Below are 121,896 nucleotides of genomic sequence, written 5' to 3'. Positions count from 1 at the left end.
CTAAAAAGAACTAAAAATTTAGTGTCAGATAAGGTATCACAAACAGCACTTTAAAACAGGCATTCTGAGACCTGCAGCTAGAGTCCAGACACATAAGTAGGAGCATGGAAATTGTTTTCCAAACATTAGGTCAAGCCCTATGCAAATCACATCATTATTGTTAATAACATTGAAGAACCCAAACAGGTACAGAGTTTACATATGTTTATTTATCTGTAGCTAAAACAGCTTCCAATTATATGTGTACACATATTTATCCTAGTTTGAATGGTTATAATTATGCTGCACAGGAGCTTCACCAAACCCAGAAACTGACAAAACACAGAGTTGTCTGAAACTTAGTCTAAAAACATATTCAAGTATCAGTATTTCCAAAATTACTAGTCAGAAAATAACACAAATTGTTAACTGCAAGTCATGGTTTTCAGCAGACTCTAATCTACACACTAAAAAATGCCATCTTGCATTTTTAACACCTTTCAGAAGTCAGCTATAAAAGCTACTTTGACAAATATGCACAGCAGAAAGGCATTAAAAACTAATTAGCTCGTATTTGTACTGCATCTAGAGGCTCGAAACTACTAGCAGTGACATATCTGCATTAAAAGATAAAATTTGTATTTTTTTTCCCAAGTTCTTGGCTGTCTGTACTTGCAACTTTAAAAGGTAACAATTAAGCTATTATATTCCTCATTTCTGTTCATTTTAGTCCCATTACATTAGGCAATAGAAATTCTAGCCATATTCATTTAGCCAACTTTATTTAGCTGATTTTACTCCAGATTTGCATCAGCTAGATAAGCCTGCAGCAACACAGACGTAAGCAGCAGGACTTGTTTATATCAGAATTTATTTTTCTTTTGGAGATACAAATTTGTTCATTTTTATTTTTTTGGCTTGAGTCCAGTCAGTTTTAATACTAGCTTTCAGGAATGTTTTATTTCTAGACATCCTAGCAACTAGAATTGGTTTTTTGGTTTGTTGTTTTTTTTTTTTCCCCAGAAAAGTCATCCTAGCCACCTCTACCTGTTAATAAGAAAAGGCAGGAGATCCCTTCCCTGGATCAGGCCATTTTATGATGTATAACCTCCCACTGTGGCCAGGCCCAGATTCTTACAGCAAGGCCTTTTTTGCTGACTTGCTGTTCACTTAAAGCTTACAGTCATGCCTCAGTGTTTGGTTTACTTTTTGCTGGTGCAAATTACCTTCTGTTCTCCACTGCTTAGTTTCACTCATCACCATGTTCTTGATTTGCTTATTTTATTGCTAGATTTTTTCTGTGCAATCTCCTCACTCCACTCTGTGTTCTTCCTGGTCAAGCTCACCCCTTTCTGCAGATGTGAAGGAGTGCTGGATATCAGCTTCGGAACAGAACCCTCGTCAGTCATTAACAGTTTCTAAGAACTGCACATTTATTGCTGCACTTTGCTTCAATCTGTTAAATGGGAAATTCTGATCTGTTCTTGAACTTCACAGTCACCCTTCATTATCTGGGTTCCCGACCAGGCTTCTGTAGAGGAGATGCCCCATTTCTCTTAGCATCTGCACATCAGCATTTGATGTCAGGATTCCAGGTTTCTCCAGGAAATCTGAAGGTAACTTGTGCTAGCCCTCAACCAGCTCAGACTCCCACAAACAGGGCAACAGTGATGCAGCAGTTCCTTTTCCAGAAGAAGCTGAAGGGAGAGGAAATTACCAGTTTAAACTGGAAAGCTCGTGCTCAGCTTGGTCCTAAAAAAAAAATTAACCTGGTTTTAAACTAATAATGCAGCCCTCCCTTCCCCTACAAATTAGGCAGTCATTCACCTTGAACTTGGCAGAATTGATGGGCATTTCTCTGGCAAAATATGTAGCTATTGTGAGCCAAGGATCAAATGCCTGAAAAACACCAACAACATGATACTGAATCTTCTCTTTGGCAGTACTAACACAACAATATTTTATATGCAATTATTTTCACATCACCACTTCATTTGTCACAATGTTATGTGCTGTGTCGTGGTGCTCCAAAATAAACACATTCAGAATGAGCACAGAAAGAAGGGCAAAATCAGCAAAAGGAACATAAAATCAACCAATCTTTACTCAGTATTTTGCTTTACCCTTCACAGAGGTTTTTAAAGGTGTCATATGTCCTACTTAAAGCCTTACAATATATAGAGATCACTCCCTGAGGGGCAGCCTTACTTATGCAAGCAGTTGCATTGCCCTACATCTTGCCTCAAAGGGGTTACTTAGGCTACATCCTTCATCTTCGTTTGCGTTCAACTGTATCATTCCTTTTATTTTGCAAAATACCCAGGGTACAAAGCATTAGCTACCAGCATCAAACCACAAAAGTACACATACACACTTTCATCACAGCACATTTCCTTTAGTTTTATATAATTCACTATTAACACTGCAGAAACAAGATACCCCAAAATCTGTGAAGTACTGAGCATCTTCCAACCCACGTAGCCTTTTATAACGTAACATTAACACCCTGAGAAAACAGCCAGATGAAGAAAGGAGGCACCACTCACAGCTGTGCTTCCACTGGCCACCTGTGCTGAACATTCTACATGAGTTTTGTTATTTTCTTCCACAGACAGCAGAATCCACACAAGAGCAAAGCTCGAGCATCGAGGGCTTCAACAGCCTAAGCAGGGTGTGTGTGGAGGAACACAGCCAAACAGCAACTCTAGAGCACCTGAAAGAACCTATCCCTGGACAGAGGCCTAAAGCAGCAAGCACAAACCTATCTTGTAGCAACACTCAACACCCAAGACCCTCTAAAAGGAAGCATCACGCTACTTCCTCCGCTCTTATAGAGCCCAGCATAGCGACCACCACTCCCACTTCCTCCCACCCCGCCGCCATTTTGTCCTCCCCTCCTCTCCCTTCCCTCCGCCGCCTCGCTGCCTGGCGTCACCGTGCGCCCCGCCCCCTCGCGAGGGCGGTGCTCGGCGCGGCGGGTGCCCGGATGTGGGAGGCTCCGCCCCCGCCTCCGAGCGTTAGCGCCGCTCGCGCCCCCTCCCTCGCTCCCTGCGCGCCGTTGCGGGTCAGTGCCAGCTTCTGCCGCAGTGACGGGAGCTGAGCCGGAGCCGAGCCCGGCTGAGCCAGAGCCGGCGGCAGCGGCGGGCCCGGGGCGCGGCGGCGCCGAACACGTAACAGCGAGACCGGGACTCGGTGGATTCATCTGTTGGGGAGACGCCTGACACCCGCCAGCCGCCATGGTGAGGACCCTCCCTCGTTTCCCCTCCCCACAGACCCCCGGCTCCCGCCCCGCCGGAATATTCCAGACCCGGCTGTGCTGTGCCGCGGGGGTGAGGGGCGAGGCAATGGTTCCGCGGCCTGGCCCGGTCGCTGCTCTGCTTCACTCCTGCTGCCCTGCTTCTGACCCGTCTCCTCCGCCTCCCGCCCCCGAGCCGTCCACGTCCTCCTTAGGGCGAGCGCCTCGCTGGGCTTCCCCCTCCCGCTTTCCCCGCGGGCCACCGCTGTGGCCGTCCCGCGTCTCTCCCAGGGGTAGGCACGGCAGCCCGCTTCCCTTCTGCCGCCTACGGCCGCCTCCTGGCCGCTGTATGCCCCGCTGTCTCCTGCCGCCGCCTCCCCCCGCCCCGGCAGCTCTCATGGCGCTCGGTCCTTCCATTCCCCCCGCCTCGTCCTCCGGCACCCCCTCACCTCTCTCCCGCCCCCAAACCGGCTCCGCCGCCTCCACTCCTCTTCCCCTCAGTCCGGGGTTCGCCCTCCCTGGCCTGCACTTCATCTGTTTTCCAGATGTATCGCGACACCGGCATTTTGGTAGCCATGTGCTGTGGGGGTTGTTTTGCAGTCTCAATGGGGTTCCCTCCCACCCCCCCGCCCTTGGTGCAGCAGCGTTTCTCTCTGTTCAGACCGGAAAGCTATAATGCACGTAGCCCATGGCAGGGAGACAGGCTAGATAATGTATACTTTAATTGGTGCGCCTTTAGAAAGCTGACACTTCAAATATGATAGGCATGTGGGTTTTGAGACTGCAGGAAGAAGGTATGCGGTATGTCCAGGTGTGTTTATTTGAGTCGCTCTGGTTTTTAAATCATGACGATTTAAATTTCCTTTTTGCTGCCGTAAAATTAACCCAGAGATACAGTATGGAGTCCTGTAGTATTTTACGTCGACACTAGGGGTGTCTCCTGCTTTTCACCGCTGCCAAGAAATCAACGCCCTTTTTTAATAAACATTTATTTTAGCCTAAATTATCCAGTATCCTGGCTTCAGGAAGACTCTGGCAATATCTTGGTTTTACAGCTGGAGAAATAGAAGTGGTGTAAACTTCTTTGTTCTTAACCCGTTAAAAGCAAGGCCAGCTGTTTATCACATTTCACATTAGACCTCCCAGAGTCGAAAATGGGTTTCCTTTTGGTTTTAAGCAGGGGTTTGCAGTCTTTCCATTAAAAAATAAAGTTGTAGCAGAAGCTGATGTGCTGTGCTCAGACTGTCTTTGCCTGTGCACTTTAATGTCTGTTAGGTATGTGTTTGGAGAAATACTTTAAAATGTATAAAGGTTTGTTTTCAGCTGGTCACCAATGTGTTTACTGAATGCCTGCATGCAGTCTGGGGTTACATTAAGACTGTGAGAAAACGCAGCTTGTATTTTGAGAACAAGTGAAATAAAGACTTAAAAAGAAAAAAGTTATGATTACAAAATGCGCCATAGTTGCAGGGCTGCTAATTACTGTGCATATGTAGATGAACAGTGATCATCTTCCACACGGCAGTTGTGCTCATGCTTTCATTAGTTGAGTCTTCTGTGAAAATTTTGTTCTCAAAGACTTGCTTGATACACTAACATGTATAAAAGTAAAGAAAATGTTATTTAATCATGATGCCTGTGTTAGTGACCTTTAATGAACCTAACTTTCATGTATGATTAACTTTATGTTTTTCCCTCCATTCTGTTGTAGCTAAAGTTGTCCTAGCATATTTTGGTGGTGCAGTCCTGTTGATGGTTACTTTGTGACTTCTTGAACAGTATTTGTGTCTGATCAATTGCAGTATGTAAATGCAGATGCTGGGGGAAAAAGGGTATGCTGGATATTATCTCTACCAGTAAAGGTGTTTGCTCATATAAGCAGTAACTACACCAGGAGAGTCTTCACTATAGCTGTATCAGTATGGTGGGTCTGATAACAGCTGATCTTGGGTGCCTAATAGTCTGAAAACCAAGCTTAAAACTAAATAGCTGATAAACATTAAAAAAAAAAACCCACAACCTTTCCTTTTAGCTGTCATTCTTTTTACTGTCACTACACTGTGGATGTTGTCACTGAAAGCATTCACTTGTAATGAAATAGACCTTGTTTCAACCTTTATTTGAAGAGAGCAATTCTTTTTCACAGTTTGAAGTAACATTTCTTTTGTATTTGTACAGGACCAGAGAGCTGTCAGTTATAGCTAAGGAAGAGGTGAATGTATTGGGTTCATAGTAGGTAGCTTACGATAAAACATAAACATCTAGTGAGTCAAAGAATGTAGTGCTGGATGTTTTGCTGTAGTCAGTTCTAAAATAATCTATTGACAGAGCATAAGATGATGTGTCCATTACATAATGGTGGAAGTAATGTTGATATGCTATTTCTGTCAGAGTTGACTTAGCAAGTTTTTCCTACAAGTAGTATTTTCTAGGAAAAGGTAAATAGCATAGATAGATGCTATTAAACAATCTTGGTTTTGGATAGGTAAATTCTGTTTTCTTGGGGTGGTGCGTGTTCTGGTTCATATCCAGCTCTTGAGCTTTCTAATTGTAGGACAGAAGGCACAGAATTCCCCAGTAGTCACCCCAAACCATGTTACATGGTGCACCATATTCTTAGCTAGACTCTATTCAGTAGTTTTGACTCACTTGAGTAGCAGTGCTTCTGGTGCATTTTCTCTACCTGAATCTGATCTAACAGTGTTTCTAAATTACTGAAGCCGCCTGTTCCAGCAGAATGTTTTTCGCAAGAAGCCAAAAAACCCCCAGAAGACTGTCTTGAATCATTGTTTACTGTTTACCAGGGATTGTATTAAATAAATTGGTTCTTAGCTGAAGGAAAACCTAGTTACTCCATTACCAAATCATTTCACAGCTATCATTACAGACATCTGAAATGGTCAGTTCAGTTTTGTGACTGGTAGCAGGAACTCAGAGGCACTCGGATAGCCCATCTTATGCCTGACAGCCTACTGGTGGTCTTCCACCACAGATGGAATAACTGGTCTAGGATTCAAAAAGCACATGTTTAGGTCTGAAGAAGTATTTGGTAGGCTTATTTAAGCCACTTTGTTTAAAAAAAATATTTTAATTTAGGAGTAATTTCTAGAGGCACAGAGGCCCAATTTAAATATGCAAGTTAACCCTGTGATCTACAGATCCTGTTGGTGGAGCAGGAGACTTTTTAGAAACTAATTATATTTTTTTCACTGTTTATGCAGTAGAAATAGATTTCTGCCTTTACATGGTTGAACAGTTTAACAGGGAGAAATGAAAATTGAGTAGTTGAGGGGAAAGTGGTTTGTGGTGGACATGCATCAGGATCTTCAGAACATTCATCTTCTAAGGTATCTGACTTAGTGCTGAAAGGGAGGGTTTAAAGGAGTGAGTTTAATAACATCTAATTTGTTTTTTTAATTCATATCTTAAAAGAGATGGGACTGTCTTGTGTCAATCGGTGCCAGAAAGGGAGGTCTTAGTAGTTGTGTTATTTCTGGGGAAATAAATGAGGCAGAAATACCCATTTTAGTCCCAAACCATTTCTTGGTCTCCTGCTGTCTCCTCATTTCACTCATTTTTGTATGTCAGAAAGGTATATAGAAAGTTGTTAAGGTGTAGGCAAGCTACTAAAAGAAAACTATTTATCAGTTTTGATTGACATAATACATACTTTCAAGAAGCAATTAATCTAGCAGTGGAGATTTTACAGCTTGCTTGTAGCTGGGCTTTGAGTTAGTGCTTACCTGGCAATGTTGCATAAAGAATAGCTTTTTTTTAATTGCAGGTAATTCAAGGCCTGGCTGGACAAGTTCCTGTGTGATGTACTCTAGGTTACCCTGCTCTTGCAGGGGGGTTGGACTAGATGATCTTTTGAGGTCCCTTCCAAGCCTTGGGATTCTGTGATTCTGTATGCTTAAGAGTATTCTACTGTAATTCATAAGTTGGACTTGCATAATATTTTTCAACATTGTTTTGATTTCTTTGCTAGTGAAAGAAATCTTTTACTTTCGCTCCCTCTTTTATTACCTGTGTTTAGCTGAGTTTAAGAAAATTGTACCCTCTCCTAAAATGTTGAAAGTCTGAACAGGAGTTGAACATGAAACTATTAAGACTTCGGTTTAGTTATATGCAGTGGTGACCAGAAATTGTGTTTGTAGGAAAAACTTTCTTGTAATTTGAGCTAACAAGTCCAGAGGAGGCCACGAGGAGGAAGATCAAGGGACTGGAGCACCTTCCGTATGGAGACAGGCTGAGAAAGTTGGGGCTGCTCAGCCTGGAGGAGAGAAGGCTGCGTGGAGACCTCAGAGCAGCCTTCCAGTATCTGAAGGGGGCCTACAAGGATGCTGGGGAGGGGCTATTCATGAGGGACTGTAGTGATAGGACAAGGGGTAACGGGTTCAAACTTAAACAGGGGAAGTTTAGATTGGATCTAAGGAAGAAATTCTTTACTGAGAGGGTGGTGAGGCACTGGAATGGGTTGTCCAGGGAGGTTGTGAATGCTCCATCCTTGGTGGTGTTCAAGGCCAGGTTGGACTGAGCCTTGGGTGGCATGGTTTAGTGTGAGGTGTCCCTGCCCCCATAGCACGGGGGCTGGAACTAGATGATCTCAAGGTCCTTTCCAACCGTAACTATTCTATGATTCTATGATTCTTGAAAGCAATTTGATCTTGATTTCCTTGCCCCTCCTCTTTCCTCTCAAGCCTGTTCTCCCAGCTCTGGGTAGTATCATTTGTGAACTTGTAATTGGGAGAAAAATTACACTGCGTTGTCCTTTGTTGATCAGCATCCAGTTCATTTAGTGACACATTTCCTTATTTTCCATCCTTTTCTTCTTCTGGCCAGGATATTTTTCTCTTTTCCTAAGCTTTGTTCCTGTGTGTTCCTTACAGAAAGACCACAAGGGCAAAAGGGGCTGGCTGTTCCTGTGCTTCCTACATGCTGCTGCTTTGCCAGAATCATAAGCAGAAACGGGGAAGGTGCTACTGTTGAGGTCCTTGTTATGATCATACTCCTCCGCTTTTGGAGGAGCAAGCGCTGGGGGAGTCAAGATTGAAGTGGTGAGGAAGGAATGATGAAAGGCATGAATCTACATCGAGAGAGGAGTGAATAGTGCTTATGCTTAAAGGTTACGCAGTTGGAACCTTCTGAATAGGGTATAGTAAGAAAATAAATATCTCATTTTACTTGCCTGCCCCTGTTAATTAAAACAGAAAAAAATTTGGAACTCCGGGGAATCTGTAAGAATTTTATTGTCTGACTTGATTATATAAATTACTTAAATATGTTCTTTCTTTCCCAAAGACCCATAAGAGCTTATCTTGCTGTGTTATCCTGAAGCTGGTAAATATTGTTCTTGTTTTACACATGAAAAGTTTGAGGTCTTTGTGAGGTAATAACTTATCTAAGGTCCTTTTTATACATGAGTATGTGATGTCAGAAATGAATATTTGTAACTCTGAAAATAAATAAGTCTAAATCAAATTAATTGCTGAATTAAATAAATTTTGAGATCTTGGGGCTCATAAATTATTGGAGTTAGAATGCAGCCACCAGAAAATGTGCTGACACTGTCCATTTGGCTTAAGGCATGTGGTGGTGCACAGTAATTGAAAGCTTGGGCATACACAGCCTTTTATTCAACATCTCTGTAGCAGTGTTACCCACTTCAAGTGACTTCTTTAGAGATTACACCTGGAAATGGGCCTTTTATATCCCATAAAAGCTTTTCAGTTTCTTAGATGTCAGTGGCCTAAAGTAATCTTGACACCAGCAGTTTGAGAAAGATCTGCTACAAAGATTGCTTGAATGTGCTGAACGAAGTGGGACAGACTTGGATATGGACCAACATCTTTTAATCTGGGGAACAGATAAATCTTTCAGTATGCAAGTTCAAGTATTATGGGAGTGTTTTCACTGCTGTTTCGCTGGATCAATGATCAGGAAGCGTAAAGTATTTGAAATTCATGATTTCGTAGTGATTTAAATACAGGACTAGAAGCAATATGTTCTGCTTGAGGTATGATGTAGCTAGGTTGTTTTGGTCACTGTGTGAAATTCTGTATTTCCCTAGTAATATCGAATATCAAGATCAGTTTAAGCAGGGCTAAACTTAAGCTATGGCTTGTCTTCATATTTAGGACTGTTCTGTGTAATTTGAATGGGAAAAGTCTGTGGCAAGGTTATTTGTTTGTTAAAGTTTCAGGTGTTTCTAAGAATAAAACCCACATCTCTCAAGTAAAGTAATTTTTGGGGTGACAGTTCTTTTAAAAAGGAAAATTTAATCTTGGCATTTTAATGTAGCTTTCTAAATGTGTAGCTTGAAATTTTTAATTTGGTACCTACTTTTTTAGGCCTTTTCCACAAAGACCTTTAAAATGTTTTATATATTGCTTTTTAGATTGCACCTAGCGCAGCCACAAGCACGTTATTACTTTAACTGCCGGGGAAGCTATGTAGATGGTGCAAAACAGACTGGAGACTATATCTGACTTGCTTGTAACTTGACATTCAGTTGGCTCTGCTATTGATACTCCATTCCACAATTAAGGAAGAATCCCTAGCGATATATATAATCCTTAACTGCATTAAAGAAGTCTCAGAAACCCTTTAAATGCTTTGGATTAAAGGACAGCATTGCTCCTGAACTGCCAATAACAATCTTGGCTTCCAAGCTGTGAACAGGTTGTGCAAGGAAATACGCTCAGGTGAATATGTGTGAAGTCTTGTGTTGGTGGACTTTTTTTAAGCAAACTGTTAAGGCAAAGATTGGAACTCCCTTAGTAGGCTGATACAGTGCCTATTTTAAAAAGCTTATGCAGTTTGAAGTTCACACACACTTTGTATCATTGTCCAAATTAGGTAAAGTAAGAATTAAAAAAATGTAGTAAGACTTTCGCTAAAGAACTTAAGTAACAAATTGGGAAGGATAGGACAGGAGAGGATTGGGTAGCAGCCAGGAAGCCTAGAAGTGAAGGCCAGGATTAATATATTTTTGTGAAGAAGCCCAGCTACTGAAAAAATGGTTTCAGCTGTGATTCTCACAAGAATATAATCAGAGGATCATCTTGAAATGCTGTGGAACTTCTTTCTGTGGTGTATTTGCGACAGATAAGGAGTTTTTTTTTACTGTTTATTTTAAGCAGCTAGAAACTTCAGGAAGGAAGACCTCAGCTACAGTACTTCTCTTTTTCTGCCCCTTTTCTGTTGTTACCCTGTGAGTAGCTCCTTTTTGTGCATTTATCAGGTGTCTGGGGTTTTTTTAATAGATTGTAAAAGACAAAACTGCTGTTTCACTGCTGACTGCGTAGGTTCTGAATAGCATCACTGAAGCTGAAAGAAGTCCCTTGAATTCCCTGTGCTCAAAGATGCTATGGCTGGCAGAGAAGACTTGAAAAAGGAGTGTGAGTTTTTTATTTTTTTAAATAAACTCCACGGATATGGCATTAGGCTTGAGCTTACAAAGAACTTCTTGCGTACTTCGTAGGCATCATGACAGAACATAATGACAGAACAGCTCTTTTGGTGTTGTGTATGTAATGATGTTCCCTTGGGGAAGTTGAATTTACTATTGAGCCACTACTTAACAGGCTTAGCACCTTGGTATCTGAGCAGTCAGGGGTCAGCTTTGTTGATAATGCTGAGGGAACATGTTACAGATTTCTCAGATAAAAGCTTGGCTGCATGTAGATCTGCTAACAAGTCTAGAAAAAATAAAAGATTAATAGAAATTCTAACCAGCAATAACAAAAAAATCCCAAATGAATAAACTTGATTTTTATATTTCATTTAATGAAACTATCTTAGCACTCTAATTGTTGTTCTTCATAGAGGTGTCTAGTAAAATACCTGTTCCCTACATATTCTTAAAGTTTTTCAGGGATTCTTATAAAAATGGGGTTAGCTTTCCTGAAATAGTTCATTGAAAACACTGAGGTTGGTTATTTTAGTAATAATATTAAAGCATTTGTATTGAGCACCACTGGTGTTAGTTTTTTATTTCATATAGTGCATTAAAAAATCAGATTAGTGACAAATATAAAATCAGAAAGATTAGTAAGTTTGAATTGTGTGTAGTCTGGAATGTTAAGTTGCAGGCCTCATGTTGGTGCGAGTTCACTTCTGAAAAGTTTTAAGAAGCCAAGAAAAAATGAACAATGAGCTAAAAGGTGGTCAAATTCCCTTTCTTAGAGAGAAAACAAAGTCACATGAGTAAAAGGGACTAAAATTGAGGGGAAGTAGTAGATGGTGGTTTAAAATTTGGCATTATGTGTAGTGATGTAGTAGTGCTGTAATGCTCAGTAGTAGAGGCAGAGCAGCTAAAGATTCCAGAAGAATTGGGAGGAGTTGGTTTAAGTGAGAGAGTGGGTGGTTTTTAGCAATAGTTACATTGTGGCTGCTTTCTCAGAGGTATTGTTTAGCATCTGTGCTGTGTCAAAAATGTTTTGTGACGTTAATCCGTATTACCCAGCGTCTCACAAGGCGCAGTTAAAACACATTAAGATTAGAAGTGTTCCGTGAGTTGCAGTTCATGCCAGACTGGTGTACAAATACATACATATTATATGGTGCCTTTAAGGTTTGCAAGCAGTAGTTTTGGAACTACAACCTACAAAGAGAAGATGGGAAGTTGAAGAAAAACAGTAGCCTGTGGTTTTGTGGGCAGATTGTGTTTACATGTACAGTTGTGGAATGGATGCACTTGTGATTTGTACTGTGCCTTGGGTTAGAATGACTATAATCTTGATTGTGAGCTTCCAAAGCAACTGGTAATTATTACTGAAAGACACTGGGGCTCTGCAGGGGTGCATCTACTTGACTTATTTTGGGACTTGTGGACCCTATAAATAGCTGTATTTTTTTTCTAATGCTGCTTTGCATGTACTTTCATGCTTGCTTTTATGTGCATTTACAACTTATGGGAATTTACAGCTCCTCAGGACAGCTGTTTTTAATTGTATTGTTAGTTACAGCAATTAATAGGCTTTGATTTCTAACAGGATGAAGGAATCTTTTCTTTAGCAAGTGCTGTGACTCTTTACCAAAAATAATGCAAACGTCATTTACAGTAACGAGTGGTGTCCCTCAGGGATCGGTGTTGGGACCGGACTTGTTCAACATCATGGACAGTGGGATTGAATTGCACTCTCAGCATGTTTGCCAGTGACACCAAGCTGTGTGGTTTGGTTGATATGCTGGAGGGAAGGAATGACATCCAGAGGGACCTTGACACACTTGTGAGGTGGGCTGATGCCAACCTTAGGAAGTTCAGCCAAGCCAAGTGCAAGATCCTACACCTGGGTCAGAGCAATCCCAGGCACAGCTACAGGTTGGGCAGAGAAGAGATTCAGAGCAGCCCTGCAGAGAAGGACTTGGGGGTGTTGGTCGATGAGAAAATGAAAACATGAGCCAGCAGCATGTGCTCACAGCCCAGAAAGCCAACTGTCTCCTGGGCTGCATCAAAAGGAGCGTGACCAGCAGGTCAAAGGATGTGATCCTGCCCCTCTACTCTGCTCTCGTGAGACCTCACTTGAAGTATTGTGGACAGTTCTGGTGTCCTCAACATAAAAAGGACATGGAACTGTTGGAACAAGTCCAGAGGAGGGCCATGAGGATGATCAGGGGACTGGAGCACCTCCCGTATGAAGAGAGGCTGAGAAGGTTGGGTCTGTTCAGCCTGGAGAAGAGAAGGCTGCGTGGAGACCTCATAGCAGCCTTCCAGTATCTGAAGGGGGGCTATAGGGATGCTGGGGATGGACTCTTCATTAGGGACTGTAGTGGTAGAACAAGGGGTGATGGGTTCAAACTTAAACAGGGGAAGTTTAGATTGGATCTAAGGAAGAAATTCTTTACTGAGAGGGTGGTGAGGCACTGGAATGGGTTGTCCAGGGAGGTTGTGAATGCTCCATCCTTGGCGGTGTTCAAGGCCAGGTTGGATGAGGCCTTGGGTGGCATGGTTTAGTGTGTGGAGTCCCTGCCCATGGCAGGGGGGTTGGAATTGGATTATCTTAAGGTCCTTTCCACCCCTAACTATTCTGTGATTCTGTTTATAACTGAGATTTTGGATAATTCTTCAAGCATCTTGACATACGGTCGTAGAATGGTTTGGGTTGGAAGGGACCTTAAAGATCGTAGAATCATAGAATAGTTAGGGTTGGAAAGGACCTTAAGATCATCCAGTTCCAACCCCCCTGCCATGGGCAGGGATGCCTCACACTAAACCATGTCACCCAAGGCTGTGTCCAACCTGGCCTTGAACACCACCAGGGATGGAGTATTTGCAACGTCCCTGGGCAAACCCGTTCCAGTGCCTCACCACCCTTACAGTAAAGAATTTCTTCCTCATATCTAATCTAAACTTCTCCTGCTCAAGTTTTAAGCCATTACCCTTTGTCCTGTCACTGCTGTCCCTTATGAATAGTCCATCTCCATCATCCCTGTGGCCCCCCTTCAGGTACTGGAAGGCTGGTATGAGGTCACCTAGTTCCAACCTGCTGCCATGGGCAGAGAGACCTTCCACTAGACCAGGTTGCTCAAAGCCTCATCCAGCCAGGCCTTGAGCACTTCCAGGGATGGGACATCTGTTTATAAGCTACTAAGTCTGGGTTGGAATTCTGATTTAATCTTTTGAGTACCCTTTTATTAGCTTGTAGCTGAAGTGCTAGATGGCTCTCTTTGATACTGCATGTTAAATATTTGCATTCTTTACATAAACATGATACAAGTCAGTTTCTGCCCTGAACAACTTGACTGTCTTTTTAATTGCTTTTGAATACTATTTCAGATGACCAGCTCATGGATGGACATCACCTCCATGTTATGATTTAAAAAAACAAGTCAGTGTTTTCTCCATGACACAGGTCATATAAAGAAAACTGTTTCAAAAGTTTGGAATATTCCATTGCAGTGAAAACCTTAATTGAAAGCAGTGTGGTATTTTTCTATGTGACTTAAAATGGAAGCTGGTAATACCTGGAAAACCTGTTTAATGTTTTGTAAAATTCTTGATAGTTTAATTGCAATGATTTTGATCCCTTTCTATTGGATCACAGTGTTGGTAGGGCCTGTTTTCAAACTGTGTGACTCATCTTTATTCTTTACTGAATTCTTCTTGCGTCCCTGAGTGGCATAAACTAAACCAGAGCTTGTTAAAATGTCTCAATTTAATTGCTGACAGCTGTAGGTTCTGATGAAGTTATTTTCCTTTTGAAAAGGGAGGGGTAAAAAAAAAAAAAAAGACCAAACCCTAAGTACTAAGATCACTGTTAACTATTAGAGATGGTTAATAATACTGGAATACAATCTGTTTTGCACATTCTGTATCTATGCAACAATTCCCTTTCAGCATCGTCTGCTTCTTCCTTTGATTTGCACATTTTGCCCAGTTCTGCATCTTTGCCTCTTTAATTGTTTTCTATTCTTGTCAGTTCTTGAAATCAAAGGACTTTTTCTGTTTTCAGATACATGTCCTTCACGCAGTTCTTTTCAGTGTTCTCCAGCCTCTTTTGTGATAGATCCTGAATGACAATTTTATTAATTGTTGTTTTCCATTTGTGATTTTTTTTCACTGTACTATTTCCATTTTCTCTCCTCTTGTTGGGCAGCTGTAAAACACTTACGTCTCTTCTTCCAAACTCAGATGGCCCTTTCTAGCACTAAGTGGTATTAAATTCTCCATGATTTTTTTTAACTGGGTGGGAAGGCTGATGACAGTGTCTATTTATGCAACCTGTTTCTCTGCTCTTAGACCATTTGATCAAGTAGCCTGCTGATCTGTGTGACTGTCCTGAATCTGTTTTAAGTCCCTGTGGTTGCAGCCTGTGTGAATTGATTATATTCTCTGAATTGGCACTTAAACTTTCCCGATCAAGGAAGTTGGACTCTTTTATCTCTTAGTAGACTGTTGTATGCAGTACAGCTGCATCAACTTTCTTTTTCCTCCACACCTTCTTAGATCCATTTAAAAAATACATGTGCAAGTCTTGCCAAAGCCTTAACCTTTGCAGTTAACTCATTACTGAATACACTGTTAAAATCTAAAATTCAGGATAATTGGTTGGTAGAGAAAGATGCCCTGATCACATTGGCTTGAGTATTTCCGACCTCTTTCTACGAATAGGGAATTGTATTCCACTATAGTGTAGTCTTTTGCACTAAGTAGTATGATTCAGTTATATGATGCAGTATAATGTTAGCTTTGTTTCTAGAATGTCTTTATTTTCTTTCTCCTCCACAAATACCACTTGTAGTGGAACAATGAATCTATGTCTAAATCTCCTGAAAAACTGAAGCCTTCTAAACTTACTAAGTGATGCTGATCTCCCTTTTTTTTTTGCTTGTACAAGTTTACAAGCTGCTTGTGTTGAGAGGCCTTTATCAGGTACATTGTGAACAAATACATTAATTGGTCTGTTTGTCAGTTGCTGTCTAGGGATAACATGCTCCCATTTCGTTTCCAGCTAGGTTCTCATCTTTCATACTTGCCTCAGCCTCATACACATGTGAGATATATCTGATCAGTCACAAAGCAGGCCTGTAGCCATTTCTTGCAGAAGCTAGGGAGGAGATTTGTTTTCTCTACTTGGGATTCTGTGACTATTGCTACTTTCTGACTTTTGGAAAACCCTCTTCAATGAGACGTGTTATTCCAGTACCTAAAGGGGGCCTACAAGAATGCTGGAGAGGCCCTTTTTACAAGGGTGTGTAGTGACAGGACAGGGGGGAATGGCTTTAAACTGAAAGAGAGAAGGTTTAGGTTAGATACTAGGAAGAAATTCTTTACTGTGAGAGTAGTGAGTTACTGAAGTAGGTTGCTTAGAGAAGTTGTGGCTGCCCTATCCCTGGAAGTGTTCTAACCTGGGCAGGGCGTCTAGTGGGAGATGTCCCTGCTCAGTGCAGGGGAATTGGAACTACATAATCTCTAAGGTCCCTCCCAGCCCAAACCAGGCTATGATTCTGTGGTGCTCCTTTTCTAATGCTCTTCAGCAATGCTATGAGCAGTAGATTCTATTAGAATAGAATAGAATAATAGAAGTTATCTATTCTGCCTGTAGAATTAGGGCTTTCAGTGTTATATATGATCGTCTTGGTACAAACAAAATCAGGAATTTCAGAAACTTCTGGAGACAGAGTCACCCTTAGTTTTACTCTCTTTTTTCTGTATTTGAAGTGTCACAAACCATTTTGTTAATAGATAGGGGGTTTGATTCTATAGATGTTGTTAATGCTTGCCTCTAGCTTTTGAAAATTGCCCCCTGAACAAGTTTAAATCTGCAAGCATGGTAACAAGTACTGAACCTTTAAATGACAGTAATTTTCACAACATACTAAAGCATGTTTACAAACCGTTGCAGAGAAAAGGAAGCCTGCCTTTCACACCCCTCATGAATCCAGTGGCAAGAGTGCCTGACTGGATCTGTTACAGAGAATGCAGCTTATTTTTTGACCATTTCTGTTAATTCTGGGGGGAGGTATTGAACTACCCATTAACTTGACTGAGGTTTTTACTGGGATTGTTCTAGAGAGCTGTTAGCTGAAGCTCCCTACTTCTTTTTGGTTTTACAGTACCTGGAAGCTGAGAATTAAGTTGGTGTAATCGAAAGCAGCTGTATGGGAGCATATCTATATATAGTAAATTATATTTCAATATGGCATTAGGTGAAGTTAATATCTTCTTGTAAAATAACTGTTCCGTTCCTATTTCTATGTAGGGCAACCAGTTATTAATTCTCAGTTCTGCTGGACTACTGTTCTATTGCTTTGTGTTGGGGTGGAAGTTTTGAACATGGTCTGTTTTCCTGGGGCAGAAACTGTTTTATCTCCGAATTGTTGTGGAGAAAGGGAGAAGCTGAAAGCGCTTTAATTACCCACTAAATATTTTAATTGTGGAACAGGTGGTTTGACTCTTTTGGGTAGTTCTGTCTTTATTTCAGAGATTGTAAGATCCTAGATAATATCTTCAGTATGATCTGGTGTAACTACTGGTGAAAACTGTGACTTGGTTCACGGTCCTTCCAGGTTCTCAGGAATGCTTGTTATACTTTGGCTTCATGTTTTGAGCAAAGCTTTGTTTTCTTTGTTCTGTGTTACTTTATTTTTCCAAATCTGGAGCTGTTCTTTCACATGAGCATGACACAATTTACTGCTTGCAGTTGCTATGTTCACGTTTGGCGATAAAGGGAAAAATGATTACATCTGAGATGATCATAAGTGGCCAATGCCCAGTTTATATCTATCAGTATCTTGAAGAACAAGATCAATGTGATATGGTTTTTGTTTCCCTTTAATATCCCATTAAGTGTAAGTTGATGTAATTTCTTTGTTATGAAGATGTTGACCCTTAGCTCTGATAATCCCATGGCACCTTAGTCACTGGGTATAATCAGTCACGTTGTGCTTTCTCCCATACTGTTTGTTATAAGCTTTTGCATTATATTCTTGCAAACAAAACTGCTGCCTTTGAAATGCTCTCTAGAACTCTTGCAATTCCGCTTTCATTATTCATAAGGATTTATGGTTGGGATTTTTTTATATATATAATTTTTCATTGATATGTCTGTTGCCTTGTAATCTTCTTTGTATCTTCCAACTTGTGTTGTACTTGGATTTCAGATTTTTTGGTTAGACAGCATAGTTTTGTTTTCATTTTCACTAGTGTGGTCTTTGTGTCATGGGGTGGATTGATTGGGAAACTTCATTGTAATTATCTTTAAAGTTGAGAAAGAAGGCTGCTGTGGTCTTTGCTTTAGCTAAGGGAATTGAATAAACTTCAGTGAAGAGTCTTCTGTAGTAAACCTAGGAAGAGGTTTTGAAGGTGAAACCAATATGTCAACATAAGTGGAACAAGTAAATTAGCATCTTGCAAACTTTTTCGTAATTCCTCCGTAAGAAGTGGAGGACCAACTTGTCATGTGAGCTCTTGATTGCGTCAGAGCGTATTCTGATTTAGTGATGGCAGAACTTTATTGTTCCCCTACTAAAGGTTGAGTTGCTCCAGAATCTTTCTGGGAAACTCCTTTCCTTGGCTTTTTGGAGAGTTCATTATTCATTTATACACTTAAAATTACAGGCTTCTGAGAATTTTCAAGAGTGATGCAAGCTTTAGAAATGCCAGCTCTGTAGTGATTGCATAAGTAGATTGAGTTGTTGCCTCTAAAGAGCAGTAGCTGGGAACTGCCAAAAGTGAAATTGTCTAATACCACAGAGGGAATCGCATGTTAGCCCATAAAGTTAACGCTTTTGTTCCTGTGACTGTTTTTCTCTCAAGCTGTATTTACAAATTGCAGTGCTTATGCAAGGTTTTGCTGTGAGAGTTCTGAGCTGTTTCATCATGAGAGCTTATGACTTCTTGTACATAAGAGGTTTTGCTTTTCTCCTCCATATAACAAACTTTGTTAGTTTTCTATAAATGTGGCAGTCTTTTTTTCTGCCTCACCTTGTTTTAAAAACTGCAGTATGTTTGGTTTTAGTACTGTTAATTATTTACTTGACATACTGCAAACTGAGGGAGATCATAGAAGAGAACTTTATTATTCACACATTAGAGATGCAACAATCAAATTATGGAAAGTTCAAAGCAGTTCAATTGTCCTTTAGATTTTTTCGGTGTGTACATCAAACTTGTGGAAGATGATTTGTGCACACAGACTCATATCTAGTGAATGATATTACCATTATATGGTCTGATTTGATGACTTCTCCTCCAAATTCAGGACAAGGACTTTGGAGTAAAACTGCTTTCCATCTTTGATCCTGCTTTCATCTTACACAGATTTACAAACTTCTTTGGTGTTTCTACTTGGTCCTTATGTCTCATTCTGTTTTGGGAGGCAATTTTTCTTGGAGGCACCATTTATCTGCAGCTGAGTAAATAATGTTGTATGTCTGTATGTGTAGATACATGATTAAAACAAGTACTTCAGTGTACCTTCAAGATCATGTAAGTTTAGATTTTTGCTAGAAGCTCAGCAATTGTAATTTGAGTTCAGATAGGAAATGCTATGGCATTTATGTATATGAATAGAAATCATCCCTGCTATAACTGAACACTTTATGGATTGCTTTTCAGTCCTGAACACTTCAAATTGAAAACATGAAAATTTAAAAAGACTTTTTATTGCACTTCAATAGATGCACTTTTTATTTCTATGTTTCTTTTAATATTAATAAAGCCAAAGTTGTATTAAAGGCTGAATCCTCTTACAGTTACACTTTTGATTCCTTTAGTTTTCCTACTTAGTAGAAGCTTTGGCAACAGTAGCTATCTCTCATTCCAGGTTTGCTTCTTGGTTTAGGGCTTCCCTGTGATATCCTAGAATAGCTACTGTGATGGCCTTAAGCCATTAATATCTCATATTGGAGGAGACCTGTGGACAGTGGAGGATTTAAATAAAGCATAGCAGAAGTGACTGGCCAACTGCCAGCTAGAGGACAAGTGGCTTCCCTTAAAATGACTGACAGAGCTTGAGCAGGCTGGATTAGATGGTGACTAAGGAGTAAACTGCAGACTTTCCCTAAGGCTTTGTATAGTCTTTCTTGCTTCCTGCATCCTGAGAGGGGATGTGGTAGAACCTGATATACACCCAAAAGGGAAGCATATTCTACAGAATTGTCACTTCTTTTGTTATGAACAAATTGAATAAATGTATCAAAAATAAGGGTTTTGTGGTAAGACTTTTTCCTTTTTTTTTTACACGTGGCAAAGGGAATTATAGCACTTCACATACTTGCAAAGAACAACAGTGCCAGAATGCTGTAACAGCTTTAACCTGACTTGATCTCTACTGTAATCCCAAATCCAGCAATCCCCTTTGCCTTGGTTCATTATCTCTGATGTCTGCAATGTAAATGCCATGTTGAAGAATTAGGTATTGATCTTTTTTGAGTTACTTCAGTACTGAAGGTCACAGAGTGTTTTCTTGAGAGGCAACATTAACAAATTTAGGCTGCTTTGGGGGTAGCACATTTCAAATTTGAAATCTTCTTCCAAAGGTAAGTTAAAGTAAGCTGTGGGGGATTTTGATTTTTTTAGCAGTGCCCTTTTTTGACTGTGGAATACTTGTAGGTTTCCTTGATGTTTGCGGTTGATTAGCATTGAGGTGAGGAACTGAGTTAGAATATTCACAGCAGCTGTAAGACCTGTCCCTTGCACCTTTGTAGTTTCACCTTTAAGATCACACATAAAACATGAACACTGACGCAAGTTCAATGGTTTATCAGAATTCTAGTAAACCTTCTAAGAAGTGTTAACTGAAAGTGTTGGACCAAAAGTTATCATAGCTTCAAGGCTTGATGATTACACTCATCAGCAGGTACAGGGGAGAGAACAGTTTATGCTACAGTCACAAAACGGATGCTGTAACCAAAGAGAAAGGTGGAATAGAGAGTATGTTGGCAGGCTTGTGTCACTAGGCTTAAACAGCTAGCTGGAATTGTAACAGAGGTGCTGAGAAGTTACGGATGTATCATGCTAGGTAATTGTATCCTCTTGAAAATTGTGGCTGCCAGAAAATGCCTTTATCTCCTCAAAGGAAACTATAAATTGGTTGGACAACAGTGTGTTAACTAAATTTAACAATTTTTTTTTTTTTAATCCTAAATGAAACCTGTTAATTGTCTCTATCTGCATCTTTTGGTGTGGGTTTTTTTGGGGTTTTTTGTTTTGTTTTTTTTTTTTTTTTTTAATAGAAAATATTATTAGACCTTCTAAAGCATTTGACATTTCTGTAACTACATTACCTGGGCCTTTAAAACATGCTTCTCAGTTTTTTCAACTCTTGTAGAATCAACATTTGAATAATGTTTGTGTATGTGAATAGAAGGTAGAGGAAAACATATTAGCAATCTCTTGGTAAATTTAGAGTTGTAAAATAACATACATCTTTACATAAGGGTGCAAGAATTAGATGTTAGCAGTTTCCAGTTTTTCTCTGTGTGTTGGACAGGTTTGGCTTAGTGTCTTCAGCTTCAGAAGCTTCAAGTATTGTGTTATAGCTGAGTCAGAGAAATTAAGAGTCATTAGAGAAATTCCTAAATAAATTGAACTCTTGCACTAGAATAACTAGCCTTCCTGCAAGGTTGGTTTTTTTTTTTTTCCCCCTCACAGTTTATGGGTTTTCCCAATAACCAACAGTCATAGTTGGCAGAGCAATTGTGTCCCCAAAGTACTTGGAATAACTTTAAAAGCAAGTTCAGGTGTGGTTTGTGTGGTGGTTTTGTTTGTTTTATGTGTATATATATATATATATGTATATATATATATATATGTATATATATCCAGATACATATATATCCAGTCCTTATCTCTGTATACGCCGGGAACTCTTAACAGGTCATAGGAAGCACTAACTAAATACCAAGACTTAAGGTCAATACAGAAATTTCATAGTTCTTCAGATGGATCTTGTGTTCAGAGGTGCAGGAGGAAGTAGCTATAATCTGTTGCTTTAATATTCACCTGTTTTCTGATTGAGTAAAGAATTAAAGAAACATAATGGATATTCTTCTGTAAAAATACTGTAATTTTTTCGGTAAGGCACCATTGCAAGATGTCTTTGGTGAAGACCATGTTCTGTTTCTTCCATGACCCATGCCATTCTGTAAATTCAGTACATGAAGCCATTAATGTTCAGTTAATAATCAAAATTACTGATTTTAATTGGAAGCTTTACTCAGTAACGAGCAGGAGAGCACAACTGTGAATGAGCTAGATGAATGCCAGAGTCCTTTACAAGTCACATTTGTGGTCTGTGCTACTTACATGGTACCGTTACTGTAGCTTCTATGTTTTTTCTTCCTTGCCTTTTCCCATGTAATCCCTTGCTTTTCTGGATAACCTGCAAAAATTCCTTGCTTGCTTGTCACCTGTTTAATTCCCTCTATTGAATATGTGGACTACTGAATATTCATTCCAAAGGATAACAAGGTGCCCAGATTTGACACTCCAAATGCCAGAAGTGTAATGAGATGGTTTCCAACTTTCAGATACTATGTTGGACTTGTGGACAGACAAGATGATAGCTGTCAAATATGCAATGGGACTCTTGCACAGATGTGGTTACAAGAAGGAGTGGGGCATAAGCAGAGCTGAAGCTGTCAAAATTGTAATTGTTGAAGGTTCAATAAACTCATGTCTTGGTTGGATTTGGCTTGCAAGTCTTGCGCCTTAAACTGCTCTCCTACTATCTCAGCTTCAAGATTAGAGGGACAAGGAACTAGGCTGCCCCTCGGAAGAGGGAATGGGTTTGTTGATGGCCTGGGAAGGTAACGTAAGATTGGGAAATACAGTACAGCATATTGCTAGAAGATACTTAATTTTGGAACTTACTGAATGTGAGGTGGGTATCAGGCATTTTTATGTATTTCTTTAGTTCCTTTTGTGGGCCATGTTCATAGAACCTAGCCTGACAATATGGAGTCAGCGGTGAAACTGTCACTGCTCTGAAGTTACTTGAACTTCTACGTGCCTTCTAATTTAATACTCTTGAATTTTTTGGCTTTACTTAATTCTTTTGCATCACAATATCTGAATCAACATTAGTACGATTATAAGAACCTCAGAGGTAGACTTATTCTCTTAATATTTGATAGAAGCATTGTGCCTAAGAGAGCTGCTAATTCTGAGGAGATAATTTGTGGGAGTTGCACTCTATGATTGGAATACTCTTATGCAAAGTGAGCACTTAGTAGTTGCTTTGCAGAAAATAATAAGGCACCAAGCTTGTGGTGGGTTTTTGGTTTTGGGGTGTTTTTTGTTTTTTGTTGGGTTTGGTTTGTTTGTTTTTTTTTTTTTTTTTTTTTTTTTTTTTGGTTGTATTTTTTTTTGTAAATGTTAAATTCTGGGTTTTGGCTGTTAGTCTGCACTATTACCAGTTCTTATTTTAAGTCCAGTCTTAGTTTTGGGTAACTGTGTTGTGATATCCCAGTTGTAAGTAGATTTTTTTTTTTTTTCCAGTGACTGCAATGAAAAGCCTAAAAGGTGACTTAGTTACTCTGAGTCAAACACAAATGCCAAATTCGCGGACTGATACTATCTATAACATCTCCTTTACAAGTTTAATTCTGTAGTGTACAAATGAGGTATTCCTGTTAAGTATACTGGAAGATAACTGGTAACATGTTCTCCTTGATTCACATACTCTTGGGCTAGGACACAGCTTCTCTGTATTGAGTAATTTGTTTGAAGGTGTTACAGTGGTGGTGGTGTTGGTTTGGTTTGCCTTTTTTTCCCACCACGCTGTTTCTGAATTAGAGGTAGCTACTGTTGCCAAAGCTTCTACTAAGCAGGAAAACTAAAGGAATCAAAAGTGTAACTTAATGAAGGTGTTTTTCTTGCTCCTTTTTTCCACTCAGACTTTGTTCTTGTTTGTCTTGTTTTAAGCCATGTTTCGTGTGGTGCCTACAGAAACTGTGGGCACATCTTTCATCTGTGCACTGGTAAACTCCTTTTTAGGCTTTAATTGCTCCAGTAAGTCACATATGAAATGTACAAATTACAGTAGGTGAGATCTTGCATGTTTCTGTGACCAACATCTGATTCAGAAACTGAAATATTAAAGTGGCTTAAAGCTTCCTAGGCTTCGTCTGATATTAATTTAATACATATTTAAAGCACTGTGGATGTGCCTGTAGTGTGTTCTATTAATGCAAAAGTTTTTAGATCCTTGATAACAAATACCATCCTTTTTATTTTGCCAACTTGTCTGGTGTTTAAAGAACATGGTGCTGACTCATGACAGCCAAAGCTTTAGTAACAGCAGTCACTTAATAAAACCAACAAACCAAACCCAAGCTTCTCTTCACCAAGCTGGCAGTTCTTCATTGTTAAAACTGTATGAAAATGGCAAAATATGGAAAATGAACTCAAAGGATGACGATGAGGAGGAAGAATTCTCTGCAACAGGTAATTGCCATAAGTCCTTGTTATGGAGGAGAATGCGAAAAAATAGAGAAGCATTTTTGTCTGTGGAAGAGGAAGAAAGGTCTTTTGAGTAGGCTCTTTTTAAATGCTGACTGCCACCTTCTGCTATCTTTTTTCTTACCGCTCCCATTCCTTTCTAGTTGTAGTAGTGGATGATGCAAAACACTGTTTTGTCTAACTTGAGAACTGAAGTTGATTATCTTGATGATCCCTAGTTCTTCGCCCCAGCTGACATGGTTTGGTTAACTGTTTCACTTGCACACTGTAATTTCTTTCTTGTTATAAAAAAGATAATTAATAGTGTAGAAGATTCAGGAGCAAATATAGGAAGCACAACATATAATGTCTTGACAACACCCCATGAGGTGTGCATGCACAAAAACATGAATGCAGAAACATCAGTAATCATAGAATGATTCAGGTTGGAAGGGACCTTAAAGCTCATCCAGTTCCAACCCTCTGCCATGGGCAGGGACATCTTCCACGAGACCAGGTTGCTCAAGCCCCATCCAACCTGGCCTTGAACTTTGACAGGGATGGGGCAGCCACGGCTTCTCTGAGCAACCAGTGCCAGTATCTCACTGCCCTCATAGTGAAGACTTCCTTTCTAACATCTAATCTAAATCTACCCTCTATTAGCTTAAAGCCATTTTGTTTCCATGGGGAGCTTTGGTGCATAGGTCTAACAGCCGTGGGTGTAACAGTCAACTGCACTGTCAGGGCGGTTTGCATGTTTAAGACCATTTACAACAAGGATGAGCTTATTATGCTTTTTTTTTGTATATTGCTTCACAAATAGTAAATCTCTGACAACTACTGCTGTACATGTACTAAACAGATCTTAGGAGACCATTCTTGCCACTTGTCCCATTAATTCGTTGTCTTGCTATAGAAACAAAAGCTTTGAAACAGTCTAACTTTTAAATTGTTCCAGGAGTTCATTTGTATTTGTAGTCCCTCACACACCACCTTTTGAGGACTGCATTTGAGATGAATCCTAAGCTGACGTTGTGGCTTGCTGGCCTTTAAACACAGTTTGTTTTTAGAGAAGCAGAAAACGAATTAAAGACTGATACTGTAATTTAAGTCTCAGCTATTTACAAAAAGCTGTAGATCATGCAGAAAGGTAGCATGCAGTCAAACTGATCTAGGAGGTGTATTCTACTAATGTGTGCTGAAGAACTGTTTTGCAGTCTGATGTCTTACTGTGTACGAGCTGTTCTGTAAAACACTTTCAGCTAAGAATTTAGATTCTGTTCCTAATTTTACTAATTGTGGATTTCCTTTTTTGTTTTCGATCCACAGCTTTTCATGTCTTTCACTAAGAGTAAACTTGTCAAGATAATTGCACTTAACTATCCTAACTTGGAGGAGCATGTACAAAACTGATTTTAAGAGATTAGTATTTGAAGTAACCACCAAAGAAAGTTAGATCAAGAAAAACATTTTTATGGGTAATTTACAGAAGAAATACTGACTTGAGTCCAGTAAGAGGTTATCCTTACTGGCTTATCCAATCCTATCAGTAAAAAGGCACAGCTGCTGAAAGGAGAAAAAGAGGATAATTGGAGAAGAAAATTGAAAAGAACACTTTTTCTTAAAGGAACAAACTACGTGTTATAAAAATTTCTGAAATACTTTAGTGACATGTTTTAACTTCTCTCTAGTAAACTGGTACTTCTGCAGTCTTCAGTGTTTGGTCAGCATTCTATTGGTAGACTCTGGACTGTTCCTTCATCTGTAATTGTTTCTGTGGATGCATAGTGATTTTGCTGATGTTTAACCAGGAATAACTTGAAGGGATCTAGCAGCATTCAAGAAAACGTCAAGACTATTCTAAAATAATAAGGCTATTCAAAGTATTTGTAGTATTCCAGCCACTTGTTCTAATTGTGTAACTCAAGAGAAGCTACTGCCACGCCAGCAGTGTGATAGTACTGTTGTCCAGATGCAGCTGAGGAAAACATGGTTTATACTAGGCTTAGGTGCCAAGTAAATCTGCTGTTGAGTGTTGATGCTGTAAAAGCTATGTTTCTTCAACAAACCATGTGTCAGGCATTTCTAAATGTGCTAATATAGTGTATACGAAAAGATATTCTTTATGGTGAGGTGTTCTAAATATAGATCTGGCAGGAAATAACGTTAATAATCATTTTTTAAAGTTGGCAATCTTGAGTTGTATCAGAACCTTGTTACTCTACAGTCATTTGTATAAATTGACTTCTCTGCATCAGAGGTGAAATGACGTGCTGTTTGGAGATTTTACAGTGACTTTTGTCTGTATAAATCAATAAATTTTAAAACTAGAAATAAATACATCTGTGAAGTGTTATTTTGCTGAACTACTACTTACCTGTTCTTAAACAGCAAGAAAATACTTGACCTATTTAGCACTTGTGTTTCAGGGCTTATATTGTATTTGTATGTCATACAGCGTGTACACGTACTGATTGTACTTGGGAACAAACAAGTTACATTTTTGTATTGCTGTTCAGAACGTGATGAAAAATGCCTGCCCCCCAGACCCAAATCATTAATCTTCATCTTTGAGGATCAGGTCTTTGGTATAGAGGAACACCTTTGTGTTTGTCCAGGTCACAGCTGTGCAAACAGGAATCTTGGCATGAGTAGCTTCGACATTCATTTATACAAAAGGAAAAAAAAAAAAAAAGGATTAAAATATCTTTAAAACTTAGACTTTTGGATTCTCCTGTGAAGATGAACACTTGGCACATCACAGCAGGTAACTACTTTTTAAAATACCTTATTTGAATACTATGTAACAAATACTGACTAATTGTGTGGGGTTTATATTTTCACTTACTAGATTTCTCTGTGTTTTTGTAGATATCCAAGTTCCAGTCCTGGATAGGTAAGTATTCTTAACACTTTTTAGCAGTAATTTATACTGAAAAATTAAGCTGAGGTTTATTCACTTTTTTCTTTGTTCTCCATGTATTTTTGATACTTCCTTTAGATAGTTTGATTATGGCATCTAGATGCATAGTAAGACTTCTTACAAACATTACATTTAGTTTGTGAAGAGAAAAAAGTTATTTCTGTGTTTTAATTTTTCATGCTTAGTTTTCAGAAGCATTTTATGCTTCTAGGCAGATTGCTTCTAGCAGCTTTTACTTGAAATTAACTGTCTGCCGACACTTGAACAAGGATGCAAGTGCCCTGAACAGTCTTCTAATGTAGTAACGATTGTATATTTGTGTGTGCATGTGCATAAGTGCACTGGTTTTAATTCAACTTTCTCCTTTAATTTGCAGCTTTCCAGTCTGATGTTTTTCTTGCCTCTTCATGACCTCGTGTCTTGAGCAGCCTAACTGGATCCCCTGGTTCCTGTTTCTTCTTATTTCAAAATTCTGCTTTCCCCCGTTTTATACCCCCTACCGTTTTATATTCATATACATACACTAGGCTTTTACTACCTGTTTTGGTCTTCACTGGTTTTTCTAAGACTTCGGGTTCCATCCAATATTTTCCACATGGTACTGTTGTCCTGGATTCCGTGCCACAGTGGAATAAGTTTCTCTTGTAAATATCTCAGTTATGCTTTGGAGATTTCAGGAACCTGATGGTCCTCCTCTGCGTTTTTATTCTGCTGCTTTGTCTTGCTGTAAGTAGACACTGGAGAAGTGAAGGCTGTATCTTCTGCTCCACTTACAAAGCACATGTATTAACTTTTTTAAAGAAGCAAGAGTGCTTGTGGATTGTGGGGAATAAGTGAAGTGAATGTGTTCTGGAGGTAAAAAAAGCAAACAGTCCCCTCATCAACACATCTCTTGGGCATGTTTAGATTCGTGAGATGTTCTGCTGCTTCCTGTCCTTATTAGGAAATGCAAATGCATGCTTCCAGGCTAAATGTAGTTCCTCTTTTTTTTTTTTTCTTTTTTTTTTTTTTTTCAGTTCCCCCCTTCTGTCAAGTAATATCTGTATTTTTGTTCAATTTTGTATAATTTTTGAGAAGTCTTCCTGTGCAAGTGCTCACCTATGGAATCCCTTGTGCTCCACACTGCGAGAGAATCACTGCTGGATAGAATGTGTCTTAGAATCATCTTAAATATGTTTTGCTTTCTTGTATAAAACACTCCCTTAAAAATAATCTTTTGAAGATGTTTGGTTATGGATCACTTCAGTTACCTGTTCACTTCTTTGCTGGCTGATTATGAAAAAAACATTAAGCGTGTGTGTACTGTGTTCTTCTCTGGTTCAAAGGGAGGCATTTGGGGAAAAATACCACCTTTTAATTTTAGTGTCTTTTGGCGTTTGTGTTGCAGCAGTTGCAGATTTCAGGATGTGTGAATTCAAAGTGATTGTACCCTCAAATTTTGAATTTTTCTTGCTATGACTGTGTTGTAGTGCAGCAAGGATTTAAAATCTTAGTTTAGCTTCCCATTCAGCTATGAAACAGGAACATACTAACATAGTGCATTGCAAAAATATTTAACTGTAAAGCTGTTATGTCTGAATTTCTGTTCATGTAAACTGCTTTTTTACATCATTATTCCTTTGTGAATCCTTTTTGGAGGGAATGGGCAGGTGGCTGAGAGGAGAAAATATGCTAGTTTTCTTATCCTTACAGAGTAACGTTTGTCATCATGATTCATAAGGACGTGACTGTTTCTGTGAATCAAATAAAATGGTAAAGCAGATTATGTGAAGTTTTGAAGTTAAATATTATTCTAACATGAAGAGTAGCATTTGCACAACATACAAGCTGTGAGTTTGGGTTTTGGAGTGTAGAATATGGGATTGGAGTTCTTACTGTGTGGACTGCTGATATTTTCATGGGAACTCTCATCAGAGGAGACCCCTCAATGGTTTTACATTTCTTTGCATGTTTTGGTAACACAGACCTATCCAAATAAAACACTGTCCGTGGTTGTTGGGTTTAAAATACACATCTACATTTAAATAATCATGTAACTGGTATTGCTTGAGATCTTTACTACAGTGCTGAAACTTAAAATAGTTCCTCTAAGCTAATTCAGGAATAACTGCAAATTTTTTCCTTTTTTGTGTTTCAGGGAAATGAGGCAAGCTACCCCTTGGAAATGTGCTCCCACTGTAAGTGTAATTGCTACTTCTTATTCTTAGGTTAATCTTATTTGGAGATAGATATATACAACTTTCATGTATCAGTTTCCTGCTTGAAATGTTACTCAGTTTATATACTAACCAAAAGAGTAAAATTAAAAGGTGAAATACTGTCTCTAGAAATAATACAACTTTTGCTGTTGGATTGTAAAATCAAAAAACAGTCAGTCTTAAAAAGAGAAAAATATAATGATAATTTTAATGTCTGATCATAGGACAATGAAGTGTTACAACTAGTAACTGAACTGGTGGGGCTTCTCCACCAGCCCCAGTTCCGCAGAGATGTGGAACAGCAGCTGGTGGTGTGGTACATGCTGTGTTAGAAGTGAACTGTATTGCCTGAGCTGTCTTTGCACCCTCAGAGGAAAGAAATGGAGGCTAAAGGAGCATTTCTTTCCCTGTGTGTGCTTGCAGCCAGGCATTTAGGTGAGAAGCCTCTTGGTGTTACTCGCTTTTGGCCATGTGAGTCTAAAATTCATTGCTCTGTCTCGTGGGGTTATTCTACCCTGTAAAAATAACAAAGTATTGCTTGCTTAAAGCTGCCCAAAGAAAAGGCTGTCTTGTGAAATGTCTCCGTGGTGTTATGCTGAGTGTGCTTATTTTTAACTGCTTTTTTTCCCTTGAATGTTTTTCTTCAGCACTAAATTATGTGTAGACCTGTGTATATATGTATGGGCTACCTAATAAAATCCCTCATCTTTGGTGAATCAGATCTTGTTTATAAACAGGATAATAAATTTTTCAAGATAAGGACTGTTTTCTAAATTACTTTCACAACATTAATCATAACTGAACTCCAGCTCTCAGAAGGCAAATGGTAATGGAAAATAAATAATCATGGAGGAATCTTTTTCTAAACATGCTTTTCAGGGAAATGAGGCTTTAGTAATTTGCAAGTCCTCTCTGCCAATACACATGTCCACATGAATTATTATTTTGAGTCATCAGTTTGAAAACACTTGAGAATCTTATCCACAGCACTGCATTGCTGTGTTATGCTCTCAGTATATATTTTGATAAATATGGACATGTGGGTGGAAGTTTTGTATTTGATGAAGATTTTGGTAGTCTTTTCCAGAATCGTGTGTATCAGTCTTGGGTTACTGCACCATTAGCCAGTTTTTCTTTAGGGACAAACTGGCTTCTGAACTTTTTATTTTTTAACTAGATACATCTCTGCCAGAGTTGTAAGCAGTGTGTTGCCATCCTTAACTTCTGATTCTAGGAAAAGCTATGGTCATTGGTAGCAACTGCCAACCTAAAGGTTTATTAACTGAGCTTATTTGCCCCCTCTTACTGCAGAGAAAGAGGAGATTTCATCATCACTTTCTGTGGTTAAACTGTATGTAGAGGATATTGTTGTGTAAATCTGAGATTTCACATGATTAAAGCTTTTACTGCTTTGGTAGCCCTTCTCACAGAAAGTGAGCTGCTGCTTTGGGCAACCCAACTGCATACACTAGGAAAGGTGTAGTTAATCCCAGGCATTTCGTTTGCTTGATTGTGCCTTATCATTGCAATGTGTGACCAGCAGGTCGGAGGAGGTGCTCCTGCTCCTCTGCTCTGCTCTTGTGAGACCTCACTTGGAGTATTGTGTGCAGTTCTGGTGTCCTCAACATAAAAAGGACATGGAACTGTTGGAACAAGTCCAGAGGAGGCCATGAGGATGATCAGGGGACTGGAGCACCTCTCATATGAAGATAGGTGGAGAAAGTTGGGGCTGTTCAGCCTGGAGAAGAGAAGGCTGCGTGGAGACCTCATAGCAGCCTTCCAGTATCTGAAGGGGGCTATAGGGATGCTGGGGATGGACTCTTCATTAGGGACTGTAGTGGTAGAACAAGGGGTGATGGGTTCAAACTTAAACAGGGGAAGTTTAGATTGGATCTAAGGAAGAAATTCTTTACTGAGAGGGTGGTGAGGCACTGGAATGGGTTGCCCAGGGAAGTTGTGAATGCTCCATCCCTGGCGGTGTTCAAGGCCAGGCTGGACAGAGCCTTGGGTGACATGGTTTAGTGGGAGGTGTCCCTGCCCCCATAGCATGGGGGTTGGAACTGGATGATCTTAAGGTCCTTTCCAACCTTAACTATTCTATGATCACACTGTGCTTAAAAGATTTTGCATGCCTTAAAAGCTTGACAGAACTGGTTTGTTTGGGGACACAGATGTGTACAGTAGCATGTCCGTAAGTCCACTCAGTATGTATTCACCTTGTTCTTCAAATACTAAATGTTTGTGCTGTTTCCAAGTACTTGTTATTGACAGGAAAAATGCTTTCCAGGGCAAGACCAGTCAATGTTTTTTAAGATAATTTGATAGAGTTTGAATGGTTAGCCTTTTGAGAAGCTGTCAGTAATAATGTTATTATGCTGTCAGCACGGTGGCCTCAGGTCATAACCTCTGCTTGGTGGTGCAGTCGCTATTTTGGTATCTTGTTTTGTAAGAATAATTTTGTTTTAAAGTTGGCAGTTCCAGGAAGCAAATTCAGGATACTATGCAGAGGATGCACACTATTAAATATTTGAGAATATTGTTTTTGCCCTTCATTTTAGAACATTAATTCTCTTCAGTGGGTGAATTATGGTTGTGGGAGTCCTTAAACAGTATGGACTTGCTTCTGGGCTGTGCTGTGTCTAAGAAATCACTGAAAATCTCATGCTGTTTTACCTGGTGATAATTTGATGTCAACCAAGCTATATCAAATTATCCATGAGACAATTTTATCATAGCAAAGAACTGTGAAGAAAACGGTTTCATAGTAAACAATATTTTGAAGTACAGTATGTTGTAATAGAAAACAGTTTATAGTATAGTATTTGTAGTATAAAGAGTATTTTATAGTATGTTTTGGTTTTAGGATAAAGAGACAAGTTATCTCTTCTCTAACTTAGGAAATTGTAATTGACTGAAGTCATGAAAAGGATTAGGCCAGCTGCATGTAAGCATATACAAGACAAGTGGTCGAGTGTGTTCTCAAGGGCGTCATCTTTTTGAAATCTGATCTCCAAGATCAGAAATGGCTGTCTTGGTTGAGCTCTGAAACATTATATTCCTGAATCAGACCAGTCTAGATAGAGGTGAGAGCTTTTGCTGAAGGTCTCTTTTATTTTGAGATCTCTGCAATCCATTTTTATGGAGGGGAGGGAAATATTCATTTTATTTTTTAATCTGAGAACATTTAAAACCAATTTCAGAGCATGTTTTATTTACAGAAATCTTCTAATACCTTAGCACTAATCTTGTTTATAATGATCTCATATTTGAAAAATATGTGGAAACTCGACTATCTGTGACCGCACTTTGGTCTGGTTTTTGTTATTTATAACTTTCAGCCAATAAGCCAGTGTTTTAAGACTATCTGAAAACCAGCCTCTTAAATACAGGTTTAAAAGCTGAGGTAACTACTTAGATTTCAGAAGTGCTCACCACCTCTGCCGAGAGATATCCAGCTCTTTGAAGGTTTGTATGCTTCACAGATGCCTGTTAAAGTGTTGTGCATTCTGCAGCAGTGGATGTACAGTGCTTCTGAATGTATAAGCGGTTTTCCTGTTAAAGTATCACTGCAGTGGATTTCAGAGAGATCTGTGTTTTTCAGACGTTCTTTGCTTTGGGTTATCATATTAATGGAAAGTTAACCACATACCTTAATAGTGACTAGAAAATATGATTACATTGTTTGACATTACTATTTCAGTGTAGAGCACTTGCTGCACTCCAGAAATTTGTTTTTAATGAAGCCTTTTGGGTTGCCACTTTAACCCATTTTACAATACTGTCTGAGCATCAGTTATGTGAATAACAGCTTGAAACAAACAGTTATTTTAAAACATAGCATGGCAGGGGGGTGGAAGTAGATGACTTATGGTCCTTTCCAACCTAACTTTTCTGTGATTCTAAAATGGATCATCCTCTGCTGTTGTGTTGTGGGAAAGGAGAGGAGCATTCAGTTGTAGGTGTTGATATATTAGTATCCAACTGGAAGGAAATTTCCTGTACTAGAATGTGAGCTAGACAGAGCAAGAACGTGTAGTTTCTTGGAAGCATGGAGTCCTTGCATTTAACCCTGATTAATCACATTCTTAGATGGATGCAAAGGAATGACAAAGCAGGTATGGTTTGCTGTAAAATTTTATTACTTGGATGGAAGAGGAGTCTTTTAAAAATATGGATAGTTCTTTAACAAAAGATCCATAATACTGGAATTGCTTAAACTCCCCCACCTTGTTGTGTTAGTTTACAAAGTGACTGAAATTCACAATGGATTATGAAGTAAAGTATTAGACGGGGAGTGGTCAGTAGGTCAAGAGAGGTCCTCCTTCCTCTCTACTCTGCCCTGGTGAGACCACATCTGGAATATTGTGTCCAGTTCTGGGCCCCTCAGTTCAAGAAGGACAGGGACCTGCTGGAGAGAGTCCAGCGCAGGGCAACTAAGATGATTAAGGGAGTGGAGCATCTCCCTTATGAGGAAAGGCTGAGGGAGCTGGGTCTCTCTAGTTTGGAAAAGAGGAGACTGAGGGGTGACCTTATTAGTGTATATAAATATATAAAGGGGGAGTGTCACGAGGATGGAGCCAGGCTCTTCTCGGTGACAACCAATGGTAAGACAAGGAGTAATGGGTACAAACTGGAACACAAGAGGTTCCACTTAAACTTGAGAAGAAATTCTTCTCAGTGAGGGTGACAGAACACTGGAACAGGCTGCCCAGGGAGGTTGTGGAGTCTCCTTCTCTGGAGACATTCAAAACCCGCCTGGACACATTCTTGTGTAACCTCATCTAGGTGTTCCTGCTCTGGCAGGGGGATTGGACTAGATGGTCTTTTAAGGTCCCTTCCAGTTCCTAATATCCTGTGATCCTGTGAAAGTGTGCTTTAAAACAATGAATAATTTGATGTTTCTACAGGGCTACCAGCAAAGCCTTGTAAAGAAAAACAGTTTGCAGGTATCATTTCCAGCCAGTTAGTGAATTTGTAAGCTCAGGCATCACTACCATTGGATACTCCTGATTCTGGTGAAAAGCATAAGGAAGCACAGAGCCTAGTGTCAGCTGGTGGGCAAAGCACAAGAAAGGCTAACTTGAGTTTGAGGCTAGAGGAACGCCCACTGCAGCCAGAGCTGAAGGAAGCTCAGACCACTGTGGTGAGTCACAGGCAAACTCTGCTTCAAATGATGTAAACAAAGCTTGAGCCTCCTTATTTTGCCCAAGGGATGTTACTGACCTTTTTACACTATTGTGGACTTGGACCTCCTGGAGTAGAACTTCTTGGATTTCCTAGCGTTTTCATCTCTGTCCTGGTCTCCTGAGCTTGTCTGGTAAAATTCTGCCTGCTACTGCCACCATCAGTCCTTCCACCTGGGAAACCTAAACCTTTACTGTACGTGAACTGTCTTGTGCCTGGTGTTTCCTATATAGATTCAGGGTGTTTGTGTGGGCATTAGGTTGTCTGTAAGGAGCCTTCAGAGAAGGAAAGAAGTGTATTTTGTTCAGATCGTGAAAATGTTGTTCGGTACCCTGCTTTTCAGTGAAATGTTAAGAAAGCCAGTCCGCTGCTAAACACTAAGGAAAAAGCACTCTTGTGAGAGGGGGCACATCATCATAGATGAGGGCTGTTGTATATGCATATTCAGGGAGGAGATGTGAACAATAAATAGGATATTATTGAAATCTGCTGTTATACATAAATACTGTTTTTATAAAAACAAACAAAACCCAAACAAAGCAAATGGAACAAGCTCCAAACCCCAAAAAATCTACATGGTTTTTGGGTAAGCTTAGTCCAGGGAGAGAGTCAGTAGAAATTATGGCTGTGACTTGAAGGAGGAAAAATAGACAAATTGAAAGCTGATACTCAAATGCTTTCAGCCCTTATTTTATGTTCTTACTTTATTTTTAAAGCTATTTCACAAAGACGAAGTTGTTACTGAAATACTGATTTATCTTTTCTAAGTGTATAAGCTTTTTACATTTCTGCTTATAGAAAGGATTTTAAAGGTAGGTGAGGTGATTGCAGTGTATTTAAGGAAAAAATAATGAAATTGTTCTGATAGGAAATTCTCATGCAGTCAGTTATGAAACACTGATCTGCAGATGTTGTTTTCATCCATATGTTCGTTATGAACGGAGGGTTTTATGCTCATGAACTGTTAAAGGAAATTTTCCTATTCCTGTAATTACTTTGCTTTTTCCTTATTTCCTCCTCCAAGTACTCTCCTCCACAGCATGTCCACTGCCAGAAACAAAACACTGGACTAAATTTGATATTTGGTCAGCTTTTGGCAGAGATATTAAGTTTTTCTGTACTGTTCTTGACTTGTTTTTTCCCCCCAAGAGTAGAACTTCTCTCAGATCACTGGTGCAGGCAAACCCTTTGCTTAAATGTTTCAAGGTTTGAAATGAGAAATTTTTAATCCCATTTCTGGTAGGAACTGCTGCTGCAGTTCTGTACCTGGTCTGTGTATTGCAGTTGAATGGATTGACTGTATGAGGTATCAAATTGTATGTGTGTATATGTGGAGAAAGAGAAATTAACATTTTCAAAGTATGGAGACTCTAATTTTGTAATTCAGGCAGTTGTTGCTTTGTTGCCCTTCAGCAAAACGCAAAAGAACATTCTTGAGAAATAGTCTTATGTGACTTCCCATCCTCTTCCCCTTACCATCATCTGATTCTTGTTTTTATTATCCATAATCTTGGCCTCTTTGAGTACCATCTTTAACAGAAACAAATCAGCACTTTAGCTTCTCTTAAGCATTGCTGGTTTGCAAATTTAAGTATCTGGCTAATTGCCAGATAATGCCAGACTATTTGAACTGTGGTTCTTAGCCCAGCAGATGATGGCCGAGTGTGTCTTCATTGTAGCATCCATTTTAACACTGTGGTGGATCAGTTTCTGAATGTCCCAGTAAATTATTTTATTTTATTTTATTATTTTATTTTATTTTATTTTATTTTATTTTATTTTATTTTATTTTATTTTATTTTATTTTATTTTATTTTATTTTATTTTATTCATATTGGTAGGTCCCTGCTCGAGATACAAAGTACCTTTCTGGCAAAAGTTTTTGTAGCACATCTTGCATGGAAGATCTTAGCTCTCTGCTTCAGCAGGCATATGTGATGGCGTAGTTGATCTTGTCTGTCTTCTGTGCCAGCTGGAGTAATTTAAAGCTGTGGAGCAGTATTTGACTGTGTTGCATGTGTGGTAATTAGCTTCAGTTAATAGCAGAACATTGACAGAACTCTAGGTCTCACTTTCAGTCTTTGCCTATATATTTGTGAGGAAAAGTAAGTGGGTTGAAACTAGATGATCTTAAGGTCCTTTCCAACCCTAACCTTTAACTCTCAAATCAGGAAATGAACTGGAGTCATGAGACAAGACTTTGCTTAATGCTGCTTCTGAGAAAATGATGCTGGTAACGATGGCTGGTCTTTAGTCCTGGTTTTTACATCCTGATTTGTAAAAATGGCATTGTTGTGTTCTCATGTTAGGGTTTTCTTAAGTGTAAGTTAGAAATGTTTCAGAGCTTGCAGTTCCTTAACTCTTTAGTTTGTGTGGCAAGGGAGAAGAGATCCATTTGTGTTAATGCTGCTTTCATTTTTCTCCGTTCTGATTCTGTGAAATGGTAGAACTATGATCTATTTGAGGTTGCTTAGGTGGCTTAAATTGTTCCATTTTAGTCAGTGCTAATCTTAATATTGGAAGTGGGAGTTCACTGATCTGGTAGGAGGATGACAGCATGTTATATACACTACAGATAATACTTTCCATTTGCTGTTTAGTTTTATTAAAGTGAATTTATTTTTTAAAGAAATAATTCATGTACCTTTTATTGCTCTTGTTTTTCCCACTAGGAAATAGTTCTAATAGCCATCACAGGTCTTACTTCAGGGTTTCTCAGGATGAGTTTTCGATGCAATTGCAAACTTCTGATTTCAAAATAGATCATTTGAGGGATTTGTGTTTACAAAATAATGGTGAGTTACTTGAAAGATGTAGTCAGTCTTGATTTCTGAGTCCAGATAGGGAAACAGGAGAGCTGTGGCTGGACCAGGACAACATGTTAACCATGACTAATAAAAGTTGAGGGAGACTGATGTGCTGGCTGGACAAGTCCTTATATGCATTATTGTAATACAGGTATAAATTATGTCTGTTCAAACATCCTTTTTACATTGGAAAATGCATTTACATATGTCGTGTGACAAACCATGCTAAATGTTTTTGTGCTTTTTCAAATGCTGTGAGGATTTTTTAGGACATTAACTCCTGTGGGAGTTGCAGCTCTGGAGTAGAGTTTGCAGGAGAAACGAGGTTCCCATGTTCACAGCTTGCCAAGGTGCCGGCTTTGCATTAAACTCCAGTGGGTCCAACAGCTTTCTGGCAGCAGGGCAGGGAGTGAAGGTAGATTGAGCCAACCATTTCAAAGACTGGCTTCATTTACTGTTTTAAGATTGTGAGGAAAATAGAAACCCAAGAGTTTCTGTGGACAGAAGCAAGAGTTAGCAGATACCTTCAGGATACTGGTAAGAAGAAACATTTTGTGCTGGTTAACTCATAAGCAACTGTAGGGGCTAATTGTCAGCTTTGCTTTGCCATTCTCTTTATACTGTTGCCTTTTAGTCTCATCATTATGTTCTATACGCAGCTTATCCTGTGGTGGTATGGCACCTTTTGCATGATCTGGAAGGGAAGGTGGTTCTGTGTAGTCATGCCAACAGTAATGTACTCTTGATGCTGCAGTGCGGTGTTGTGCTGTTAAGGGCACACCTTCAATCATGTACTAGGCTACCACGTAACCTGGTGGAGAAAAGAATGTAGCTTTACTGTAGTCAAGAGCCTAATTAATTGAAATACCAAATTGCAGACTAGAAACCGAGGAAACTACTTGTAAGCCTCTGCAGATGCTGTTTAGCCTTATTTTCATAGCCCTAGAGGCAGAATCAGATCTGTCACTTGCTGGCACAGCAAAGGGAAGATTGTTCTAGGAGTACTGAACCTTTTTTGCTTTCTGCCTCAGCAGTTGGCAAGGAGTTACCAAGACTGACTAACTGCAGAATGTCAGAATTTACTATTTATGCAAAAAAAAGCCTTGACAAAAGATCATCTTGTGCTTCTGGATTTCTTGCATGTTCTCTGCCTTTCATTCTGGAATAGCACAGTTGTGAACATCTCTGGGTTTGTGTCTAGTTGGTTTTTTGAGAAGGGTATCAAGAAGTTTAAGTAGAAGTTCATTATTGCTTTGGTAAAGGATCAGGTCTTTGAATAGGCTACAATTTCCAAACATAAAGCTCTGTGTGTTGGCTTGACCTTATGTATTGGAAAGAGTAAGTGCTGTTTGGTTTTATGCTGCACTTTTACAAAAGGCAAGGAGGTGTTAATATGATGGAAAGTGGATCTGGTGGTCTGTATGTGCCTTGTTGAAGTTGAGAAGCAATTTCTGTTACTACTGGAGCAAATGCACTAAATGGAGCTGAGAAATGTTGAGGATTCATGAATATTCATGCTGCCAAAGGCATTGGTTTGGGGAGTTGGAAAGCTGCAGGTTCTGTACGGTGTGGTGTTTACTGTGTGCTGGATGCTCTCTAGGACTTCCTAGGAACCTTGGTTCCTCCTTCATACCCAAATGTGGTGAGCAGTTACTGAACTAACTTTGGTGTTGTAAATGAAGCTGCTGATAGGGAACTTTCTGGTTGTTGTGGAGAAAGTTTTTTCATCTTTTCAGTAGTAACAGTACAAGATTCCTCTTAATTGTTTTAATGTATTCACAGACTTAGTCTGTTTCTGATAAAGTTTAAAATGTCAGGTTGGGTACTGGGTATATGTAAACCTCTATATGTATATAGAATATACTGGGTATATGTATACCTCTACAAATTGAAGAGGATAGATAAGTGGTGCTGCTGCAGGATCTGAAACTTCTTGACGTTCTGGGACAACAAAAATAGATGTGTGCAGGTCGTGGCTACAGGTATGCCTGCTTCCTGCTTGAGATGGGTTAAAAAAAAATATCTTGGGTCTTGTCTGGGTGATGTTTTGAGTGATAACTGATCAACAGTGGGACCGTGTTAACCAGCTTCACTTGGCACGTAGCCCAGGAGATCCCATGTTTGGTGTGCTGAAGAATCAGTAGTTTTGCTAATATGCTTACTAATAGATTTTCTTATGTGTTAGTCTTGGTTAGCTGTAGTGCTACAGCCTTCAAAGAAAACTCCCTCTCTTCCTTTATTTCTTCATACCTGGTATTTGTAAGAGCTGTCTGACTAAGAACTAGCTAAGCACCCTCAATCCTTAAACATGTTGTGTCAGCATGGGGTATCCAGGGAGTCACGAGGCTAACTGTATTATGGCTGGTGCAGGGAGGAAAAAAGGTAAGGGTTATTTAAAACAAAAAATGGAAAGGCTTGTGTTTGTCTTCAGTTTGATTTTATCTTTATAATCTTCCAGGGGTGTTTTAATAGTTGTAGTAAACTAGGAGAAATTTTGGTAGGAAGGCAATGAAATGTGCACTGTGTTTAACTGGCAAAGGGTTTACTGAAGCCTGTCTGAGAATAGGTGTTGGGTTTTTTTCCCTTTCAGTTGATGCTGATGAAATCAAACGGCTAGGAAAGAGATTTAAGAAGCTTGATTTGGACAACTCTGGTTCTTTGAGCGTGGAAGAGTTCATGTCTTTACCTGAATTGCAACAGAATCCATTAGTACAGCGAGTAATAGATATATTTGACACAGATGGAAATGGAGAAGTGGACTTCAAAGGTAAGACATGGTGCTTTGTGACTGTTTATCAGAATTTCTGATAAATTGAATTTCTGGAGCTTAAGAATTCAAATCTTGCTTCAGCTGAGAGGGGAGAAAAAAAATCTTGTTAATCAAAATAAGGTCCTAATTCCTTGTGAAAATGAATTCCAGTAAAACTAGTTTCTCTGGCACATTACAGCACTCCTGAGCGAAATGCTTAAAAAAGCATAATGTTTAGTCATAGCTTTCCAGGGCATACTGAGTTAGGACTGCTCGTTAAGTATCTCTTGAAGTGCAGTAATTCAGACTCTTCATTGTGGTGCTAATCTGAAGTATATTCTTACACTAAAGAGACTGAAAAAGTGGGTAGACTGTGAGTGGTGTGTCTATGCAGAAGCTGTATTTACCCAAATGTTAGATCTGTCTTTTCTTTGGAATATTTTGAAAAAGCTTTCTAAATTGTGGAAGTGGTCTGGATTTTTCTGTTGATACTTCCTTTACAGGATTATTTTAGGTAGCGCTTAGGTAGACCTTTCAAGTGAAAACTGCAAGTTCTGATTTAGTATGTTCCTCCAAAATTTAGACTTATCTTAAATACTTGTGATTAGAAGGGCCAGCAGATTAAAAATCTTCCCTATTGGTTGGGGTTAAAACAGCCTCTGACCCTTAGAAGTGATGATGTTTGTAACTTCTGTTCAAGGTAATACTTAATATCTCTTGTTGAGCATGACAGATGAAGACAGGCTGAGGAAGTTTGGGCTGTTCAGCCTGGAGAAGAGAAGGATGCGTGGAGACCTCAGAGCAGCCTTCCAGTATCTGAAGGGGGCCTACAAGGATGCTGGGGATGGACTCTTCATCAGGGACTGTAGTGACAGGACAAGGGGTAACGGATTCAAACTGAAACAGGGGAAGTTTAGATTGGATATAAGGAGGAAGTTCTTTCCTGTGAGGGTGGTGAGGCACTGGAATGGGTTGTCCAGGGAAGTTGTGAATGCCCCATCCCTGGCGGTGTTCAAGGCCAGGCTGGACAGAGCCTTGAGTGACATGGTTTAGTGTGAGGTGTCCTTGCCTATGGCCTGGGGGGGTTGGAACTCGATGATCTTAAGGTGCTTTCCAACCCTAATTATTCTATAATTCTGTGACTAGAAAAGGTTAATCCATTTTTAAGTGTAGAAAGCTCTTCAATCTCGCTTCTATTGACAGGCTGACATTTTAAGTAAAATGTTAAAATACAAAAGCTACTAACCTTTACAAAACCCCTTAAATTTCTGTAGAGAGAACTACAATGTAACTAGAATGTTGAGGTTTTGAGCCTTTTTCTTGGTATCCGCTTCCAAAGCAGTAATTGTTGTTTATAATTGTTCAAAATCCCCTTGTGAAAAATAAGCAGTGATAAAAGATGATGCTGTATTGTATGTGACATTGAGCTGTGATTAATATAATTATTGAGAGCTGTCCCTCTTGGGTGGGAACAGGAAGTTGTCAAAACCAATTTTCCATGGTGAAATGATGCTGTTGCAGTAAGTGGCAATGAATGCTGCTGTTGTCATCTGGCCAAGTTTCGTTCATTTAGTTTATTTCTGTTAGAGGGAAACTCAGAGGAAGAAGACAGTAAACTGGAATAGGGGAGGTTTAGATTAGATGTAAGGAAGAAATTCTTGACTGTGAGGGTGGTGAGACACTGGCACAGGTTGCCCAGAGAAGCTATGGCTGCCTCATCCCTGGCAGTGTTCAGGGCCAGGTGGGATGGGGCTTTGAGCAACCTGGTCTAGCGGAAGGTATCCCTGCCCGTAGCAGGGGTTTGGAAGTGGATGAGCTTTAAGGGTCCTTTCCAAGCCAAACAATTCTATAATTCAAGAAAAGCAAAATTATGTTTTGCTTGCTGAAAGACCTAAACATTTTATTTTTTTTAGATTAATCTTCAAGCATAATGCTAAAATAGTCAAGTCAGCATTTGATTGGTAAATCATACCGGAATTGTTGATTCAATGTCACAAAACTTGTTCAAACTGGAGGAGGCCTTTCAACCTAATCCTATACTGCTGTACCTCCATATTCTTTGTGAACACAGTTCAGCTTCTGGTTTTGCTCTGTTGTTACCTTTACTAACCAAAACTCCCAAGATGAGTCTACTTACAGGATCTTAACCAGACACAGCTCATCCCAAAGTTTTATTTTCTTGGCAACTCAGGAGTTTGCTCCTGGAATTGGCATAATTGTTGAACAGTGTTAATTTTCCTTTTTTTTTTTATTTTTTAATAGCAAAATAGATTTATTTTTTTTTTTAATTTGCTTTAGAGCAGTTTTAACTTTTAGTCTAATTCCTGCTTTGAGTAAATAATCTTGAGCTGTAAAATCAGAATCCCCACTGGAGTAGCTTTAGTAGAGGTCTTAGAGTTTTAGATCAGATTCTTATGAAAGTCTGGCAACAAAATTATTTAAATACTGGTGTGAACAAGTCTGGTCAGGGAGCACAGTGGATTTGGAGTACTTCCTACTAAAGAACATGTAAGTATCAAAGTATGGACACTTAAATGTCACAAAACTTTAAAGATTTTAGGGTAATTTAGATTCTTCTTACAATTTCTATAAAGTTCTGAATGTTTATTTCCTTGGTGTATTAAAAAACACACTTTTTGTAAATATTTTTCTTGTACTCTTTAGAATTTATAGAGGGAGTCTCCCAGTTCAGTGTCAAAGGAGATAAGGAACAGAAGTTGAGGTGTAAGTATTTTGAATTTTCCTTAACAAAATTTTCTTCATTCTCCAAAATATGCTTCTGTTGGTCAACACTGAGAAATCGGCAAACCCAGTGGGAAATGATGAAGGTAGATTGTAAGCTTTTTGCACACATCTGTGGAAAAAATTTCCCAGTATTCTGTGGGGAAGGTTTGATGAGGCTGCCTTCTGAATATCTTCAGTTGCTTCCCATTTATTCTTTTTACTTCACAGAACTGTGTAATAATGTGCTTTGATGTTACTCTTACGCTCCCATAAAGCAGATTTTTTTGCTGCTATCGTAGAACAGCACTAAATTCTTGTTTTGAGAACTGTGTCTGAGGAACACAACATGACCCAAGCCTTTGGAGTGTGGAAGGGAATGGGTTCATGCATGGATGTAGCTTCCAATAAGTAATACATTCGGTGTTAATGCCAGATTTGCAGCAAACCAACCAGGTGGGGTTTTGATTAATCTATTTCTTGGAAGGCTGTTATTTTTTGTGCTTGTTAATGTGCTGCTATGTGGGTGCTTTACCTTGTAGTGGTGAAGAGTTTCCAGTTCAGTGTTTATAGAGTTATTTTACTGCTGGTGCTAGAACTATTTCAGTTGACAATTCTCAAGTGAGGTTTTTCTTTTAAATTCCATAGTAGCAGCATTCATTATATTGTTTCTGATATTACAAGGCTGTTAGAAATCTCACTTAAAACACAGGATTTTTCTCAGTGTGTGCAGGATTGTGTCATTTCTTAGTGCAAAGCATGTGAATGTATACTGCTCTTTTCTGACCGCATTTATTACTGAAAGTTTGACATACTTCTGTCTTCTGCAGTTGCTTTTCGCATTTATGATATGGACAAAGATGGGTATATCTCAAATGGAGAGCTCTTCCAGGTGCTGAAGATGATGGTTGGGAACAATCTCAAAGACACTCAGTTACAGCAAATTGTAGATAAAACCATAATTAATGCAGATAAGGATGGTGATGGAAGAATATCCTTTGAAGAATTCTGTGCTGTAAGTAACCTCTAAAGAAAAATTCGATACCTTTGAATTCTAAAAAGAAGAAAAATGGTAAATAGTATGAAGGGTAAGATTATAAAAGCAGAGTGATTTGGCAATAGTAACTCTTTGACACAGTTTTATTATAGATGGCATTTTTGTCTTACGGCTTCCAATAGAACAGTGTCTTCAGGGCGTATGAGCCAGTGAGGAATAGGTTTGTTCAGGATGCAGACTTTCCCTTTGAATCCGGCATGCCTGAAGAGATTGCTCAGAGCAGAGGAACTTTTACAGAGTAATTTCTGTGTCATTTTATGCCATCCTAAACACAAGACCAATCGTAAATTATTTTTGTATATAGACGAAAATGCTTGACATGAAGACATATATTGGATTCCAGTCTCTTTAAAGATAAGTTGTGACTGGCTTGATGTACGAAGCTGGTTTTCCTTGTTTTCAAGAGTTATTTGATTGAAAAGGAAAGAGCACTTTTGGTTGTTTTAAATGTCTCTGGCTGCTTAATGGAATACATGGGGTGGAAAAAAAAAATCAGAGCACCGTGAGCAGCATGTCCTGTTCCTGAGGGTAGGGGCGAAGTGCTTCAAACCATCTGAAAGCTGTAAAACCTGAGCACAGTACAGCAGGTCTCTTTCAAAAAGTGTCCTGTCAGGGGTGGTGTGGGAGAGGAGAAGTGTATTCCACAGAGGTTACCTGTAGGTTAATCCCCCAGTCTCTGAGTGTCTGCTCCAAATCACCCTTCAGAAAGGTTTATCTCTGCACAGTGTGGAGAGGTCTGGGGAGATTATCACCATCTGCAAGAACACAGGGGTTTTACAAGGGCTAGGGTAGCAGGATTTGTGTCAGTTACAAGCAGGGTAACCGCTCAAGTGCTGCTCTTGAAAGGGACAAACAGTTGGAAGGCACATTTTAGAAACTTTGGGTTTTACTGAGCAGAGTGCTTGAATGTAGCACTTGAGACTTGAACTGGTTGATTCTCACCCATGCTGTATGGTTGTTTAATTAGCTGACAGCAAGTTTTAAATTTAAATCAAAACACACTGAAACTTGAACACTTGAAAATGGCAATAATGAATGTTTTCATGTTAATTTTAAATGGTGTATTAATGAACATACACCTGGGTTAGCACTGAGTCAACAGCACTCAAGCACTGCTTGTTTCCTACTCTTTGAATTTACAACTTCAGTTCAAACATAACTTGTTCATACTTTCATGATCAGTGCAAGCTTAAAGGAAAAAATCTGCCCTTTCTCCAAACTATTAAAATAAAAAGACTCTGTTGTCTGCATGTTTTTTTAGTAGTTATTTTTGTGACATCATGTGAAAACACATGGTCATTTGCAAAGAACTCAAAGACTTGCAGCCTGCAACTGCTTGCTTTAGTGAAATACCTGTTTGTTTCTTGCCTTGTTGTCTTCTAGCCATCCATCAAATATAACATAGCCTTTTCTTTTGTCCTCCAGCTTCTGCCTAGTCTTTCTGTCTTGTACTATGGTTTGATTTTCCTAATTTATTGGGGTTTTAATTTCTTCAGTTTTTGTTGACCTCCTGACAAGACACCTTTCATTCCTACAATCTCTTGTTCTTGCATTTTAGCTTCTTGAATTTTGTGCCATCTAGCTACAACAATATTTTTCTGTTTGTCACAGTTGGCAATACTATTTGGCCTTTGAATTTTGTCTCCATTACAAGAGTTCCTCTGACCTCACACCTTTTCCTTTCCTTTCTCTGTGCATGAAATCATGTGCCTTTGAACACTGGGTGCATGCAGTTTTGTCAGCAATCCTGCTGCCTTTCCTAAGGCCCTTTGCTTCTCCTGTGCAGAGGCACAGTTTTACAGGATGTTTCAGAAGTCAAGTCAGCATTTCATTTAACATGCAGAAACATAATATGAAGTCAGAATATGAGATGGAGGAGGAAAGCCAAAATGGTGTAATTTAGACTGTTTTTCAGACCCCTGAGTGTGTAGATCATAGTAATGCAACTACTTTGGTTCATACGTAATTCATTCATGTATCTTGCGGTGCTTGAGATACAAATTAGTTTGGGGAGGCCAGGGAAGTTCTGTAATTATGATCACCCTGAATACATCTTCTGAATAAAGTGTGCTCTTTGTGTGTTGCTGATTTTTCAGTTCTCATCTACTTACAAACACTTTTTTTCTCTCAGGTTGTAGGAGGCCTAGATATCCACAAAAAGATGGTGGTAGATGTGTGACTCTGTAGGGCACCACCCAACACTTTTGCTTTCTTCTCCATCTCTGAAGATCTGCTCAAGACGTCCAGCAATGCTCTCTGTGTATTTAAATGGAAGTATTTTCTCTGTGAAGCCACATTTTCCAACATGAGCCTCATGAAGCCAACTAAGTGTTATTGAACTTTGATTCTCTCAATAACTCAGTGTAGCACTTTAAAGTCTGAAGGACAGCAAAGATGGAAAGAGCATATCAGTGTGGTGGAGAAAGGGAAGGGGTTGGCTTTTTAATTTATTTTTCTTCATCTTTTATAACAAGGAAATATCTATCTATATATATATATGTGTGTGTGTATTTATATATAGATATATATGTAGCTTTCTATATGTAGTAGCTAGGTGGGCTTTAATTTAATATACTTGATTCAGAAACAAAACTAGAGTACAAAGTGCCAAGCAGAATATTAACAGTTCAATATATGGATATACATCCTTACTTTTATTTCACACAGTTTTATATATATAGTAGAAGAATGTAAAATTTTAACTGGGTGTTAGGTCAGCTCTTTTCCTTTTCCTGTGACTGTTCAGATGTTTCTATATATTGACTGGCTGACAAAGCATTGCTTCTTATTAATTCACCTTAATTACATTTTTTGTAACACAGGAGACTAAGTTTATTTATACCTGTTAATATATTACCAGGGACTGTGTCTCTTTGCTAAATAACTTAGTACAGTTCTACTTAATAGGAGAATATAGTTTAATGCTACTGCCAAGAACTAGCCCTCGTGCATATAGTAACTGTGGAATGCTTTGATGGTCACTAGATTTCGTCATCTAGGAATTGGGAGCAGTTACAGCTGTCCTGAAGCAAAGGCAGATCTGCTGTTCTGGATTCATTTTAGGTACAGCTGCTCAAGGTGTTAGACACATCCATGATTTTTTCTTGTGCTTAGCTTAATGAAATTAAGATTGATGTATCTCTGCAGGATTCCCATCTACTTATTTTCTACAGTACTTAGATTAGAAAATGTTCTTGCCATTTAAATTGTTTTTCAACCATGATAGTTTCCCCTCTGCATTTAAAGAATACTACAGGTAGCATAAATAACTGGTAATATTTTATATATATATATGTATATAGGATTCATACAGGGGGAAAATCTTGTTAACCTATGCCATAGAGGAGGAAAACTTCACACTATCTAAATTTATACCTCTTGCGGTTCTCCAGTCCTTTGCCTGGGGAATTATTTTCTTTTCTAGATTTGTCCATATCATGATTTGTAATGGATGGTAACTTGATATATTTGTGTGATATAAAAGTAGTGAGCCACGTTTTACAACTTTATATCATCCCTTCCCTTTTCTGCAGTGGTACTCTTGGCTGGAAGAAAAACATTTGCTAGATTTTTTTAGGACAGTTCATCGTTCCTGTATAGTAGTTTTTCTATTAAAGAGAAAAAAAATTGTTTTATAATCAGCAGTGGGAAATGCAGGTTGTCTGAACCTACTTCAATCGAGCACCTGTCTGCCATAGCTGTTCCTTCAACTGAGTGCTGCACATCATGGGCTCTGTCTGTGAGAGAGAAATCCAGGTGCTTGGTGTCCTTGCATGACATAAAGTTTTGCATGTAGATCGATCTGAAATGTTCCTCTTGTTTACATAATTTGCATAATTTAAAAGATAAATGTTGCCAAACTTTGGTAAATGTTAATGTTCAAAACAAAAATCTCCACTACATGTAACTTTTCTTCCTCTGGATCAGTACGTGGTTTATAATCCCAGCCAGTGGTTGTATCTGTTCCAGTGTCAACTGCCATGTGCTCTGCTTCGAGGGGGAACTAGTCTTTTGTGAATTTTTTGTACATAAGTATTTGTTACAAACATTTAGCAAATGCTTTTGATTTCTCTTACTTGCTTGTGCATATCTTGGCTGGCATTATAGAGATTAGTGCTAATGTTATTTCCTTAGGGGGGTTGGAAGGGGAGGGATGAAGTTGGTTGGGGCTTTTTTTGGGTTTTTTGGGTTGTTTTTTGGGGGGGGGTTCTTCTTTGGTTTTGTTTTGGTTTTTTTTTTTTTTTTTTGTGGGTTTTTTTTCAGTTTGTGTGGGGAAAACTGATTTATGTTGAATGCTTAGTTTTTCCTCTGCATGCTCCATCATATGTTGTGGGAACTATAAGAACCTTCATACTACATGAATACAAAATAAAATATTTGAACCTTGGCTGAGCTGCTTCAGTATTTACCTGCATCTTCCCTGTTCAGCTTCAAGCAGTGCTGCAGCCTGCTCTAAAGAAAACAAAACTGCTTGTTTGTCCCCTCTTCAATTACAAAGGTTTATTGGAAAAACTGCACAGGGTGCAGAGAGCCCCCTGAATAATTCCAGGCTTTATTTCAGTGTTTCAAGACCACTTATGTGTGTGTTTTTACTAAAGGCACATATGGTTCTTTTTGCTAAATGTCAAAATTAGACAAAATACCTTGGTTTAAATCCTGCTAAATTCAGAATGGTTGGGCTAAGTGGAAAGTGGTTTAAAAAACAAAGCCCTAACCTTGAATGTAGGTGGAGAATTAAAGGCAGCTCCTTTCTCAAGGGAAGGTGTGAGACCTCTGCTGGTGGAATCAATCCTCGCTGTAGTAGGTACATCCTTAATGGAACCGTTTGCTATTGCTCTTTGTAGTGCAGTTATCTGAGCCTCCTATGTGTTTCTCTCTCCCTTTCTACTGCTTTTGGTGAGTATGTGCATGCAGCCGCTTCAGGATGAAGATCAGGTTACTTTTGTATGTTGTTCCCTCACTCTCCCTTCTTATCTTTTGAGCTAATTGAGATGAATGGACATAAGCAGCTGATGAACAGAAAATGTGCTAACCAGGTAGCGCACTTCTACCTTGAGCTGCTCAGTGGACATGATCTCCCCTACATAGCTCATACTGCCAAGAGCTGCACCTTTAAGTAACATGGCAAGTCAAACTTCATAGCAACTGAAGACTTAAATGAATCTGGCTATGGCTATAATTACAGAATTGTTTGGGTTGAAGGGACACCTTCCACTAGAGCAGGTTCCTGCAAGCCCTGTGCAGCCTGGCCTTGAACATTGCCAGGGATGGGGCAGCCACAGCTTCTCTGGGCCACCTGTGCCAGTGTCTTAGCACTTTCATAGTGAAAAATCTCTTCATAATGAAGTGTTGCACTTCTTGGAAACGGAGAGAAATGTTTGCTCAATTTCCTAGTGTTTCTGGTAATCTTAATTAAGCTTTTGTTTTCATTCGAAAGCCTGAACTGAAAATGTGCTAACCAGCAAGAGACTTTGTAAAAAGTCTGGCTGGTAGGGTTGGGAGAAGGACCCCTGTTTAAATCAAATGGGGACTGTGACAGGTCTGTCATCTCTCCAGTCTGTTTCACACACATAGCATTTTAAGGCAGAGACTCGGCACTTGCCAGTTCTTTTCCTCTGGTGCACTGGCAGGTTGTTGTACCTAACACCAATGGCTCTTGGCTTCACAAGGCTGCCTTACAGACCATTTTCAAGAGAATAAAAAAAAAAAATCTATAGGTGAAGATTCTAGGATTAAGTTCAGATATGGTATTTACCTCTCATCTTACCATTTTCATGTGGTATATTGTTCCATAAGTAGCAGCGATTCGTTGGGTAGCTTGCTTTTGAACTTTGTGTTCCAGTTGACTCCTCTTTCCAGGAAGACAGTGAACTGATGTGTGGTTGTAAACACTCAACTATGCTGACTGCCTTTAGGCTCAAAATGTTAAAAGGCTTTCTGAAGTTCTGACAGCAGCCTCTTGATACTTTGATACTCAGAGTCAGTAATGAAGCATGGTTTTGTTTGAGGATAAGTAAAATCAGGTATTTGTACTTCTGATAGACACAATCATTTTAAAGTTACTTTTAATGACTATACAGAAATATTAGGTGTGTTGAAAGAGGGCAGCATGTCTGAAAGAAATCAGACTGCAGGAACAGTCCCAGTTTTCTTCTGGGCTTCCAAATCAAGTAGAAGACTGAGTGCTTCTGTAGCTCCAGGCCTCTTGTGTGTACAGAAAACACAACTCCCAGCCCCAGTCCTTGGTGGTGCAGCTGTGCTGCAGCTCAGAACCTTTCAGCTGCTCTGCTGGCCACTGCCCTAATATTGCCATAAACTTTTGATGGAGGACTTCCTGCAGAAGAAAGCACAAACTCAGTCAGTAAACAATGTGTCTGTTACAGAAATACATGTTTTGCTGTCATGTCTGTGTTGAGAGGAGAGTAAGCCCACAGCTGAGAAGGATGGTCAAGGTCAGCCACCACCTTGCAGCCTATGGTTGCAAGTGCAGAGTTAAACTGCTGGTGCCAGTGTGGGTTGGGTTGTCCCCTTTGGCATCTTCTAGACAGTGCATTCCAAATAGCCCTGCAGGGAATGCTACAGGCTAAATCAAAGAGCAGAAAATATCTTCCTCCTGCACCACGGACAGGGCTTTGGAGCCAGAATCAAAGTGCTGGGCTCCCTGATTCCTACCCAAACCTTTATCTTAAGGGCAACAAGACAAATCCTAGCAAGCTACCTGCTCCAAATGCAGCTATGGACCACCAGGAGAGAAAGTTAAGACAGAAAGCAGTTTCACAAACTGCAAGATATATCTCTATGTAAAGGAGAAGATTAGATAACAGGACTTACCTAAAATTAGATTGCAAATTGCTGTTCGTGCCATTTTAATGTTCTGAAAAGATCCCAAAATGTGAATTTTTCTGTAAAAAGCAAAGTAGCAGCAGTTAATGAGGGAAAAAACCTTCTGTTACTACATAGTTAATAAAGCTGGAATTTCAGATCAGTGTACTAGTGCCTTTTCTACACTTGTGAATAGAAACAACCTCAAAATCAGAAACCCTGTGCTGTTTTAAATCCTTTTTAAAACAGATTTTTACAGTTTGAAAGTTTATCAGTAGCAGCTTTAGGAGGAGAAGGTTACAGGGTCAGTGGGTTCAACTTTGATTATTTGTAAGAAGTTCTTATGCTTTGGGGCATTACTCAATTCTATGTGTACTGGTAACACCCATCATTCTCATAACAAAAGGTCAAATACTCAAATAGCATTTGTTAAAAATAGCACTTAAATAATTTGTCTTCCCACTGCTCTACAGCAGTTTCATAAAATATAGGTTATCTTTGTTCCCTGGAAGAGGACATGGGTTAGTTGAGGGATTGCGCTCTGCCCAGGAGGAAGGCAGTCAATACTTACGCGTCAGCTAGAACGATTCGTGTCCTGGTTACGTTTTCTATAGTGAATTTTGTTTTTCCACCTTTCCCTGCTATTCTCCCTATTGCTCTTGACAGATGATCACCTTTCAAAGGTTTGACTAAAACGAGAATAACATGCTCAGTGTAACAGCAGTGGTGTGCATTTCTGTAATGCTTGCTTTGCTGGAAGCAACTCAGTGTAAGTAGCACAAAAGCAATTTAAGGTGCAATATATAAGTATCTATATTCACTAATGTTACTAGAACTGAAAATTGCATCTGGTGCTACATGTAACCATGAGGTCTCTGGCATCAGAGAGAAATTCTGATACAGAACTGTAGCAGAAGGCATTCCCTGTATTACCAAGCAATTACTGTTGAGGAAAAAAAAGAGCCAAAGTGCACTCAGCTGGCACCAATAGAAATTAAATAGATCAGATTCAGATGCTCCAAGGAATCTCAGTAATACATGAACTAATAGATGTTTCTGCTGTCTACTTCCTACCAGCTGCTGTCAGGATACTGAAAGGAGCAAAGCCCATTCTAGTTTAAAAATCTAATGGATGTATTCACCAAAATGCTCCATTTCACCCTTAAAACATTTACCCCGTGACAAGAAAAATCAGATCTCTCCGATAAAGTGATGTACTTTTAAGAATGGAGGTTTGAGGGGCTTTGTTAAGACATCTTAGAAAAATGACAACCCTTTCAAGCCACCTGTACCCAGACAATAACTGTGTAATGAAGGTTTTCTTTAAGCCTGAGGATAAGTGACATAAGTGGAGCAGGGGGAAAGGAACAAAAGCAGTGTACTTGCAGATGGTACCCACAGCTACTGGCACACCACAGCACAAACTACTTACCATCTGTAACTTCAAATGACTCTAGAAAAAGATCATCTAATCTGATGAGAGCAAGAGCATCCTAAAATAAAGAGATCCGTTATCAGCATGAGTGTTGCAGTACCACAACGGAGCTGAAAGCTGATGTTTCCTGCATATAAGTGGACACCATCAGTAGTATTTCTCCACTTAATGTATCAAACAGCAGCCAGCACAGGTCTGCAGCAAGGAGAAGCCCACATGATACTGCAAGGAGTGGTTTTGTTCGAGTTTTGAACAGGGTGAAGGTTATGGGCAGCACAATGGAGATGCAGAGCACATCAGAGCCAGATTACTGCTTCATGCTTGCCTGTTGCATACAGCTGAATATGTCCTCCACTTGGTAATTTTGATTAAGTGATGTTTGAAGGTTACTTTCTTATCCTGCATTAGCTTAAGAAATTAAGACTTCCACTCTAGTCACAATTTCAAACATTTATTTCTAGAAAACCACCTGAGGATTGTTACTTCTTTCTGTAATTTTCAGGGAAGCCAGTGACATCCTGCAAGCAAATCCAAGCACTCTCACAACCTGGGAGTTGGGAGACTCACCTCTACTTGAAACCCAAGGATAAATGCTTTCACAAAATCAGCTGCTTTTGTTAGAGCACCGAGATCCTTTGTCTCTTGGCAAGTCTGCAAGACAAGAAGTTACCTTTGCAAATTAAGGCTGTGCAAGTAGGGTCAGGACTTGGGGGGGGGGGGGGGGGAATCTGAGCAATACATTCTAACCATAAAACCCCACATTCAGGTGGCAGTGCTATATTGGGTTTTACTGAGACTCCAGTAACTAGTCTGGGTGCTTTTTTTATAACAAGAACAAAGCATCAACTACCACAGCCTGTGTTTGGAGGGGAGGGAAAAGAGAAACTGCTGAACCCCCTCCTCAACACACATACTGAGAACCCTTTTTATGGAGAAAAAAAAAACCCAAACAAAACACCACAAGCTAAATGCAGCACAGAACAGAACAAAGTGGATGGTGGCAGGAAACCCCGAAAGTTGTTCTAATGCCAAGATCCTAAAGATGTTTTAGCAAGTGAAAAGAAACCCAGACAGGTTCAATAAAACATATGAATTAAGATGATATTTAGAACAGGAACAAATCGACCTGACAAAGCAGCAAGTATTGGGCTGCTTTAGGTTTTTTTTTAGTTCCCCTGCCAGCACACCACAGGATTCGCTGTTAGGGGCATTCATTTTCAGTTTATGTTTTAATACTGGGCCAAAGCCATCATGGAAGAGTTTGTGCTTATCTGCATTTACACATCTGAACAAGGACAACTTAGGAAAGAGCAGTCATTGAAGCCGTAACAAAAGCAAAGCAAGGAACAATAATTAAGGAAGGTAGTTATGTTGAGATCTGGATTATGTAAAAGCTCTTCTGAATTCTCATTTACAGCTTCTGCACCATGTCAGAGAAATGACAGAAATGGATTTTAAATTTTCAATCGTTTTATATTCCTGACAGATAGGGGCAACACCAAATGGGCTTGAGCAAGAACAAACCCACTTGGCTTTCTACCACTGCTGCATGCCAAAAAGCACTGTTGAAATCCCAGGTCTTTTCTTTCACCTGCACAGTTACTCAGTGGAACTGCAGGAGTTCCTGCTTTTCCCTCCCTTTTCCTTCAAGTTATTTCTGTAGTTGCTACCATCAAACTTGTGGAAAGATTTTAAGGTTAAGAAGCAAAATTACTGTTGGTGTCTCTGTTTTCACTCTTACATTCGAGAATCTCATACATCAACAGTGCTAATACAGTCAGTTTAAGTAACTTAATGTCAAAGGCACAGTGTGAGCTTTGGCTACACACTTGAGAGCTACTATAAACACTCCTGAGAAGGAATAAGAATAAAGAACGTGCAGCTACAAGAGCTACAATTCTGTATTGGTGTCTGTATCCTAAGCTACTGCAATGCAATCTGTAACAGAAAAGTCACCAGCTATTAAAAGACCAGCCCTTATCTTCTGCCACAAACAAAAGCCATTAAGCTTGGTGCCCCCCTTAAGAGACTGTTAGCTCAAAATTGTCATATAAGTATTTAGTAGCCTTAAAAATCTATAAAACATTGCATTCCAAAATCACGTCGAACACATGGAGTAAGAGTCTTGGTAATTCTTAAGCATGTAATTTTCTCCTACAAAAACTGACACCCCCCCAATCTTATGTTGGCCCCTTCTAGAAAGGATTAACACTTTCAAAGTTTACCTGCATTAATTACTCGCTTCTAAGCAGTAACTAACAAATGTGACAAGATGAACCCCCTGTGAGGATTTTCTCGTTAAGTGAAACTATGTGGTTTCTATCTTTCCAAGCATTACGTGGGATTTAAAATGCTTCTCTGATCTAATACACAGAACAGGAGCACCTACGAGAACAGGCACCGCGTTTCAGGTACCAGTGGGAAGCAGAAGGAGTTCTCTTTACCTTGATTTCCACGTTCCTCGTTTTCAAGTTAAACCTGATCTGAAGTTGCAAGTGCTCCACGATAGGCGTGTATATTTTCATCCAGTTCTCTTTCAGCGGCGTGTACCTGTTGGCCGGCACGGGAACCTTCCGTATTTCTCCTTTTCCAACCTAGCGGGAAGAGAAGGCCGTGAAGCGAGGCAAGGCCGAGGACCGGACACCGCTCCATGTGCCGGAGGGCCGACGGGGTGCCCGCACGCCCCGGCTCCTCCCGGCCCCGCACAGGCCAGGCCGCGTTTCCATGCCCGGCGCCCCGCGTACCCCGAGCGCTTCAGCAGCCACCGGCGGGAACGCCGGCCTCTTGCTGGGCCGCGGCTCCGCTGTATCCATGGCGGTCCCCGCCGCCGGCTCCTCCCCGCTCGCCGCCGCCCGCCGCTTCCTCCGGCTGCGCTTGGACACGACGCTGGTGAAGCCGCCGCTATCGCCCGCCGCCTCAGCCTCCATGACGAGGCAGGGGGTGAGGGGGAGCCGTTAAAGCGGGCCGCGCTCCCACCGTCGCCCGCGTGCCTCCACCGCGACCGCCGGAAGAGCGCGACCGGTCACTTCCGCTCCACGGGCCCGCCCCCTCCGGTGCCGGTAGCGGTGCGGGGCCGGGGGCGGGGCGGTGCGGTGCGGTGCGCCAGGATGTCGGCGGGTCTGGAGCGGCCGCAGCTGGTGGCGCACGTGCAGCACCCGCTCAGCTACACCCTGTTCGACTGCAAGTGGGTGCCCCGCAGCGCGCGCCTCCTCTGCCTGGGCAGCGCCGCGCGCGGCACCGGCGTCATCCAGGTGTACGAGCTGCGGGGAGCGCGCGTGGAGCTGCTGCGGGAGGTGAGCGGTGGGGGGTCGGGGGGGGGTGGTATGTGCCGTGAGGAGACTGCGGGTGCTTGGAAGGAGCCTACAGGGAGAGGCGTTGTATCAGGGCCGGTTGTGGCAGGACGAGGGGTGGTGGGTTTAAACTGGAAGAGGGGAGGTACAGGGTGGACCCGAGGGGAAAATGCTTTACAGTGAAACGCTGGCACAGGTTGCCCAGAGAGGTGGTGGATGAGCCATCCCTGGGGACATTCAAGGCCAGGCTGGATGTGGTGCTGGGCAACTTGATCTAGATGAAGATGTCCCTGCTCATTGCAGGGTTGGACTGGATGAGTTTAGAAGGTCCCCTCCAACAAAACTAGTCGATCTTTCTCTGCTTCTGTGATCCTATGATCCTTGCTGCAGGGATGAGGCCTGCCAGGCCCTGCCGTGGGGCCACAGCGCCGGCCTGAGCCCGGTTGAGATGGGAGACACGGGCGCTTGTTTAGAGCTAGTGGGTTAAAAAACTGAAGGATAAACCTCGGTACGGGACCCGGTTTGCCTGTTGAATTTGCTGTTCCTGTAATTTATATCGCGTTAGGCTGGCGTGCGTTTGTTGGCCTGTTGTCATGGCTTGCGTTAGAGGGAACGCTGGAGGCTCGGCTCCGGTTGTGTTTGGTGTTGGGGGATTTGATTGTTTGGTTTTGTGGGTTTGGGTCTTTTTGGGGGGGGGTGATGGGTGGGTTTTGTTGTTTGGTTGGGATTTTGTTGTTGTTGCTGTTGTTTTGGGGTGAGGTTTGGTTTGGTTTTTTAAGACCATTAAACTGAAGTGTCTTCTCTGGACAAAGAAATAAACACAAAGTGTGTTTGCCTTTGATAGCATTTCCACTGTGTATTACCCCAAATAGCCTATGTACATGTCACTGAAATCCGTCACCCCTGGACTCGCGAGGAACTGCTGCTGCAGTCTGCGGTTGTGGTGTTTGTTAACATGTGCTGACACAGAATGTATCCTTTCTTTACAAGATTGAAAAGGCTAAACCTATAAAATGTGGAACTTTTGGTGCTACATCTCTGCAGCAGCGATACTTAGCTACAGGAGATTTTGGTGGAAACCTTAACATATGGTAAGCACAAATACTCGCTGGAAGCTTTTCCGTTTCATGTTGTACTTGTCTGTCTGAACCAATGTTTCTGCGTGTGGCTTTTATGTAAGATGCTCTCTGTGCTGCGTGTGATTGAGATCCGGTTATAAGCTTTGCTGGCTACTGTGTTTGGACCATGCCTGTTCTGTAAATCAACATGAATTCTGCACAGTGGTTTAATTCAGTCTGTTCCATTGGCATCTTCTGGGTGCAGCGACGAACACCTCTTAAAGTTCTGCTCGGTCCTCTTCTGAAAAGAGGCTTTGAATGGATGCATGCGTACCAATTAAGGTAACCTATACAACAACCTAACCTGTGTAAGAACCTAAAATTAAATAAGATTAATATATTTATATTTATATATATTTACAATGTATAAATATTTATAAGATTTATAATTTTTATAAATGTCTAAATTTTATGTATAATATCTAAAATTTAGAAATATTATATTTATATTTAATATAAAAAATAAATTTAATATTTAATTAATAAGATTAAATACAGACTTTAAATTTTGAATCTTCAAATGTTTTTTTCAGGTCCCTGAATTATTTGTATACTTTATTTGATAATCAATTTACCTACACAAATATAAGTTATAGGGTCAAAAAGGGGGTGTTCTTTATATTGTTATTTTATTGATAATAATAGTAATAATATCTTTCACTTGACAAGGAACTATTGTTTCTGTTTTGTTGGAATAGCAGCACAGATTAGTCCCTAGCTGAAATTTAGAATAAAATTCTTAAGGATTCTCAAAGGATGGGAATCATTGGCAAAGAACGGTGAAACCCCCAATTGGATCCAACTTGCATTTGAAGAGCAGGAGTTAGGGCAAGGTGGGGATCAGTGAACAAAGTCATTTTATGTACTTAGTACAGCTAATTGGGGTGTTTTGATCTGTGGCATGATTTATTTAAAGCCCAGCATAAAAACTGGTTCTTGCTGTGCTGAATCCCACAACTGCCTTTACAAACAGGGAAGTCCAGAACCGAGCAAAAACATTTGGCCCAGTCTAAAGCCATAGCCAAAGAAGGAATCAGAGACTCATGGTTCGTAATGGTGATACCCATATTTTGTTCCCACTGTTAATCTGAGTTTATATAATTTGTGCTCAATTTCTTCTCATTTTTATACAAATCCCAAGTGTCAAGGAAATTGCTGTATTATCTGTTCTTTTTCTTTCTTGCCTAGGAATTTAGAAGCTCCTGAAATACCAGTGTATTCTGTGAAAGGTCATAAGGAAATCATAAACAGTATAGATGGTGTAGGTGGCTTAGGAATTGGGGAAGGTGCACCAGAAATTGTCACTGGCAGTCGAGATGGTGAGTTAGTGAACTCTGAAAGTCTTTTCAGTTGGTCTGAGACCTCTGATGGCAGGGCACAGTCTGCCATCTGAACTAGTTACAAACCTGTTGCAACTAGTTCCTAGCTCTTCCTATGCTGTCCTTTGAATCTTGCTTGGGACAAATTTCCTTTTAATTCTTTTAGAAGCTGCAGATAAGCAAAAGAAACTGTTGTCACTGAGACAGTAAGAATACAATGTAGAATAAATGCAAAATGATAGCTGGAGAAAATACATCCTGAACAAACACTTTTGCTTTATTATTTTGTTTGTTGGGTTTGGGTTTTGTTTGATTGGTTTTTTTGTATCCACTAAATGCAGTCAGGCTTTCTTTATGCAGAGAGATGCTCATGTGTTTTGAATGATCAGGCTCAAAAGCAAAGGCCTTCCCTGAGAAGATTAACACAATGTGTCAGTGTATCCATAACACAAAATCCATTGTCCTTCTTTCCCAGGAACTGTGAAGGTTTGGGACCCGAGACAGAAAGATATGCCTGTCGCTAATATGGAACCTGTGCAGGGGGAGAGCAAAAGAGACTGCTGGACTGTAGCATTTGGTAATGTATGAGACTATAACCATTCCTTCCTCTAATATTACTTGCTTTGATGATTATCAGAGCATTTCAGGATGCTATGGAATAGCTTTTTTTCGTATGAGCGCATAAGTGCACATTTTGCTTTTCAGCATTGTCAAATTCATGTATTTTTAATTTTTTCTTTTTCCCAAAAGAAGCTGATTTTGTGATAGTTTGGTTTTGGATTCTTTCTCTTATCACCTTTGATCATAGTTTGTGGTTGGACTAGATGATCTTGAAGGTCTTTTCCAACCCAACTGGTTCTGTGATTTCACCGACAAGCTGTGCAAGCTTTATTTGCTTGCCTAGGAATGTTAAAAACAGTATCTTCAGCTGCATGGTCCTGAAGGAGTGTAAATGTTTTGTTGATGAGAGTGTAAGTGTTTTGGTCAATGAGAAAATGAACATGAGCCGGCAGTGTGCGCTTGCAGCCCAGAAAGCCAACTGTACCTTGGGCTGCATCAAAAGGAGCGTGACCAGCAGGTCGAAGGAGGGGATCCTGCCCCTCTACTCTGCTCTCGTGAGACCTCACTTGGAGTATTGTGTGCAGTTCTGGTGTCCTCAGCATCAAAAGGACATGGAACTGTTGGAACAAGTCCAGAGGAGGGCCACGAGGATGATCAGTGGTCTGGAGCACCTCCTGTATGGAGACAGGCTGAGAAAGTTGGGGCTGTTCAGCCTGGAGAAGAGAAGGCTGCGTGGAGACCTCATAGCAGCCTTCCAGTATCTGAAGGGGGCCTACAAGGATGCTGGGGAGGGACTCTTCATCAGGGACTATAGTGACAGGACAAGGGGTAATGGGTTCAAACTTAAACAGGGGAAGTTTAGATTGGATATAAGGAGGAAGTTCTTTACTGTAAGGGTGGTGAGGCACTGGAATGGGTTGCCCAGGGAAGCTGTGAATGCTCTATCCCTGGTGGTGTTCAAGGCCAGGTTGGATGAGGCCTTGGGTGGCATGGTTTAGTGGGAGGTGTCCTTGCCTATGGCCTGGGGGGGTTGGAACTGGATGATCTTAAGGTCCTTTCCAACCCTAACTATTCTATGATTCTATGAAATGTTGCAGTGCACAGGGAACCAATCGCTGTTGCACTGTAGTTCCAATTATCAAACATTAAAGCATTAATTTAAGAGAAGATCTATGAAGCTAAGAACTAATAAAAGACAACAGCGATGCTTTATCTGTGCTCTGCATTTTTCTTCTGGAAAGAACAAGCTGCTTGTGTTCTACACCAGGTGGTGTTTCTGGATTAGCTCCATTTTTGTCTCCAGAGTAAGTTTTACAAACCGCTAATAAGTGCATGGATTGTAATTTACAAAATTGATAGTAAGGACATGACCTTCCCTGGAAAAAGGTGCAACTCTAATGCTCATTGCTGTTGATATCTTTGTCTTCTGCTTTGATGAATGGAGAAAAAAGTGCCCTCATATTTTCTTCAATTTATTTCAAGTTACTGAAGCTTGAGCCAAGGCTGGGTTCATCTTGAACTACATGCTTTGGGCTAACTGCTTTCAGATACTGATATGTTTCCTTGATCCTGTCAGCTAAGAGTTTTTTGCTTGCAGGCTTCTGCATTTGTCTAGTGATGCCTTGGTAACATCCAGGGCTTCTCCACAAGTCTGTCTGCACTAATAGCTCGTGCTTGAGAGGCTGGCTAAGGAACTGCTGAACCACTTTCTGCTCCAATGCGGTGTTGCTGTCTGGGGAGCATGGTTTAGAGCAGATAAAGTTTTAAGAGAAGGAATGTATTTATGTAGGTTTACAAGTGCAGAACTTTATGTGGTTTAGGCAGGTTTTGGCAAAGGGAATAAGAATTTTGTTAATATTTTAAAAGAAACAGACTGCCAGGTTTGAAGCTGTATTTTTCTCTACCCATCAGGTTTGAAAACCAGACAATTCATTAAATCTTAGTATCTCAATAGTAATATTTTGCTGATGTAAGTTGAAATTGCAGGTTTAGGAGGTCTGAAATTTACAGATTAAAGAAGGTTCGTATATGCTGATGAATTCTTTCTCTGTGTCCAGGCAATGCTTACAATCAAGAGGAACGTGTTGTGTGTGCTGGATATGACAATGGGGACATTAAATTGTTCGACTTAAAAACCATGTCACTAAGATGGGAGACCAACATTAAGAACGGGGTAAGGAAACTATAAAAATATATTTCCTCCCAGGTCCTATGCAAGTTCAGCAAGTTGTATCCCTCAAATTTTTGGTCTGGATAGCATGGGGTATTTTTCAGTGGATTTGTGTTTTCAGGTGATTGTTATTTCCAAATTGGTGATGTTGTCATTGTAAAAAGAACCAATGATTAATACCTATTTACAAATAGCAAAACTTTACCCCCTTTTTTTTAGCAGTGGCTAAATTTCAAGGCTGAATGTATTTTTTTATATTTCCAGGTTTGCAGTGTGGAGTTTGACAGAAAAGATGTAAATATGAACAAGCTGGTGGCCACATCACTTGAGGGAAAATTTCATGTTTTCGATATGAGAACTCAGCATCCAGCCAAAGGTTTTGCTTCTGTTTCAGAGAAGGTATGGGGAGACAGGAGTTCTTAGTAAAGAGACAAGCATTTTGAGTATCTGCTGTTGAAGAACTACAGGTCTAAAACTATTGTCTTTAGTAATGCCTCTGTAATTGGCACAAACTTTGTGGCAGCATGGTTGGTGTGGCCCCTGGTGCAGCAGTGAAAGGGCTTGTGTACATCAGCTGCCAGCACTCACCCAGGTTTCCTCCCTTTTATAACCTGATACTTGGGTGTCTCTGGGTTCTGTTGCAGTTGCACCTCTGTGCACTCAGCTCTGCCCTTAATCTGGGAGTCATGTTTATTAGAGGCCATATTAAATTGTGATGAGCATGCAGATTCAAATCTTAAAATATATCCCCCAAAACATGAGCCCTCTGCGAGCACTTTTCTTCCTGCAGTCATCAGACCTCATATGAGACACAGAAGAAATTTCTTTATTTTTCTTCAGAACCAAGCATTTTTGGATTGGGATATTGAGGGTGAGTGAAAGAGTATATTGGAGAGACTTAGTGGCCTGCAGGCTGTTAAATATGGAGAACTCTCATAACCTTTTTCATCCATCTGTGACCACTGCATTGATTAGTTTCTTTATAAAACAGGTTGGGTTTTCTTTTCTTTTGTTGACGTGGGGTTTTTTTGTTGTTTTGTTTTGTGAACAGAATCTGGTGATAATAAATCTGGAGAAAAGGAACTTTTCTGGTGAAGTTCTTCTCCAGGAATGCCTAAATTAGAAAAAGCTGAATTTCAACTTAACATCTTTATTATTTTCTATACCACCATTCAAAGCAGATAAGACGTTGGAAGTACTGTCATTAGATGACACAAAAGTATTTACTGAATTAGTGTTTGTGATAATCAAAGTGTGAAAATGGCATTTCTTTCATTCACTGCATTTAAGCTTTTCCTTTTGGATATTTGCAGACAGATATGCAGTAAGTCAGAGTATGCGTCTTGGATTTATTTCCCTAAGTGATTTCTGTTGCTATGTGATCTTGCCGTGCCCTGGCTAAGATGTAAATTGGAATTGTAGATTGTTTGCACTATATTCCCTTCCAGTAATGATTTTAAGAGATGTCAGAGAGTGAAATTAACCTTGTGGTGACTGTGTCCCCTAAGAGCCTGGCAATCCTGTAGTTCCACAGGAGTTCCAAAAGACATGCTTGCACAGCCACTTTACTTCTCTCTAACCTTGTTCATGTGGCCAGTTGCAAATAAGCTGAAGTGTCAGTGAGTGGTGGCCTTGGTAGGAATGCTGCCTTATCCCTGTGGAAAACCAGGGTGTGCTGGAGGCCTGACTTGGCTTCTCCTGCGTAGGAACTGGCTGCTCCTGTGGCAGCAGGTCAGGAGGCGTGTTCCAGTGTCCATGAGAAGGCCAGGTTCTCTTCATACAAGTGATTGCTGCTTTAATTGCATCTGTAAGTGACTTCTATACAACATTGATTTTTCTTTATTAGGTGCAAAAATCTACCATCTGGCAGGTTCGACACCTACCACAGAACAGAGATATATTTATGACAAGTGGAGGAGCTGGGAGCCTTCATCTCTGGAAATAGTAAGTGATCACTCTCCAGCCTGCAACAGGGGGAATAAGAAACCAGCCATTTAATGTTTTAAGAAAGAATCTTCCTAAAAGTGATGAGTTGGGGTCCTGCTTCCAACCTCAGAATATCTAGTTAAAATTATTGCTTACAAATGCAGTAGAAAGGGTAATTTTGGGGTCAGTACTTGATCTGGAAGTTGAATTTTTGGGTGACATGGTTTAGTGCGAGGTGTCCCTGACCATAGCAGGGGGGTTGGAACTTGATGATCTTAAGGTCTTTTACAACCCTAACTATTCTATGATTCTATGGTTCTATAATTAATACCTAAAAGAATGTGACAACTGCACAGGTGAATTTTATCCTTGTCAGTTTTCTTAATATAATCAAGATCTAAGTATATCCTTGGTTAACAAGGTGATAAATGGAAGAAAATTGTTTTCTTAAAATTCTTTCATGGTACGAGTTATGTCTGAGAAGAGCATTGAAAGCCTGGACTTTTAATGATTCTTATGTTTGCATCTTCTTATGTTACATGGCAAAATTATTCAGTCATCCTAAATGTAATGAAATAGGTGTCCTCTTTCAGAGGGATAGCTGAGATAAAATTTTCTTACCTGTGGCAAAAGCCAAACAGTTAGAAAATGAAGGGCTGTAGGAAAGAGCTGTCAGGGTTCAATTCAAATGAGGCTTCCTGCCCCATATTTTCTTTCATGAAATATTTACTAAGTATGCAGTGTGGATATAGGTGGATATGAGGAACCTGGTTGTCCTGGGTTCAGCAGTAGCAGCCATTTTTCTCCTTCTTAGTAGCTGGTGCAGCACTGTGTTTTTGACTTTTGGCCTGGGAACTAGCGCTGATAACACCGATGTTTTTAGTTACTGCTCAAATGTTTAGTTTGACCAAGGACTTTGTGAGTCTCATGCTCTGCTAGGGAGGAGGGGAAGCCAGGAGGAAGCAGAGACAGGACACCTGACCCAACCTAGCCAAAGAGGTATTCCATACCACAGCACGTCATGCCCAGGATGTAACTGAGAGTTACTCGGAAGGGCTTGTGCACTGCTCGGTCAGGCTGGGTATCGACAGGTGGTATTGTGTTCTCTTCCCTTGTTATTTCCCTTATCATTATTATTATTGGTGGCAGCAGCAGTGATTTGTGTTATACCTTAGTTACTGGACTGTTCTTATCTCAACCCGTGAGAGTTAAATTCTTTTGATTCTCCTCCCCGTCCCTCCAGGAGTTGGGGGGGGAAAAAAGGGGGGGAGTGAGCGAGCGGCTGTGTGGGTTACTGACTGCACTTAAACCATGACACTGGTCTAGTGGAAGGTGTCCCTGCCCATGACAAAGGGGTTGGAACTGGATGAGCTTTAAGGTTCCTTCCAAACCAAACCGTTCTTGTGATTCTATGATTATTCATTATTGTTAAAGCATTTATTTGCATTATCTACAGAACAGAGAAAACCTTTCTTTTGAAAATAAAGAGGATAATGATGTGTTTGTATCAGTGAATTCTAAGTGCAAGTTTTTGTTTTCCTTATTGCCAGTGAGTACCCAGCTCAGCGTTCGAAGAAGGATTCTGAAGGAGCCGAGATGGGGGTGGCAGGTTCTGTCAGTCTCTTGCAGAATGTGACTCTGTCAACGCAGCCGATTTCTAGCCTAGACTGGAGCCCTGACAAAAAGGGACTGTGTGTTTGTGGTGCCTTTGACCAAACTCTGAGGGTGCTGATAGTGACAAAGCTTAACAAAGTTTGACAGGAAAACTTGAATTCCTGAAGAGAAAGCAGAACAGTCTGCAGCCTGTAAATATGGGAGGGAGAGCCCTCCTCTTCCTAATTTAATTTCTCCCTTACTAAAAACTGGATTAAAGAAATAGAAACCAGATCTTTCTATTGAAAGTTGAGATATAGGCAGTGAGAGTTGTCTGACTGATTGTGCCACAATGACCTGAAGTTGCCTGGGCACAAAGCTTTTACCTTCTAGAAATGTGAATTTACCTTTAAAATAAAAGGTGCCTTTGTGTTAGCTCAGTGTGTAATTTCAGAAACCACTTTAAATTGTTTGTGTTCGGTTTAATCATAGTGTAAATCTGTTCAGACTTGTTAAATAGTTTGACTTTTTTATATATAGTATTGTCCATATGCATTCATGCTATGGAAACTGTTATATACTTCCTCACAGAAACTCTTTATGTTATTGGCTATATTAATTAGAGCATTTGTTAGATGACTTAGTTTCTATACTATATGAAAGAATCCTATAATGAATGCTGAAATATTCAGGTTTAATAGAGCAAGCTTTTTATTGGAGATCATATTGAAATTAAACTGTTGAGCAAAACGCACCTTTATATTATTTTAGTTTGGTTTTATAACAAGTTTTTATGTTCCGTTGTTTTTATATCTGTTCATAACTTGGTATTCTGCAAATAAAAGTATATGAAGTGTTGTCTTAATATGAACCAAAAGTATATTACTCAAACATACGGAGATTTAGAGAAGGAATGTACTTGTATAGGTTTACAAGAACAGAACTTAGATAAAACTTATTTTGCAGCAAGTCTCTAAAACTTACCTCCATTGGGAAAAACTAGCCTAACTTTTTTTAATGGACTCAATATTTCTTCAAAACCTGATGTCCCTGAGTAGCTTTGTTACCATAGTTTCACCTGAACTTCACTTTGTAATTCCCCTTATCTCCAGTGTGCTTCTTTCCTGGTTTTTACCAGTGTGTGCTGCTGCCAGTTCTTGTTAGCAGGCATGTCCAGTTACTGTCCTTCATTTGTGGGTGTACGGTGAGGGCTTGCTTACTTTCAGTAAGCTCTAATGATTTCACTTGTCACATCTTTGTCTGGTATTAGCTTTCTGCTGACTTGTATGTGCCTATGCAAGTTTCAGGTAAAAGTACTTCACTTTTCCTGAAACCAGATTGTGATGCCAAAATGTTGGCTTTGTCCAGGTTAACAACAGAAAAGCCCCTGTGGAGCCCTTTGCAAAGCAGCTCTGTTTTCTTCGACTTTTGAATGAGGAATTTCTATCTGACAAGTTCAGGTGAGTTGCATTAATCCTAATCTAGGAACTGCTCCTGAAAACTAGAGGCTGGTTTGCAGAAAGGTGCTAGGGCTTTATGTCATTACTGGTTCTGCCACCGACTGGTATCCAAGCAAGGTGCAGGAGGAAGAGGAAACAGCCAAAGATGATGTGTTAAAGCAGGGAGGCAGTGTGGAAGCCAGAGGCTACTGAAAGTAGAAGGAGAACCTGGCCTTAAAGAAGAGGTGAGGAGCGACACTGCGGCTGGGATGAGATAGTGAGAGATGGCAAATGTGCAGATCTGGTACTCAGTGATGCCCTCAGGCTGCTGGGGAATAGCTCTGAAACCTTTACCAAAGTTTATCTGCCTCCTCAGTGTGCTGAGGACTGCTGAGTCCTCTGCTGCAACAAGTCCCATGTTAGAGGGCAGGGTGGGTCTAAAAGGTCCACATGGATCCGAAGTGGACCTTGCTATACTTCTATGCTACTACAGTGTTACAGTTATTTATAATAAGAAATTACAGCTTCCCAAAATATAGAAGCACAGCCCCTCCAAATAACAGCTTGTGTCAGAAAAATTGTATTGGGAGAGCTTAATCACAAACTTGAAAGGGAAATGAAATGCAGATTTGCCTGTTACTCTCGAGCAGCTCTGTTTCAAAGCGTATGAAGTGACAAAGTCTGGGCTGAGAGACTTTGGACTTTTTCTGTCATCCAAGATTCCAGCTAAATACAAGTGAGAGAAAATTGTCCTTACTAACTCCTGGGTATCTGAATTGGTTAAACCAGCTAAGGACAAAGAGAGAAGGCACCTAGGGGTAGAAAAGGCTCACAGGCTATTAAACCTTAACCCTTGTGGAATGGAGAAATCATTAATGCCTTGTAGCAGAGCAGGGCCAGCAGGAAAATTGCAATTGACCATAAACTCAACGTGTCTGTGGAAGTCCATGGTTTTAATAGGTCACTGATCCTCAGCTCTAGCCTCCATTCAAATTCAGCCTTCTATCTCAGGTTTAGCAATGACCAGCAGGGATGACAGCACAGTAACCAAAAGCAATAAACGGGAAGGTACATCAAACTGTTGAAAAGCTCACTTGCAGTAAAGCAGCCCGTAGGTTTCACCAGTGGGAATCTGCCTCCCTGTGAAGGAGGCATCTTGCTTGGCAGCTTGGCACAGGGAAGGTGTCCCAGCACGGCCAGAGCCATGGGGATGCCCTGGTGATGGGGGGTTCCCAGTGCTGTGAGCTGGCACCAAAGCTGCTGAGCCCAAGATACCAAGATCCCTGAGCAAGGGCTAATGAGAACTGAGCATCTGTCAAGAACGTGCCATGCTGACCTCTGGCGCAGGTGTACGTGCAAGTTACACTTTGGCTTGGTAAGCAAGTAGCAGGTTGTGTAGCATCTTAGATGTACATAGGTCTGCTAGTGCTCTTTCAAGGGATGTAGGGTACATATTTGGTGGAAGGCAAAGATTTATGAGATCCAGCTGTCTTCCTTAAGAATTGATGCTTTGCTTTCAAGTGTAATATTTAGTATATGATTTTTGGACACAAGTAATCTCATCTGCTTGTGTGCATAGCACAATGCTGAGAGCATATTCTGAACTAATTTTAAATGTCCCTCTTTGGGTGCATCCCAGCAGGAGGGAACAGGGGGAACTACTGCTCTGCAATGTTGGATGCAGCTTTGAGAAGCTGGGAGTGTGGAGTTAAGAGAATCAATTCAAGTGCTTTGAGTCTAAAATCACTGTTCAAAGATGGCCTCCATTAGCTTTGTGCTGTAAATAAAATAATACCCACCAAAAGGTACACTGGGCAGCAGAAAATCTGTGGAAATACAGTTTCTTTCTGCGTCAAGCACAGAATAAGGGCAGAAAACGCTCTCAGTATAGGTACCTGTGAGGGAAAACAAAGAATTCCTGAGTGCAGCTCTGAGCTCTTGGTGGTATTTCTGTTATGTACTTGGCCTGCAGCAAAAATGTCCATTACACCAACAACTCCAGGGGGAGCCCCTAGCGAGCCTACATGGTGGTGATACAAATCAGAGCGAGAATTAATAAACACCACTTCTTAAAGCTCCATGGACCTCACAAAGCTGAAATGTGCGTTACACGTGGGTACCTAATATTGAGATTCACACTATGTGTTGTTTTGAAAATCAAGGAATGCATTTCTCTCATGAGTAGCTGGTTTGATGAAAATACATGATGGTCTGCAAAGCAGGAGTTCGCAAACAGCAAAGAGAGCTGGAGGGAAGCACACGTGAAGGGTAGTGCTGCCCTTGTTCAGGGAAGGTGGGTGGCTGTGTCTGTGTACCTAGGAAGTGAAAGTTCCTGGCTGCAGAGGAAAGCTGTTGCTAGTGCCTATACTATGCTGCATCTCCTCAGCAGATTGGATTTCTGCTTCTCCCAGGCTAAACAAGAAACTTAATCAGACCCAAAGCTGCCTGTGACAGCCTAGCCTGCTCTATTTATAGTCCTTTCCTTCCTTGCTCAAGACTGACACCTTACCTCTGCAGGCTGAAGAAGCGTGTTCTAAATACAATCATAACGCACAGGGCCAAATCCACTGACGCAGCGCGGAGGAGGACTCTGGAAAACCCCTGCCTTGCCCAGGGCCAGGGAATGGAATGTGCTACTGAGTTTAGTGGCTGTACCGCGAGTGACCACATTCAGCCAGTATATCTGCTTGACAGCTACCGCTTGTTTCCTGGGCAAACCATCCCTGTTTATGGGCATGACTGCAGCCAGAATACAGGTACGTGTGACACAGTTGTGGTGGTGGTTTGGTTTTTACCAGGTGTCCTACAAATCCCCAGCTATTACAAATCAGGCGGGTTTTCTTTCTTTCACATCAATATAGTGAAATATTTGACTCTCACCATTTGTACGGGTCCTTGGAGATTACAGCCCTCCAAGGTTTCTGTGCGGCTAGTCTGTATTTGGCAGTTGTCAGTACAGAGGCAGGGAAGTTTTGCAGGATCCTGCAGCAAAGGGGATCACAACAGAGTATCTTTTCCCTGTAATACTCTTCAGTGTTACACTCCATGCTAGTTGTTCTGGACCAGCTAGCAACTAGCCCAGTAACTTGCTGGTGGGATTCAGGACTATAGCATGAGCAGGAGGTGTTCCTAATAAGCAGCCTGTGTGTGGCAGCCCTGCTTTGGATTCCAGCTCCATTGAACAGTGTGGTCACAAGCTATGCCAATTGGTCTCTGAGCCAGAGAACAAGCCTGGTTAGCTTAGTATTAAAGCTACAGCCTCCAGGACAGATGTGTCTGCTCCAGTTTTCTCTACTTCCAAGAGATCTCCTTCCCTCCTGCCTGTACTCCGCTGCCTCCACAATGGTAGTAAATCTTTAGTCACCATCTCCAGACCTGGGGATGGATGTGCAGAGAGAGCTGGGCTGCAGAACCACGTGGAGGTACCTCTAAGTTCCCTCCTCTATTAAGCATGGCAGTAAAAACAACCTGTGCAGAAGGCACAAACCGGGGTTCCCATCCCAGACCAATGGCTTCTTGATCTCTTGTCAATGTGCAAGAGGCCACCCAAGGCTGCCAGCCTCTCGGGGTACTTCCTGATCAGAACATTACACCCTGAGCTTCTTAAACATGGCAGTGAAGTTGAAAGTTTTTCATCACTATGAAAAGCCCCTCAGCAACATAAATAATGCAAGCACAGGTAAGCTCTCCTGAGCTGCTTGGGATTTGAAGGCTATGAAACATTTAAGATAGTCTCTGAAGCCAGAGGATGTGTGGGTTGCAGAAGGCATTAAGGCCCTCAGAACTGCAGAGCAATTGAGACCTAATGGGACCTTTTCGTGTGGCAGTGATTCAGAAACAGTAGCTCAGCCTGATTACCAGATTGCATTATAGCAGTTGCCCACTCTTTGCCTGATCCAGTCTTGCAGTTGAAACTACCTTCTTTCAAGTAAATTACTGGTTAAGTCTACAAGTCCCAGCTGCTTCCAGTTCCTTCTCTTACAAGTGCAAGCTGCTTACATGCAAACCTGCCATGGACAATACCTGTGTTTCATAACATATTGAGGATCTTATTTTTTGTGTGAACATTTCTGTCAGCACAGTAATGCTGCTTTATCCTCCCTTAGCACAGATGTGAGGCACAAAGCCCTGAGTTGTTCTTATTTGTAGATTTGCTGGGAGCACTAAAGGAGCTGCACCCTCTTGCCCCCTTCCTTGTGTCATGGAGCATAATGGAACCACGAACCTCTTATACTACAGTTGTAGCTGTTTCTGGCTCTGGCTGGAGCACCTCTCCTATAAAGACAGGATGAGAGAGTTGGGATTGTTCAGCCTGGAGAAGAGAAGGTTCCAGGAGACCTTACAGTAGCCTTCCAATACCTAAAGGGGGCCTACAAGAAATCTGAGAGGGACTTTTCACAAGGACATGCAGTGACAGGACAAGGAGGAATGGCTTTAAACTGACAGAGGGGAGATTGAGATGAGCTCTTAGGCAGAAGCTCTTCCCTGTGAGGGTACTGAGGCCCTGGCACAGGGTGCCCAGAGAAGCTGTGGCTGCCCCATCCCTGGCAGTGTTCAAGGCCAGGTTGGATGGGGCTTACAACAACCTGCTCTAGTGGAAGGTGTCCCTGCCTATGGCAGAGGTTTGGAACTGGATGAACTTTAAGGTCCCTTCCAACCCAAACCAGTCTGGGTTTATGCTGGGATGTTGCTCCAGCCCATCCTGCATCTGCCTGCCAGAAATAATCCAACACTAGTGATGTCCTCTGTATACTAAAGGCTTTTCCCTCCTACTCTCTTAATTTTTTGTCTTTTGCTTATTGTTTAAGATTTCTGAGGCAGAGACAATCTTCTTAGGAGTATTTCCAGCTTGGAGCACTGTGAGCCTCAGGTTTCTAGGCAGCGCTGCAGCAATAATGAAAAATACCAATAAAAGGTAGGTGCAGCTAATGGAATCTGTTCAGTTCAGTTGCATCCCATGCTAAACCTTTCATTTTCTGAGTCATCAATCTTCCTGCAGAGATGACAGAATCTCTCTTTTGTGTTTCTTTCTGGCATAGCTCAACCAGGCAGGACTTTATGGCCTGTTCAGCAGATGTGGAGGATAGGCCGTGCTGCCTTACAGAAGTGCACACTGGCATGGGTCTGTGGCATCTTCATATCCAGTAGTGTTTTCCCTTCCTGACATTCACATTCCCTTCCTCCCACATCCTGCTGTTGCAGAGTGTATGAGAAACATAGGAGCAGCCATACTGGGTTAGACCAAAGAGTTTTCCAGCCTCAGCCTGCCTCTTCAGGGGCTACGTCAAGATAAATAAATGTAAAAAACCCCTTTAGGATGACAACTGCAATTTGGGTCCTAAGTTTAATTTACTCCTAAAGTTGTCCTAGGCTTCCCACTAAAATTAAGTTGGAATAGGAAATATATGGTTCTATTGAATTCACGCACAGAAGCTAACAAGTAAGAATGGAGGCATGCTAATGCATTTAGAAATAAACCTCAGCTTCTAATACAATTTACTTCAACAATCTTAGGGAGAGAGACAGCTATAAAAAATTACAGCTTTCCATACTAATTGGAAGAAATGCTATCTTAGAACAGCATCAGAACAAATACTCTACACATGGTAGATTGCTTTCAATTTATTTCTACAGTTTCCATATATAAATGCACATAACCTAATAGATATATCTACATTCAGCAAATAAAGCTTTGTATGTAAAGTAACCAGATATGGTGGCCAGCACTTCACCACATCCTGTCATTTAATCTAGTTGGCATGAACACAAGCTCTTTTGATCTGTACTAACTATCTTTATCTCAGTGTAGATCTCACCTTCCCTATCTGTTATGTCAAAAAAGCTTTAATCAGAGGGTTTAAGCCAGTCTTATTGAATTATATTATTTTTCCTCCCTAAAACAAAGCTACATCAAGCTCAGTTTCCTTCTTTCCATGTACTTTCACATCTGTATTTTGATTAGAAATGCTATATTTTCAAGAGGGCAAAGAGTCTGTGTTTAGTAGGTTTAAAGCCCTTCTAATTTAATTTGAGTGTAGGAAAAAAAAAGACATTTCCAGAGCACTTTAACTGAGAGGTGAGTCTAAGTTCACTTGGGCTTACGCTGCCACATGCGCTGTTCCCAAATCCAGCAAGCTGTATCACAAGATGGAAAATTCTGGAGGTTACTCTTCTTTTCCACTGTCCTAAGTGTCACTGCTATAGGCTTTTTAGTTCCTGAAGATGTGAGACATTCCTGTGAGTTAGCCTCAAGACTCTATTCCCCTTCTTACCCTATCTAGTGACAGGACACAAACCTGGCAGCCAGATATCTTGGGCTCTCATTCTGGACTCACCATCTGCCTTGTAATAAATCACTGTAAAATGTCTATTCCTGACCTGCCTCCCTGCTCCCTGCATATATCTGGTCTCTGTAGAATACAGGCAGAGGCATAACTTACAATGAATATGCCATTGAGCCACAAAGCTGCCTGTAACTGTCCTTTTGTGAATGTCTGTCTTCTGACATACCCAAGGATACATCAGATACTCACCCCTCTTCTACTGAGCAGCAAGTGCATGTAGGCAAGCAGGTACTGGCCAACAGATAGATATTCATGCTTCAGCTTACTCCTGCTACACCCTCTTCTGGTAACTTCCTGGTCTGCCCACGCATCAGAGCAAAATTTCTTAGATTACATTGCAAAGAAACAGGCCTCAGTCACAAAATGCCTACCTCAGAAATGCCCAATGTGGCTGAGATCCTTCAGATACAAGTGTATTATGTATACTAATGTCTCCCAAACTGGTCTGCTCACTCCGACCTGGGATTTTAAAAGGTACTGTCTCATACTCTGCTTTTTAATGATATTGGCCATGACTTGACTTTAAATATGCCTGGCCAGGAACTGTCGTGAAGCAGTCTGCAGCTCAGGTAACACTGGTGCAGACTAATTCACTCCTGAAAGTTTCAAATGTGATGCTGCACAAGTTTAGACAAATACATTTTTAAATGCAAGCTACAGATGGAGGTAACACAAAATTCCTCAGTTTAGTTTCATCACAATGTAGCTGTACTTTGACTGACTTGATCTCATTTGAGTCTGCCTTGACTGACTTGATCTCATTTGAGTCTGCTTTGGTTTAGCATTTTCAGTATGGTTGCTGAATCTCTAGAGGTTTAAGACAGAGACCGACGGGATAAAAGGGAATGTTCTCTGTGCTTGGATGTACCGGCTTCCCAGTAATTGCCAGAAAGGGCTTATGGTGGACACCTGATAAAAGTGTCTACTTAGAAAGGCTGAATTATTTAATGAAGTAGCTCTGCTGCTCCCATTAAAGCTCACATTAGAAGGCCGAAAAGAGTGATTAGTGTCAAAAGAAGCCGGACTTGCAGACAAAGCAATTCTACTGCCTCATTTTCTCCCTTAGGATGACTATAGATGCCTATTACAACCACTTTCTGCTTTTGGTCTGATTTTAGCGTCTGTATTTTTATTCTGCTGATGATTTATTAACCCTTTTGTTACAAGCAGGTTCTGGCATCCTTGTTTGATTCATAGCAGATTCACAGCAGAAGAATGTAGGTAGGCTATTTGTTTTATCTTCTACCTGAGTATCTTCAAAAGCTTTTCCAGTGCCATTGTTTCTGGGAGTTGGAGTTGCCACAGCTGATCTGTAAGTCAGGCTGTAGGGCACAGTGATTCCATTGAGGTCCAGACTACAGGATTTGGCCTTCACATCTACTCCACAAAGAACATTGACTCTGCAGGAGTCGACATATAGTATGTACAATGAATAAGATACATAATAACAAAGGAGTAATTACATTGAAGCTGCCTGTCACTTTGACTACTTTGGAGAAAATATTCAGGATTGTTTGCTGTTGTTTTGGGAATGACAGAGGAAAATCAATAACCATTCATAGGCCTCTCAAATGAAATGGCTTCCATTAAATGCCAGATGGCAGTAGAGCTTTTCTGGGATAGATTTTTTTATAGATATCCATGCATAAAATCATAATATATTTTCAGGGTGGCACCAACACAAACCAATTGAATTACATGGACTGTATCTCAATCAGGTTTTAGCTGGGATAAATGTAAATCCTTAACTCCTCACTCTTTGCTCTTGAAAACCAAACAAGCAATGCAGCCATTTTAAGCAGAAAAGGAACGCATTCCAAGGCTTACAGCTCTCAGTACAGGAACTCTAGCTAACTGAACAGGAGTATAAATCTGTCTTACTTTGCCGCCAGTAGCCTATCTATAACAAACGTAAACCACTAGAAGGAGACAGAGAGCCACATTGTACGATCATGAAGTTCTCCGAGTACAACCTGTACTGCATTAATGTTCTACGTGGTTACAATCTTCTACAAACAGTTGGCTGATTCTGAACGTTGATCAGCGGGTGTCACATTCTCCTTTGATCTTGTAATTGAAACAAAATATTTGGTTTAGGAAATAAGACTCTGGCAGAAACTTCTACCTAACATTTGGTAAATCAATTAGTCTATTAATCAACTTCTCTCTCTGTACTTCCCTACCTGTGACATGTGAATACTGAGGTAAGAATGCACTAAACGTATGTCAAGTGTTCTGAGGTCCTTAATAAACACTTGGCGCACTGAAAGTGCAAAGTGGTGTTTTCTTTAGGAGTGCAGTTCTTGCTATTTCTCTGCTTCCCTTCAGGCTGTTGCATTTCTTTATTTCTTGAAAACACAATCTCTCCTAAATTCCCTTAACCTACAGTGCATAATTCTGTAGTTGTTCTAGTAAAAATGAACAAGAAAAAAATCAGTAAGACTGGTTTTTGAAAGTAAGAAATGGTCATGAAAATTCAGAGAAACATTTTATTATTACACTAAAATATTAACAGTAAGCATACCGCTCCCTACCCCAGTGGTTCTACTGCGCATACGTGCATCCCACAGACAGCTGAAAGACTCTTACAGAATCCCTGTGTTCACTGCTTTCAGAAACACTCTGTTAGAAACAAATATCTGTATTATTTTTGCAGCCATTTTTGGTTGAAACTGAAACCCTAAACCTCTGCATCTCCTGGAGGAAAAGGGGACAAGATGTAAACAAGTAACTACTCCATCTGAAGATCTTTAGATATGCTTCCAACTGGGAGTAGGGCAACTATCATTTGCAGTTCATACTGATTTAATTAGAAGAGACATAGTATAGCACTCAGATGTAAACCAACTTATGAAAAGGAAGCCCACTTTTGCAATTATTTTGAATTGCATTGAAGGCACAGGGAGGTGCACTCAAGCTAGATAAGACCCCAATCTTGTAGTCCTGCTCTCCCTATGAGTACATTCTTCCCCCTTCTCCACCCTTGACCTCGTCCTTCTTCAGATTGGACCTGTTTTCCTCTAGAAACCCTGATGCTGAGGAAGCCTGCTCTGCACGTTCCCTCCAGGCAACAACCAGGCACAGTTTAATCAGCCACATGCACTCCTGCATAACCTGTAGTTGAGAACAGGCCCTCTTCAACCACACTGAAAAGTTCCAGTGATCTTATCTCGATCTGCCTTGGAGGGGAGAGGCTGCAGGCTTCATTTACAGTAATGTTCAGCTGGAGCTCTGAACAGGAAGGAGGCGGAAGAAGTCTTTGGCTAGTAATACCAGTACTTTTGATGTGGATGCTGACTTCTGCGTTACTATTTATCAGAAGGTAAATCTGTAAAACGTGGATCTTATCTTTGGGAGCCACAACTGTGTTTGTGCAGTCTTCCACTCAGCAAGCTCCTGCAGTGCAGAACTATTAATCCACCGCATTTTGAACCCAGATTTATTTGCTGAAATCTTGCGGAGAAACAGGGTAGAAATCACAACCAATAATGCTGCTAGAAACCAACCCTCATTTGAGGACTAGGTGAAGATGTGCAACCTGTCAGGAACTGCTGAGATACCTCCCTGTAAACAGGGGATCTCCAGCGTTAAGGGACCACCCCTAAAACCATTTCGTGCCTTCCTTTTCCCAGGAAGCAACCGGAAACATTTGGGAACAGCTGGGACACGCCGAGTGTTTATTTCCTCCATCTAAACGAAACGCACGTTTTCTGCCTTAAAACAGCGGGCCCGATTCTTGCCTTTACGGACCGGAGCTCGCACCCACCAGCCCCGTCCCTCCCTGTTTAACTGGGCCGCCCCGCGGCGCCGGCAGTGACGTCGCCGCTGTGCGCCGGAGGAGGCCCCGCCCGCTCGTCGCTCTCCGCGCGCCCGGAGGTAAGAGCGGCTCTTTCACCTGCCCGCACCCGCGCGTGGGGTTGTGCGGGCACCCCCCCGCCACTCCCCAAGGTGGGCCTGCCCGCTCCCCCCCCCCCCGCCGCCGGGTGGTACGGCGCGGGGCAATGGAGGCGCAGGGGGTGAAGGCCTGCGGTGGGGAAGGGGTTGTTCGCAGTCCTTTGCGTGGCCTGAGGGGGTTTTCAGAGGCGTTTGCAGAGCGGGGAGTGCGCTGTCGGGCGGCAGGGCCTCTGGTGGCTGTTCGCGGGTGGGTCATCCCGGCTCTGTGAGTTTTCAGTGTGTTGAGAGCCGCGGAAGTGAGCGAGGGGAACACGGTTCGTGTCGGACCACGGCAACCGAATGCATTCGGGGAGTCGGGTCAAGTGATAAAATCCATTATATCGTGGCCCTAAAGGATCGATGAGGTGCCCTATTTTTAACAGAAGAGAGGATTTTGGTTATAAACTGTTGAAAAGGCCTCGGTTTGCGCACATACTTGTTTCATCTTCAAAGCATGTGATCAAGGAACCCATGTGTGGCCTAAGAGCTGAGCCAGGCTTCCAGGGGAGACCTAAGCCAGTGTGACACGGCCCAAGTTATTCTCTTGTCACTGTCCCAAACACGTGGATGATCCTCCGTGCCTTCCCAGAACTGAGGATCAAGTTGTGTGCTGTACTAATTTTGCTAGTGAGCATAAAATCAATTTAATGCATCACTTATTTAGTTACCCATAAAAATGAGATAAGGGCTTTCCAGCTGGGGTCACACTTTGAGGGTGGTTGTATGTGGGAAGGCTGTACTATAGGCAGTAAGTGGTTATGTTCCTATTAAAGCTCATTAAAACGGTGTTGCATCTTGAGCACACCAAGAGCTTAGTAACTGTAAGAGGAGTGTGCTTTTCAAAGAGAAGATACAGTTTGTACATATTGGCTGTAGTTAAAATGGTTAGTATTATTTCACTTTAATTGAAAGGCAGGTGATGCTTTAGGTTATTAAGCTAAAGTGCTTTGTGAAAAAGTAGATCTAATGGTTCTCTTACATTGCTGCAAAGGCAAAGATGTCCCCTTCCTTATGCTTTGTTCACAGCTAACTGTAAGCTTAGTTGCTGCTAGCAACTTAAAAGGGACTTTCACTTGCAAATTAAGCTTTAGATTATGCTAATCTATAGACTTAATTTTTGAAGCAATAATTGAAAGATTTGATTGTAAAATAAATCAAAATTGAGAGGTGTCTGGCACATTTTTTGGTTTTAAAAATATAAAAGAACACTGCCAATCTAAAATACTTTTGATATTGCTAATCCTGGCGCAGTATGACCCTTGCTAAAGAAATCAGAAAGCACTTAACACAAGGCAATACCCCAGAATGTGAGAAACTTGGAAGAGATTGTGAAAATTCTTAGACTTCCTATCAGAAATGTGGTGCAGGAGTCACACAAACCTTTTTGCTGAGCGTGTTTCTTTTTGAAGTGGCTGAAGATTTTTAAAATAAATTCTTCAGTGGTGTAATTGGTTTGCTTTTCATATGAGCTGCCTGCATTTAGTAAAGATTATTTGCTTGTAATGACAGCAGTAGAAAATGGTAGGATGTATACGCAGTGGTGAACTGAGAAGAACATCAGTTTCTATAAATAAACAGTGCCCTGGGATGGTGCCGGTCACCACAGCTCCAGGTAGGTGTTACAGAACTAAGCTGGAAAAGGCAGCACAGAAAGAAGAAACAGGTGACTGAGCGGTAATAGTGAGAGTGAAGCTTGATATTGTTAACTTATAGATGATACGATAACAGACTCTGAAGGCTTTGAGGCTATAGACTATTACCTTTGTCTGAGCTCTCTTTCTTCACTTTATCTGCTTTACTCTGTTGCTCATGCAGGCTTGCTATAAGGCATTCTGCTGGGCCTCAGGATACACCCCACGTTTAGTTACCTCTTCCCAAAGGCAGTGCTCCCCATGCCTGCTGTTCTGCATAAACTCCATTTTTCTGTGCTGGAAAATTGCTCAGGCTCCTTTTCCCAGCTGCCTCTATTATCCTGGTGCTTTGTTCTCCCTTCTGTGCCAGGCTGTGGTTACTGCACTGTTGTTCTCCATCCTACAATGTTTTATTTCATCTCTTTCAATCCCTGTGAAAACGATGTGTCCCCAAATAGTTTTCCCTACTACTCCCTCACTTCTGTGATTTTGAACATCCTTTTTGTTCGTGGATAGTAGTTGGTCTCCTTTTTGTCACATTATCAGCTCTTGAATTCTCTTTAGGGGATAGGTAGAAGAGATCTTCCCTATTTTTCTCAGGCATCAGTAAGATTGGTGCTTAGAACACAACATCCCACAGTTACTGTTCAACAACAACAACAACAACAAAAAGGATATATACACTTCTCATAGTTGAACAGAGTTTTGTTGGCACAGTCAAACAGTGAACAGCCAAAAATAGACTGGGGTTGCTAAAAGCAGAGAAAGGTGCTGCTGCATGAGGTACAAACGAGGTTGGCAGTTTAAAAGGATAAGAAAACTCCTTGGTTTTAATTCTGGATATTCATGGTGCTGATACGAGTGGAGAGCAGCAGCAGATTTTAGAAGAGGTACTAAACTCCGTGGTTTAGAGCACACAGGAGCTATAGACTGGAGGTGGGTTATTTTTCGTTCCCTGCAAATTTGGTAGGACGGAAGTATTCAGTATTAGTTGCTGTCTTGAACAAAAACCCACTGTGTGTGAACTGTTTTGTGCAAGGAGAGAGTATTTTGCTGTACAAGTTCTGGCTAGGTTCAGCGCAACCAAAAGTATGTATTTTAAAGACCAGTTTTGACATACAAATATAAAATCACTTTAAAGCCCAAGTCTTGAACTAAGCTGTGGTGGCATAGTCTGAGTGTGAGAGCTTTTATGAAGACGTCTCACTAAGAAGTGTTCTGGACATACCTGAAGAAAGCTGGTTTTATCATTGTACTTACTAATGGGTGTACTGACAGGTTGGAGCTGAACAAGAGCCAGGGGATACTGGATTTGTCCAGAAGAGGAAATGACTGTCATCAAAGATGTGGAATCTAGGACAGCTGAATACAGAGAATAAAAATGTTTTATGAATCATGCAGACTGAGTTGAAGGTTAACATCAAAGCTGGTTTGTGTGCATATAGATGGGGCTGTAGTGAATCTGGGTGGTTTAAGCCAAGCTGAGATACCTGTTTTCTCACATGATATCTACCATGGACTGAAGTGTAAGTGAGCCTGAAAAATATTATTCCCTCCCTTTAAATTTTAATTTTAGAATCACAGAATCAGCTAGGTTGGAAAAGACCTTTAAGATCACCAAGTCCCACCTTACCCTAGGACTTGCCAAGTCTACCAATGTCACTAAGGCCCTCTTCTATCAGAATAATCCTTTGAGGCTTAAAAGACATTATCTCGGTGGCATCAGCAGGAGCCTGATGGCTATGAGCTGTGCATGCTGAGATGCTGATGAGCAGAGCTTTGAAAACTGGGTTAAAAATGATTGCTCAGCTGTTGCCCATTTATAATACAGTGCAAATTTGGGTAACTACCATGGCTTAAGTTGTGATATTTTTAAGGGGATCAAGATAAGCCTGTTGGTGCATACTTGGTATTTCATGGTAGGCTTAATTACTTTGCTTTGGAAATCCTTCTTGCAGACAAGATTGTGAGTTGCAAGCATGCTCTGACCAATTGTAGTAGCTTTGCTCTCCAGCTGCCCCAAGCTGACTTGAGAAGCATTAGTAGCAAAACAGGTCTGTGGATGCAGCGATGACTAGTGGGCAGCTAATTATTTATTAAGCAGCAATAATGCTGAGGAGCGTCTGTCACAGATTAGAGCCTGTTATATTTAAACCTTTGCAAACATGGAATAAAGTGGATTTCTCTGCCCAAAAGAGGTTTGTCATCAAATAATTTAGTCATGATTGCTGGTAGCTTTAATTTAAGATGCCTGTTGCTCTGTTGTCCTCTAGCCACAGCAGTGAACTACAGTGTTAGAGCAGAGGGGAGATCTCTGCTGTGCTTACATATCAGCTACATTCACTACAGGTTGTGAGTTAGAACTCAGGAGAGGGAGGACAGTGTCAATTTTCAGGAGCTGACAGAGATGGTTTGTCACACTGATGTTGTTAATGCATTTGCTTTGAATTTGAGAGCTTTTTTATATGCTCCAGCCAAAAGGGTTTGAGTTTGTTTTGGTTTTCTCTGTATAAGAAAAGTCTAATCTGAGTTTTGTTAGATGAATTATATGAAAAAAATCTGAGCTCAGTATAAAGACAAAGACTTCTGCTGCTTAAGAAGTAGGTAAGAATTAACATGAAGTGTGAAGCAAGTTGCAATATTAAGCAGAATGAAGGATGCCAAATTACTTTGTCTCCTGTTTGCGTGTACAAAATATTTAGAATACGCTGTATTTATCCTGAACTTGCAGTTTTAATTCCAGTTGAAAGCCATGTGTATAATATTAACACTGAGCACTTTTAAATGATATCTTTTGGGCTTTCCTGTTGCCTTGTTGATATATGCATGTGGCTTCCATTACTTTCACTATGCATCTTCAGCAAAATCTCTCATAGAGGTACCCAGGGCCTAATTAGAGTTTATATCTTTCAGTATGACAGACACAGTTTTGCTGCGAGGGTGGGCAGGAAAGGAGGTTTGGTTTTGCTTTTTAAGCCAGCTGGCAATTACTTTCTAAGGCTTGTGTTAAAACACCAGATGTATTCAAAAATTATTCATAAAAGCCACCTGCAAATTGTCTGCAGTTTCCCTTTTTCCTTTTCTTACCTTCGTATGCCAGTCATGGGTGTGAAAGGAGTCTGCAGAGCTTTTCTCTTCATTCTCCTGAAGATAAATGTGAAGATGGAGGATTTTGCTAGTTGTATTGTGCATAATCATCTGCATTTTGTTTTTATTTAAACGTCCTCTATATAGCATTGTACTCACTTGGATCTTAGATCAAAAGCCAGATTAGCACTACGGCAAACTGCTTCTGATTTGTCACTTGTTTAGACTTTATGCAGTCTGCAGAAGATAATGTATTTTCTCTTGCTTTCTCTTTTTCATGTTTGTGTATTTTTTGTGGTTTATAATATCTGATGTTTCCCTCCTCTCTTTGCAGGTTGAGTGTGTTACTTGCTGTAGTTTATACTATGTAGACTGGAGGGAAAACGAAGTGTTCCTTGCTTTCTAAGCAGTTTACATAAATGTAGTTATGTTTCTGAATGAATAAGAATTTATTCAGAAACTTTCAGAAATTTCGGGATGTTCAGATGTGGAAACTCGTAAGACAGTTTTTGATCTGACTTAAATAAGATGAATAAATCTTCCCATGAAAATTGTTTACATTTGTGATTTAAAGTCCTTTTCTTCATCAAAGATACTTCCCTTTTATGCTGTTTTCCCAAAAACTACATGGCAGTTTTTTGCTGTTGGGGTTAAAAGGGATAATTGTTTCTGGAAGATTGATCATAGAATCATAGAATAGTTAGGGTTGGAAAGGACCTTAAGATCATCTAGTTCCAACACCCCTGCCATGGGGGCATCAATGGGCATTGATGTTATGAAGTCATACCACATTTTTTCATTGCTATTTGTTTGCCTTGGTGTCCTTAATCTAAGTGGGCCTTTTCTGGTTTATGTTTATGGGTTGTGAACTTTGCAGTCTCAAAAATTATAGCTCTTATAAAGTATTATCATCGTGCACACCACCACAAATGTGTTCTGCATTGTGTTATTGATAATGAAAATGCTGTCTTATCCTTATTTCCTTTAGCTTTCCCCATTATTCACATGCTTACCCAGCAAGTATTTTTGTAACTTCTCTGAATACTCTTCTGAATATTTGTACTGTCTTTAATTTTTTAAGCGGGGTCTCTGTGCCAAACAAAATTGGTTGAAAGTCAGCAAATTCATCAGAGAAATCCTGTGTGGTAAACATCAACTTCAGGAACTGAATTAAATTTCTGCTTGTTCAAAATATATGAACACTTGCAAAACTTTGAGGAAAAATTTGTTTGTGATTTAATAACCGAGACAGAACTATTGAGGGCAGTGTAGCCTTTAGGTATGTTTAGAGAATCACTGATGTGGTCTTAGTTCCTCCCATCCTTGGCTTTGTCATTCTGCAGGTGGACTATGCAGTCTGTGTGTTGATTTTGGCAGACACAGTTTTGTGGAGTTTCCGGTGTACACGTTTCCTAATGTAGTGTTAAGTTTGCTCTTGCTGATTTAATGTTATCAAAACTATTTTAGGCTGTTGACTGCTGCCTTATTGTTGGCATGTGCCAACACTGTAACATATCCTGCTTGGAGATTAGTAACGCTGAAACAACAGTCTAATGAAAAGAGAGAGGTCCCTACGCAGCAGGAGTAGGAACTTGCTAGTTCCTGTTGAAATGAAAACACAAGTTCAACAAATTCTTCCCCCTTCCTGGGCAGAAGGAGCTGACTTATCAATGAAGGGCACTGTACACAGGCTAATGTGCAGCTGTGTTTCATTGAAGGCTGATGTTCCATTGAAGAGTTTTTTTCCCCTTTCCTTGCCAATTGACAGTGTCAAGTAAATACTTCATGATACAAGGGCAAATTTAATTCTTTCTCGTTCATGAGACAACAATCATAGCAAAATAATATTTTGGACTGTATCTGTTATTGTTCCTTCTGTCTTCCTATTCTTTCATTCTTTAGGTCTAGATTGGGATACTGGAAAGAATATCATATATGCTCTAGTGACTGTTTATCCTTGCAACTGCTGTAAAATAGCTTGAGTTAGTTTTGATTGATAACACATTGCTGCTACAGGTTTTTGTTGTTTTTTCTGTTCCTGCTGCAGTTGCTGGTGTTGATTTTCTGATAAAGGGAGAGAGAAAAGTTGGAATTATCACTATGTTCATGCCTGTCCATCAAATTAAGACCACAGCAGATTAAGTATTGCAGTGATAGTAAACTCTGTAGAGGACTGGATTGGATTGCACCTCTCTCCCTGTATGTGCGAGTATAGTAAATGTGTATTGACAGACACCTTCTAACCAAGCTTAACTTTATTAACACCAGGGAAAATCTAGTTTCTTCTGTAGCTTTGAATTATTTTTTTATGCTGTGTTATATGACTAAAATTTAACAACATTGTTTCCACACTTTAATCAACCTAAGAAGGTTTGATTACGTCTTGGTTAGGACAGAATGAAACACAAACAATACTATCATGAATGACAGAAATAATTGTATTGGCTTTTTGCCTTTTTGTGGATAGCATTTTGTAGGTCCAGCTCAGCTTTCTTGCTTGGGTCCTCTGCAGCTGACTGAAGCAGTATTTACATGTGTGAGTTCCATGCTGGGGTAGTGAGGGGACCTTCAAAATGTCATGGTTAGCATTGTCATTCTATACTTGATCTGAAAAACACCTCCGACCAGGATGAAAAGTCATGCAGCTGAGTGGAGTTATAATTTTTAACTATGCAAACAGCAACAGTGAAACTGGGCTTGTTAACTGGCTGATCCTGTTTCTGTAATCACGCTGGTGTGATTAAAACTGGAGTTGCAGAAAAGCTTGAGTAGCTTCACATTGGTTTTCCTCCCAATATTCCTCCTGTTTGACCTCTAGGAGACAATATAAATAAAAAGAAACCTCTTTCACACGTACCATGTTTTTTCCAGGAAAAGGGAATGATCAAGTCATTATCTAGAACAAACTCCAGTGATGTGACAGTTGTTTGCTCTTTCCTTGGTGTTTGCACTGAGTGTGTGGCTTGGTGTTCATCATTGAAGTACAAGGTCTCCAACTTATGTTAATTCCCTCTGTGTTCAATGGCTGGGTAGTGGGATTACACTGATGCTAAGTAGGAAGGACTGCAGTGATCCAGGTGCTCCCACTGTCCTGATGTAGCTCACCAATGGGCATGAAAATTATGCTCTCTTTTCTTACAACATTCCCAAAGTTGTTGCTCAATCAGTAGAAGTTGTAGGAAATAATATATAAGTAACATTGACTCCTCATGATATGGGATTTATGATTTGAGAGGAATTAAAGGTATCAGTTGTAAGACAGCAGCCAGATGGCTTGGCAGTAGCCATAACACGTTACCATGAATGCTGGGATCAAAAAGGAGTGCTTTGGGATTTTTCACCTCTTTGCTTATCTCACAGTTGCTGTGCACAGATGTCTCTACAAGATTTCCAGAGTATTCTGAAATCCCCAAATCAACTCATCTTTGTTACCAGTAGAGTTACATTGTAGATTATAATATCCCATCGAGAATTAAGAAAACTGGATGCAGGTTCACAGGAAGAGTTTCTTGGACCAACTCCTAAATTTAGCACTGGAAGATGTTAACTGACCTTGACATAACTGGTGCTGCATAACCGCTTTAAAGCTGAAGTAATGTCTGTTCCTAAGACAGGCTGAAGCCATATCTCTGTTGGTTTTGTTTTTGTTTAGTGTCCTGCCTGTTGCTTGCTTATAGCTCTTTATATACTGTGATTTATAGAGTGCTTCTTTTAAACAAGCAAATAATTTCTTTCTATCACAGGTCATAAAAGCTTAATACTGGTTTGGGACTGTTACAAGAGTAGATAATACAGTCATGTCATTTGTAATGCTCCTTCATGCCATTTTGCACAGCAGTTAGGCAATACCCATGAAATTATAGGACCTTTAACTGTGTCACTATTGACATTACCTGCTAGAACACTTCAGAAGTAGGCATTTCTTATAATGTTTAATGAATGTATAATAATGTTTTGTATTGTAAAATATAGTCTTTTGACTCTGTAGGGACTTAAAGAAAAAGATTATTAGTTTTGTTTCGTCTTTCCAGATGGAAGCGTCAGATTATACCAACCCAGAAGAATACCCCACTGAAATTCATGATTATCTTGCAACATTTGAACAATGTCTTGGTTCTGTAGAAGAGATGCTGAAAGCAATGATGTTGGTTTCTAGGAGTGATCTCCAAAAGGTAAGTAATGTTGCTTTTGACAACCTTTTTGTTACTAATGCAAGAATATCTGGGAACCCCAACTGAAATAAAAGGGTCTGTTAGGCCTGGCCACTGCACAGACATATATAAATAAATGTGACACTTTCTATGCTTGATACCCAGTATTTGAAATTCTTACATTTCTAAGATACCCAGACAATCTTACAAACTAAACAGTGAAATACATGCTTTTCCAAGCTGAAAAGTGATGATTTTACCAGCGAGTCATTTAAGTAGAGGACATTCTAGCTTATTCCTGACCTTCCTTAAAGTGCATGCTGAGTGCTCTTTCATAATGGAGAAGTTATTCACACTTTTTTCTGAGACGTTTTCACAACAAACTTAATGGAACTTTGTATATGCAGTAGGATATAAAGGTGAATTGACAGCAGTGAGAATTGATCTGGTTCTAGAAGTCTAGACTTGCAGAACCTGGTACTTAAAAACCAGCTGTCTCCTCTAGCTGTGTTATAAGCCTAAGTCTGTAAAAATGTGTTTTTTGCTCAGGGCATAAAGACAGAGCAAGGTACAGCCCGAAGACTTCATACAAGCTTCTCTATCTTTTAACATTTAAGGCCTAATATGTAATTTCTTTCTCTAGGGCAAGAAAAAGCTAGCACATGAGGGACCTTCTTTATCCTCTGAGGATTTCTAAAACAAATAAATCATGAAGAAAACAGTCTTGACAACACTGATCTTTTGACAGTATCCATGTTAGAAGTAGTGAGCTGTACAATGATGTTATCAGAGGTTCTGGAAATCCTACAGGACTAAAATAATAAATTGACTTTGACAGTCAAGGAAAAAAAACCCTCATTACCTTTGTTCTTCCTTTGCTTTACAGCCCTAAGTATTCCAGCATGTGTTGAACACACAGTCTACCATGTGTAGTGTTAATGTTCATTGAGTGTAGCATAGTATATTCACATTTGAGCTTCAGCAATCTTCAGACTTTTTTTTCCCCTTCCATTGATAGTAACAACTATTTTGAGTTAAGTTTCTGTGGAAAAATGGGAACTTATTTCTGACTATGGGAATGGTAGTCTAAGAGCTACATGGCAACAGATATTTGTGCTTTTGGCCTCTTGGGACTGAGATCAGACTGGGAAAATGACTTGAATACTTGGAGAGAATGGTTCTGTGATGTCACAGAAATAGGCATAACGTGGTCTTAGTGAACTTGTGGTGCAAAAACACCTAATTCAGTGTGTATTTCTTTTATGATACATTCACAATTATAAAATGTGCAAATGTGTTGTTTTGGGTTTTGTTTTGTTTTATTCTAGTTAGAGCCTCTGGAGCAAGCAAAGCTGGATTTGGTTTCAGTGTACACGTTAAATTCATTGTTCTGGGGTAAGTATATGGTAGGAGGAAAAAAGTATTCTTAATGATGCCATTTGAACACCTTCTAGACAGCTGCAAACATTAAATAATCATATTTCATAGCAAAATAATTAGAAACCTGTAATTACCCCAAGGATCCAAATTATTGCTATTTGTAGAGTAAATGATGTTGAAATTTCAAATCAAAAATAGGAATTTACAAAAGCTGACTTTGTACCTGCATGAAGATGATTCTGTTTTTTCATAGCAACATTAACTATATTTTTTTAAATTTAGCTGCAATATTGATGATAATAGTTTGTCAGATACTTTACACCATTAACTCTAATTCTTACTAATGGGTTTATGTGGAAATTAGTTTTCCTATGTGACTGATCTATAAGGTCCTCAGTCATGACACCCTTCAGATTTAAAAACTTCATGCTTTTTATCTTGTAGTATACTTGACTATCCAGGGAGTCAATCCAAAGGATCATCCAGTGAAACAAGAACTGGTAAGATTCTCACACTGCAAGCACTGCAATATGTTACTTGCCCAGGACAGTTAATTCATATAGAAGTAAAAAAATATTTATATCTATGGTTAAAATTGATGTTGCCATAATAGCACGCATATGCTACATAGTGTTATATAACTGTTCATGTGCCCTGCTGCGCTCTCTAAATTAAGAAAGTCATATTTTTAGTTCCAAATGGTACTGTTTAAAGCAAAGTTGTAGAGTCTGCTGAAATTAGAACAAGAAGATAAATGATGTCATCTTTTCTTTTCTCCACCTTTCTTTGAGAATTGGATTCTGAACAGAGCAGCTTTTCACTTGTATCTGCTAAATGGAAAAATGTTACATGTCTGATAATAATTTATAACTTCCAGTATGGCATTTTTTTCTTATAAATACTTGGAATCATGTTAATCTCTGAGGCTGTCTTTTCTTACTTTTGTATGACTCTGAAAGTGTAGTGTGGTTGATTTACTAGCGAAGACGGGAAAGAGTCCCCCCCCTCCCCTTTCAAAGTCCTCCATTAATTCATTTTCTCAGCAGTAAAGAATTCAGTACAGCAACAAAGCTAAAAGCTTTTTTGGCACCAGTTGTATGTGTATTGTCCAGTAATTCTGCATTAGTGACATATTTACAACCTACAATAAATCTCTTAGGTTTGTCTTTATATTCCATTTAGATGCATGACTACAGTATAGAAGGCCGCTATCTTGAAAATTCTGCTGACTTAAAAAAATCAGATCATTTAGCCTGAAGAAAAAATAGAAATCAAAACTTACAGCTCCCCATTTTAATTCCTGTATAAATGAAAATACTAAATCTGGGCAATCGTAAAATACTTAGCTTAAATGTAATCCTTGCCTAGGCAGTGGAACAGAAGATGGGACAGAAAAATGTGGAAAGATAGCCTGAAAAACAAGACTACTTCTATTTTTAATTAGGTGAGGTTTTCAGTAGCCTACACTGTATCATAATAAAAAAATTGATCAGTTAGTATTTCATGAGCTTTCAGTCAGTTTCTTGTTCCTCCTGTATTATATAGTGTCTGAATATTGTGTTAATTTAGTGATACTAAAAAATAAATTTTACCTATTTTGCTGTGGATATCTTGTGCTGGTATTTTACTTCACAATTACCAGTCGTTTTAAGTCTGAAGAATGAGCGAATTACCACAGCCTAGATTCTTATCCACTTCTTTTTCCTTTCACAAGTATCAAGGTGAATGAATGCATATTCCTTCCTTCCAAGAGCATTGTGATGTTCTCATTCATGTGGAAAGGGAGGAAAAAAAAAAAGACTGCTCTGTGGTGATTGTTTTGTTTTTAGAATTGCTCTCCCTATGTACATACATGGAATACGCACAGATTAAAACTGTATTAATAAACTCACATTCAAGCTATCAGAGTTCATTTCTTTTGTCACGCTGACATTTGTCAGCTCCTTTTTCCCAGGTTGATACATGTAGGTTTGCCATCTGTTCTCATTACTGAGTCACCAAAGAAAAGCTTATCATGATTTCAGACCCTGTAAAGCTCTCCTCATTAAAGCTATGGTTTTGATACAGAAAAAGTGGCCAACTTTTTAAGAACAGTTGCTTATAATGGTCATTTGAAGAACTGAAAATCAGTTCTGTCGTTTAGGTCATGTAACTTGTTCCAGATTCAAGGAGCTGTCAATGGTTGTGTGAGAAATGTGTGGGTTGCATAGTATCAACATTGATTTAGTTAGCAGTATCCATAAATGTTCTGTTAATCCACATTTATAATTCAGGTATCGGGTAGAGCGCTATATATATGTGTATGTATACATATGTTACTGTTGTTTGCATTACAGAAACACCTAGAGTTAAAGGCTAAATACGTAGTCATGAAATATATCAACCAAACTTACATTTTTTACACAACTACTGTAAGCATCCTCTCTAGTCAGTGAAGATAAGCAGGCACTTAACAGATGGTAATTCCCATGTTAGAGGTGTTCAGTTATGCAATTTCCTTTACTGACTGCAGAAGTAGATGAGGAAGAGCAGGTACATAAATGAGATAGGGAGGGTATGCTTAGGTGGGGCTGAATCCAAGTTATGCTTTGTTCAAAAAATCCTTAGACACCAAATGACTGTGGGAGGCTAAGATGGCAAGAGGGTATCCGCTTTATGGAATGGCAGTGGAAACAGGCATTATTATTATTATTATTATTTATGGTCATAAAAAGAAACTTCTGGTACAGCTGGAAATTCATCAGGCTGCCTTAAATAGGTTCACTCATAAGCTCCCTTGACCATTTCAGGATCTTAACCACAAGAGTTCAGTGTAGTTGCATATGTAATGCTTGTGGCATCTTTGATTTTGAGTTAGATGCTTTATGGCTTTGCTTGGACATGCTGAGTTTTCTTTTTTTTTTTTTTTTCTTATGAGACAGTAGTCAGGCAGTATAATTTATATAATGGCATTTCTGTAAGTATGTCAAATCTAAATACTATTTTGCCATTTTTATGTAGGCCAAATTCCAAATTGAGTTCAGCACTTTGTTTTCTAACTTTGCTTGCAAGAACTATTCTCATCTCACTGTCAATTAGATGCAGTCTTCATCTCTGTAGGACTTCATGTTCCTATGACAGTGGATGTCATGCAGATATTAGTATAGTAGGTACCTGTGATGGAAAATCTGCTAAAGGAGAAGGCTCAATTTTGCAAAAAGACATTTGCAAAGAAAAGCCTTGTACATATATTTAAATGATGGTATTTTTCTAGGTATTATAGAATTGTACAGTGTGGAGAGCTTCTACTCATTGATTTCATTTTCACAGCAATTTTGGGAGAATGGTGTGAAATATACTTTTCCTTTTTCTCTTCCCCCCCAGGAGAGAGTAAGAACATACATGAACAGAGTCAAAGAAATAGCAGAAAAGAAAAAGGCATCCAAACTTGATAAAGGAGCTGCTTCTAGATTTGTAAGAAATGCACTCTGGGAACCAAGCCCTGAAAATGAAAAGAAAAGCAAAGGCCCTGGTAAAGGAAAAAAGAGAAAGATGGACTAAATTTTTGCCTCCCCGTATATAAATTAGAGACGCCTAGGAACTTACCTTGAAATGTGTTCTGCACTCTTGAAATGTGTTCTGCATGCACCTTGCGGAGGTGCTGTATAGCAACATCTTGCTTAAGCTATAGGTAAGAATTTTTATAGGATTGTATTTTGTTCAGAACACTTGTCACTCATGTGATCACATTGTATGTGTATCTAAAAGTGCCATTTGATGCAAGAGAGGTAACATTTCATTATTGAAATGACAATGACCTGGCATAGGCTTGCTGGTAATACATACTAGTGATGTTTTTACTGTTGGATGATTAACACTTTTTTTACATGTCCTTAATGTGAATATTAAAAAGTCTCAACCAGTGCTACCTAGTCTGTGGTGTTTATGAAGAAGCCATGTTTTCTTTCTCATTACATCATTACATCATTATGTGAAATGCTGTATTTGTAGTTTTGTAAGGTTTATTCACTCTGTTAAACTGTTTCTTTTTCAGCTTCTGAACCTGAAGGTTTGTTTTATTCCTTTACTTCTGTTGCCTCTGAGAAAACAGTTTCAGGGGCCACAAGCAAGCAGTCTGTATTCCACTTTAAGCCACGGTGTTTAGTCAGTGAAAAAGATATCCCTGAAGGGCAATTTGTGGGGTCCAAAAAAAGGAGCAGGCTGGGGACAGCTATTAAAAAACAGCACATGCAGAAACTTGATTAGAATTTTGGTTACAGTGCTCATCCTTGGCTGCTGACACAGTGAGAAAGAGAAGTATGCTCTGAGGTGGTAGGAGTGTGGTCATCCATTGCTATTTCTCAGATGTTCATCAGGGAAAGCACTCTGTGGTGCAATAAATACTACTACTGTGTCTTACAAGTATTCTGTTTATTTTCCTCAATAGGTGAAGTTTAGTCATTTAGGAGAGGAGGCGTGTTAAGTTTCTTCAGAAGAGCCTCAGTTACTGATTTTTTTCAGTATACTGCAAAGCAAAACTCAATGATCTGCTCCAAAACTATTTAACAATTAGCAGCAACTCTCTACTTAGGAAAGGAAATACAGGAAAAGGAAGGAAAAAAAGCAGTTAATTCACCAAAACGTAGTTTGGGTAGCAGTCTACAAAAGTGGTTGAGAAATATTGTTAGTGTGAAAGACTAAACGACAAGAACAAATGAATCCAGTATATCTATAGCTGAATGATGTACAGTGGATGGTTACTGTCATTATAGAGTTGTACTATATCTTGCAGTGCAGAATGTGGACTAAATTGAATCAGATGCTAAAATGAAGCTTCTTTTGTTACTGACTACCTAAAAATATGCATTTGAAGGTGAAAGTTCAACACATTGACAAGTTTATTAAATTCAAATAATTGATGTGTATCTCTAGAAACTTCTTCAGTGACTGGTATGAATTTACTCATTTTTGTTTATGATAAACTCTTTGAATAAATACCAGTTCTTTCAATCCAACTAACAAGAATCTGCTTGTATATATGTTCATGTACATATGGCACTTTTCTGCCTTAGATCTACAGGACTGCTCACGTAAGTATGCATGTCGAAGACCCATAAACATTTGCCAGCTGAAAGTTAAAATTAGAATGCTTTATTTCTAGAGGTTAATGTCATGGTTATGCCAAATGAAAAAGCTGTTGGACTCAGGAGGCCTTTTTTGTGCAATTACGATTAAAAATGCAAAAGACCTGAAGTGTGTTCTAGGCCAAAGATAGCAATACACGTGTAAAGCAGTTCTTGGTGTGCTCCATAGGTTTGGACAGAGATTATTTGAAAGTCTGTGTGTCCTGTGTTGCACCTCTTTGATACTGAAAATGACAGCTATAGGCTATTACAAGACTTCTGGACTTTGTGTGGATGTAGAGGTCTGCATGTGCAAAGCATGAGGTTCAAAATGTTAATCTCAAAAACATCAATGTAAAAAAAGGCCAGGTGTCCTATGAACTAATTGGGAAGACAAAAGGATAGAAGCGATCTGAAGTGGCACAAGCCAGAGCACTTTAATATAGAATCTTTCTGGGAGATAAGTGTCTTACGCTTCAAGAAGCATTGTCTTGAGGAAATGAGTAGCTCAGCTTGTATTTACAGTGCTGTTAATTAAAAGGGGATTGAAGGACATTTCCATTACATGGTTTTCCTCTTAAGCTTCAATTACAACTTTTGTTTTGAAAGGATAATTTCTAAAAAGGATCATAATTTAGTGTCCAGTAAAGTACACAGGTTTCGTAAGTAAATGTTTAAACAAGAATAATGCAAGGCTATTAGCTAAGGCTTACTGAGGTGGAAGTCCATCTGGTATAATTAATTATATACAGGTATTTGGCATTTGTCATAGGGCAGTTTAAATAGATGTAACAAATGCAACTTTGTAAAATTTTTTTTTTTAAGGTTTGTATCCTTCAGTATGGCTGTTCACAGCCTGGATTTGTGGCTTTGCTTTTCTAGAAAACAGCCCAGACAAATGCCCCACAAACTAAGAAGTGTCACTGCCTGTTATTCACTAACAGCCCTATTAGAAAGAGGCTTGAAATACAAGATCGTGAGTGCTAAGTGTTTTTTATGTCAAGTATTCTTGGAACATCTAGACTGAGGTCTCCAATGTGAAATGACTGAACATTGTTTATGGAAGTTCCTGCCTCAAAATAGGATGCTGACAAGAGCATTTATTGCAGTATCTCTGTGCATTAAATCTATATGAGCCAGTTTATAGAATGGTTCTACAGCTCCTGAAAGGAAAGGAAAACATCTGGGAGACTTCTAGTCCCACTGGTGTAAGTGCTGAATATGGTGCAGAAGTATCAATTCTGCGTTAGTTAATGCCAATGTAATGCAAACAGTTGCTATAATAATAAGTTGTTAGTATCACTGAATTAAAGTATTAACAAATTCAGGTATTTAAAGAAAATAATAAAGTGTGTGTGACACCTCCCTGCTTTGTCTTGCTTTTACTATAAATATATTATGGGCTAACTAATATTAGACATACCAGCTCAGAGGAGCACTAAAACTGCTGTTTCTAAGAATGTTTTTAACTAATCAGTAAGAAAATGATGTAAAACTCTTTAAGTTATGGTAGAAATATACATGTAGTTGGAAGTCTGTGTGTCCTGTCTTGCACTTTGCTAATCAGTGATGCCAAAATTTGAAGGTTTTGTGTTCAGGTTTTTAAGTCAGAAGTGAAAATAGTTTTCATTTTGTTAAAGATTGTGTTTTGATACATGCATTTAATGTGTTACCTGTTCCTGGAACTTTTCTTGCTTTCTGGTCTTTGCACCAAGAAAGTGATGAGGTTGGCAAGAGCACGTGAAGCTAGCAGCTATAACTAGAATTTGATATAAGGCTGCATGAGGAGTTTTCCAGGCTTACCAAAAGAATACTTCAGAAAGTAAGTGAAAACACAACTCAAGATTTTAAGCCCCAGTAGTGTAGAAGACCTGACAGTTTTTACTGTGGCTGCAAACAAAAGAAGAATCTTACTAGAACTTAAATTCCCACTCTTACAAATGGTAGCCATGAGTTGGGAAGTTAGCACATCACTGGTGCTCATTTCTACTCCTTAAGTATTTTTATTAATGGACAACTGCATCCTCAAAAGTGGATGTTTGATTAAGTCATCTAATTTTTTTGTTGATTTTATTAATAATAGCATGAAGCTTTGTCAAAAAGTATTAGTGTTGCAGATTTATTTGAAATCTTCTCAAAACATAGTAATCTGGAAAGATAAAAGTTAAACTTAATTCTCAAATAATTAAGAATTTTATTGGATTTAAGAAAGTAAACCAAAACTAACTTTTTAACTGTGGGGTTGGGACCATCACAAATGTAAAGGGAAATCCTGGCTTCTCTAGTAAATGACATACTTTGCCCAGGGATTGATGAAGACCTGGTTCTTCAGCCCCAGAAGAGACCTTGGTTACTTGGATTAAGGCTTCTATCAGCTGTTGGCCACAGGAAAGCTTTTAAGAGCTGTGAAAAGCAAACTCCAGTCTATAACGGGAAACACTTATTGGTGTGACATTCTATGGCATAGGGTTCCTTTTGGCAAGATCTCACTGAACTTTTAACTCTATTCATGCAGTTTCTTCTCTACTGCAAGTAACTGCAAAACCCGTTATACCTAGAAGGACACAACTTTCCTGTTTGACACTGCTACGATCTGGGATATGTGGAACATTAACCATAAAAAAACCTGAAATAACTTGATTGGAATGTCATCCCTTTCAGACATGGCTGGCTAGTAATGTATAGCTGCTTTAGAGAGTTAAAGTGTAAGGAAACAACAGCGAACTATTGTTGATGCAAATTGCAAGTTGGACCAAGAAGTAACTTCAGCTAAACAGTGACATGCAAATCAGGAGGTAATTGGAAAATCATGAGGCTTTACAGAAATGTTCTTCAAGAGTAAATGTGATGAACTTCAAGCCAAAGAAACTTTCCAGCTTAGAGGGCCAAACTAACTGGGTTGCATTCCAAATGTGGGCAGGTTATGCGTTTGTCATATACTGATATGTAAAGATGTCAAAACAGGGTGTTAGTTAAAAAGACTATACTTATGTTTCTTTCTTAGAAGTCTACTTGCCAGTGATTAAAAAAAGAAGTGTTAGGCTACAGCACTGTAGGGGACATAATATAGAAAGTAAATAATGCAATTTGTCATTTTAGAATCGTATGTGACATATTAGAAAAAAAATGCAGTAAAGTTCTGCAGTGTGATAGTGTAATTTTTCTTTTTGCTAATTTGCTTTAAGTGATACTCCTTGCAGAGAGTTCCAGAAAGTTCACATGAATGCTCTAGTTTTGCAGACCACTCCCTAACATCCCTAACATTAGGGCATTAGTGGTAGTTCTGGGTTTTTCTTCCTTCAATTTCTGCTTTTCAAGATGATGTACTACTTGTAATATTTTACTGATAGAACTAACAGTTTGCCTTTTTGCTGACTTTTAACCTTCCCTGTAGGAGAAGACTAAAGATCAATGGAATACTTAGTGCTGGTGATCTAAGAAGCAGACCTTGAACTGCTCGGTTTTCATCAGCTGTACCAAAGGGAAAAGAGCAAAAGCTTGTTTTTACTACTAAGCTGAGTGAATATGGCGTGGAAGTCTTGTAATGGCAAGGTATCAATTTTGTAAAGTGATATATTTCAGAGGGGATACTAAATTCGACTGTGAATAAAAAGCTTTATAAATGGAACATTTAAGAGGCTATCTTTTACTTTTCAGCGTAGGGTTGCCGTGACATGCATCATTTCAATTTGGCAGCCCCAGTAAATGGATGGAAGCAAGTCAGAATGATAATTCAGTATTGCCAAGAGGCTTCTTCTCAGACTAGTGTAGACACATTCCATGGACAAATTTAAAGGCTATATTAAGTGATAGAAAATGGGTCTAATTCAGCACTATGTTATTCCAGCTTAACATCATGACAGTCTTGCTATTTAAGGTACCTAGATGTTATATCCAAAGAGTACATGAACAACTAGATGATTTTCCAGCTAAGGATCACCTCAGATTCATGGTGTGATGTACCTTATATAGCAATAATCCAGAATAGGCAAAAAATCCCCCCAAACTCAGCTGTGCTTGCACATAAACTTTTATAGTAGTAATGCTAGGGGCAAAGGCTTAGCTACTATTTACCAGCAGTCAGTTAAAGTAAATGAGCGGCTGCTGAGTTATGCAAGTGAAAAAGTTGTCTGAAAACAAAGTAGTTGTTGATATTACCTCATTAGACATGAATGTTCATTTATATGAATGTTGTAGTCTTAGTTTCCTACAATGTTTATTTTTTCTTTGTCACTTGAGTGTTTTTTGGCCTCATGGGAACAAATCAGTTATTGTTTAAAGCCACAAAGGTGAGAAGGAGAAATACCTTGTAACAAGCACTGTCAAGTTGGATAGCATAAACAATCTTTTTACTTTGTTGCCCTGGACGGAGAAGCCTACTCCCCAACTGACACGCAAGACAAAACGTGTTTTCTTGGGCAAAGTTTCCATGGAGATAGCATTTCCTTAAGGCAGTTAATCTCATGAGGTGCTGTCTGTATGTGCACACATTACACATCCACCTGTATGTTATCTATCTCCTGATTGGCAGTAAGTTCTTCTCCTGGTGTGTAACAGAATACAAAGTGTGTATTAGTGAAATGCGATTGCTGGAGACTATATATAGCATCCCGAGCTTATTTCTCTATTGCTTTAGGTCAGTTTAACTCTTGATTTCATTAGGGCCGCAGTAGCAAAGATCCAGTGCAAAAGAACGGAGAATTTAGCTTTATGTAAGTATGAATGTCCTCACGCAGCAAAAATAGCACTAAAAATATAGCCAATTCTAAGTCATTGACTTCCAGTTAAATTACTTGTCTGTTAGTTAAAGTCTACTTCCCGGATGCTTTGTTTACATTTTATTTTTGTGGTTTGTGCTTGTTAAGCTTTGTTTACCTTTTATTATACATAGGGCTTACCACTGATAAATCCACATTGTGCCTCAGCTTTTTATGGTAGTGTTCTTTTTCCTAGATGTTCATCATTTTGTCAGCTTTTAACTACTTGTATTGGACTTTTTCACGTTTGGTCTCTGCCTTGGCTGAATTCCCAACCATCCCCTTCCCCCCCACCCCCAAAGGTTGAACTGTTATTCTTACAGTTGTTCAAGAACATGGTTTGTAAAGTATAGGCCACATTGGCACTGTTAGCTAAACTTCTGACCATATTTTTCTAAAGGCTGTAACTCTCCTTCATTGAGGTAAAAATTTGAAATGCTTTGTCAGGAGATTAAAAAGAAAAGTTATCCCAGTGAAAATCTATCCAGATTAGGCCTCTAGAGAAACCTCAGAGAACTGCATCGTAGATACTGGACATTAATTTGCTTGTGTTCCAGTTTTCCCGTGCATGCTCATCAACATTACTGAGCTCCCAGCACAGTTTTGAAGCCACAAATAGCTTAGGAAGGAATATGGGCTCTGTAGTTAAAGTCCAATTTATCTCAGATGATGACAGGGCTCTGTAACATACTGTATCTGCAGAACTGCAAATCCACTACAGCTTCTAACAGCACTGGTTTAATGTAGCTCTATATGGATTTCAGATTTTAATAAGACTTAATGTGGACAAAGGATGCTCTCATATGTATCTGATTAGTTTACATTATGATAATACTGGAATTCAACTTCATATCAGTTTAACTAAAATGGAATTAGTTCATGTGTCACCTTCCTAAGAGGTAACTCCAGTAAGAGTATACTTCATTTAAGTGTTTAAGTATGCTGAATATGTTAGAAATCTGAAATTTATTTTTTTTCTCAACTAAAACCATTATGAAATGAAGGATTACAGTTGTTATACTGGATTTGTTTGTTTTTTCCTCCCCCCTACCCCCCATGTGTTCATTTGTTAAGCTGTGGAGCTGCTCCAGGTTTGAGCTGGTAAAATGAAGTCTGGTCTTTTAATGTATTCTTTTTAGTAGGCGTTCTTGGGGTGTGTAGAATGAAGTATCCTATTTTCTGGAAGGTACTCAGATCATTAAAGTCTTAAGAATTTGATCTCATCCCTTATATATGGAATTACACAGAAGAATTTTGGTAGATGAGACATCTCTGGGCATAGGTTAGCATTTCTGGATGTACCTGTACCTTAGAGAACAAAACAAGCATAGAAAAACTTTTTGTCTTCTGCCATCTAGGTGAGGTTGTATTATCAGAAAAGTTAACAGCCAGATTTTGCCCTTGGATTTGCTTGCACAGGTTTTCATACGACAAAGAGGACAGATTCTGATGTTCTGATACAGTGACTTCTGCCTTGCGGAGTTTACTGATGACATGGAACTTCCTTTCCCATAGCAAAAAGCCAAGATATAATTGAGGCAAGCCTTCAGTAAATGCACAGTGGTAACTCTGTGTCCAAAAAGAATTTGAGGTTCTAAGTCATTTAAGGCAAAGCCTGTATTGGGTAGCCTGCTAGCCTCAGGAACGTCAGTGGCCATTACCTCAGCTGGCAAAGATTAGTAATGATTTTCTCTATTCAAGCATCTGAGCCAAAGTCTCACCAACAGCAGGGGAAGGGGAAAAAATAAAACAACAAACAAAACTACCAAAACCCCCCAAAAGCTCATTTCCAGCTGGTGTTAACTGGAGGGCCTTTGCTGGCAGTGTGTGTGTGTGTGTTGACCCATCTGTGGACCCCACGTTGTTAAGATATGAGTATTTTTTTGAGGTAACTGAAGTCACATCTTAAAGCTTAGGTTTTGAAAAGCATCTGGAAAGTGAACCAGCCATCCATGAGCTTAAGAGTTTGCCATTTTTCCCTCTTTAGTGAATCTGATAGTTCCTTATTTTAGTAGGTTAGCTTACTTGCACAAGTTTGAGAGGAAAGCATTTTTCAGTTTGATTACAGCACAACAGAGAAGGCATGTGAATTCTTGTGTTTAATTACCTTTGTGCTTAAAGGTGATTTCATCTGTTTTTCAGTCTTTCAGCTGCTTTTCCTATGTCCGCCTACAAGATAATTCAGCTGGCTGGCTCCTTCTTCTGAAATTAGATTGAATGAAAGAAATGCTGCCAGAAATTCCTCAGTGTTTCTCACAAGTTTGTGTTCCTTGAGCACATCTGTGTGATATTACCTAAATGACAGTAATTGCTAGAAAAACAAGATCTATTAAAGCAGGGAGAACATCGTATAGTAGGTTAAATTAGTTTAAATTAAAAGGGAAGGTGAACAGCATATATATATCCCTTGAAACCAATATGCACTGTTGGATTCCTTTGCAGCATCTGCACAGAAGTGTCTCTCAACACTCTGTAGAGTCCTCTGCACTCTTGCCCCCAAACCATCCATTCCTCCATCTATAAAACAGGTATTTGTTCCTTTAACCACTTGATATGTATCAGCAAGAAGTGGTTGACTCATCAAAGTTGTAATACTACAGCTAGATTTTATCCTTCATGGAATATAATTGCTGATGGTGTGTGGTTTGGCATGGGTTACCTTGTTTAAATACAGAGGTGCATCATGCATAGTTTAACCAAACACAGCAGCCAGGTTAAATGGTTCACCAAAAGACTTGTTTGCCTGCCCGCCCCCCCCCCTCCCCTTTTCTTTGTTTTATTTTTAGATAAGTGTAGCAAAATTCCTCCCCTGAGTGAGGCTGTTACTTGCTTGAATCACTACTGTGCTTCCAGGATCAGGAGCTGAAGGGAAGCCATTTCCCTGTACCTCGCAAAACCCCGCTCAGAGGCTATGGCCAGCACCTGACCTCTGCCCCTTCCTCACCCAGTAAAACCCTCCAGAGAGAGGTACACACGTCCCTTGTACATAGTAAAGGCATACACAGCTCACCCTGAATTTGGTAGGGTGTGTGGGTTTTTTTCCCCCTCATGTCTATTGATCCAGAGAGCCAAAAGCCGTAGCGCACCCTCCAGCCTTGCCCCGAAGCGCCATTTAGTGGTCGATCACTGCCCAGCCCCAGGGCTAAAATGGCGCCGCCTGGGGAGCCTCACCTCAGGTGAGCAGGGCTGTCAGATTGCGTTTGCCTCCCAGCGTTGTTTTGACCTGGCCATCTGTCCCTCTACAGGAAAAAGGTAGGATTTACTCTATCTTGCACTTCTTAAATCTATGAAGTGAACCTGTGTCACACAGTGGTCGGAGCAAGGAGGTAAAGTGCAGGTATGTTACTGAGGAAATGCATTTGGTGCTTGAGGAGAACTTTCCTTACAACGTCTGTTTGAGGTGTTGCGTGATGATATCGTGTATTTGTTATTTCTCCACTAATCTTTTTATGTTTCCCCGGTATATGCTATGGATGGGAGTGCTGTGGCAGGCTGCTCAGGGTGGCTTTGATGCAGAAGACCCTGTCATTAATTAATATGGCGGTGGCTGTGCCTTTTCTCTCTCTGCAGCCAGCCCCGAGGAGGTAGAGGCCGAAGTTAAAACTGAGAGAGGAAAGCGGGAAAGCAAATTTAGACGAGGCCTTTGCCACATGGTGTCAGCTACAGGCTCTTTTCGCAAATTTTAGCTTTATTGCTTCTTCTCCACTTGGTGGCAGCAAAGGAACATCAAATAGGCTGGAGGCAGCGGCAAGAAATGCTGCGGTTTTTTTAAGCCCTAGAAATCGGCTCCAGAGGTTCAGGGACAAAACCCCCAAACAGCAACAAGAAAACCGAAAGGAAAAAGTTCCTCAGCTCTCAAAATCTTTAAAAATATAAAAATATTGTATTTCTAAGATAAGTGAAACTGCTGTTCCACCCATCAGGTAGTTGTAGTTGAAAATACTGGTTTTCTTCTTTTTTAACAAGCCTGTGTAGTAGACTGCACTGCGTCTTTTGACTTTGGCACATATTAACAGCTTTTTACGAGCAACCAGTTAAATTTCCATATGCTCTGCTTAGTTTCCGTTGGATTTCTTGGAGAGGTTTTAAAAATGCTGTGTGTGTATGTGTGTATATATATAATGTAATGTAAGCTCTGCATGATTGGAAAGTAATACATTGCCTTCTAAATTCATCTGAGTTTATAGGCCTGTTTCTACTCTCGTACCTGTTTTATACTCATGTAAGGCTGCTAATGCTGATGGGTTTGTTTCTAATTTACAATGGTGTAAGCAAGAAGCAGATCAGGTCCTTTATTCTTCATTTTGGGATCCTGGTAGATTACAAATACAGAGTGGAAAAGGGCAGCACTTTCTCAACTGCAGACTGGAGGACAGGACCCCAGGTGGTGCAGCGAGCCATGTCCCGAGGACTCGAAAGGCTTTGCACTTCTTTAGGAATGAAGTGATGCAGATTTACCAGAAGGGCTAAGCAGGTGTTGACTTGTCTTCCTTGCTTACTGCCCGTCAGTCCTAGCTGGCATAATAAGTCATGCTAGGCATGTTGTTTGAGGTGAGCACATCTGTGCTATGCCCCATTCAGAAAGATGGTCAAGCAGTGGTTGATGGCCAGCAGGAATGATTGTTCTTCTGTTAATGAAATGATGCTTGTGTTCACCAGCACAGGATGAGAGTCCCAAATACCTACTTTTTTTTTTTTAAGTAACTTTATCTGCGAAGTTTTTTTTAGGCAAGGTCTAATTTTCACAGTGTTTTTTTCTCTCCTTAGCATCTGGTCACTGATGATTTTCATGCCTGTGCTTAAACTAGCAAATGAGCATATCACAGATCCAATAAACTTATATGTTAAGTTTTGAATCTCACTTTCACTACTGTAAATCTTGGATGGCCTGACTGTTTCCTGCGGATTTACATGATTAAAATAATAAGGCATTAGTAAAGACTTATTTTAAGGGCTTCCTTAGACCTAAGGTTTGATTCTGGTTTTTAATAAATCAGGGCTGGCTCTAATGAAATCACCAGCATTATATAGTTGTAAAATCCCAATGGGGCCGTAGACCTTGTGTTCTGTTTTACATTCCTGGAGCAAAACTTCTGGTGATTCACCTCTCCTGCCACAGTTTCCCCACTGAATTTAAGAGGAATGCAAAGTCATGTCCTTTAGTTTCAGTCACAGCCCATTGACACATGTAGTTGCTTGCATATTGGTCCTTCCTTTTCTCTCTCCAAAATTTCAGCAGCATGAGTCTCTTTGAAGATTTTTGCTTCTGAATCAACCCATTGGTATAACATTACACTGGCTGAGTCCCAAGATGAATTCCCTGTTTGTATCCCAGAGTGTGAATGCAAAATACTCAGCTCCCAGAAGAAGTCTGGTAGAGAATCAATACTAGCTGCCAAAGCCCTTAGCTTTTTATTTTATTATTTTTTTTAGATGGAAACCAGGTTATTATGCACATCTATTGAGGAAAAAGGGATTTTTACCCTTTTCCCTCTCCCCTTCATAAACTGTGTGTCTGTGCCTCTGGTGCCTCCTGAGTTATCACAGGGAGGGCATCAGTGTAACAAGTTAAGTTGGATTCTTGAACATGGACATCAGCCCTCCACTAGACAATGATGTTGCCTAGTCCTGTTAAAAAATCCTGTCAACAGCCTTAACTACTTAGGTTTGTTGGCCCTAAGAATGTTGATCCAGAATTGTATTTAAGTTGTTGTTTTAATAATTTTTCTTATTTCAAGCCAAAATGTGCCCATAGCAACTTAAAAGCCATTTGTTTGTGTGTCTAAGTACTGCTTCAGTTTAAATAGAAACTGTACTTTTGCTCCAACTGAAGTGAATTTTCTCTGCTTTTGATTCATTTCACTCTCTGTTAATCTTGGGTTTGCTTTGTGATTAAAAGACTGGGACTAAAGCTGGTAGAGACTGGTCTGTAGGTGCTGAAAATACCATACTAATACTCCTTTGATGTTGAGACCCAAGCAAAATTCCCAGTGACTTTGGCAGAGGTTTTGCCATCGTAAGTTTCAAAATCCCTCAGTCTCCTGAATCTGGAGGTGAGTCTCTGCCTTGACTGCAGAACTTAATTCACCTTTCTACTTTGTAGTGGTGCTATTTTCATCTAGTGAAAGAAGTAATTGTATTTTTTGAAGCTCAGCAGAAAAGCCCAGAACTTCAGTAATCATTGAATTGGTCTTGTCTTCATGAATGAGTGTAAGAAAGGGGAAATCAAAGAGCAAAACTTTTGAATGGGGCAAGTATCTGAAGGGAATAGCAATTTGCCATCTCATGAATGTTACAGTAAGACTTTGCAGTGTTACATGTAGAGACCTAACCCTCCTAAACCCTCAGACCCTCCTGAAACAACAGCAAACAACCCTCCTAGTTGGATTCCAGCCAGTGGCAAAGAAAATAGAATTGGGAAAAGAAAAGATGAACTCTTTTCACTCAATTTCCCCCAAAGGTCAGTTAAGCTCAGTTCTGCCCTGTGAGGGTAAGTCTCTCCAGCCCTGTAGTGCTGCAGTAACATCTGGTAGGCAGAGGACTTTGCCAGCGTGGAATAGATTGGATTTTTCCACAGTCCCTATGAGGCCATTGTTACTATTGTTGTCTACTGTGGACGCACATGGAAACATACTATTTTAAAAAAATTATTAAACTAAACCCATTAAGGAAAGATTGGCAGCAACAGTTGAAGTGATATAATTTTGGTTATAAGTTTATTATGCCTTGATGATGGATGAGTCAAGGAAACAGGCATTTTTCATGACCGCACCAGGTTAACTTGCTGGTTGTAGCTAAATGTAATTTTCCAGCTGTCTTCAGTGGTTATGGTGGTTAAGACCAGTAAGTTTGAAGCTGTGAGTTCTGCTCGTATCATTACTGGCTAAAGAAGCATTATTTTGAATTATGCCAGTTGCAGATAGGGACCTTCATGTGTGGGGCCATGTTGCAGATGGAGCAATCTTGAATGGCAAAATTATATTTTAGAGCACCGTTTCAGCTGTAAAACTAAAGCACTTTAAACTTAAAACCAGTGCTTTAAGAATCCTGACCCTTCTGGCCGAGAGGACAGGACATCTCCCTGCACAGATCTGTCCTCTGAGGAGAGAATGAGGAGCCATGGTATTAGATGATCCCGTATGTGAGGGGAGGGGAAAAGATGGTTTGTGTCAGAGGTGGTGTCTTTGGTGAGGTGGCCTTGCTGATACTGTGGTTTTAGGGGAATGCTCTTAAACTATGGTTTTAATGATGTCAGGCAGGGCAATCCAGGTTTTAGCATTGTCCCTGTTAGTGTAGCCAAGGCAAAGGCTTTTACTTGTGATATGTCTCATTCACATTGTGTTTCTTAATGTTTATGTAGTCAGTGTATGTTACAGGCTCTTCCCTTTCCTTATGTACAAGCTTGAAGCACTGTCTTTTTGAAGGAATGAGAGCTGTTTGGCCTTGCTTCAGCTTTGATTAAGGACTGTTAAATCACGTGTCAGAAAAAGGTGAGAAGGTAATGCTTACATGCTGCTAGACCACCTAGAGTTGCCTTCTAGGTGCTATTGCTTCTTCTTGTGCCGTGCTGCAAGCCTTAACTGGCCTCTTGTACTGTCTGTGGATATTATTTCATTGTCTGAGGGTATATCTTCTCACCAGCAGTCACCAGACCATCAAAGTACTTCTCTGTAAAACTGAAAGCTATAAAGAAGTTCTTTGTGTCCCTCCTGGCTCTGACATTTTGTTTCTATTCTTTAGATGTGTCTTACTCTGTTGGGCTCTTGACTGTGATTTTAAAAATGACACTAACCCACTTCTTTTTCTTTCGTCTTTAGTTGGTGTAAGTGTGAGCATGGAAAACAATTTGCTCCCATAAATGTCATTGTAAGGCTTTTGAGGTTTTTTCCCATGTAGTTTTGAGTGTGAATCCTTGCAACTTACTTAAGAATAACTAGAATTATCTGAATAACTCCTCCCTTCTTTCACTTTGAGGGGGTTTGCTTTCTGCAGTGATGCAGGCAGGGATAGATGGTTGCCAGAGCAGTGTCTTGAAACAGGATATTGTGTTGCCTTAGACTATGCAAATAACAGAACAGCTATCTTAAGTTTCAATTAAATTTGCTACCAAAAGTGACCCACACAGTTTCTTACTGTTACTCACTGAAGGGATCCATATATCATTTTGTCTGTATGTCATGAGAGAAAATTCTGGACTTGTGCTTAGTCTGGGAGGTTTATCTTTTTTAATGTGTATTTTTCCTCTTTTTCCTTTTGTTTCCCTTTATTCTTATTAACAAACACAAACCCATGATCTTAACAAGGTAAATATGATTGATGTTTTCTGGGAATGGGGATGAAGGACAACAATCTTATTCTTATGTAATCACTAGAGATGAGGAAAAAAGGTTTATCCAGAGCTCCTCAATGACTCCCTGTCAAGGTGGGACCCCACTGCAGAGCGAGCAGTCAAAGTTTCACTGAGACTGTATTGCAGACAAAGAGTCTCTGGGTTTTTCCAGATTCAACCAAGTGGTTTTCTTCTGTAAAGGCTGACCATTTAACAAGGACTCCTTTTCAGAAATTACTATCTAAAGATCACAAAAGGTACTGCAATACTCATACAAACATTAGAAAGAATAAAGTAAAGAATAAGGAAAGAAATGCAAAAGAATGGAATGCATAACCACTCCTTTCTCTCAGTATTTACCCTGGAGTGTTCCCCTCAGATCATCCTGTAATGTCAGTTCTGTTTATTTCTTGAGTAAATGTCTGGTGTCAGTTTAATAAATCAGATGAACTCTGCTCAGAGAGATATGAAGCCTGTCATTTGATCATTAAGATTATTTACTATAGGGTATGTAGTTGAAATACAACAGTAATGCAGACACACACAAACTTCAACTCCTAAACAGGAAAAATTAATGGATGAAGCCTGCCATAGTGTGTTTTAAGATAAAAGGATGTTGACATGATCAGTACCTAGGTTACATCATTGTAGTGGTGTTTGATTCAGAACCTTCTGAGTTAGTCAAAAATAGTATAGCCTGCTTTAGGTGGATCAACACACTAGATAGGGCTAATTATTATGGGCCATGCCAGGCTTCTTTCAGATACTTTTTCCTGTACCAAATGCCATAAGATGTAGCTTGCAGCTCACAGAGCAGTGTGGGCAGTGTAAGGTTGGTTGTAAGCATGTTTACAATAGCAAAGCTGTGGTTTTACCCATGAAGTTTGCTTTCTTTAGGGAATAGCAACATGATGTTGCCACGTTATCACCTGAATTTCTTCATTTCTCTTCATGGGTGCTTTACATTTTGTCAAGTTCATTTGCATCTTTGCAGTTAAAGTGCTCCTAATAGAGGTACATCTCCAGTTGGTTCCACAGGTTGTAGTTAAGGAATATTAAAATTTCATTTGTGTGCTTCGTGCTTTCAAGCTGCAAATAGTTTTTCAGTACAGTATAAACGTTACCAGCATGATTTCTTGAGAGGCCAACAAACACCAACAGAGCTCTGGCAGCTCTAGAACTTTGCAGTTCGTGCTGTTTAATCCTGATTGAATTTCTTCATGGATGAGCAAGGCTCAGCACAAGAGGAAGGCTCTGATATCTGAACGTGTAATGAGATGGCATAGAGGGCAGCCCTCATTCTGAGGGAGAATTTGTGCATGTTTTCTGACAGTGATGTGTGTAAGCTGTGATCTGATGTGCACCCTGATATTGTTCAGAGGGCACAGTTTAACTGTGAAGGATTGTAATGTTCCTGATACCTTCTTCAAGGTAAGCTTGAGCGGAGATTGGCAGACTAGTGTGCACATTAAAGAGCCAGACTCTTGCCTCTTGCTTTAGTCAGGCTCTGCCTTTGGCCAGGCAAAAGAGGACCTGCTGGTTTATCACAGTGTGTGTTTCCCCACTTGCTTTCTGCAGGAATACTATAGGACTTTAATCCTATGATCCTCAGGTTCTCTGAAACAGCCTGGAGAAGTAACCACAGAGCTGGGGTGAATGCTTTCCTGCTCCCTAAATTTCTGTGAGGCCACTGGGGTGTAGTTAATGCTCTCAAGCTGTATTCTGCCATGGATCTGTTGTCTGCGGAACCTTGCATACTTGTGGGATCCAATTGCAGGCCTCAGTCTAAGCTGTATTAAGTTTCACAAGGAAGCCTTGTTGTTCAAAGCCTTGAGCCCTGGTGCAGCAAAGATGTTAAAAATGTACTTAACTTTATACATGTGGGTAATCCTCATCTCTCCTTCCACGAGACCAGAGAGAAGTGCTATTACTAAGGGCAACAGAAGTCACAGTGAGCAAAAACATTCACATGTGTTGTAGAAGGAGCTGTTTTGTAAGCCCTCTATCAGCAGCACAGACTAATGTCCTACTATATCTGTAATATGCATGATTTGGACAGGCTTTGGTGGTTGGAACTAAGTTAAGGCAGATTGAGGAGAAAAGAATCCTTCTATTTGGAAAGAAAGCAGCTAAGGTGTTATAATAGCCTGTGTTCTTCTGTTGACATTTTCATGTTTGTAAAACCTTCCAGTTTGATTTGTTTATCCTGTGAAATCATCAAAGGAATGACATAAAATACCTGGAAAGATTGTTTGACATGAAAGCACACTGTGTAAAATGTACTGGACCACTCTGCTAGTCACTTGAAATAGTAAAAAATTAAATAAATAGAAGAGAGAGAAAAAGGGCTGTGGGGAAGTGACACAGGGAGCAATGGGAAATACCATTCTAAATTTGTGTGGCCTGGGATCTCTAATGATAGGCTTTTATCCCATTACATCTAATTGACACAGAACTTTATCATTAACAAATTGAGAAGTATTTACTCCCTGAAATATTTGAGACATTATAGTGACTTTCTTTTCATGATAGGCTGTTGAAAGGACTATTATGGCCTGGCTCACGTGTAACCTGGGAAAATGATCCAGCAGTCTTCAAAGTTAATGAAATGTCATTTGTCATAGGCTTTGCAGGTGTGACTCTGTTTCTGCATTATAATACACGGTGGAAGTAAGTGGCTGGATTGCAGGCCTCTTGCCAAGCATAATGCACATTCTGTGAGTGTCACTGGTGCAGCATTGCATAAATCTTACTAATAGTGAGAAGTCTTGAAATGCATGATCTTTTCTTCTAAGGTCAAGCAAGACTACTCCACAACTTAATTTTAGCCTTGCTATCTCTGCAGTCAGAATGATAACATTCAACATTTGCTTTTCACCATTCTCTTTTGAAGGGTTATTTTTGAAGAACTTGATTTTTTTTTTTTTTAATTTATTTTTTTTTTCCTCCCCCCACCTCCTTCCTTGCTTCCCTCCTCCCAAAAGTAGAGTGAACTGGCTCTGGACAGGGGTTTCTTGAGTAAGAAGTTTCTTGGTTTGCGCCCAGGCAAAGCACCATGTCAGAGCAGAAGAGGTGGCATTTATTCTAGCTGCATGACTGGGGAAGGGAAAAATTTCCATATGGCCAATAGTAGCTGTACTAGGACTTTTGCTGTGATACTGCTAAGGCTGAGATCTGAAAGTTGCTGAAATAACCTGCATACAGCAATGTCCTGTTTGCCAGAGCAATAATTACAGCAAATAGTGGTGTGTTCCTTTTAGGGGCCAGATGTTAGGTTGGTGCAAAAGAAAAAAAACAAACCACCCAGCTCCCTTTAGTTTGTCTTGTGAAAAATCTAGTGTGTCATTTCTTGAAAATGATGTTCCCACATGGTTACTGTTTGGATTTCTTGTCTGTACTTGTTCTCTCTGATGGAGCAAGAAAGCAAAACAATGGAGAAGGGTAGGCTCGATTCATTGCGTCACTGGTGCACAGGGTTGTGCACCATTTTCTGAATTGTTTAGACAATTATGCCCAAGCTTTAAAATCTTCCAAGCTTGAAGTACTTAAAATACTTCTTTAAACATCCAATCTGAGGTACCTGGCACAAGCCAGTTCATAGAGAAACCTGAAAATGTTCTTTACTCTTTTCCTTGTTTCTGCTACTGCACATTTATGACCCTCTGTGTGATGTTGAATCTCACAAATATGACAGGAACAGCTCACCATCTTGTTTAATAACCTTTTTTGAAGGAACAAGCTAAGTACAGGTCTTTCCTCCCTCTTTTTTTTTTTTTTAATTTATTTTTGGGGTGTTGCTTATTGAAGTATTGCACAGGGATGAAGCCAGTCTGTACTTCTGAAGGTTCTCATATGACTGCAAATGCACACAAGTTTAATTTTGCTGAAGGTTTTAGCACTAAGCTTTCTGCCAGTGGGAGTACAGCAGTGCCCGGTTGCGCACACTTTACTTTCTAAGTAATCTAAGATGAAACTATTCTTGGTGTTAAGGGCTGAAGGACAAGGATTGATTTTTGGAGGTATGTTTAGCAGAATCAGGTCTTGTGTTGAAATCTAGTTCTTACAATCAATTGTTGATCAGTTATATTGCGGGTGCCCTATCCCTGGCAGTGTTCAAGGTCAGGTTGGACAGGGTTTGAGCAGCCTGGTCTAGTGGAAGTGTCCCTGCCCATGGCAGGAGGGCTGGAACTAGGTGATCTTTAAGGTTCCTTCCAACCCAAACCATTCTACGATTCTACGTTGTTATTTTGGTAACATTAAAAATATTTTTTTAATGATATTTCTTTGTGTATGTTCACTAATAAATATTCCTTTTAAAGATTCTTTTCTAGTTCAAGAAGGCCACAGATTCTGTGGTCCTGAATTCTGTTTTCCTCCAGAGCGGTTGAAAGGATCTTCTAGGGCTGTGTGGATGCTCTACTTTGAAAGAGTCGTGTAGCCTTGTTCTAGCTTGTACACTCCATGAGCCTAATTCATATTTTTTAAAAGTTTATAGTCACTGTCAGCTCTTAAGTAATATGGTGTGTACCTTACAGGGGGACAAGTGAACAAAAATACTCTTTTTTGCTTTCCAGTCCTATTTGCCTCATCTTTAAGAATCTTAAGTTGGAAAGAAAATGAAAAAGTTACAAAATCTGTCCCCTGTGGCCCCTCACCTTCCTCCCTCATTGGAGCTGAGATCAAATTTCAAAAGAATTCTAGAAGGATATTGAATTTCAGGTTTTGTTTTCCCATAGCAGTGATTCTGGCCAAAAAGCTTTTTAATCAAAAGGACCAACTGTAACCTTGTTAATAACTAAGAAAACAATGGCCAAAGGGAAAAGACCTGCCAAAAGCTACAAGTCATTTCTGTTGGCAGAATAATTGGGAGATTGTTATTTTGGTTGAAAACAATGTGATTTGTATTTCTAATTTTGTAAAATTACTTAATTAATAACATATGGTTAGCAATGCTGATTGCAGAATGGCTCTTGACAGACAACACATTTAAAGCAATGTTACAGGGGCAAAGGTAGGATTGTGCAATTCTCCAGCAAATAAGGCCATGACTGCTGCTCAGCAGATGATTCTACTTGTCTTGGGAAGGCATGAATCGCTATGGTGTCCTTGACATTGAAACACAAGTCATTGATATGATGATAGTGGGATATATCTCTGACCATGGAATCATCGGTGGATGTAAACTGGGTTAATTCCACTTGTGATGACAAGTAGATTGTTAGAGGAGAATGCTACTGCATGGTTGTGCATGGGAACATTTGGGTATTGAGAAAGTACTTGGAAGGGAACTTACAGCCAAAGAAAAGAAGTTTAGGGAATAATGCTGATTCTGCATGAGCTGTGTTCTTGTCCATATTGTGTAAATATTTAGGCTGGCTTAGGCTTTAGTATTTGTTAGTGTGCACGTTTGTAGGTGGAGAATGTGGGAACATTAGGGAAGAAGGAAAGCGTGGAGTTCCCATACTTGCCTGTAAGGAGCATATGGTTCACAGACAAAAGAGACAGATCCTTTGTTACAGTCCAGAAATGGCAGTCCTTGAGATTGTCCTTGTTGCGTCTCAATGGATGCCTTTCTTGCACTGGTTACTGGCTGCCATGGGACTGAACTTAAATCACAACTTCCCCCTTGCTTGTTGTTTCTTTTGTACAGCCTGCCTCCATTCCTTCCCCTGAGAAAACCAGTTCTTCGCAAGTGTTGGTAGGAAAGGGTGGGAGAGAAGGAAGCAGGGCACTGGAGTTTTACTTCTGCTGAAACTATACAATCACCACAAAACTTGCTGCAATTATCCAGAGCATTGTGGCTCTTGGAATGCCTGCGATTGCTTGTCTGCGATGTTATGTACAGTACTTGATTAACTATTGTTTCTCACTGATGAAGGAGGTTATTCTCTCCATGATTCAGATCCTCTTCACAACCCCTTTTCTGTAAACCTCTTCTTTTTTATTATACAATAATAATTATTTCGTTTTTGTAGAGTGCGTAGCCTAACACCTATGTACATTGAGTGCCAGGGCTTGAAACCGTCATAAGCCAAATGTTCACCTTAAAAGCCATTATTACAGTCATTACAACACAGTTTATTCCTCTAGAGGACATTAACATTTGAAAATGTGTCAACTAGAGTATGGAATTTATCATGATCATGAACCACCTGCCAACTAATTAGAATACAACATTCTGATTTCCCTACTCCAGTATTAATCTAACTTTTTACAGCCATTTCTATTTTTAAGTTGTTTTAGTTTCTATCGGACTGCTTTTGAAGGCCTAAGCAGTATATTCTGTTATGGGAAAGATCAAATAAGCAGGAGGTGAATATGTGGTCCAAGTGTTGCTTAGAAAGGCTCAATCGGCAACACCAGCAATGGCAAAACCACTGGGACTGGGGCAAAAAGGAGAGGAAGAGATCTTAAAAACTTCTTTATATAGCTAAGAAATAGTTCTCTCTCTTATATTAAAAATATACCAGAAGATGAATTCTTCTGCAAGAATGAAAGTGGGTTAAAGCCGGAAAGATTTTTGGAGTATCACCTTGCTGAAAATTCCTGATAACTTTTCCTGTAAGTGGGGGCTCACACCTTGAACTGAAGTGTAATATAGCAGATTGTGCTTCTGCCTATTTTTTCAGCAAAACATTTCTTGTAATAGCAACCATTCTGGTATTGGAGCGAAGAGCTTTCTTGGGGTTTGAATAAATGCCATATATGAAAATGACTAAAGGATGCAATGACTTTCACTGGTGAAGTCAGACTCCCTGAAGATATGTTATAAAGTTTTTTGTTAGTACCTGAAGATCCACTCAATAAATGATGTTGCAAAATTGTCTTTTAGGGTGTTTCAGTTGATTAAAAAAGTGCTATATGATGTTACAAGGCTGAGAGAAAGTGTTCCTTCAGTTTGAAATTGGAATTTGCATCTCAACTGAATTCTCTTTCCCCTGCCTTGCACTGAACAAGCTCATTTTGCTGTATGATTTACCATACTTCCCAATTTACAAGAGGCCTTAATATGAGAGAAACATTTGCAGAGATGTATATTAAATTCTGAGTGGTTAATTATTTACTGTAATTGTGCTGGTAGCTGCATGCTTTGCTCTTCATCCCAGTATTATTAATAAAAAAAAAATAAATATGCACAGCACTAGGATGAAAAATGAATGTTTGGGCTTGCCATCAGTCTGTCTACTCTAAGGAGTTAAAGTCTTAGGCAAATAACTTCAAACTGATGGTTAGGGAGTTGGATGATCCCAGACTAGTGCTTATCTGTTGACTTCTGCTAAACCCCATGGTTTTCTCCAAAACACTTTTTTAATTCTTCAGGAAGAGATATTCAGGGAATATTTAATACAAACAGAGCTGTGCAGAAGACTTAATGGAAAGGCAGTGTCGGGAAGAAGGGGAGAGGGAAAATACTTCCTTTCTTCACTGTATGAAAATGCAAGACTTCAAAACCTCTTAGAGAAAAGGGTCATGCTTCAGAATAACTTCTCAAGCAGGACAGTGTAATAAAAGCTTTATTTATAAAGGGTGACTAGATGTTATACGTGTGTTACAGAGTGAGTACATCATTACAAGACCCCTGTCGAAGGGGCAGCATTTCATTGCCTCAGTGCCACTGGAAATGCCGCCGCCTTCTGGAAGTGTTATGTGTGGTCCAAGTGGTGGCCTTGCAGGCCAGCTACAGCCTTCTGTGCTGATCCATCTGGCCTACTGGTCCCTTCCCTGGAGGAGATGGGAACAGCTGTTTTGAGCTACAGGTGTTCACTCCAGCAGCTAAGCATGTCCTACAACAAAGCCAAAATGCTGCTGCTGTTGATAGGAGGTGTGTGTATTTTGAGAAGAAGTGCTGCTGAGGGGCAAATGTCTAGGGATTTTTACCCAACATCACGGGCTCCATCAGATGGCAGTCTGTGGCAGTGCCTTGTTGCTGGCATTGTGTGGATGGTCTTGAGTCTACGCTTGGCAGATACTGCTGTGTTGGAGGAGGGAGAGGCAGGATGCAATCCATGGTGTGGAAGTCAGGAGGGGGAAATGTAAACTCAAATCCATCCCTTATAGCTGTTGAGGTTAGACCACCCTGTACTATCTACAATAGCAGGGTTTGGTCAGAAGTATGTGTATGTCTAGCAGGCATCCTTTAGAGATGCTGTGGCATTGCATTCCCTGAGAAAGAGAGCAGACGCCTGAAAGGAGCACAATTTTGTCCTCAGAAGAACCATCCTGGCTGCCTTTTACAAGAGAGGGACATGTGCTACCCCAGCTGGTTCAGCATCCCTGAACCCTTCCTTTGGAGAGCTTGTGCCCCACTGAATTCCAGCAGAAAGGTGTTTGGAGATTCTTTGGGTGAAAAACCTGCAGGCATGGGTGGGCCCAGCTGCAAGGTGAGATAAGGAGAGGGAACTCCTACCCAGCCGTCCTGCCAAGACATGTGAAGCCTTGTGAAGAGTGTATGAGGAAGGACAATGCTAAGAGATCTGTTTCCGTGAGGGTAAATGCAGCCAGAACTCATGACAGAATCTGAAATAAGAAGTCAAAGATGTAATTTTTTTTCTTCCTTGCTTTATATGCCCATGTCTGGACATACAGAGAACAGAACAGAAAGCCTTTTTCTCTGAGCCCCCCCTCAGGAATATGCACCTATCCATGCAGGCAATTTGTGCTTTGTCCAGGGATGTTACTGGCTGTTGATTTCTTCCTTGCTCAGTATGTTGCAAGGCTAAGCCACAGGTATAAATGTGCATCTGCTTCAGGATATGTTTGTATTATTAGCAGTTTATTTTTTGTACTTACTGTATGTGAGCTCATTCTCTGCTCATCACCAAAGCTACTAAATTTTGCAGTCTGCCATATGTCAGTTTTATGGCAGATAAGACATAATGGTGGAGCTGGCCTCCTTGCCAGCACATTGAGGACTCCATCTAACACAATAAATAGCAAAAGGAGGAGATGACAGTGCTTGATCCTACTCTCAGCTGTGTTGCTGTGAGCTAGAGCTAATCCCTTAGTGAAGTTACACTTGCAGTATAAGCTGTGCATGGGCTATGAAGATCAGATCTCCTGTATCCTATAGGGAGACAGTTTGTGAAGGGGTTTCTGGTTTCCCTGTTTTGGAAAGGGAGAAGGAATCCTGCTGTTAACGACTGCTGTCTGAGCCCTACTAAATTAGAGCTACTTATCTGAGTACAGCACTTACCTAAGTACAGCAGAGTTCTTGGCTGGTGCAGTAACTGGAAATGAATGATTTAAGTTGCGTATGCTTGTTTGTGGGATCACTTGTCTTCATACAAAAAAGCCTTCTGCTGGATCCAAAACCTTTTTTCCCAGCATTGCTATAGAACAGAGTTTCTGATTTTCTCCTTGCCTAGTGCCATATGTGGGCCACTAGCAAAGAGGAGTGAAGCACAATGCTAGATGTGTTCCTCACAAGGGCACAATAATGCAGTGAAGGGGCTGAAGTTGTGGAGAAAACAGCTTGTTCAATTTCTGAGGCATTTTTTTCCATGATTTGCCCAATTCCATGAAAGCTTGGGATACATAATCATAGTGGGTGACACTTGAAGGTCACAGCATGTCAGGTAATATCAGAGCTGATACTTCTTGTTTGAGTTTATGCAGAATACATTGGTCTGTACCTACCAGGTCCTATTCTCAGGAGCTAACATAAGGCACCTCATGTACCCCATAAACCCCCCATAAACAGGTTTACAAACAAGCCCTGTAAACAAGGACTTGGCAGAGGTGCGTGCTGATGTCACCCCTGCAGCTCCACCAACGAACTCTCTTGGCTCCATCCCAGTGGAGTAAACCCAAACAGAAGAATCCCACCAAAATATCTGGAAGGGAGTTCTGACATTATTCTTTCACTGCTGCTAAGTCTATCTGGGGGTGTGTGGAAAATTTCTTCAGCTCAGAAGAATGGTGTAGTGTAATGCAATATCAAGCCCTGTGAAGGTTATCAGCAATATAATCAAATCTATCAGTGGGACAAAGACCCTCACTGTACAGCTAATTAAAAGTTGTTTCTTCTCCTCCTGTTCCTGTTTCGTGGCCATTATTTAGAACTGAGCTGCAAGGCACTGGAGCGGAAAGTTACCTCTCAATATTTTAAGACTAGCTCTGTCCAAACCCTTGTAATAAAAGAAACCACATATTCCTTTTTCTTCTTGTGGGCTACATGAATGGCAGATCATGAAGCTATTTGCGGGTCATTTCTCTGTGCCTATAAGGTCAGTTGTAAGATGTTAGTTAAAGAAACCAACCAAATAAACCCCCAAAACAACAACTCCCTCCCCACTCCCCTCCCAAGCCCCCAAACTTGTTCTTTTTAATGTTCTTGAAGCTGGTCTGATTATTGCAATAGAAGTAATTAAACTCTGTCTTGTCCCATAATAGATTATGCGGTTGGATTTTAAATCGATCTTCAGCACAGTTTTCTTGCTTATTATGGTAATATTTTTTCCCTCCTCCTCTTAGTTTCCATTCATCTACTTAAAGAGAGCCATATGTAGGGATGGAAATTGGTCAGTTTTGAGGCCAAACTTTGTGAATGCAATGCCTGTGATTTCAGTGGTGTCATGGAGCAGCGTATGGGGTGTAATGTTATTCCGTGTTTGGTACAAAGAAAAGATCAACACCTGTCACCAGCATGTGAGCAATCCTTCCTGGTACAGCAGTGCTGTGACTTTTGTTCCCAAAAGCAGGGGTCGGGTAGCCCAGTGAGGTGAGCCAGCTACATGGTGATTGCTGGAGTAGGATTGGCCTGTGAATGGTATTAGTAATAGCATTTGTACCGTGGAAATGCCAAGGACCTCTAGCCCTGAAATGCTAAACATTGCACATATGTAGAGAGTCACATGATGGTCCCCAAAGCGTGCAAAGTCTGAGGAAGAGTCCTGGGGAAATGAAGGGCCATACAAGGTCATACAGCAGGCTAGTGCTTCAGCTAGGCATACAGTTTGGAGGGGAAACTGCAGCCATGGCAGCTCCCCTATTGAATTTCTTGAAACCAGGATTTTTCCTCTAGACCTAGTGATTGTTCTGCTCATTAAAGTGCCCGAGCAAGACAGCTTTGTCAGGACACCTGCTCAGCACTTTCCATTTCCTATGAAGGGCAGGTGTAAATCATTTTCCACATGTATGGATAGCATCTGCTAATTCCTGGTTTGTACCTCAGCGATGCATTCCCAGGACTGTGATGGTTGTCAAAGATGATAGTATTGTTGACCCTCCTCTCCTTCACAGTGTAATTTCAGGGAATGGTGTAGGGAGTTCTTTCTTCCTCAGCTGATAGGAAGGAAATGTAGTGTACATGTGTTTTTCTTTTTTCAGCTGCTGTCAATGTTAGAAACATCAAGTTCTGTTGGCATGATATTTTTGACAGACCCCTACATTCTTTTCCACTCCCTGCTGCTTTTTCCTTTGCAAGGTTTAACACCAGCAGCTGTTGATGGCACCTTTCTCTTGTCTAGCTTTTGGTGTGTTTTCAGTGGTTACATGATCTCTGAGAGGAAGTAGCTGAGATGAAAGGTTGGAATTTGAGAGCTTGCTCCTGACTTGGTTTAAAGCCAGAAGAGTTTGACATTGAGTATGACCACAGACTGTGCAATATGAGCAGTGATTCTTGCATGAGGCCTGCGACTTCTGGGATGCGGCATCTCTGCCTTTTTAGGCAGACAGTCAGCTCTATTTCAGTGCCTTCAGGAGCTGGAGAAGGCACTGTGTCCCTACGTACCAATGTCGCAACTCTAATGGCCTACTTTCCCTTTTTAGAAATGATCACCCTTTATGTCTCTGAATTTGCCTAGCTTTGGCTCGTGGCTGTTAGATTTTGTCATGCTTTTTCCACTAGATTAATGAGACCTTTAGTACCAGAAATATTCCCTTTGTAAGCAATGATCATCTTATGATAGAGTTTAATAGAGTCCAGTTGCTTAACTCATTATGACTTCCAGCAGTCTGTGTCTCCATCCCTGCTTTTGAAGGTGGAATAGTGATACTCAAGGTCTTGCCTCCCCCTTTTCCATCGTGTGTTTATTTTGCAGGCTATTTTATGCCAGGGACATTTTCCTTACAATGGCGTTGCAGAGTTCCTGGCCTATAAGATCTTGACCTGGGCTGGATTTTGACGTGGGATACAAATAACAAAATCAAAATACATACGTTCCAACTCGGAGCTTATGTTCCCCTCAAGTTTTCATTCTCACTCAGTTAAGAAAATAGCACATTCCCACGGTGCTACTGAACTCGAATTAAAAAAATCATACTGTAAATCATATTTGTATGAATAATTTAATCTCTAGGAAATGCATTAGGGAAGCCCTTTCAGATAAGGTTCCAAATCTGCAATAGTAATGATCTAAGAGGAAGAAATTGTTTGCTATGAAGTAAATTATGCATTAGAGGAGCCTTTTAATATTCTTATTTAACACCTAATATTGATATATTCATTGATCTGCAGAAGCTGCAGTACTGTAGTATGCAAATCAATTAAAACTATAATTAAAATTAATATTATGTACAAGATCCAGAATCTGTGACTATATATATGTATATATATAGTCTTCAATTTCTTTGTGTCTCCATCCTGCAGTGACTGATGCTATTTTAAGAACAAAAGAAACTTCTCTGGGCATAGAGGTTACAGTAAACAGAGTCATTTGGCTGTTGGCCTGTGTGAGCTGTGGTTGATGCATAGCTTCCATTAGCTCTTTTTAAATAAGTCTGCTTATGGTTTGGGCAAGCACGTAGGGAAGGACCTGGAAGGAAGGGCATCCTTCACACCTTTCACATTCTCTACCTAAATGAGGTCAGGATTGAAAAAGGAGCTGGTGGTGCTGTATAGGATACAGACAGCTGGATTTTTATCAGAGTTTGATAGCTGGCAGTTCCCATGGAATTGTTGGCTCTGTATTTTTGCTGTGTGTCATTTTGCAGTGCTATTTTTCAGGCAGGCAAAGGCCAAGGACTTCTTCGCTCAAAAAGCCATTATCAGCTGGAATAGTTGGATGCTGAAGATTGTGGAGGTTTTGCTCTTTTGCTGAGGTACCTAAACAGGAGCCATTCCCCAGAAAATATTGCTCTGCTTCCTTTCCTGTTGAAGGTGCAGATTCCTTTTGAAGGTGCAGCCAGGTACCTGATCTGTACAGGTGGCAGCTCAAAAAATGGTAAAATCCTTCCCAGTGGTTTGAAACAATTGCAAAGTGATTCTGACTGCTTCAGCTTCCCCAGAATCACAGCACTAATGTCTAACACAGGTACAGCATGGTGATGTAGCAGAGGGTCTCTGTGCTGTAATCCTGGAAGCATCCAGCAGGAAAAGCAGGAAACTCTGCAGCATGCACTGCAGGCCCTTAGGTGGAGAGTCCCAGTACACCCACATTCCTTGTGGGTCTGGCAGTGAGGGAGCAGGAGCCATGAGCTTCCACAGAGTATCATGTGCCAGTGGATCTAGCAAATCCGTGTAGGGCACAGCTGCTGCTTCTGTTTGGCTTTTCCCAGAGCACAAGGAAGCCCTGTGTTCCCCTCTCACGGAGAGTGCTGGTGCATTTAGACTCATTCTGTACTCCCAGAGGAAGTGGTTTTCCTTTGAATCTTCACCCTTATTAATTTGCAGACAGGAGTGTGATACTCCTGCCCTTCTGGAATAGCACTGTACAATGAGAAGACATGTGGAGAGCACCAGTACCTCAGCCTGAATGGTTGTGTTCTATACTTCACACAGTGTATCAAAGAGACTTCCCAGAAGTATGCTTTTCCTTGAAAACACAAGTGCTTTTCCCATTTCCTACTGTAATATTGTGCTTATAGTAACACTGGTGTAACTCGTATAGCAATTTTATGTTCCTCATTGTCTCAGTGGACCTAGAGTGTTTGTAGGTAATTTTCCGCTTACAAGCTTAGGTACTGGAGGTTCTTCAGCAAATAGAATCCTTGCCAGACAAGTCATTAGACTATGGTAAGTATTTTGAAATGTTGAAAAATGATTGTGACAAGGATCTGCCACTTTTGTCTTTCTCTTGGTTTATATCAGAAGCACATTGAATGCTTGTGAAACTGCTTCCTCGCCAGTTCCTGTTTGGTGGAAAGATTTTTTTTCTCCTGATTACTGTTAAGCTAACTTTGAGAATCCAAGTAGAGTCATACTTTGCTCTAAAGCAATAGATAGGTCTGGTCATATTGCACTTCAATATTTATATACTCTATATGTATGTGTATTTACAAAGAGTTATACTTCTTAAAAATGTGTGTATACACATCCATTCAAAAAGAAAAGTTTCCAGTGAAATGTTAGTAAGACCAAATAAAGCTTATTTTAAAGTGGGATTATGCTTTTGACCCGTTTGTGGCTAGGAAATCTGAAGAACTGTAGATTTGGTGGTGATGGTATCAGCTGAGCAAAGTTTAAATGGTTTGAGGCCGTTAAACCAGTTTAAGTCATTGAGTCCCAGGTCCATGGGAGAAGTAAGAGATGTGCACCTCAGTGGCTGGTGGGTAAATATATGCTGATCAATACTTGTGTCTGTCCCACTGGTCAGGTTGTATTGTAGGGACCTGTATGTGTGTGTAGAGTAAATGCATTCCAGGTCGCCCAGATCTCTTGGACAATGTTGGTATTGCTGTAGCAGTGGGTCCCGGCCAACCCTGTGTGGCTTTGTGCTGTTGCCAAAACTTTGCAGCCTTCCTTGCCATTCCTTGCCCCAACATTTTAGAACTTCTGTAGTTGTCCATCCCCAGCATTACATAACTCTTGATGAATCCTCAACTATGTTGGCTCCCACTTCAGTTTTTTCCCCTTTTTCACTGGCCTGTTGCAGTTGGGGGCAGGAAACCAGACAAGGTTTCTCAGGTTTGTGGGCAGGAGTGATTTGTATGGGTGAAATCTATTTTAATGTAGTGTGGAAGAGAGCATAGGAAGGTGAGCTTTTACTGGCTTCTTGTGTTTTGAACTGGAAAATCAGAGCACTAATTCTAGGACCCTCTGAACCTTGTTCCTGTCACAGCTTCCCCAGCATAACCCAGGGATGTTGTGTGTGCTGTGCCTGCATTCTGCTCTGTAATGATTTATGGCAAAAGTTCAAGAGATCTTGCTTTTGGTTCTTGATTCCAATACAACATTTATGGCTGAGTTTGCTTGTAAAAAACCCTATGCCTTTAAAGGTTATTTAGGGGACACTTTTTTAAGCAGAGATATTACAATAGTATCTTGGAGAGTTTCAGGACTCTCATTCAGAGTGAGTTGATTGCAAAGTAAACAATAAATGTGTTTGGATCTGAGGGATAGTTTTCAGTTAGTTTCTGAATTGAAACCAGTGAGCTACCTCAGTGAAATACAGATCCCTTTTTTGACCCAACTTCTGTTATAAAGGAATCTGATTAAAAACAAGTGAAGTAAAATCAGAAAGAAAAGGATGTCTTTGTCACAACGTTTGCCCAGAGCTCAGGTCCACTTGTGTGGTTAGTTAACCTCAAAGCTGGAATTTTTGGTCACAAGTACACAGTTTAGGTGGAATTTCCTTTCATTTGTCATTTGGTGTTAGTCATTCATGCTCTTTAGAGGTTGCACAGAGTATGTATCATCCCTAGGGTCCTGTTTTATGAGTTTACTAAATTAAGCTTGGGGAGTTTTCCGGCCAAAAACTAAAGCTGAAAGCCAGGGTCCCTTGAAGAAACATGATAACAAATAGTGAAGGATAACCTTTCATCTGCAGCTTACATTTCTAGTCTGTGATTTTTTAGTTTTGGGTTTTTTTTCCTTTAACTTTCCTCCTTCCCCCTCATACTCCCTCATGAGCCCTGGTTTGAAGTCATCCATATGAACTACAGACCACAGTTGCTCTTCCAGATGCAACATACCTGTGGTTCAGATTTTGGGATGGGAGGGAGGTTGAGGAAGTAGAGGAAAACAGAACAAAACTCAGCAGTGTTGGAAAGCAGCTTTCTCTGCTTATTTCGTTTGTGATTGCCTAACATTCCCTCAGTAAACAAGGCAAGGGAAGTACAAGTGTGTACAAGTTATGTTGGGAGCTCCATGCTAAGTGATTGTCCTGGGTTCAGCAGTAGCAGTCATTTTTCTCCTTCTTAGTAGCTGGTACAGTGCTGTTTTTGACAGTTTTTGACTTTCAGCATGGGAACAACGCTGAAGGTAGATAGCGAAAAAACAAGGGGTTTTGGAGACAGAAATGAATTCAGCCTGACTTACTTAGCTAGCTGGTGCATGGAAGAGAGAATGTGGAAGTTGCACTGTTAACAAGGTGACCTATTTTTAGTTTTTAGGTCTGCCAGACCTATTTCTATCAGAAGTATTTAAGCCAGAGACACCTAGAGCTGAAAGTATGAAAAGCTGCTGCTTAAGGTAGATGCCTGCTAGTGGAGTAGAAACAACCCGCTCATCTCCTCTAGTTTTGAACTCTTTACCTTATGGATAGCTGCTAAGAAGCAGAGTAGGTGACCATCCCCAGAACGGGATTAATAACTAGTGCTTACAAGTGCTTGCATGGTTCTGAGTGAATTTCTGTTTGCCTTTTTTTTAATCACTTAGTGAACCATAGGAAGATGGTTGATGTAGGGACAGATGTGAAGCAGGAGAAATGGTTGAGGTCATTAGACTTGTTGGGGAAAGGGAAAGACTGTCACTAGGAGGTTTGGCTGTATGAGGCATAATGAGAAATTTAGAGACATAAGAACATCTACGTCTTTAGTAACCACTGTGTTGGGAAGTTTTAGTTTTCTGACTGATATTTTGAAGGCCACTTGTAGACTGAGGATCAGGGCTGAGAGGTCAATAGTGGACAGGCTGTAGTATGTGAAGCCAGTGGTACTGTTAGGTAGTTGGGTTTTGGTTTCTGGTTCACTGGGATTCCATCCTGGTGGATTGTGCTTGTTTACTGTTACACATATGCTTGCCTTTTTCAACAACAATGAAAACTTCTCTGTGCAGAGAATATTATTACCAAAAGTGACTTTTATGAGAAACCGTATTTTAGCTTTTAGTGGGAGGATTAATTAGTAACTTTTAAAATGAAGACAGTTTTGTATAAGTGGTAAGATGAATCACTGTACGTGAATGAAATGAGAAAGTGCCAAGGTATTTTGGAGCACAATTTCCAGTGAACGTTGCTGTACTTTTTTCTTATTATGAGAATTTCTAACTTGCAATTTGGTTCTTCTGGCCCCAGAAGACTCCAGGCTGCAGAGAGATCTTTCTCCAGAAGCAGAAGATGGTGGTAAAAGAGATGAGTGCTTTCACTAGTCTCCGTGAGTTTTGTGTGAGCTGTTAGCTGTCTCCTTTAGCCTCAGGCATGACAATGTACCCTCACAGAGTTGCTGTTTAGTGGCTTAGTCACTCTGTTTACTGAACAGGATGGTAGTGGAAGCACGGGGGAAAAAAAATGAGTGTCTGGAGACAGAGACTCCTTCCTTGACACAGCTGGGTAACAACCATGTTTGTGGCTGAAGAGCACAGCATGGCAGTGGTGGCAGGTGTAGTTGCAATCTCTTCTGGCCTACAATGCTGGAGACTTGAGATATAATGAGAGGGAAGGAGCAATTAATTTAAAAGGGAGTGGGGAAAACCATCAGTACAGGAAGGAAAATCCTTCAGAGTACTGTTAACACAACAAATAGGATAGATCTTGTTTTGCAGTAATTTTTTCAGATTGTCTTTTTTAGAACAAAACAAAAGTTTCGTCTGTTTTCTGGGTATTCTTTTTCTGGAAAATATTATTTATTGGCTGTTCTGTGTTTTGCTTCGTGGATGTTTATTTGTGA

General features: G+C 40.2%; 4 protein-coding genes and 1 long non-coding RNA gene across 10 annotated transcripts; 3 read left to right on the top strand and 2 right to left on the bottom strand.

The window, feature by feature from the left end:
• Positions 1-240: 240 nt before the first annotated feature.
• Positions 241-2,824, bottom strand: LOC308220426. 2 transcript variants are annotated; one of them, XR_013956659.1, is made up of 3 exons: positions 2,526-2,824; positions 1,807-1,878; positions 241-1,731 (listed from the first exon to the last, which is right to left on the bottom strand). It is a non-coding gene; the product is annotated as an uncharacterized lncRNA (long non-coding RNA). The 2 variants fall into 2 exon arrangements; XR_013956660.1 differs by having other exon boundaries at positions 241-1,676.
• Positions 2,825-2,993: 169 nt separating this feature from the next.
• On the top strand, positions 2,994-48,094 carry PPP3R1 (protein phosphatase 3 regulatory subunit B, alpha). 3 transcript variants are annotated; one of them, XM_080615742.1, is made up of 7 exons: positions 2,994-3,218; positions 26,976-27,000; positions 29,165-29,204; positions 39,807-39,983; positions 42,630-42,689; positions 43,517-43,701; positions 45,875-48,094. In XM_080615742.1, exons 3-7 carry the CDS (start codon positions 29,192-29,194, stop codon positions 45,920-45,922), a joined length of 483 nt encoding a protein of 160 aa, XP_080471868.1. In that variant the 5' UTR covers positions 2,994-3,218; positions 26,976-27,000; positions 29,165-29,191; the 3' UTR covers positions 45,923-48,094. The 3 variants fall into 3 exon arrangements, with proteins under 3 accessions (XP_080471868.1, XP_080471867.1, XP_080471869.1); XM_080615743.1 differs by lacking the exon at positions 2,994-3,218 and adding an exon at positions 26,780-26,871; XM_080615741.1 differs by lacking the exon at positions 26,976-27,000 and having other exon boundaries at positions 2,995-3,218.
• Positions 48,095-49,791: 1,697 nt separating this feature from the next.
• Positions 49,792-55,036, bottom strand: PNO1 (partner of NOB1 homolog). The gene is made up of 7 exons (XM_080615740.1): positions 54,745-55,036; positions 54,445-54,594; positions 52,568-52,651; positions 51,998-52,058; positions 51,137-51,254; positions 50,575-50,645; positions 49,792-50,077 (listed from the first exon to the last, which is right to left on the bottom strand). Exons 1-7 carry the CDS (start codon positions 54,925-54,927, stop codon positions 50,010-50,012), a joined length of 735 nt encoding a protein of 244 aa, XP_080471866.1. The 5' UTR covers positions 54,928-55,036; the 3' UTR covers positions 49,792-50,009.
• A 55-nt stretch (positions 55,037-55,091) lies between these two features.
• On the top strand, positions 55,092-65,337 carry DNAAF10 (dynein axonemal assembly factor 10). 2 transcript variants are annotated; one of them, XM_080615738.1, is made up of 9 exons: positions 55,257-55,293; positions 56,281-56,381; positions 56,614-56,690; positions 57,597-57,727; positions 58,203-58,304; positions 60,346-60,461; positions 60,723-60,857; positions 62,305-62,402; positions 63,935-65,337. In XM_080615738.1, exons 2-9 carry the CDS (start codon positions 56,379-56,381, stop codon positions 64,140-64,142), a joined length of 870 nt encoding a protein of 289 aa, XP_080471864.1. In that variant the 5' UTR covers positions 55,257-55,293; positions 56,281-56,378; the 3' UTR covers positions 64,143-65,337. The 2 variants fall into 2 exon arrangements, with proteins under 2 accessions (XP_080471865.1, XP_080471864.1); XM_080615739.1 differs by lacking the exon at positions 56,614-56,690 and having other exon boundaries at positions 55,092-55,293.
• A 7-nt stretch (positions 65,338-65,344) lies between these two features.
• Positions 65,345-89,845, top strand: C1D (C1D nuclear receptor corepressor). 2 transcript variants are annotated; one of them, XM_080615744.1, is made up of 7 exons: positions 65,345-65,437; positions 67,934-68,172; positions 75,393-75,636; positions 84,443-84,583; positions 85,891-85,957; positions 86,387-86,442; positions 89,306-89,845. In XM_080615744.1, exons 4-7 carry the CDS (start codon positions 84,443-84,445, stop codon positions 89,480-89,482), a joined length of 441 nt encoding a protein of 146 aa, XP_080471870.1. In that variant the 5' UTR covers positions 65,345-65,437; positions 67,934-68,172; positions 75,393-75,636; the 3' UTR covers positions 89,483-89,845. The 2 variants fall into 2 exon arrangements, with proteins under 2 accessions (XP_080471870.1, XP_080471871.1); XM_080615745.1 differs by lacking the exons at positions 65,345-65,437; positions 67,934-68,172; positions 75,393-75,636 and adding an exon at positions 82,511-82,610.
• The last annotated feature ends 32,051 nt before the right edge of the window (positions 89,846-121,896 follow it).

This window comes from Psittacula echo (assembly GCF_963264785.1).
Source record: "Psittacula echo genome assembly, chromosome: 4".
Taxonomy (NCBI): Eukaryota; Metazoa; Chordata; class Aves; order Psittaciformes; family Psittacidae; genus Psittacula; species Psittacula echo.
This window is presented reverse-complemented; position numbering and strand designations above follow the sequence as displayed.

Bases quoted from the DNA above. Each gene is read 5' to 3' on its own strand.
- DNAAF10 (XM_080615739.1), top strand. From the start codon at position 55,108: ATGTCGGCGGGTCTGGAGCGGCCGCAGCTGGTGGCGCACGTGCAGCAC. The intron at 58,305-60,345 runs GTAATGTATGAG...CTCTGTGTCCAG, and splicing joins CTGCTGGACTGTAGCATTTG to GCAATGCTTACAATCAAGAG. The intron at 60,462-60,722 runs GTAAGGAAACTA...TTATATTTCCAG, and splicing joins AGACCAACATTAAGAACGGG to GTTTGCAGTGTGGAGTTTGA.
- PNO1 (XM_080615740.1), bottom strand. From the start codon at position 54,927: ATGGAGGCTGAGGCGGCGGGCGATAGCGGCGGCTTCACCAGCGTCGTG. The intron at 52,059-52,567 runs GTGAGTCTCCCA...TCTTTATTTTAG, and splicing joins TCCTTGGGTTTCAAGTAGAG to GATGCTCTTGCTCTCATCAG. The intron at 50,646-51,136 runs GTAAGTATTGAC...TGCTTTTTACAG, and splicing joins CGAATCGTTCTAGCTGACGC to AAAAATTCACATTTTGGGAT.
- PPP3R1 (XM_080615741.1), top strand. The intron at 29,205-39,806 runs GTAAGTGTAATT...TTTCCCTTTCAG, and splicing joins CTTGGAAATGTGCTCCCACT to TTGATGCTGATGAAATCAAA. The intron at 42,690-43,516 runs GTAAGTATTTTG...TGTCTTCTGCAG, and splicing joins TAAGGAACAGAAGTTGAGGT to TTGCTTTTCGCATTTATGAT.
- C1D (XM_080615744.1), top strand. From the start codon at position 84,443: ATGGAAGCGTCAGATTATACCAACCCAGAAGAATACCCCACTGAAATT. The intron at 84,584-85,890 runs GTAAGTAATGTT...GTTTTATTCTAG, and splicing joins CTAGGAGTGATCTCCAAAAG to TTAGAGCCTCTGGAGCAAGC. The intron at 85,958-86,386 runs GTAAGTATATGG...TTTATCTTGTAG, and splicing joins GTTAAATTCATTGTTCTGGG to TATACTTGACTATCCAGGGA.